We start from the raw sequence: 144,179 nt of genomic DNA, 5'->3' as shown, positions 1-144,179 counted from the left end.
AGGTTTATCTGACTATTGAAAAATTGGGCCTTAAAATAATAATATTAATCCTATATGATGAGAAAAAGGATTTGTTTTCCTGTGAAGCATAACATTTCCTTCTACGAAAATATTTCGGAAACACATAAACTTACATACATACATCGCTATTAAAGCAAAAAGATTTCTTTGTCTCGCAGTTCTTATTTCGCAAATTTGAATTTGGTTATTCTCGCAAGGTAATCATTTCGCCTTGCTTCGCACTTTCAAATATAGCTTATTTTCAAATACAGCCATATTTTATTTGCCTAACTAAGATTTTAAGATTAACTGCATATTGGCAAAAAAACATTTTTCAAAATAACTCTACTTTATTTATTTTAATTTTTATATTTTTGACCAAAATTAATAGCGTAAATATACATAATACATTAATAATACATAATAATACGTTGCATCAGCATATATACAAAAATTGCGATTTTATTGCCTTTAGGCCTTTACAGCTAGATGTTAGAACCCATCGGCATTAATGTAGTTGACTTATAAACATACGCAGCATTTTTTCTTAAAAATAAAAATAAGTTGATTATCCACTTTATACCTACAGACATACATACATTACAAACAGATATGAACAAAAAAAAATCCTGAAAAGGAAACAAATTAAATAACTGAGCTTTTTTACATGTGAATTGTTATAGGAATGTGCTTGAGTATTAAATCGGATAATTGAATACTACAAAAATAAATGCAATACCTAGTCGCACTAACTTGCTCTTAATGTTGAAATTCCTAACAACATTTAAGCTGTCGAAAATATGTATGTTAAAGTAATTTTAAAAGAATGATAGTGATAGTAACGATTACTTTGGCCTGAATACAGTCATTTTTGCGTGGGGGAGAAAGGGGTACCTATCTCCCCCAGCTTAGGCTTTATGGGAAATTTTTTAAAAAATATTTAAAAATAACGGCAACACCTTCTTACTTAAAAAAAATTGACTGATAAAGTAAACTGCCTCAATTCATTATTTATCAAACACTGAAAACCATCATATTATGTTTCTTACAGTGCCACCATGAATAAATTTAATTTTATTAGTAGTATTAAACTTTGTATTTAAGTTCGATGTCGTGAAAAATTTCGTTTTTTATTCTTAATTTTTTCCTAAAAATGTTGACTCTTAAAAACCATTGCGTGAAATGACTTTATTTAAAATTAAAAATAAAGTGTGGGTTTCCGGCTTTTGAAAAAGATATAATTCAAAACGTGTTGCCGTTCCTCCCCTTCGCCATTCCCGTAGTAAAAAAAAATGCTTGACAATTACTCCTTTACATGAATCCGATATTATTTTTCAACGCCTAAGACCTAAGTAATCGTACTATCCCCAGAAGCCAGAAATATTTATTCCTTAGTTTTAATTGTTACATTGTCGTTAAGTATAGAGTTATGCTAGACTTTACACTTTATCGTCAGCTTAGAACGAAAAACAGCTAACTCCACTTTAACATTTCTTCCACAAATATTTTTAAACAAATATTTTCTTAACGTAGGTATGAGTACATTTTTTTTTTTATTTATTTATTTCATTTTTCGTGACTGCCTACAATCTGTAAGATACATATAAAATCTTATAAAATAGAAGTAAGCTAATTTTACAGAATTGAGCCAAAAATGTTACTTTAATTAATAAAATTGAAAACAAATTAAGGATTTGAGATATCTAAATACATACATTCAATTAATATTGTATAATAGCATATTTAAATTCAAATTGAAAAATGAGATTTTAGAACTTTTTTAATGCTTGTTGCACTTTGGTTTTCTTTTATGTTACGTGGTAATGAGTTCCAAAGACGGACGGAATTGACAAAAAATTGTCGCTCCGATTTTAGATATGAGAACCGAGGGACGATTAACTCAGTGGCGTAGCTACCTCTGTATCAGCTGTATCCATGTAACAGGGCCCCCAAGATATAGGGGGCCCCCAAAAAATTGAGTATTAAACATTTTCTGATTACCATTTTTTGTGCATGTGTCTTTAGGAATTTAAATGTAAGTAACGATTATTGAGTTTGAAATTATAAATTCGTTTCCAAAGTCCTTCAGCATGACTTTGAGAAAGAAAACATTTTTTTTGGGAAATGAGACATGTTTTCAAAATTAAAAGCAGTAACATAACGAAGCGCTTTTTTGATGAGTTGGCAGAAGTAATTAAGTAAGAATTTCAAATTCGGAATCGTGCCTTAAAGTCAACGTTTACAATTGCCACCTGGGATATTTCGATGGGTTAAACTCAACAAGGCTTTAAGAGTCTTCGTTTTTAATGGTCTGAATAATATGTTCGACACCTTAGAACCAGATAAACTACACTCCTGCTCAAATTTAACGCACGTCATATTTATTTTACAAAAAAGTCCTACTATTACTTTATCTCACAGTATCGTGGTTATTTTCTCAAATAAGACAGGAGTTAGCTTAAATTGAATGTATGGAATAAAATGTTTGTGGGGAAGATTTGGAGAGGTATGCTGAAGTCTATCTGTTAACCCGCGAACCTTTTAGAGATGAGTCATAAATTTTATTGGAGTAAACTTTGCTTTACAACACCTACGGAGTTAGTGAGGTCTCCTAGACCTACTTTAAGTACCCAAAGATACTTGACTGATATCCTCGAACAGCATCCGGTTCCAATCACCCCTAGATTTGGTCCACAGTTCAGTCTGATGCACGATAATGCATGCTAGATTGGTTTGAGAATATCTTCAAGGTTAAAATATGCCAGCTTTGAAATGACCACACAGATATTCGGATTTCAATTCAATAGAACATGTCTAGGAGATGTTGAAAAAAATGCATTTGCGGCCGAAATCCACCTCTAAGCATTCTTGATCAACGGAAAACTGCAGTAAAAAAAAGTTGCAACAAAACCTTCAAAATTAAATTTGTGGAATGAATAGACAACTCCAAACTATCATATGCGCTAGAGGAGACAATGCCAAGTATTGAATAAAATTATTGGAAAGAACTGTCACGCGCTTCAATTTTCTAACATTTTTTTTCTTAAAAAACAAAAATTATTTTAATATCAGTTTTCAGACATTGAATTGCTAAATTTGGTTCATCTTTTTTTTGGTTGATAATACTGTTTCAGTTTAGCATTTTTCTGACTTGCTAAACAATAAGCAAACACAAAAAATTACAACAAATAATTTTAAAGCCATTTTAAATAAGATGCAGGGATATAGCTAAAGAAGAAAAAAGTGTGCGTTAATTTTGAGCAGGAGTTTATATCAATTTTCAAATGATGTAGTAAAACAACGATCAAAAAAACTATTAGAAAACTAGAATAAAGAATATCCGATTGGTTTCTACGAAGAACTAGTTGCTGTAAAATGTGCTTAGATCGAAAATCCATAAAATAATTCCATAAAAGAACTTGCTAAATTATTACGTCCCTTACTTTGGCGGAATCAAAGAAAAACTAATCTCAGATAATGTAGCTAGTTAAATGCTAATTTCTTGTCCAAAAATCAATTTTGTAGATTCTATGGGTAGTTTCATATTTCAATTTTAAATTTAAAAAATACTCTTCCGGTTTGCTCGGACAGTAGAAAATTTTAAAAAAATACCTTTGGCCCGTTTATTAAAATAAAGTTGACTTTGGTTGTTGTGCCAAAAAATCGTTGTTGTTTTTTTTTGTTAGAAAATTTCAACTTTTATTTAGGAACGACTAATACATTTTGTTGATATGTCAAAAAAAAAAAAATTGTTTGAGATCAATTTTATGAATGAATAAACAAGAAAGAATAAATTTGGTACATCCTCAATTCTGCTTAAAAAATTAAAATATAATTATTTCCATCAAACAGCTGACTGAGAAATATTGAATTTAGGAATGATGCTGTGACGTCACAATTTTACATTTCACAACTTTTTTCTCATTTAGGAACGATGAAAGTTAACTATTGTTGACAATAGTTAACATCGGCGAATAAAAGAACGCACTTCTGTTGTTTTTAATTTATTTTTGTTTGTAGGTAAGTAGGCTTTTACGGTGCAAACCCCAATTTTGTAGCTCACTTATTTTTAAATTTTTTAAGGTTTTGCTTTCAAAATACGAAAATATGCAAAATTCAAAATTTGTATGCAGATTTTGAAGTAATTTAGACCGAAATGAATCGCTTACATTCCTGATTTTGTAGAAAACTAATCGAGTTCTTAGCATTTCATTTGTATATGAGTAGGGTAGCTTCAAATTTCTGCAAACAGCCCGGAAAACTATACAAAAATGCGTTTGAAAATTTTCACTTTTTGAGCCAATGTTGTTAAGGCTATATCAAAGTGTAGGAGATGGAGTGGGCCCCCAAAAAAATTTGGATACAGAGCCCCCAAAGGGCTAGCTACGCCACTGGATTAACTGATGAGATCTGTGCGAGGATCCAATTCTAATTTTTCAAAGCAGTATTGTGGCTGGCATGTTAGAAGAATATCATATAATATAATTTAAGTAATATAATAATTTAAAGTTACAGTTTTTGTTACAAAATGTTAATTTTTGTATGGTTGGTTTAAAAAAAAGACTAAATTATAAAAAACATTTGTTTGTACTGCATTTTGAGACAGTAAATTAACGTCCCGGGGGGGGGGGGAGTTGCACGTCGCGGAGCGCGATTGCGCCGCGGCCGGGTGTTGCACCGAGCCGCGAGTCCGGCTACCATCGCGATGCATCGGCCGGCGGGTTGGCGTTGCGCGTACGCGTAACGATTGTGTACCTATTACCCCTGTAATAGGTACACGATCGCTCACTTCAGATTACAGCTAGTTTTATTTTTACTTTTTTTCCAGTCTTTGTTAAAATTAAAAAAAAAAATTCTGGCCTTTTTTCCAAAATGAAAATGGAAAATAATCCAAAATGTATTAGTTTTCAGGCTCTTTTTCCAAAACGAAATGTGGAAAAAAATTAGTTAAAATTTTTTTTTCAAAATTTTGATTTTGAAAACTAGTTTTTGAAAAACTGTATTGTAAATTAGCTTTATTCAAAAACAAGATAAAAGACGAAGGTTTTGGCTTTACAAAAAGGTAAAGCACGTCATTGTAACCGTTGATTTTTAATAATTTTTTTTCCAAATTACGTCAATTTTTTAGCGAATTGCCCCTCCCGGCTAAATGGGGGGGAATCATAGCCGTAGCTAGGATTTCATTTCGGGGGGGGGGGCAATGCCGTCTTTACCATAAGGGCACACGGGGCCCGTGCCCAGGGCCCCCTTTCTCAGGGGGGCCCCGAAGGAGCGAATATTATATTCTCAAAACATTTTTGTCGGTCAGACCATCTACCAAAAAATTTTAGTTTATATATGGCAACCAAACAATCAAATAAATTTTTTACTTGCGATATAGGTACTATATATATATATATATATATACTATACAAATATACAAAGGGAAGGGTGATACTCGAAGCTGTGATAATTACCGTTCGATTAAGCTGATGTCACACACCAAGAAGATCGTTGAGCGAGTCTTGGGTAGCCGACTGCGAAAAATAATAAGGCTATCTGATGACCAGTGCGGGTTTGTTGCGGGTAAATCAACCACAGATGCAATCCAGAGTATCAGAATCATTATGGAAAAACATCGAGATTCCTTGGAGGATTTGCATGTGGTATTGGTTGATTTTGAAAAAGCATTCGATCGACAACCACGAGATCTGATATGGGTGGCCCTCAGACAACAAGGAGTTCCGGAAACCTATGTGCGGATAATTATGGACATGTATGATGGAGCAGTTACTAAAGTAAGATGTGCAGCTGGAGTCACCAAAGAATTCGAAATCACAGTAGGTGTACACCAGGGAAGCGTCTTGAGTCCTCTGCTCTTTATTATACCGTTCTTGATTACCAGCTTGAAGGCAAAGTGACGGACCCAAAAGTGCATCAGTTATTCTTTGCTGACGATGGAGCCATCATAAGTGAAGACCCGATATCCCTGCAACGAGCACTTGATGTATGGGTGGATGTTCTAGAAGGTAATGGGTACCGCATAAGCGCGAAAAAGACAGAATACCTATGCTGCCCATTTTCTGATCCACACAGGCCTATTCCTGACATTTATTTGAATGGTGTAGTGCTTCCCAAGTGTGAAAAGTTTAAATATCTGGGGTCTATGATAAATAATGAATGTACTTGTGATGACGATATCAATCATCGCGTAAGCGTAGGGTGGATGAAGTGGCGGGAAAATTCTGCTATCTTCTGTGATCGAAAAATGCCCCCTAAGCTGAAAGGAAGGCTCTACACCGCAGTTGTGCGTCCAGCACTCACATACGGTTCACAATGTTGGACAATGTACAATCATAACAGCGCCGAGAAAAAGGAAGAAGAAGAAGAAGAAAGATATAGGTACTATATATCAAGTTATGCATTCGTACAAAAAAAAAGTTGAGATAACATTTTTCCATGACATTACGATGGTAGACAATACCAAAAAAGTGGGTCCCGGAAATCCGTCTGTCTGTCTGTCTGTCTGTCTGTCTGTCTGTCTGTCTGTCTGTCTGTCTGTCTATCAGTCTGTCTATCAGTCTGTCTATCAGTCTGTCTGTCTGTATAAGGAGCTACAGCCTAAACGAATGGACCGATTAATGTCAAACTTGGTATGTAGCGTTATTTGGCGACTCTCCAGAGGGGTTTTTGGAATTAATTTTTTTGGACCAAAAATAACGGTACTTGTCATATACCGATTTAGGTAAAATTGAAATATCTCGAAAATGGCTTCAACGATTTTGTTTAAAAAATTCAAACGTTAGTTTTAAGCAAAGGTCTATCTTTCAATGAAAAAAATTTTTTTTGAAAATCATTATTAACGGTACCTGCCATAGAACGGTTTTTTTCAAATCCGATTATCTCCGAAACTGCTTATTCGATTTCAACGAAACTTTTTGTGAAAAAGCATTTATATAATTAAAATATAAACCAAAAATAAAATTTCCAAAAAAATAATTTTTGGATTTAAAAAAAAAATTTGAAAATTTTTGTTAGAAAAAGCAAATTTTCGAAAACGGGACATTGAATTTTTTTGAAATTTTGTTTTTTGATGTTGATTAGTGATTTCTACAAAATGGCATACCAATTTTATTTTAAAACTTTTTTTCCAAAAAAATATTTATAAAAAATTAGTTTTTTTAAAAACGGCTCTAACGATTTTGAAATTTTTTTTTCTAAAAATGCATGTTAATGTATCAATACGGTGACCATATTTCTGGGAGCGAAACCCGGGACACAAAAATAAAAATTTTAAAAAGGTAAAAAAAATAGAAGCATGTATATTAATTTTTTTTTTATAATTTTTATTGAAATGAAATACATACTTAAAGTTAAAGAGAGCAACAAACGTAAAAAAATATCTTAAAAAGAGAGGAACAACAAAATAAATTATGTTGATTTAACAAAAAAAAACCAAAATTAAAAAAAAACTTAAAACATAAAACAAATCAGTCTTCTCTGTTTACAATGGTAAGGAGTCTTTTGATAATAATGTACATTATGTTGAGCCATTAAAAACAACATTTCGTTATTACAAGCTAATTTTACATTATATAAAAACCTTTTTTTTTTAATATTTTTTTGCTGAAAAAATGTCTTTTACAAGGTTTTCATTTTCTTTTAAATAATTCTTAAATTCAATACAGCTTAAATTATAATTGCATTTAACAATTAACATTGCTTTAAGAGTTTTTACATTTAGTTGTGATTTTTCGCTGGTCCACATATTGTTCATAATTGAAAAAAACTCTTTCTTTCATCTGACCAGGAAGGTGCATTACGAAGAATTACCCAACTAAAGATTTCGAGCTGTTTAAAAGAAGCATCCCTCTGATCTAAATAATCGTAGCAAGTATTATTAAATTGAAATACATTTTTTTTAAATTTCTTCTGGTCGATTAATTTTTTTTTCAGCTAGTTCAGTCATCATTTTTTTTTACTGTCAGAGGCATAAACTTTTCTTCTATTCTTTCTTTTAATTTTAATTTTAGATCTTTTATAACCAGCGCAACCTCGGTCATGCAAACTTCTTGAGACTCTATCAAAGCAATTTTACCATGAAAAATTGAAGCCTCTGAGTGAATGAAAAGAAGCAAGGTAAGCCATCTAGTTTTACTAAAGCCAACTAGTTTTCGATATTCTATTTCAGAATTTTCGCAAATTTCTTTCAATTTTTCAACGCGGATGGTGTAGAGGTAAAAATAGGAATAAATTTTGACAATAACAACTTCAATATCTACTGTAAGGCATTCAACTCCAGTTTGAATACAATTATTCAAGACGTGAGCAGCGCAATTCACTCCAATTAGAACGTTTCCAGTAGAATTTTGAAGTTTACTAAAAACGTTATTTTTACCTTTTCTCGCTGCCCCACCAAAATTGCAGTTTGTGTTGTCAGCACATATTGCCAGTAATTTTTCTTTTATTGAAAAATATTCCAAAGTTTCTTCAACGTATTTGGAAATAATATCGGACGTTTCTCCTGGAAGGTCCTTAACCTCCAAAATGTTTACAACAATGCCTTGTTGAGGTGTAAAATATCGAACTAATAGTGGACACAACTTTAAACCACCATGATTAGAACAATCGGAATATACTGCCACGGAGCTTACTGAGCGCAGAGCCGTTTTAATTTCCACTACGGAATTGGGTGCAAGAACATTGCACACAATTGCTTCACATTTTGTCCGTGCGCAGGAATACTTTTCATCGAAGCAGCTTTTCATTAGTTTGGTAGTGCAATCATTGGACCTGAAGGAGTGGTTGTGTTGGATTGTGTGGTATGCCCAGGTGCCTTCATTGACCGCGTTCTTCTTTGCAGCTCCTTCAAAGTTCGTTGTGCTGAGAAAGCTGTGCAATGTTTTACTTGTAGAAGCAGCAACATCGGAATCTTTGTGTTTTTGAGTCTTGATGTGCTGTTGAATGTCATACCTTCCACCACTACCTATGGAAAATGTTTAAATACATTTTGAACACCAAACTACGTGCGGTTTCTCAGATCTTTTGATAAAGGAGTATTCTTTTTGGAGATCATCGTTGAACTCGCACTTTCTTTTTGGTGGCATGTCACAGATATCTTTATAACAAAATAAAAATAATTCTAATTCGTGGCATTTACTAATAAATTAAATGTTCACCTTTTTTGTTTTGAAGACCGTTTGTTGTTTGTTGGTGCGAAGCAAATTTTTTTTCAAAAAGTGACTTAAAGCTGAAACACAATCACGCTTTGCCGTCGATTTTGACAACTGCCAAAAGTTCAACCATACGAAATCTGTATAACCTCCCACAATGACGCTTTTCTTACGTACGCTTTTTTTTGACAAACGTAAGGAAACGTAAGAAAGCGAGCAAAAGTTCAACCAGACTGAACTTTTGCTTGCTTTCTGACATTTAACAGACATAGTTACAGTCATCCACATAATTATTGCGCCAAATGTGAATAAAAAAAATAAATTATTGCAAAACTAGGTGTGTTTTTTAATTTCTCTTTATAGATGTTGCACATAAAAACGACATCTAGATATTTTAAATCAAAACAATTTACTTATTATAAACAAAAATAATTTAATGATGTTGTAGACTGAGTTTTACTGGTAAAAAACAATTTATTTTGATTGCTTTTGTTTTTATAACTATAGGATTAAAGAATAAACAAATTTCTATACATTTTTTAAACACATTAATATCCTTTTTCATTTTTCCACAATTAAATCAAAATAAAGACTTGGCCCAATAATTTTGTGAGTGGCTGTGTTTTTTTTTATTAGACAGCAGATTTTATGTTTCAATCAGCTGTTCGAAGTCAAAGTGACAGAAGCGCGCTTTGAGGATTTCTCAACGTAACGCGATGACGCGTCTGGCAAAGCGTGATTGTGTTTCAGCTTTTACAGTTAGCCAAATCTTTGACAAACAGGTGACGTTTGACCAGCTGGGTGCGTTCAGTGGCAAACAAATATAATTATAATAGATGTGTTTTTCTTTTGTAGTAGATTCCTCTGCGTGAGTTCTTAAGGGTATATTTGCACTTTCTTTCATGATTTATTTATTTTTTTCTTACTATTTTGAAAAGTATAAAGATGTAAATTGAAACAAACAAAAAGAAATGTTCAAATACGGGACAAATAACTAAACCCGGGACACTTGTACGTCCCGGGTTTCTTAAATAAAAACCAGGGACGGGCTATTGAAATACGGGACAGTCCCGGGAAAACCGGGACGGATGGTCAGCGTATTATCAATCAAAACTGCATACTTGTTTTGGAGGGCAATTTAATTTTAGATTTTATTTTATTTTTTTTAAAAACGAATTTTATTTTTTTTTCCAAATTTCTATACAAAGTCTTAAAAATTTAAGCAACTTTAACTCTAAGAGCAAGTTCGTGCGACCCAGTCGTGCATTTTATTTCTACACCTATACGGAAAATATATGTTTTCAAAAAGAAAACAAGCTATGTGGCGTTGTATGCGGACAAAATTTTAAATCCAAACCACCAAACCCAAATTCAATTTAAAAAAAAAAAAAAAAAAAAAATAAGACAATATTTTCAAAAAACAAGAAAAATACCTTTTTTCCACTGTAGGTAAGATTATTTATTATTTATTAATAAAAACAACGAATTCTCTTCCATTATCTTTTGATTTTATTTTTTTTACACTTCAGAAATTTCCGATGTAGTGAGCTTAGAGCAAGCTACGATCTACATCTTCCTTAAATAATAATTTCGTTTGAAGTTTGCAAAACTGTCAAATTTGTAGTGCGTGTTAAAATCAGGGTAAAAATATGCGCAGATTCGTATTAAAAGACGAAAAAGAATCAATTCGTCGGCAAAAAACATCAGTACTTTTTCCGTTGGAAAACGTTTGACCGCTCGTCGACGGTACATCAATGTTTTGGTTCAATTGAAAAAGCCATGGTACAATGGTTTTAATTTGAATTGCGAATTGCTCTCGTATTTAAAGATTGACACATAAAATTCATTAAATAACTTTTAAAAAAATTGTTTTTCAAAAAAAAAAATTAATTTTTTTGTTTAATCCCTGGGGGGAGGGGTTACCTTAGACCGAACAAAATTTTTTTGTAGGAATCAGAAAACTTTTTTATCAACTAGATGTAACTGCAGTCCATTCTTAATTCAACTAAAGTAAATGGTCATTAGAACTGTAACGAAGCGAAAAACTTGCCAATATCCTTTTTAAGTATTTTTGGAGAGAAATTCGTAGTTAAATGTTTAAAATAGCTGTGCTTACCGTAGAAGAATTTAAAAATGTACTGAATATCAATTGGCCGAATATTCGGCGGCATTTCTTGTTTAAATTGGTGCAAAGAGTGATAAGTTGTTTGCTATAAATTGCGAGCGTTAGCGAGCAATAAAATTTTTTTAAAGAAATAAATTTGAAAAATTCTTAGGCCTTATAGAAAAAAATAGTTCGTACAATTTTATATTTAAAAACATTGAAAAATGAAATTTTTCTTGCACGGAAATTTTGCAGCAAAAAATTGATATATTCTATTATATCAATTAAGTTCTAAGGCCGTGTGTGAATTGCGTTAAATAGTTAACCCCGTGTAAAAATTTTTGACACTATTGAGGTGAATAAAAATTGTTCAGCTTTTAAAAATTTATTGGGCTCTGGAACCTGGTTAAATTTGAGTTAAATTTTTTTTTGCAGATGGTTTTGTTTTTTTTTTTTTTTATTAAAAAGGAGTATCATGGCAGATAAAAGGCAGATTTTAAACAATAATCCACACAGCTACTAAGCTCAATAGTGTCAAAAATTTTACACGGGGTTAACTATTTAACGCAATTCACACACGGCCTAAATTAAATCGGGAATACTAAAAAATAAAAATTTTAAATAATCCAAGTTGTTTGGCATGAGCTAAGTACTTCACTTTGAAATTAAACTATAAACTTAATTTGTTTAATTTTCTAATTTGAAACAATTTTAAAATAGAAAGCTTAAAATATAACGAAATGTTTTACATTGGTACTACACTCTCCGAATAATAGAAATCATATATTTTCGTTTATATACTGCATTTAAGCTTAGCATAGAACAAAAGTGAGTTACAAGCAACTAAAGATATCTCGGACAGTAGAAATGATGTCGGAAAGATTTAAATAGATTTAACGGTAATATTTCAAAAGCGAGATGTGAATGAATATATCTGTGTTCGGATTCGAGTTCAGCAACCCTTTGAAAAAGTATAGTTTAGTCACCAAAAACCTTGTAGAAATACTTGTGTTATTTCAAGGGTTCTAAAAAGAACATTTTAAGGTGTTTGCATGGTTCTTTAGGAAATGATCAAATAGATAAAAACTAGTTTTTGAAAAATCCCTTCCCTTACCAAACGTTGTTATTAACCACAAAATTTTTGTTTTCCCTCATAAAAACTTCATCGACAGCATCTTTAAAGATACAAAATTGCTAGGTTATTTTCAGATAGGTAATTAAATTACTAAAATACACAAAAAAACCATTTAGTGCTGCACATTTAAGACTTGTATTTGTTTATAGTATATCTTTTGATTTTCTGAAAAAAATTTCGGGGGGGGGGGGGGTTAAACCCCATAAACCCCCCCCCCCCTAAATACGGCTATGGGGGGAATAGACCCCCCTTCCCGTACAATTTTTTTCTTGTCTCGACGCAACCTAAACGCTCCAGCTTTTTGGCACATGACTCCTGAATCACCCTTATAATAATTATAATTATAATGTGGTTAATGTGTTTCTGCCATTTGTTAGGAAATATTTTTCCCTATGAAATCAAAAACAAATGCTTATCTGATGAAAGAAAACTTTCAGTTTAATTATACGAAATTAATAGCTTCAAATTGATTTCAGTTTATAAACACAACGATTCATTTGCTTTTTATATACCTAGACTAGACATGTCAATTCTATAATGAGAAAGTTTCTAGTCATATACCTACATCCAGTTGAAGCATCCTCAAACAAATGGTTTACGTTTACAAATTCACACCTCATTCAATTTGAACAACTTTGAAGATTATTTAATTCAAAATTGGTCGTACAGGAGCAGTGCCAGTATTAGCACTACTGGCTCGTATCGTTAAAATTCAGGGCGCCTTTCTAAAAAATACAGAAAAGTCAAATTAATCGAACGTAGATTGGGGGCACCTTGCGTAGGCCAAACAAATCAAAAAGTGAAGAGCTAAAAATAGGGGTGATTTTGCAAAATAGATTGTATGAAGGTTTTGGGGAATTTGTCTTTCAAGAGAAGTAATGTTAAATTGAAATCGCCTTTATGAAAGTCGAAATAATTGGGGTGCCTTCGTTCTTCATTATAGTACCGCCTTTGCCCTGTCCTCCCTAAACCGGCCGTGTAAAGGAGGTTATGCAATACAATATGCATATGCTCATTGCATATGGCATATGCAATGAAGTTGTTGATACGCAATACATGTAGGTACCTTCTCGATTCGTTAAACTAAGTATAGGACTAAAAGTTAATTTCTCGAATATATACGTAAGTACTGAATATGTTTCTGTTATTTACCATAAATATTCGTAGGATGAACATAAAAGTTATTTCCCATTAAAATTAAGTTCTGCCTTCTGTACATACAAAATATTGGCTACCTAGAAAACCGATTATAGATATGTATATACGTATGTATACATAGGTACCTAATACCTATATAGTTTTGTTTGATCAAAATTATTATGTGGTGCCGACATAAATTACTTTCATAATTAACTAAAAAAATTGTCTTTATTTTTAACATTTGCTTGGGAAAAATAAAAGTTTGATGGTAACTCACGTAACAAAAATCGGACACGATTTTTAAGAGTCCGACAGTATGAAGTTTTTATTTGAAATTAAGAATCTCAATTTGTTTTCAATGGAGATTCCATACATACAAAATTACAAAAACCAAACATTTTTTCAATATTTTTTAAAATATTTAGGTAACTCACGTTACATTATTTTGGTAACTCATGTTAAGTGCGATTTATGGTTCCAAAAGTAAAGAAAAGATGCATTTTCACTCAAGTTTTTTTTAATCGAATAGTGTGTAACGAAGCTTGCTTAAATGTTAACTTATTTTGGCACTCACGGGGGGATATTGTCATCGTCACTATTAGACTCATCATATTTTCAGTTTGCTTGTTTTTCCTTGCAACTTGCATAAAGAGTTGCCGTTTGTAAATAGTAATTTGCTAATAAAAAAAGTAAAAAAGACTGCATAATTTGTTCAAAATTCGTGTCCACTTTTTCATGGAATTACCCAATACTAAAACATTTGAAATTAAGACAACAGTTATTTATTTATTTTGCTGTATTAAACCTAAATTAAATTTTCAGCCGTGAAGGAAAGTAGGTACACCCACAAACTGCAAATCTCGCGATCTAGATTCGGACACTTTTCTTCAATCTTTTCACAAGTCAAAGACTAACAGCAATATTCATTAGATTAGATTTTAGATTATTAAATTAGATTTTTTATATTTATTAGATATTTTTAAAAAAAAATTTCTCCAACTATTAGAGTCCTGAAGAAGAACGTAGAAACGTTCGAAACGTCGACGAAAAACTTTAGATTAAATAAAGACTTAAAGCCCGCTTAGGATTAAATATTATGTAGGTACATTTATCATTACAAAAGTTTCCGTTTAAGAAATATATCCAGTGCCAATAATTTTTGAAAACAAAAAAATTAGTAGCAGCATAAGGGTAGCAGCAAAATTTAGATAGATAAATGGTGTATGAAAGGGAAAAATAAATTGCCCACAGAAAAATTGGGGGAATAGGGGTGGGTGCGTGGTTGTTTTGTATATAACTTTTTTCGATAGGAGGTCTACTTTTCACGGAAATCGTAAATAACCGTGAACTGTCCCCAACCACATTTTTAACATAAAAATCAAATTGCACTTTTTTGTTTCCTCAACAGCCCATAAAGCAATAACAAAACTGTGCAAAACTATCAAATATCACCTAAGCCGATTCGACCGCAAGTTTTTCAAAAGACAGCCTTCCTTACTATATTTCGTTCCACGAAAAACTCGATTTTTGTCTTTACTATTAAGTTCATACGAAGGAAAAATAAATACAAACTAGGATAAAATCGATATTAAAATCGAAAATTGCAATTTACAATTCTGCTTTTTTTGGTCTCACAAATTGAGTAAATTCTTATCGTAACAAAAAGGAAAGAAAAACAATCTACCCTTTGATACGAACCTAAAACAGTGCACTGTTAAAAATTTTGGCGTACTTTCTACGAAAATTTTAGTTACATATAGGGCAACACCAACATTTTATAATATTTAATACTTTGAATGTAATCTAATACAAGTTTTATTGAAATTTAATATTTTTGGATATAAAACAAGGATGCTCTCTTAAATATTAAGTTTATTAAAATATTTTTTTCTTTTTTATTATTTGGTATTGTAAGTATTTTCTTTCTTCTTCCTTAAAATGAAACAAAACTTTACAAAAAGTGATTATTCATCATAGAAATAATAATGGCTATATTATTGTAACCGTAACCCTGAAACCATTCCAAAAAAATTTATTTGTATTTTAAAATGGCTTTCCTCTTCGTTTACGTTTTTCAAAACAGTTTGATTAAAATTTAATATTCTTGTAAGGGCCATTTTTCAATAGACAGATAAACCTGAGATAGAACTTATTCCTAGTAATAAAAGTTTTTTTTATATTGACATTTTTATTCTTCTGATAGTCTAACCGACGATTGAAAAATCAGAGAAGAAGACGAGTAGGGTATATTTTCGGCCGTCTCCAGTTTCCGGTCACCTTTCAGAAAATCGTTATAATTAGGGATTTCGTTAGAACAGCATACGAGTGAAAATTTGGAATAAACCCCTTTGAAATCACTAGTTCTAACGATTTTCCGAAAGGTGGCCGGTAACTGGAGACGGCCGCAAATAGGCAACTCTACCCTATTTAATTTCAATTCCTACACCAAGATGAAGATTATAGTATATTAGGTGCCTAGGAGTTATTTTTTTTTATTCAAATTGCTTAAATTTTAATACTCTTGATTACATTCTAAGGTTAAAACTAATGAAAAATTAATTTAAAACTGTGTAATAAAATCGAAATATTAAAAACTAGGTACCTACTTAGATAAATAAATATTTTATGCCAATTTTTTTATTTTTACCCTTAACTAAGATTCCATACATGAAGATTCCATAAATACAAAATTGCAATCTTTTAAAATAAATGAAAAACCAAACATTTGTTGAATATGTCGAGAAAAAATTTGAAAATATTTAGTTAACTCACATTACATTAAATTAGTAACTCTTGTTACTCTCGATATGTGGTTGCAAATGTAAAGAATAGATGCATTTTCACTAAAGTAATTTTAAGAACAAATATTAAGTAACGAAGTTTGCTTAAATGTTTATTAATTTTAGCAGTCACAAGGGCTATTACTCCAGTCAAAGCGTCGGAAAAAAGGGCCTCACCTTGCGATGAGAGGCACTGTCTGTTTTTATTTCATGGATCGATGGGGGTATATTTAAAAGGCTTAAACCCAATTTCTCACCACCTGATCATTCTTTTTAGCGGAGTTATTCACAAAAATGCATTTTTTGGGATATTTTACTTCTAAGCTAATATCTTTGCTCCAGATTATCGTAGACCAAAAACTAAACATACATTCTCTTCCTTATAATATTTTCTATCGTTATATGTAATTTCATTGTATTTGAGTGAGTAAATATAAAATGGCAGCCATTTAAAGTCAAATTTCTGTTGTTAAAAAACACATTTTTGTCATTATTTCGAAAAAAGCTTATATCATGATTGACATTTTTCTAACCTATTTTGTAGCCCTGTTCATGTCCTGCATTTTACAGAAAAAATGAGCTCTTTATCACCAAAGATGGCCGAGCTATTGATAAATGAACGCATGCAAAACCGGTGCGAAAACACCCAAAAATATCGTTTTTTGGGAATAACTCGACTTCAGATTGTCCCACGGCAAAAAATAAAGCAATGAATTGTTCGTTACAACATTTTCTATCAATTTAGTGCACAATCTTTTTGTTGAAACAAATAAAAAATAAGTAATATTAAGTCAAAGTCGTTTTTTTGTTTAGCAAACTCTTGCCTTATTATTTTGCAAACGGTGCGAGTATTGGCTAAGAAAATAAAATATTATTGTAGTCCTTTAAATTATCTACAATTCAAAAAAAAATTTAGCTTTCTACGACCCACGGGAGCCGAGCTATTATAATTTTAAGAAAGCATTAATCCGTACGAAAATTCAAAAAAATTTCCCTTGTTTATGATTCGAATACTAGTTCTCAGTGAGAGGGGTTGTTTTCATTGTTTCTTGTTATAAGAGAATTTGTCTTATGTTTTTTCGTTGGTCATTTGGACCTTTTTTAAAAAATTAATTACTCGGCTCGTGTGGGTCGTAGAGAGTTAATTTTTTTTTTAAATTGTAGATAATTCAAAGGACTACAATAATATTTTATTTTCTTAGCCAATACTCGCACCGTTTGCAAAATAATAAGGCAAGAGTTTGCTAAACAAAAAAACGACTTTGACTTAATATTACTTATTTTTTATTTGTTTCAACAAAAAGATTGTGCACTAAATTGATAGAAAATGTTGTAACGAACAATTCATTGCTTTATTTTTTGCCGTGGGACAATCTGAAGTCGAGTTATTCCCAAAAAACGATATTTTTGGGTGTTTTCGCACCGGTTTTGCATGCGTTCATTTATCAATAGCTCGGCCATCTTTGGTGATAAAGAGCTCATTTTTTCTGTAAAATGCAGGACATGAACAGGGCTACAAAATAGGTTAGAAAAATGTCAATCATGATATAAGCTTTTTTCGAAATAATGACAAAAATGTGTTTTTTAACAACAGAAATTTGACTTTAAATGGCTGCCATTTTATATTTACTCACTCAAATACAATGAAATTACATATAACGATAGAAAATATTATAAGGAAGAGAATGTATGTTTAGTTTTTGGTCTACGATAATCTGGAGCAAAGATATTAGCTTAGAAGTAAAATATCCCAAAAAATGCATTTTTGTGAATAACTCCGCTAAAAAGAATGATCAGGTGGTGAGAAATTGGGTTTAAGCCTTTTAAATATACCCCCATCGATCCATGAAATAAAAACAGACAGTGCCTCTCATCGCAAGGTCAAATGACGCTTTGACTGGAGTATATGTGAAGTTGGCATCCCCATATGCTAACTTTTTTTAAAACCTGCCTGGTTCGATTGCCCGAGGTAAGCCTAAGATTTTTTTCTCTAGCCCACAATTAGTTCTAAAATTATAACGGAATTATTATTATTATTATTATTATTTTTTTATATATTATTTTTTTTACCTCAAAAATCACAAAAAATACATTTTTTTTATTCAGTGTAAAAATTGTTTGTTTAGCACTGTGGTTCGTGTGTCCAACTTTAGCCTAGGATAGCCCAATTTTTTTTTCTTTATTCCACTATTTTTTCAAAATATACAACAAAAAACTATTTTTCATATCAGAAACCGAAAAAAATAGTGATTTTTTTTTCCACTGAAAAAATCGTTAGTTTTAAACCTGGGTTGGTTTGCCCAAGGTTAGCCCAGGATAGCCTTACTTTTATTTTCGCTATCTTACGCTAAGTTTAAAATTAAAGAAGCATTCGTTTTTATTCAACTCACAAAAAAAATAGTACGCATACACCACAGTGACCTTTTTAATTTATTATTTAGAAAAAGTAAATCCACTGGTGTGGGCATTGCGCATCAAATGTAATTTATTTGACTGAGAATTTATTCATGATTGTAGTCCATATAAAATTCCTGTTAAGAAGCTGAAGTTAATTTTTTTCAACCACAAAATACAAATATTTTTTCAAGTGTAAAAATCATTGGTTTTTTGGGTTTCTCATATTAGCACCTAGAAAAGCTACATGCTTAGTAAAATCTATTCAAACATTTTTCAAAAGTAACAACAGGTAAAAAATGGTGTGTGAAGGGATTTCTTTTTCAGTACCTACACGAATAGAACTTTTAGACCTTTCTCAAATATCCATGGTATTTCCAACAAATTACATCACTTTTTTTCGTTAGCCCACCCTTACTTCACAAATTATGATAAAAAACTTTTTTTCAATTAACCAAACTCTTAAAAATCAAAATCTGTTTTTTTTTTTTAAGTGTTAAAATAACTTGCTTAGGATCGTAATATTTTTGTACTGTTTCATGCAATTTCATTGTTTGGAAATTTTTAAAATCGTCAACGATTCTCTCGCAACGCTCTCGTCGTGACTATCTACACTAAGTGAACTTAAAAGAGAGCGTTAAATTCAGTCCTCAACATAGGAGTCTTCGTAGAGCAAAAATTGTGTAAGTTTTCAATTGGAAATTCTGTGAGCTTTAATTTTGTGGACCACGTTTTTTTTTGGTTTACTAACAACAGGTAGCCCCATCTCCAGCCTAAGGCTCACAGACCCCGAGTCGACACTTTGAGTATGCTTGTGATCAAGAAGAGTGACTTTTCAGGAGGGGATCAAGTCTGATTCCATTTTCTTACTTACAGTTTTTTTCTCCGTGCTCGAATCCTTAACCCTGTGTTGTCCAGTGTGGTCCAGGGTTTTTATTGTAAATAAATATACTGAAAAATATTTGCACATAGTAAAATTTTTTTACTGCACCTGCAAAAAATTTGCATTGAAAAAAAAATATTTATTGCAACTAAAATTATATTGCATTAAAAAAATTTATTGCAAATCAAAAAAAAATGCATTGAAAATAAAATTTTTAATGCAAAAATAAATTTTGTATTGAAAAAAAAAATGTATTCCAAATAAGAAATTTTCTGCCGTGAAAAAAAAAATTAATGCAAAATGTGTGCATTACTTTTTTTTTTAAATGCACTTCGAATTTCTTACAATTTTGCCTTTTTGACCATACATACACTTTTTCGACTATAATTTTGGAGATAATATAAGGTAAAAAAGTCAAATTTGTAAGAAATTCGACGAGTTTAAAAAAAAAATATTTAATGCACACATTTTGCATTGAATTTTTTTCTCAATGCAGAAAATTTTTTATTTGGAATACATTTTTTTTTTTCAACGCAAAATTTTTTTATTTGCAATACACATTTTATTTTCAATTCAGTTTTTTTTTATTTGCAGTAGATAAGAAAATTTTTTTAATGCAAAATATTTTTAGTTGCGATAAATATATTTTCTTGAATGAATTTTTTTTGCAATAAATATTTTTTTTTTATTTCAAATGCATTTTTTTAAATTGATATTCTTACAACCCTGTTCAAACACATATCTTTTTGAAGCTGATAATATCATTTTTGAATATTTACTAAGGAATGTAATAAACTAAATCAACGAATATTCAAAAAGGTATTTGAAAACAACAGGCAAGTACACCTGTTATAGATAGGTAAATATCCATTTATCAAGTCTTTATCTAAAAAGATGAATGATTAGGTATTTTGTTTGATTTTTCTAAAATTTCTTTTCAATCATTTTGTGCTTTGGTCTAGGTTTAATTAAATTGAAATCACCCTGTACCACATTATAAAAACAGTTTTGATACTGGCCAGAAGGGCTTTAATTTTGTTTCCTAAAATTTAAGAACTAAAAGGCAAAATGGAATTTTAGATATATACCTACTCATAGCACAACATGACTTAAGAGTTATTGTTGTGCTGAAATCAAGAAACAAACTTAAGGAATTTGATGAAATAACTTTGCAATAAATTCCAATGCAACCATGTGGAAGATTCTCTATCCTCATACACGCATAATTCTACTTTAGCTTATGTTTAAGATAACTTACAATAGTTTTAAGAATTCTTTGCTTTCAATTCCACTGGTTTACATAAGCTCTCCCAAAGTTGAATGGTGAATGCGGTAGATCTCCTTTCGATAAACCTACGGGAATATATCTAAATACACAATTTCGTTGTTCCTGTGGAATAACATAGAAAAGCTTTTCAAACTATTCTTATATGGAATTAATTTAGTCACTTAAAGTCCAACCACCAGCACCACTCGAATCTAAGAACCCATTAAATGAAAAGCAATCGTTTTAAAAATACTTCGTGCATGAATAAATAGTTCAGAGCTTTTGAAATGGAAGTGTTATAACATTATTTTGAGAGAAGCAACAAGCTAAATAACTACCTCTTGATTATTATTTAAATTTTCACCGCGTTGTGGTTGTGTTAACACAATAATGATAACCAGAAATCACTCTCGGTTATTTCTATGGGTGTTCCACTTAACCACCACACAAATGAACTTTTGATAGGTTCGTCATCGGTATTCGCAATGTTCGCATCGATTTTATTCATTGACCTACACTATGTACGACATCAGTTATACATATAAACATGTGTATGCGAATGTAAGCTGGCCAGAGTGAAGGCATGTCATTTGCAGGACTTTTGAATTGAAAGAAAACAATGCAAGCATTTTTCAAGTGGTCCAGCGGATTTCAATAGAAACTAGCCCTTCCTGAATGTTTTAAGTTCAAATACTTGGATCAAAATGAATAAGTTCACAAATTCATTTACAGGCCCGAATTTATCAGAAGATAAATGGGCTCACAAACGTACCGTAGCACAGTGTGCAATTTTGCCGATCTAGCGGAACTAAATTCGTGGTTCGAAGTACACTTAATTTTTGGTATGAAAACCAGTTTAATTATATTAAATATGTCGATCTACAACTGGCTTATTGATTTTCAGATATATATATTAAATTATAAGTCCGATATGAGGCATCGGAGTACATATGCACAAATAGATGGAGAAGAGCCCACATAGAGCAATCGATTTTGGGAGTTGTTTATCAAAACTATCTATATCTCGAAAACGAAGCGAGATATCGAAAAATTTTATTTAATCTTTTTGTCTTATATAATCATGAGGAGTCTAAAAAAAAAATTTGCGATTCACAAAAATCTGATTTACGATTTTTGAAAATATCGAAAATACGTTTTTTGCCTATAAATCTGAACAAAAAAAAATTTTGTATGGGGGCCGCAGCTATTCACAAAAACCCTTAACGGATTCTGATAAATAGAATATTCAGCGAGGTCCTAAGCACCATTTCACGAAGGATACATGTGGATACATTTTTAAAACGCTTGACGAAGTCAGAACAAATAATTGAAATAAAGGGCCTAAGGTCTTGAAACAAAATTAAATTTCTTCCATTTTAAGACTTAACAACACATTATTTTTGTGGTAACATCTACTAGAATACCAAAAAATAATAAAAAAAAAAAGTTTGTCCAGCTAGCTTTGATAAATAATAAAATACACAACTATTAGTTTCACTCAAAAAAATCAACTAACTTTAAATATATTTTTGCTACTTATTTTAATCTTATATTCATGACACTGCAGAACGCTGCATGCAGTTTTAATTTTTGTTACTTTGTTAACATTTCATTGTATGGAATTTAACCTTTCATTATACATACATCAAAATATTTATATTCGGAAAACTTCGAATTTTAATAAAGTTCCACTAGATATGTAAAATTGCACACTGTGCGTAGATCTAAGCAAAAAAAGGGCCATGGGTCGCACTAATTCTGACAAAAATGGTTTATGGTCTTAATGTGGGTGAGACCTTCATTTCATTTTAATTTTTTTCATTTTTATTCAGTTTATTTAACATCTGTATAAAGAAGATTGCTCTTATAACAAGTACAGGTTTATAATTGGAAAGATAATGTTTAATACTTAGTTACAATAAAAACAACTTAATAGCTAAATAATTTAAGGGGATTTTTCAATATTCATTATTAAGATAAGAAAAGAGATTTTTTAAAAAGTGTCTATGTTTAAATGCTCGCCTGATAGAAAGTGGAATATTATTCCACAGGGAAATAGAGTGGACGAAAAACTGTCTTGCAGATATTAAACATGAATACGTACTTGGTATAATTGAAAGATTTCTTGTAGATCGCGAGAAGGATAACTTTTCATACAAATACTCAGGACTCTTGGTAATAATAAGCTTGATAAGAAGTTTTAGTGTTCGTTAAAAGCTACTTTAAGTTTTCTTTGAGACTCAGAGTCCAAATTAGCAAAAATTTCACATCCGTAAGATATAATAGGGACTATAAATGCCTTGACAAGTTTAATTCTAACTGGTGTTGGCAAATAGTCTCTACTGATGGAAAGACTCCGTAAAGACCCATATACGTTAGAGACAATGTGGTTGATGTGATCGTTCCAGGACAAGTTGCTGTTAAAGATTACACCCAAGTTTTTTACTTTTGTAACGATATCCAGTCGAGAGTTATTAAGTAAGATAGGCAGCAAATCATCGAGGGTGTTTTGACGTTTGTGGATGGGTAAGACTTTAGATTTTATGGGGTTGATGAGGAGTTTATTTTCATGTGACCATGCAGCTATGGCGCTCAAATCTATATTTAATTTCTCAACAGCATCTTCTACCGAACTTTTTTCAAAACTGATGTAAAGCTGTACATCATCAGCATATATGTGGTATTTACAGTGAGATATTACCATTGGCAGGTCTTTAATGAACATAGTGTACAGTAACGGACCTAACAAAGATCCCTGAGGTACACCTTTGCTAAGATGCAAAAAAGATGACAGCTTACCATTGCATGAAACGGCTTGAGAACGATTAGTCATATAGGAATAAATAAGTTTGACAGTTGAATTAGACATATTGAAAAAATGTTTAAGTATATGTATTCAAAATCGACATGCTGGAGCTGACAGCCTTACTGCCGAGCTATTCAAAGCAGCTCGGAATGACCTGTTTGGTAGTATGCTAAATATGGTTGGAAGAAAGCCGCAGAATGGAATTTCACCATTGTATGCCTGATCCATAAAAAGGGGGACTCTCTAAACGCGCGTGCCATTTGAAAAGGAATCACCTTCCTAACATCGCCTATAAGATCCTCTCTTCCATGTAAACATCTGAAGCCCTTCGCCAACAATCTGATAGTTCCCAGGAAAGTCCACCATCGATCGATCAAATATTCACACTAACCCAAGAATAACAAATCGACACCCACCATTTGTTCATTGATTTTAAGGGCGCGTATGATAGTATATATAGAGACGAGTTGTATAGAACCATGTCTAGTATTCAGGCAGTAAAGGACTTTGTCTACCTAAACCTAGGCCTCACTATTGTACAGACAAAAACACGAACTATTCTTGTAAACCGCTGTTACTTTGGTTTCAAAAGACAATTGATCAGCAAAGCCTTCTCTCGAGCAACTAAGATGTCCATTAGGCTGGGTCACAAATGCATGGAGACATTTTTTTTGCTGATTTTTTTACGGGCACAGTGATGAAAAGGTGCCAAACTGTGAATAGAACAATAATATAAAGTTTGGTTATAATCACACTTTATCTTCTGCCCAGCCAAGTTCTCCATGAACTTTGGTCCTAAACCCTTAGGATAAAACTCAGGCTTTTTTCGAACCATTCTAACTTTTGTTTCACTAATGTCAAACATTTCAAACTCGTTTTATTTGTTAACATAGTCCAAATCAAGCTCCTCAAAAGCTTTCAGCTACGTACGATTAGTAGTTTCTGAGAAAAAGGCCTTCAAAAATCGCAAAAAGAGTAGCTGATTTACTCACTAACACACTAACTAACATATGATAAAAATTATGGCAAACTTCTAGTTTTCATAGAAACTTGTTATGGTCATGGATCTTGAAGTACATACAAAGAAAAAAATCGAAAAATTGACATTTTACATTCAGGGGGCGTGGTAACCGCCCATTTTGGTAGATTTGATATCAATTATAATTATAATAATTTTATTATTAAAAAGTATACTTCCGAACACCCTAGAATCTTGAAACTTGGTAGAATTGTAGTTAATGCAAAGGAAACATATTCAAACTAACGATTTTCTACTTTGGAGGCGTGATATCCCCTTAAAAATAATAAAAGAAAGATATAATGTTTCATAAGTTAATTGACAAGTCTTAGAAAAATGTAGTTTTGGTTTTTTTTTTAATTTCTCACAATCGACAAAACATTTTTGCATCCGGTTTTCTGTTTTTGCTTACAAACAAATAAGAGCATTGAATTTTGAAAACTTAAATAGTACTTAATCACATAAAGTTTTGAAAAAAAAAATTAGTTTGAAATTAAAAAAAAAAAAATTTTGAAAATTTTGATTTTGAAAATTAATTTTTCAAAAACTATTTTATAAAATAGCTTTATTTGAAAGCAAAATAAAAAAGAGATTTTGGGCTTGACAAAACATGTCATGTTGTTGTAGGTATAACCGTTGATTTTTAATAATATTTTAATTAATTAATTAAATCATTTTTTTTAGAAAATTGCCCCTCCTGACTAAACGGGGGTGAATATTAACCCCCTCCAATACGATTTTTTTCTTGTCCCGACCCAACCTACACGCTTAACCTTTTTGGCACATCCTCCTGAATTTGCTTGTATAAGAAATGAGATAATAATAAATTAAGCAAAGCATGTGTGGTTTTTAGGCAAAAATCTGCTTTTTCAAAAATGAAAAAACAATCCGGAGGCACTTAGGCTTAAAATAATGAAATGAAATTTTACTTATAAGCTAACCGAACCATTTAGCACCTTTTGATCGCTGAGCCTTTTTGAAAATCCAAAAAATTGTTTTTTGACCCACCCTAATGTCCATTTGCAACACTCTCATCATACCAGTCTTGCTAATGTGCAGAGGCATGGACTTTGACAAAGGCGGATAAAAACATCTTTGATTGTTTCGAGAGGATTTCCCATATATTTACACTGAACGAAAATTTATATGCAATCACCAAGAGAAAGGAAAGCGTAAACTTATAACGCCGATTGGTTTAGCTTAAGTGCGTTCTTTTATTCGCCGAGGTTAACTATTGTTAACAATAGTTAACTTTTAACTTTAGGATCCTAAATGACATAAAAGTTGCGAAACATAACATTGTGACTAGAGCCTACTATTGCACGTGTATTAAGGTACACGTGCTACACGTGTATTTAAATAATTCGTGCCGAAGCACGTGTATTTGTAAATACACGTGTATTTATATTTACACGTGTATTTATATTTACACGTGTAAATAGCGTTCGAACAGGTAGATTTGGTGGCGATTTCCTAAAATATGTATTATATTGAATGAAAAGGATATTGTTCAGGTTTTTGCGGTTATTGGCTAGATTTACACATTGAAATTACACGGAAAATTTAATTGGAAATTCTTATTCAACCCTAGCCATATAAATCTTGGAAAAAAATTTTGACCCGATTCCCATTATCGTATCGAACTGAACTTTGTACACATATGAAGTTTGGATTGCAACGCAATATTTTGGGGTCCGAACTCAGGGGAGGGGCATTGGGGGGTTGAAACACCCCAAATCTATTTTATCCCATTCTAAATATCGCAAAAGCTTTTGTAGGTAAATTGCAAGAGAGGGGCTTTGGGAGCTCATACCACCCAAGCAAATTATCATCTTCTTTCAAATATTATACGACTAAAAAGTAAAAAAATAAAGCAGATTAGATTAGATTACCAAGCAACAAAACATATAAAATAATTAAATTGGCTCCATGGAGTCCCTTTAAATGCCGTCCAAGGGCTCCGGTTGTTCCACCGGGACAAGAAAAACGGTTGTTTTGTTGTGAACTACATAAGTCACAGTAGGCATTTGTCCCTTCTCGGTGGGCATATTGCCATACCCAACTCCTTGGCTTCATATTTTAGTTTTATTTTAAAATTTATTTTGATTGAATTTGTCGCTTTATTTATAAAACACCTTTTACACTTTCACTATGAACTTAGTAAACCATATGATCTTCAAATAAACGGTGATTAACAAAAAAAAAAAAAAAACATGTAACAGTTGGTACACTTTCTTCTGAGAAAGACACAGTAGGCAATATGCAAATATATCTTGGAAAAATTTATTAGCTTTTTTTTAATGAAAAGGCACATCATTATTTTTAATTTTTGAATAAATTATTTATAAGGTCTTCAAAAAGTTCAAATACTATTTTTCCAATTCGAACTATTTATTTGCACAATAATCTTCAGTTGTTTAGTTTTAAAAACTTTTATTTTACCCCCAAAAAGCAAAAAAATCATTTTGTTTCGTATTTACACGTGTAAATATAAATACACGTGTATTTAATAAATACACGTGTAAATAAGATACACGTGTAAACGTTTTTTAGATACACGTGTACACGTGTATCGGGTACACGTGTAATTAAATACACGAACAAAATCGTAGGCTCTAATTGTGACGTCATACCATCGTTCCTAAATGCAGTGTCAAAGTTACATTTTGTAACTTTTTCCAACTCTGGACTTAAATGAGTTTCAATGTTATGTCAAATGGGGAAGAGAGGGGAATGTGTGATAAGAGATTTTTTTTTTCATATTTGAAATAATTATTTAATGCATATTTTTGTTTCAATTTGTTTAGAACTCAATTTGGAAGAATTAGAATTGCCAAATTAATTGTTTCTTGTTTATTTATTCATAAAATTGATCTCAAACTATTTTGTTTGGACAGATCAATAAAATAGTCCTGTTCCATTGGAGGTGGTAGTTTACTACTACCCTTCAAGCAAACAGGTCCGACCTCGGTCCGAATCCGCTCCGCCTGAGGCGGAGCTGAGTCCGACTTCGGATCAGAAACTGGTCCGAAGGCGGCTCAAATTAGTATGGAAGTTATAATCACCGCGAAGTCGATTGCATATGTATTGGTGTGGTGAAAATCTCCATTCCGAGAAAACGGAGCCGAAGGCGGACCTGAGCCGGAGCAGCGAAAACCTACCAGAAAGAGGAATAAGAAAGGGATGACATTTCGCATTTGCGACCAAAAAAAGAACAAGATTTTTTTTTTTTTTTCACTGAAACTGTTTTATTTTTTAATTTTATTTTAGCAAACGAAATTTTCACAATAAATACAATATAAAATACAATACATTTTTTTTCATTTTATTTCATTTGATGCTGCTGCTGTTGTTGGTGTTTTTTTTTTAGATACCCAATCGCATGTTTCACCTTCTAGATTTTTCTTCATCATTAGAGATTACATCTACAACACAAGCAGAAACAACACTTTAATCCAAACACTTTGAGCGATATATACAACATACCTTTTTTGTTTTCCATATTGTTTATAATTTAATTGTTTATAGTTAATAATCTAACACTATACAAACAACGACACGAGACACGACGCGACCAAACACTTCAACAAAAAATAACAAAATGACGCTTTGGCTCTTGTTGGCCTTGTCTTTCTTTTCCTTTTCTCATTTTTCACCACGATTCTCGTTCGACTTTTGTGTTCATACACAAAAAGTTGCAAGTGTGTGAGTGCAACCCCGCTTTTCTCGGTCGGAGGTCGGACTGTCTTTTCTGGACTCCGTTTTCTTGCTTGAAGGGTAGTAAATGTTTTGGTTAATCTAGTACTATCATCTACTCATGCTCTTCTTCTCGAGTAGATACGATTTGTATTGAATTCGTTGAAAGTGCGTTCCATTGGAAATCGGAACCGCTCGTAAACTACTAGAAGTACTTTGCCATCTCCCAAAGGAACAGGGCTAATGTAACATTAGTCGTTCCTAAATAAAAGTTGAAATTTTCTAACAAAATCTGAAAAAAAACAACAATGCTTTTTTGACACAACAACCAAAGTTAACTTTATTTTAATAATATTCATGGTGATTCCTGATACAACAGTGAACTTGACGAACTGTACTGATTGTAAAAGACACCCATTCCAAGAAAAAAAAAGAGCAAGCGCCTGAGATGGATTGTAGCCGCTTTACGGCACTGGTCTCCCTAATTAAGTAAGTACAAGTTGGCGTTATTGATTCTCTTGCTCCATTGCTTACAAGAAATATTGCGGAAAAAACTGTCAAAAAAAAACAAAGGAGTAAGTATATCTACACCTGATCACGGCTGCCACTGGTGAAAAAAATTCCTAACAAAATTCCCCAAAAATCCTACCAAATTATAAAAAACCCTACCAAATCTATAATTTTCATTTTGAAGTGATGAAAATGATTCAAAATTTGAAAACGGTATCTACTGTAGCACTGTAGGTACATTTAAAGTATGTACATTACAACTACAAAGGCCCCGTTTTGCTAAAATTGCAGAGAATAAAAATAAAGCAAAACGAAAGAAAAAAAAAGAAAAAAAATTGCAGAGAATTAAAATGAAGCAAAACGAAGAAAAAAGGGATAAATTCCAGTTTTTGATAAAAAAAAAACTTTACGAAGATTTTCTGATGCTATTCAGAAAAATTCGTTGCTTTTATCATTTCAAAACTAAAAATAGGTATTTCAAAGATCTGAAGTTCTGACGTTTGTTTTAAGCGTAGTGATTGAATGAAATTAAATTATAAGTTGTAGTGACCTCTCCTCTAAAATGTGTTTTGTCTAAGTAGGTAACACAGTGAATTCATCAATGAGATGCAAAATTTTGGTCGATTTTTGACGTTATCTGGATGAAACGCTTTTTGAAATAGAGGACACTAGAACTTTTAAATGAAGTTTTGAAGTTTTTTTTTTATTTGAATGATTCATAAATCATGATTCGTGAATCATGAGTTATGGATCATGCATCGTTATCGTGAGTCATGAATAGTGAATTGTGAATCGTAAATCATGAATCGTGAATCGTAAATCATGAATAGTGAATCATGAATAGTGAATCATGAATCATGACTCGTGATTCAAAATTCATGATTCATTATGAATAGTAAATAGTTTATCGTGAATCATTAATAATGAATCATGAATTCACGATTCACAATTCATGATTGATGATTCACGATCATGATCATGATCATGATTCACGATGCATGAGTCATGAATCGTGAATCATGAATTGTGAATCATGAATTGTGAATCATGAATAATGGATCATTAACGATTCACAATTCATGATTCATGATGAATCGTTCATAATTCATTATTCACGATTCATTATTCATTTTTTATTGTTCATTATTCATTATTCACAATTCATGATGAATAGTAAATAGTTTATCATGAATCATGCACCAAATTGGGTGTAGATTTTATGGGCTGAATCTCAAAGTACAATATTTTTTCACCGTTTTTTAGAGTTCGGAGACCGTTTTAAGCTACATTTTGTGTTTTGAAAATTTTTTTATAAACAGTTTTATTGTTCTATTTTTCCAATTTTTATTTCAAAATTTTGATTTTTAAAATTAATTTTACAAAAACTGTGCCATAAAATGGCTTTGTTTAAAATGTTTGTAAAAGACTAGGATTTTGGCTTTACAAAAAGGTATAGCACGTTATTGTAAGTATAACCATTGATTTTTAATATTTTTTTTTTAAAATAAGCCATTTTTTTTAAACTGCCCCTCCCCGCTAAACGAAGGGAATAGCGCTTTTAAAAAATTTCCATTGTAGAAAATTCAAAAGTGGAAAGTGGAAATGAATCATTACAATTTTTTTTTTTTATAACTTAATATACCTTTTTGACATTTTAAAATTCAAAGTTTTGACGTTGTTTTTGTTGACTATGCTAAGAAGATCAGAAATAAATAAATGAATTAATTACTTCTTTTTTTTAATTTTATAATTTGGAAGTATGCGCTTTTCATTTTCATTCACTAAAAAAATTCATTTCTTTACTTTATTACTAGAACCACTAGTTTTGTTTTTGAAACTAACTTTTTACATACAAAATTATATTGATACATAATTTAAAACTCGTTTTCTGAAACACCAGTTTTTTTTTTGAGTTATGACAGTGTTCAAGTAAATGAGCTATGTGTAGTTTTGCCTTAAAAAGCCGATTTCTTAAACAAAAATGGAAAATGAAAAGTGAAAATACGACCTTTTCTTTAATCACTCCTGAATAAGTAGGTATAAGGAAGGCCATTCTTGGAGTAGAAGAAACTATTATAACGACTTTAAAAGCTTTTATTTCTGAATGAATGTGTTCAGATAAATAAATATATGTGATTTGCGGACCAGATATCACCCCTCACAAACATAATATCAGAAATATTATTTAAAATAATACAAAAAATCAAAAAGGAAGAAATGAAAAATGATAAATAAATAATATAAAATACTATGTATATATTTTTTATTTGCAATTCTTTTTTATCTCATTTTTTTGTTGGATAAATGGTAGACAAAATTCAATAACAATATTATAAACAAATCTTTTGTAGCTCGAGAAATATAAATTTAAACGTATACAGGGTGTCCCAAAAGTTAGCGTCGAAACGAAAACAGTAGTTAGGGTAGGTGGTGCCAGTTATCAGAAAAATAATAAAAAAAATCGCAGCCATATATTTTGTGAGTTATGGGCATTTGAAAAAAAGTCCAAAAAATGGTCACCCTGTGACGGTTTTTCATGTGCCGTAACTACAAATCTTAATTTTTCTCAGTTTTTTCTTTTGTTACGGAACCTTGAATAACCCTGGTTCCGTATTTTTAACTCAGCTGCATCAGTTTTAAAGCAAATATTACTTTTTTGCCCAACTAAGTACTAAAAAATATAAACGGAAAAATTTCAAATAAAAATTTTAAAAAATTAAAATTTTTGATTTATACACACAAAATTAAAAACCAATAAAACTACATCAAAAATTTTGTGATAGGAAGTGTACTTTAACAACTTAACTGTCCCCATAGAAACTCAATATAAAACCTTATACGTCCATCATTATTCTCATCAACAAGTCTATACGTCCCATGAAGCACATTGGATTCATATAATTTATTTTTTCCCTTGCCGCCAGAGTCCAATGAATCATATATGATACATTCACATATTTTCATAAAATAAAATTTACTGTCCCCATACAAACTCCTTCAAAATCATCTCTACGTCCAGTACTTTTTTTTCAAAAACAAACATTACTATTTACAAATAATGCAAATAAAATTGGTTTCTTACCTGAGTAATTGGTAGATATTGTTAAAAAAAAGGGTTTAGTTTTATGCTCCTATATGATTCATGGACGTATGATATTTGATTTTCATCGCCACAAGTCCAATGAATCATATAGGAGCATAAAACTAAACCCTTTTTTTAACAATATTTACCAATTGCTCAGGTAAGAAACGAATTCTAATTCCATTATTTGTAAATAGTAATGCTTATTTTTGTAATGAAAATGTGAAAAACTGACATTGATACCTTATAGGCTAAAAAAGTTATAACTTATAAGGGTCAAATGGTCCTTGAAATAAATATTTCACAAATATCTCGCGACCTATTTCTCGGAGGTCATCAGAGGGCATTGTTCGTCGTAAAATTATATACAATATAATTTTCTCTCTAAAATCAACCGTTTCGGGTGTAGAGCGCAGAGAAGATAGTTCATCTTACATATAGGAAAAAACACATCTTTTTGGTTTATGTTGCTCAATTTTTCAGGTTCTTATCGAAGCAGCTTATATTTTTTTGGTCTCATTTACTTATGATCATTACATTATTTTTATACGAATTGACTAAAAAAAGTGCAAAAATGTACACATTGAGATAAAAAGTAATAAACAAAAAAGAAAAAAAAATGTTTGGAAATTGTGTATGTTTCCCTTACTTCTTACCCCTTACAACTGCCTTGAGGAGTAAAAAATAAAAAATTAAAAGCACATATTAATTGTTTGGCTCTCTAATTAAAAAATTATTCATTCTATAGGAAAATTGTGAATTTAAAAAAGAAAGATAATATAATTTAGGGGCAATAACGTCCTTGCAAATTTTCTGTAAGATGAGTCGTTTTCGAGGTATTGATCAAAACGTATTTTTCAAAACGGCTGGCGTGTGGAAAGCCATACAAGACAAAACACATTATCAAGCCTCTTTTAATTATCCTGCATTGCTGCATTCAAATTTTGATGCCTCTACAATTTTGAATAGATTTGCTTTTTTCAGTCGCTGATACTATTAACGGTGTTTTAATTTTCTTATTATGTACCTACCTATACAATAATTGTGAATCGTAGTTAAACAAATATTCTTCCATATGTTTATATATAACTTCTCCCAAAATAGAAAAAAAACTTTTAAAAAAATCAAAGATCTTTTTATGAAATAACTTGTTTTGCTCAAACATTTTTCGAATTTTTTTTGCAGTTTGGTAAAGTATTTCTTCTTTTCCTACACATTCATGAATAAAATATGTTCTACAGCCATATTTTCATATAGCAAACACGTTTTTAGAAACACTTTTTATGAATCATATATGGCTAACTCGAATTTAGAAATTATGAAAACTTTTATCCATATATTTTGTCTAAAATATTTTAATATCAAAATTTTCGAAAAATCGTCGTCTCGTGCGTCCTTTTTCAAAATTTTCGGAATTTCAACGTACCGAGAATCGGAATATTGTGTATTGTTTCATATATTTTCATTATTTGGAAATTTTTAAAATCGTCAAGGAAAATCACGTCTCGTCATCTCGCAATATTGTGAATCGGACATGAATTAATTTATTCGTCCAGCTCATCTTCGGATAAAATGAATCAACGGTCAAATCAAAATTTGACAACTGCGATCGTGCCTGGTTCACAGACACAAATACACACCAATACTATTGCAAATAAAAATCAATCTGAAATTGTATTCGTTTCGTAATGAAAAAAATCTATTTATAGATCAAAATATAAATTTACCAAACGAAAACCCCATTAGTATCAAATTTCATTTCAAATTATACCATTTCGAATGCCAAATGAAATAATTAGTGTCCGACCGAAGGTCGATTTTCAGCCGAAGCCTAAGCCGAATTATTAGGCTGAAAGAAAATCTTCAGCCGAAGTTGAAGCCTAAGGTTGAAAAAAGTCAAGAATTCTCCCTACCAAATGGATAAAAATATTATTTTTATTTATTTATTTATGATGACACACATGTGTTTTGAAATTTTTGAATACCTACCGAAGAAAAGATTGCAATTTTTTCTTCGGTTTCAAAAATTTCAAAAATTGAAATTTTTTCCGGCGCCTAGTACGATGCTCCATATAATAAACAGATTCTTCGGGGGTTGGGGTCGAAATTCTGTATGTTGCAAAATTCTGTATTCAAAATACTGTATGCCAAAATACTGTATGTCAAAATTCTGTATGTGCAAAATGCTGTAGGAACAAAATTCTGAAAGTCAAAATTCTGTATAGCAAAATTCTGGTTGGTCAAAATACTGTATTTCAAAATTCTGTACATCAAAATTCTGTAAATCAAAATTCTGTAAAAATGCTGTAAAAAAATATCGTTTTGATAATGTAAAAAAGTGCGCGCGCACTTTTTTACATTATCAAAACGATATTTTTTTACAGCATTTTTACAGAATTTTGATATACAGTATTTTGCCGTACAGAATTTTACAAAACAGAATTTTGCATGTCAGTATTTTGTTCATACAGTATTTTGACGTACAGAATTTTGTATTTACAGTATAATGACGTACAGAATTATGGTATTACAGTATTTTGACCCCACAGAATTTTGTCGTACAGAATTTTGACAAGCAGAATTATGACCCGCTCCCATTCTTCGGCCTAAAATGGCCGAAGCCGAAGGTTTGGCCGAATGTTGTTTTTTTGGCCGAATGTTGTTTTTTTGGCCGAATCCGCACACTAGAAATAATCTTCAAAACAGGATATAATATTCCAACCTAACAATAAAATTAAACTTAAAAAAAAGAAAGAAAAAAAGATACATAAAATACTAAAAGCAAATACCAATTGCTAAAAAAAAATTATAAAAAAAAATATAAAAAAAAACTTTTAAAGCTAAAGCAAAACTTTTAGCATTATATAGTTCAATTATTACACTGTGTAGGTTCGATTTTGCAACAGAGCGGAGACACATCGATTCTAGTTAATTCGAGTGTGCTGAATTCAGTGGTGGCAACCGTTTTAAAAGTTTGGCTCAGGTTTTCGAGATATTTCGAAAATAAAATTTTAGGTCGGGACTATTAAAATACTGATAAGTTGGAATAATTAAGTAGTTTTAAGCAGCTTTTAGTTTAGAGAAAAGCTATTCCTGTATAAAGCTATATGTTTAATACTATTCCAACCTAGATTGTTATGTTTCGGTCTCTTAAAAAACATTTTTTTAACAAAATCTTCACTTTTTCATGTTTTTTTTAATTTTTTTTTGACTTTCAAAGCCTTCAATATGGATGCAATTTGAGTTAACATTGATTCAGGATATTTTATATTATTAAAATAGCATATAATTCCAAAAATTAAAATACTGCAAACCTGTAAAAGTTAACTTGTGAAAATCAGTCTATTAAATAACAGTGTATTAAATAACACTGGTAAGCTAAATTAAACTTTTTTTTTGCCACAAGAACCAAAATATACTTTTCTGAAGGGGAAAGGGTGCTGAACTTGAATCTGAAGCCATAAATATTTATTTGGCTTCCTTTTTTAAATATTACAGTTATAAAAGGCAAAAAACGTTATTTTGACTGCTTTTATCCCGGCATGATGTAAGTATATAAGAACGTTTTTTGTTCTTCCAAAAACTGTTTAATTCACTTATTATCTGATATATCTTAAGCTTAAGCTAAAAATACAAAAACTTAACTATCTTAATCTTAAGTTCAAGTTTTGATACATTTCCGTAGTTTAGTAAGCTGATTTCCACTACTGAACTTTTTGAAATTTGCAGTATATTATTGGATTTAAATGCTATGCCAATAATATAAAATATACCGAATCAATGTTAAACTCAAATTGCATCCATATTAAAGGCTTTGAAAGTCAAAAAAAAAAAAAAAAACATGAACAAGTGAAGATTTTGTTTAAAAAATGCTTTTCAAGCGACCGAAACATAACAATCTAGGTTGGAATAATGTTAAACATATAGCTTTATACAGAAATAGCTTTTCTCTAAACTAAAAACTGCTTAAAAAAACTTAATTATTCGATATTATCAGTATTTTAATAGTCCCGACCTAAGATTTTATTTTCGAAATATCTCAAAAACCTGAGCCAAACTTTTCCACTGAATTCAGCACACTCGAATTAACTAGAATCGATGTGTCTCCGCTCTGTTGCAAAAAAAAGTTCTAAAAACTACCACAGTGTTATTATTGAATCAAATTTTTTACAGCTCGCAGGATTTACATTAAAAAAGTATGTATTCACTAGATTTTAATCTATGTTTTTATTTTTCAGTTAACATATCATTCTATGAAAGGAATTAGCTTTGATTCATCACAATTTGAGTTTTTTTGCTGAAAAAGGATTTTTGTCTGGTTTTGTGTTTTTAACCGACTTCTTTTGCAACATTGTAGTTTCATGTAGTTTGGAGAAGAAAGCCTTCGAAGATTTCATTGAACCAGCATCTTGGGATGTCGTAATCTTAAATGAAATAAAATTAATTTAATAAAAAAGGATTTTAGTAATAGGACAAGATCCCGCAGCAATTTGTGTGTGTGTGAGTGATAGCAAATAAGAATTGGTGTTTTTGGAAAGGTAAATATTTGATTGAAATTAATGTAATAAAAAACGTAGTTTTTTTTTAATTCTTCTGGTACAAAAAAAAAATAATATCATTTCATGAGTAGGTATATTTCTTTATAAATGTATGTAATTTCATATAGTGGTAGGAAATGTATACATATAAATGGAGTTCATTAAATATCAGACAAAAAACAATAAATCTTGTCTTTTTCAAAGATCTACCTATCTGTTGCCAATTGCACTGGCTCATATTATTGAAAAAAAAAAAAAAAAATAAAAATGATAAACTCTTTGTGTTGTTTCATTTAAAATAAAGCCTTTTTATTCCCTATTAAAAATAGTAGTTGCATCTGTACAAGCATTTAAGTACTGTTTTTGTGTCCTATTTTGATTTTGAAAAAAATTATTAAAATTGAACCAGCTGCAAGTGCCATCAATAATGATTTTCGAAAAACAAATTATTCATAAAAAAAGACCTTGTCTTAAAACAAATACTTGAATTTTTTAGTCCAAAATTGGTATATGACAGGTACCGTTATTTTATTAATTCGAAAAATATCTCTGCACAGGATGAAAAAACTGCTGTATACCAAGTTTGAAGTAGATTGGCCCATCTCTTTAGGCTGACCGACAGACATCCATACAGAATGACAGGCTGACTGACAGAACGGACAGACGGACTTTCCAGACCCACTTTTTTCGCATTCTCTATCATCGTTATTTCCTGTTTTTATCTCAATTTTTTTAACGTTGTGGGTTGTCAAATTTGTTATATATATTCCTCAATCGATTCAAAAAATACATCTGGAAGGATTTTGAATTTTAGCGCCAGATAGTGGAGTTATGGGCTTCTAAAGTTTTGGAAAACTGTGGGGATGAGTTCATTTGAAAAATTTAAATAAATTAAAAGAAGGGGTAACAAAATTCTTTTAATGATGGACTATATGGAAAATTAGACGTTCTTTTCAAATATAAATTCTTAACCGGAAATCGATTTATTTTTTTGATAGAAAACCGGAAGTTGACATTTCAAATCCAATTTTAAGAAACTTCGACACTTTTAATATTTTTTTTAGATGGTCTTAAAATAAAGCTTATACAATTTAAAAATTATGTGCCAAGTTTCAGAATGGGATACCCAGTCGTTTAGAAAATATACACATTTTAGTTTGCGGACTTCGTGCAAAAAACTGATTTTTTGTAGAAAATAACCGGAAATAAGCAATTCATTTTAAGTTTTGGGAATCTTAGACCATTTTGATATTATATTTTCTTTAGTATTAATGCTACCTTTACAATACGGATACAATATATCAAGTTTGAAGATGGGGTCTCAACTCGTTTACAAGTCACATTTTTTTAACTGCCGGGGAATCAATGTAGTGCCGTAGACAAGCCGCAACTGGAATTTTTCTTCATTTTCTCAATTTCAATTATATTAACAGGTGCCATCTAGTATAATAATTTTTTGTAGAACCTACCGATATTTCAATTCTTTTCTAAAGGTTTTAAGGGTGCTGAGCTCGAATCTGAACTGAGCAAATTTTATTTGTTTCCCTTTTTGAAATATTACCGTTAGAAAATGCAAAAGAAAGTTTTGTTATATAACGGTAATATTTCAAAAACGGAGGAGTATAATATTTTTGACTTCGGGTTGGAGTTCAACACCCTTAAAACCTTCAGATGGCAAAACATTTGTACATCGTTCTAATTGTGAAAAATACAACCCAAAGTATACTCTCAAAACGATGAAACAAAAAAGATGAGATTTGATGGTCTGGGGCGCGTTTCCTGGCATGGAAAGGACCCATTGGTTAGGTGTACAGCAAAATTGATAAATTCTCTTGTCTTAATATACATAAGAATACCATAGAACCATATTTCTCGCAAGTTAATTGGATATTCACACATGGAATGAATCCAAACATGCATCAAAAATAGTACAACATTGGTTTTTTGACGAGAAAAACGATGTTTGCCCACGATCTTAACCCTATAACATATTTATGGAATGATGTCAAGGTTAAGTTTAAGCGAACAAAATTAAAAGATTGGAACGATTTTTGAGCCCTAATCAAAGAAGCGTGGTACCCTACTCCACAAAGTAGAAGCCATGCGTTAGTTGAAAGTTTACCAAAGGGGTACCAAGCAACTTGGAAAATCATGGTCAACTAAAAAAGTACTAACTTGTTAGTACTGAATTTATTAAAAATTATAAGAATTTTTGCTTAAAAATGATTTATTTTTACGATTTTCGGATTATGTTCTATTTCATTGTCTATTAGGAAATGTGTTATCTCTTCAAATTATAATTTTTTTTAAATTGAATTGAAATAATTTCTAATGTTTAATTTTATGAACCCTCATGAGCTAATTCATATTCTTTTGTTCATTGTTCCCAAATAAATTAAAAATTTGTAAGAAAAATCAAGTGTGCTATTTTTTGGCCATACCTGTTATCCCTACTCGCAACTAAAAAATGATACAGAAGAAAAAAATCCCTGATTTTCCCTGACCAAAATTGTGTTCACTGACTTTTTCGCAGACACCAAGTTATACAATCCTTCACACCCACACACTACAGTAAATTCTTATAATATAAAAGTAGACATCTATTAATTACCTTTTCAACATTTCTACGCTTTGTTAACTTATTCGTCATACTAGCTGTTTCCTCTTTTTTACTAAGCTTAATACCCATTTTTTGTTTTTGAATATTCTTTTCTTCAATTGCTTTGTGTATGGCTTTTTGCTTATTCTTTTTATGCCTCCTCTCACGATTCTTATCAGTTTTTTTCCTTTCATTACTACCAAGAATATCGCTCTTATTACGTTTTCTTATTTCTTCCGGTGCCAATAATTTGGCACTGCTAACAGCAACAGGTGCCACTTCTTCCATATTTATAGCTGGTGTATTTGTTATTATCTTAGGCTCTGGTGCAACCGGTTTCGGTGTGAAATGGAAATTCGACAAAGCATCCAATTTAACAAATAACGAAGCCATCATTTCTTTTATTTCCTTATGCGATTTAGGTTCTTCATCTTCCTTTGCATCGGCTGCATTTGGATCCAACTTTTCGATCTCCTGTTGGTATTCTTTTTCATATATATGAGCTAATGATTCTTTGCTCTTTTCTTGATTCAGAACCAATTGTTTTCGATATTCTTGAGCTGTTTGCAATGGCTTTATTTTTAATTCTACATCATCCCATACTTGGTCTTTTATCCTCTGTCGGATAATATCTTCTAATCTTAAGGTTGTCTCTTCGGTTATTATGGGAGCGGGTCTGGTTGTTGCTTCAAATTCGAGAATCTCTTCGAGTAGAGAATTCTGAGGCCTATTTGTGGCATTTATTTCTCCTTTCAATTGCCAAGGCTTTTCGCCCAGAATTACTTGTTCATAGTCGTTAATGCGTTGATTGAGACGCTCTTGGCGATCTTCAAATGACGACTTTGGCTTTTCTTTCTCTTTTGTATCTGAATTGCCAATAGATTCAGTTTCTGAATTGAAATCTTTATTTGCATCTTGATATTCTATTTCATTTTCATCATCGTCATGGTCATTATCATCATCATCATTATCAACTTCATCATCATCAAGATCATCATCTTCATTGTTTTGGTCAAATTCATCCAATGTGTGCTTTGATTTTATTGAAGTTGTTTTAGCTTCATCATCTTCCTTAAAGAAGTCTTTATAACAAACATTTTCCTCGTCTTCATTTTCAAAATCATCAGCAAACAAATTTATGCTATAATCGTCTTTCAAACGACGACCGTTTTGTTTTTTAAGTTCTTTTTCATCTTCCGCCTTTAAGAACTCTTCCATTTCGCTCAGTTTAAAGAACTTATCATCAACTATTGATGACTTTTCTTTTCTAGCGAATTTCTTTTTACTTTCATGCTCAAACACTTGGGATTCCTCAAAATCATGATCGCTTAAATTATCTAAATCAGAATTGTTTGGGGAAGTATTTTCAAGGTCGTTATCATTTTGCTGTTCAGTTTCATTGGCACTTGACATGTATCTAATTTGAATTTGTTCATCTTTTAGAGGTAATATTTTGGATGTGTTTTCAAGAAATTGTGGCCAAACAACATTGTTTCTCAATTCTATTAGTTGCCAAATTTGTTCAGCATCTAAATCGTCGACAATTAATTCGGGTAGAATATCGAGTGAGTTTTGGTTTGATGAGTCCTTTGAAGAAGTTAGATTATAAGTTTGTTGTAAGAGTTTTCGGATTTTATTGGATGTTTCTGGGTTTATTCTGGAAAATAATAAATTTTATTTACAAAATGCACGTGTTAAGAGATGGATATTTTTTTTAGTTATTTGCCTTAGAAAAGATTCAGTATTTGTAGTAACTGCTTTGAGGTTCTTCGATAATGACTTTATTATCGAAGATTTTGAGGGTTTTTCTTTAACAGAACGCATTATTCTAAATAACAAACTGATTTCAAAAGTAAATAAAAAACACTAAAATCAAAAATTATTTTTTTAATTTGCGGGTGAACTTCAAAAATAAAACAGACATATGTGTATGTGTAACAACTGTCAAAATACCAACGTGTTCATAGCCAAAGATATCTTTTAAAGAGATAAAGTACTTGGGAGGGAAATTATTTTGAGTTGCTATAAAAATAATATTGAATTTATTATGGTCATTTTCAGTTGGTCGAAATCGAAAATTGAAAGTTATGAAAGTGTTATACCCACTGATCTCTATGTATGTATAAATCAATTGGGCTTTTGAGATAGATTTAATCGAAAATTTCAAATTCTTGATCGCACTCGCAGAGGTTGAAAACAATAACAATGCGAGAATGTATTTGTTTTCCGTGTTATTTTTCCTGTAAGCAAGATTAAAAAACGAAAAAAAAAAATTCCTAGAAAGCACAATAGTGTAATATACAAAAAAAAAAAAACTATATTTTGTATAACAATTTAATATTTTATAACAGAATGAGGTCGTTTGGCACCTTTGTGGATCGAGTTGAAATGGATTCGGTTCTATTCACTGTTCTCTGGATAGTGGATTTCATACAAATTATAACAGTTTTCTTGATTGCTATTGATTTTTTAACGTGGTACACTTATAATTTTGCACCTCTTTCTATCCAGTTTTAAGATATGTACCCGCTCAATATTCTTTCTCACTTTTTTGCAAAAGAAAAACAGTGATGAACTGATTACACTGCCCAACACACAAAAATTTTCCAGACCGTTGTTTATCATGGTATAAAAAGAGAAGGTATGATCAGTAGAAAAAACTCAGTATCGAGAACTGTCAAAACTTATGGCTACCTAAAGTTTTGACAGCCCAGCCCATTGAAATTGTTGTTGTAAACAAATTTGTCTTGGAAATTGTTGTTGCTTTTGACTTTGCCAAATGCCAAACGTCAAAACCTTATTACCCCATTTTGTAAGATGGCGGCTCTAATGATCATACCTTGTCTTTTTATACCATGGTTGTTTATCAATTCTTACTAAATTTAGGGTACTGTGCCTACGTTCTATAACTCAGTCGAGAACTTCTCGCATCGAAAAATTTTGAAACAAAAATTCCAAACGTTTCTCTATTTGGAAAAATAACCTGTGTCTGTATCTCGATGTGAGAAGCAGCCCTGTAAGTTTTTTATTCCATTGGAATATATTGGAAACTGTCAAAAAAAGGGAAAATATTTTTACCTTTGGCCATAAAAGGACATATGGACATAGTTTTACATTAAATATCCCAAGGCTCGGTAGTCCGAAGGAAGAGCATTCGGTCGGCGAGTGGAGGGTACCGAGTTCAAGTCACGTTTAGGACATGAAAATTTTTCATTTTTTTTCTTTAATATTCTTTTTTTTATTTTGAAAATTTAAGTGACACAAAAATAAATTAACGTGAACACATTTTCAGTAGTAACATCTCACATTTAATGCAAGATTATCAATTTTTTTTCAAATATCTTACTTTCTCGCATCCTTTTTGCTTGTGAGAAATTTTGGCAGTTCAATCGAGAAATTTTCTCGATTAATTTCTTACAGACACAGTTTTATTCACATTTTTCCAGTCTGTCAAGCATTTTCATTCAGAAATGTTTCAAGGCGAGAAAAATTTTGTTTATAGAAACAAACGAATGTGAGAAAATGATTTTTGTGTCGATTCACATTATTTTTGTTCCGATTTGCGTGTTTCATGCGAGAAATTTCTCGATGCGAGAGTTACAGAACGTAGGCACTGATTCCAAAAATAACATTATTTTTTTTTTCTAGCAATCTAGTTTTTAGTGTGAATTGCGTTAAATAGTTAACACCGTGTAAAATTTTTGACACTATTGAGGTTATTAAAAAAATTTCAGCTGTATGGATTATTGTTTAAAATTTTTTCTGCCTTTTTTCTCCCATGAAACTCTTTTTTAAAAAAAAAAAAAAAAAACAAAACCATCTACAAAAAAAATTTAACTCAAATTTAAGCAAGTCCCAGAGCCCAATAAATTTTTAACAGCTGAAAATTTTGTATTCACCTCAATAGTGTCAAAAATTTTACACGGTGTTAACTATTTAACGCAATTCACAAACGGCCTTAAATTATTCATACATGAAAAGGCATAGAAATTCATACAATTTTTTTTTGTAAATTTTTTTTTTTTTTTATTTTACTAACTGAACCGAAATTCATTACATTCGGAACAAATTTTTCCAACAAAACTTTAAGAACGTTTGTAATAATAAAATCTAAAAAAAATAGTATGAAATTACCCCAAAAATTTGAAAATTAAAATATATAAGAAAAAAGAGCTCCTAGAAAGCAACCAGTGTTATTTTTAGGCTTTGTGAGCCCAAAGGCATTAGGTTCGATAAGAAAATTTCTGGAAAATGTTAACAAACAGTTAAAATAAGTAAGTATAACTTTAAAATAATTACGAATTAACCCCTAAAGTGTGGAAAACTAAAATATTTCAAAAATAGAGCTCTTAGAAAAAAATGAATGTGATTTTTATAAATAAGGAAAACTGAAAAAATAGTATGAATATTCCCCAAATATGAAAAATTAAATATTTCAAAAACAAGAGCTGCTAAAAAGAAACCAATATTATTTTTGAGCTAACTGAATCCAAATCTATAAAAGTTGAAGTAAATCTTTCATGAAAATTTTAAAAAGTTGAAAATTGTTGGCCAGTGTTATGATAGCCGTGTTTTTTGGGTACTCAGTATACTGAGTTAACACTTTATGCTCTAAACAACAACAAACGATAACTTGTATTTATTATTAATGATCCTTTATTGTTAAGGCCCAACTATAATAGGCATATGCGCGCATGGGCTTAGGTCAAAATTGAACGAACTGCTTCGTCCTGTTTCTGAAAACATGAGGAATATCCATAATGAACATACGCACGCGTAGCCTTCTGTAAAAATTTACATTTTTGTTTTTTATCACATTTTTATTAAGAGAAAATTAATTTAATTTTTCCATTCCCCTTGCATCCATGTTGTTTACATTTTATTCTGAGAAATTTACTCATGCCGTGCGGTTCAGACCGCACGACATATTCTTAACGAAAGTTAACGAAGCGCTCACATGCGCATTATGGCTATCCCATAAGAATTGTGTATGTTCGACAACTCACTCATGCCATTTTGACATATGCGCGCATGTGCCTATTATAGTTGGGCCTTTAAAGGGTAAAAAGTGTATGTAGGTTTAGAAAAAAATTTTCTCTGTTAGCCAACAAATAACACGCTTTTGTTTATCCTAGGTTCAAACGAAATATGCAGATAGGCCAAAACAAGGCCTCACCGAATTTGGTAGCTTGCTCTCCCTTTTCATAATTGATTTTTGTTGTTTTACAAAATTTTCACTGCAACATTAGTTAATAATTTGGAATAATTAATCTAATATATAAAAATCTCATGTCGCAGTGTTTGTTATCAAACTCCTTCGAAATGGCTAGACTGATTTTTATGAAATTTTGTACACATATCGGGTAGGTCAGAGAATCGGCCAACATCTATTTTTCATACCTCTAAATTTTTAGGGTGGTCCAGCCAAATTTTTTTTTATATCTTCTTGGAACGATTTTTTCGAAATTTTTATGTATGTCGGGAAGTCTGAAAATCGGCCATTCGACCAACATGAATTTTCATACCATTAAATCGTTAGGGTGGTCCAATCAAAAAAAATTCTATATTTTATTAAATGATTTTTATGAAATTTTGTAGGTATATCGGGTAGGTCTAAGAATCGGTCAAAATCTATTACCATACCATAAATGGTTAGCGTGGTCCACTCCAATTTTTTTTTTTACGATTTTTTCAAGTTCTGGCTTTAGTTGTTTTCAATGGGTTAAAAAAAGTTAGCTTTACAAATCATATGAATAGTCTAAATTCACAATATTTCATATTCTAAATATAGAAACTTTAAGCCTACAAACATCAATCTTGATAATGCGATCAATAGAACTCAAAAAAACACATTCTTTTATTTATAAAGACCTGGGGTCGAACTACGGCAAACGTTCGTTAACGTTTTGACTATTGCTCTCTCTCTCTATTTTATCAGAAGAAAATGATCGAGACATAAGGCGTCAATACGTTAACGAACGTATGCCGTAGTTCGACCCCTTTATACTATATTTGATATTGTGACCCGATTTTTTTTTTGAAAAGATTGACACACTCCAAAATTTTAAGTAAATAGCCGAAGAGGCGTCACGAAGTCCGCTGGGTCAGCTAGTAATTAATAATAATTGATTATAAAGATAATTTCTTACTTTTATTTGGAGCAACACCCGGAGAAAAATGTTTATGGTTTGACACCTGTTTTTTTTTAGAAAATAGAGACTACAGAAACAAGAGGTTTAATTCTTTTAAAACAAAAATCTCTATTTTTGTACCACACGACTTCAAACTTGTACTTGCACTGGCACACATGCTTCTAAAAAATAGTTATCTCCTGTAACCATACAAAATTTTGCTATCGCATGTTTGAATATTACTATTATATTTGCTCATAAATATTTTTCTATAAACATAATAGTTAAAAATGACTATTTAAATAGTTACATAATTACTACGGAATAGTCAAATTTAACTATTTTAATAGTTACTTTTTCTATTTTGTTTTGGCATGTGACTATTATAATAGTCAATATTTTCTGTTCAAAAATAAATATTCGCAAAATTTTATTGAATTCTATAAAGTGACTATGCAAATAGTCTCTGAGTGTGCGATGTGATTTTGTTGCCCGTGCAAAATTTTACCGAGCTAGGTACTGAGCTACGGAAGAAAAGGCTAAGAGTAGTGGTTTAATTAGAGTCAACATTTTTATATGAATCCACTATGCAGTATTTTAAAGAGATCAGTGGTTGTATTTGGGCGGTTTTCATGAAGTAATAAAATGAATTGGAAATGCGGATGCACTTCAACACCCCAATTTTGCCAGAATACCAGGACGGGAAGACATGTAGTTTTCATAGTTGCTGAAAGTAATTTTTCACTTCCAATTTGAAATTTACTTCTGCAGTAGCCACCCGCTCTAAATAAAATTTCTTTGTTTTGTACCCATTAAACAAACTGTCTTTAATATAATATTTTTAAACAAATTTGTTTTAAACATTTACCATATGTACGGCAAGAGCAGACATCAATAATTTAAAAAAAAATCAAAATACCATAATTTCTATTATCCGTATTTTTTGAGTAAAACTAAAAGCGCAGTTTAGTTAGAATTACGGTGTTACGTAAGTATATATATCAAACCCGTTACATCCGTTTTCAAGAAAATTTTACTAACGCAAAATTCAAAGAGCAAAGTATGGAAAGAAGAAGCACCTACTCAGGCTAACCAACGACAGACGGATGGCATGACGAAAAAAAAATTTTTTGGGAATCTAACCTCCGTAAAAATGGTTTTTCTTCTTTTTTAATTTTGTTGTTTTGAAGCAAAGCGCCACAAAGTAATCTCAGAGAAAAAAATAGTTATTTTGTGACTACATATTTGCATAGTCACTTTATAGAATTCAATGAAAATAGTTACAAAATAGTTAAAAATGACTATTGTCATTTAACTATTAAAATAGTTAAATTGACTATGCCGTAATAATTACGTAACTATTAAAATAGTCTATTTTTACTATTATGTTTATAGTTAGAAATAACAATTAAAATAGTCACATGCCAAAGCAAAATAGTTAAAAGTAACTATTTTGTTTAGTTACAGAAAACAAGATGTCATAGACGACAAGATGTCGAATTGTGCCAGTGCGAGTACTACTCCTTATTTTCGAGGAATAAAAATTACAATTTTTTTTCAGGGTTTTGCTCCAAATAAATGTAAGAAATTAAATAATTAAATAATAAATTATTAATTGTTCAAATTTATTAACTAATTTTTCAATGAAACATAAATCAATCAACAGGGAGTGCATCCAAGCTGCCGAATTCCGCGAGACCTTTATTTTGTCCCATTAGCATATTTCGTTGGCGTCATTACTTTTGGAAGACTCTGTTTAAAAAATGATTCTAAATAAAAAAAAAAAACTTTAATACTTTTTTTTTCATTTTTAGGTAATACTCGTAATACTCGCGCTTCAAGGAATGCTCATCAGTTTACCCTAGAGTCCGATTTCGGACGTACCGTTAAATACAGAGATTCTTTCTTCAGCCGCATTACACGAACGTGGAACGCATAACCCGCCTCTGTTTTTCCATCGCATTTCAAAACTTAGAACTTCAAAACTAATGTTCATCGGCATCTCCTTTCAAACCCCTCCTTTTTTCCTAATGCTCGTACTGTGTTCAACATATTAAGGGTAGACTAATCCCTTTAGTGCGCGCTTATTATAAAAAACAAAAACATAATTTCCCCTCCCGGTTCCCGGACAAGCGGGAGGGAAAAAAATGCATAGTACCTATATTCTCTCCATATTCTCTCCACCTGACTATTTAAATAGTCACAAATAACTATTTAAAATAGTTATCCCGATTTTAACTATGAAAATAGTTAAAAATTACTATTTTTTTCTCTGTGTGTACTACAGTTATTCTGTATTAGTTTTTGAAAATTTCCTTTCCGCTCAATATGGGGAAATATGTAGATATTTATTCATATACAATTCTGGTTCTTCCTTAAATACAACCTTACTAAAACTCATCTTATAAAAATAACCCTTTATAATTATTGCAATGTTTATGCTGTACGCACATTGCTTTATTTCGTCCATTAATTAAAACACATTCCTACGCCGGCTGCAAATTCTGGATAATTACTCATATTCATAAATATTTAAATATTTTTCTGTAATAAACCCCCAATTCCAATGTATTACACGGCATACAGTGAAGCTGTCATATTAATGGGAAAGGATACACTTACATACATACACTCCACCTTACTTGATTATAAATACTGAAATATTTGAATATACTTTTTTTTAATCTCGAGCAAACCTGAAAAATAATTGCAAAGTAAAAGCTACATTGGCACTACATCCAAAAAAAGTCACTAACTAAAGACAAAAAAAGGCAAAATAAAATACATGTTTTTGAAATGAGGAGGACATGAATCGTTTAGGTCTATACTTTCTTACGATAACGCAACAAAATTAGACAAAGTTAGGAAAATCCATTTCCTGGTTGCCAAATTCGATATAAAGTGTTAAAAGCAAAAATGCATTCTGTCCGTTGGTGAAGTAAGTCACAAGGATAAAAGGCACAATTAAGTAAGACTCAAAAAATCAAAAAAATAACAAAATCATCCTTAGTATGGTACATCCAAGTTCCATAAAAAATTTACCCATTCTCCTTTGTACAAAAAAAAAATAAGTTCTTGCAATCGAGTGACACGGAATGTATTAAATTGTATCTGACAATCTGATAAAGTGTACCTACACTAATGGGTTACATTTCTATTGTTATTTTATTGTTACATGGAAAACATATCATTTGCGTGTTTATATTTTTGTTAATACCTAAAATATGTTCCTTTGCAGAATGCACATTTAGTGACATATATTGTCTGCAAGAGAAAAGTTTAGTTCACCAAAGGTCTCTCTATACCTAGATATGGAGAAGGGAAAAAAATATTTGAAACCAAAAAATATTTTAGAAAAAGTGACACTTTTACGTAGAAGTTTAATATTCCAAACGAAAGAGTTCTTTCAAAATTCAACATTACATGGCGTGAGATATATAGCCGAAAGTGGACGACCACTTGGAGAAAAGTTAGTGTTTCACAAAAGATTGATTTCCAAGTGAATAAATTTAATGTGCGTAATGAATATTTGTATACCTATTTTTCAAGGTTTATGTGGTTTTGTTTTACTGCAGTCGGTGCAGTAACTGCTTTAATTATTATTATGAGCTTATGGGAAAAATTTCAAACTAATCCAACTATTACTGGTATTAATTATTTCACAAAAAACACAAAAGCAATTAATAATAATAACTTTATTTTCAGGACTGGATACTGACTATCAAAATCAAAAAGTCATATTTCCTTCTACAGTAGTTTGTCCTGAAACTGCTTTTGACCGCAAAAAGGCGTATGATGTAGCTTACCGATCACTTGCGTAAGTCTTTAAAAATTCAAAAAATAAATTTATCTTAGCAATTTTTTTTTTCAAAAACTTTACTGTTTCTGAATTCATGAACAATTTTACCATGGATTACTCGCTGCTTAAAAAATGTAATATGAAGAATTGGGGTTCATTTTAATTCAACTAAATAGGCATAGGCAAACAGTATTTATATCTTTGATCGATGCTTGTTGTACTCTGAAGAAATTTCATTTAAAAGAAATAACTTGAGTTTTCTTTGTGCAATTTAATTATTAAATTATAATTTTGAACAACATGAGTGTATAAAAATCGGTTAGGTATCTTTGATACCCAATACCCAACATAATTTAATTTCGCACAGACAAAAAAATGTAGTATAAAAACAAAAAAGTTTACATGATTCATTTGTTTTATAGCTTTTTTCTAATATTTTGGAAGGATTTCATTCATAGTAAACAAACATGGAATTTGCTTTATTTATTTACCTAAAATTAAAATTTTAAAAATAAGCCACATTTTTTAACTTTTATTTTCTCTTTGCACTTTCTCTCTCTTATACTTTCTTCTGTACAGTTTTATTAATCTAAAAAAACTTCTACCCCACCCGGTGGTTGAACCCTGAACTTTTGACCTCGGACCTCGGTCTTATAAATCGATGAACGCCGGCTGCACGAAAGAAAATGCTTGACTCATTCTCGCGTTGACCAAGTCATTTGAACAACGTGCAACTTAAGACAAATATATGTATTAGAGTCAGTAGTTCAGGGTGTTAAACTTACTGTTGAACGATTTGTCCTTTGCACCAAAGGTCCGGGGTTCAAAACCCAAGACTGCCCAATACTTTTTTTTTTTTTACTAGATATTTTTAAATCATTTTCTTATCTGAATTAATCGTGGTAAAGCGTTAGCTGAAGATTAGAATGATTGAGACAAGAAAAAAAAAACACCGAATATTGGCAAAGAACTGCAAAACAGCAATTTTTCAGATCTGCAACCCAGTTCTTGTGAATAAGCGACAGCAAAAAACGTAAAAAGTATTTATATACAAAATATAACCAGCCAAATAATGAGACAAGTATACCTAATTAAGAAATTTTTATCGGTAATTTTAAACAGACCTTAAAATTTATGTTTTGAGTGAACTAAATTAATAACCACAGCTTGATTTACCTGCGCAAGTTTTTTAGGTCTGCGTGGTCGATATGTTCAAATATGTCCAGGCCAAAATTTATTAAGCTTTATTAAGAAGTTGAATAAATAGTTTAGTTATTTAAATGTATTTTATTTTATTTCGTTAAATACTAACGGTATGTATATGACAATGAAAAGACATCACGAACAGTGATTCCAAACGAGTTAAAAATAACACTTTAGGTGTATATAGCTGATGGGTTGTAAGGTTGAGTTGGAAGATTTTTTATGTATAACTGAGTTGGAATTAAATTACATAGGGTCAATGTGGGTAAATGTAAACAGGGGTAAATGAAAACATGGCTCATAACAAGCTTCAGTTAAATCTATTTGATGCATACATAAGTACAAATCGCGGACGCATGTATCTTTTAACTTATACGTCAAGCTCACTGCTGTCAAGAGAGAATTCATTCGACGAGCGTATTTTCCGTGAAAGATAATTTTTTAAAGTGCCAAACAAGTCGTTAGTCTTTCAGAAAAATTAAATATTTTTGCAGATTCAATAAAGTCAGTATAATTTGCAAATATTTTTTTGTTTTTAATTTTGATGTAGATTCTATGTGATACAAGCAAATTTTAAAATACAGGACATTTATGTCGATTTGCATGTGTTTACATTTACCCCAGAATATTTTTCATAATGGGTAAATGTAAACAACGTATTCTGGGGGTAAATATAAACATACATTTTTGGTGAAATTATTGGTTTTAATAAAAATAACATATTTTAAGTCAATTACTACTGCTAAAGTGCCGCGGAGTCACATTTTAAAGTAGCCAACACCATCATTTTCAGTGGATGATGTTGCAAAATCGGCCTTTGACGTAAAAAAAACAAAAAATATTACGTTCAGAGCTGCTCAGGATGCATATTGGGCGCCTATATAAAGAATCAAAGGAAGAAAACAAAAACTTTTATTGGAATTTGAAAAAGTTTTTGTCAAATACCTTCTTGAACGTTTTTCAAGTTGTTATCCATATGATAAAGAGGAAATTCTAAATTTTATACCACCGTTTACATTTACCCCGAATTTGCAAAAAAAACACAAACATGGTGGGGTATTTGTAAACATGCCATATTTGACAGTAATGTAAACAATTTGGGAAATATTTGTTTATATTTATAAAGAAGAATTGCCATCATTTCATATTTGCATTTGAAGATACCATTCAAGTTGTTCCGTGAAAACATAAAAAAATCTAAAGTCGAAAGAAAAAAAAGACATGAAATTGTTTACATTTACCCACATTGACCCTAGGTACACCTATTTTAGGACCAGGGTTATAAAGATTTCAATTGAAAAAAAAAATAAAATGCACGACTGGGTCGCACGAACTTGCTCTTAGAGTTCAAGTTGCTCAAATTTTTAAGGCTTTTTATATAGAAAATAGAAATTTGGAAAATGTCCCATTTTCGAAAATTTGATTTTTCAAAAAAAAATTAAAAATTTTTTTTTAAAAATCCAAAAATTATATTTTTTGGAAATTTGTTTTATATTTAAATTATTTAAATGCTTCTTCACAAAAATTTTCGTTAAAATCGGATTGAATTTTTTTAACAAAATCGTTGGAGCCATTGTCCAGAAATTAAACTTTTCCGAAATTTGTATATGAAAATTAGATACATTTTTAATTCCCAAATGTTTTAGAGTCAATTTTACCAAAGCTTACATGAATAGTGGATTTAAAAATACCAATGCACAATTTTGTTTTCATTAAGTAGTAGATATATCTTTAAACACAAAGGTAATATCTTCCAAACATGACATTGGTCGCCAAATTGTCGAAACATGACAGTTTGGTGACCAATTTCAGCTACCGTAATTCTTAATTGTTTTAAATTATCTACTGACGGAAAACGCTCAAAAACCGAAAAACCACTCACACTACTAATTTTTTTAACAATTATTGACCATTTTCCGAGAAGAAACACGAAGAGTTATTTTTCAATTTATAATTTTTTCAAATGACATTTTATAAACTAAAACAAAAACAAATTTCCTGTTTATCGCGATTGAAATATAAAAATTAAAGGCCGGCCTGACACATTTGTGCCCATTTTTGACAAAGAAATTTTGACAACGTTCGGAAGATATTACCTTATTTTGTGTACTGTGTTTTAAACATACTAATAAAGCCATGTCGAAAAACATTAATTGAAACGCAAAGTGTCAGCAATGTTTGAAATGAATATATTTCTTCTTATTATCATTAATATAAGAAGATTTTCATCTTAAATTAAGTAGATTTCAGCTTAATTTAGAGGAAAATAATCTTGGCAAAAAACCATGGAGTAAGCAAGATGTTTTTTTTTAAACCTTCATGTGGCATGTAACCAATAACTTAAAATTAAGATTAAAATTAAGGCAATAAAGAGATATCGCAAAGATTTAAAAAATTTTGGAAAGAAAAAAAAAACAGTTCTTAGACACCATTACAAAATATGAATTATATTAAGGCCGAGTGGACCACGTAAAAATCGGGTTATCGTTTACAAATCGGTGAATAACTTTTACATTTTTAAAGATAATTGAATGAAATAAATTTTATTATTTAGATAATAAACAAAGCTAAATATCTTCATCCCCACAATTTCCAAATTTGTGCACTTGTAATTAAGAGAGAACAAAACATGATAAAATTTTCGTTCTTTTAGAACGACCTGAAAGACATTGGTTTGTTTCTTAGTTAGACTAAAATTTTTATTTTTTTTATTTCTATTTTGGATTGAGGTTGAATCAAACTACGGAGTAAAACTATTTTGAAAAACTAAAAATGTATTTTTCATAGAAAAAAATTAATCGAAACTGAAGCTATTTTTCCTTATGTTACAATGTTTGAACATGTATAACTTCTGCAATTATTGATAAAATTCATCGAAATAAAAAGAAATAAGTACCTCAACTCAAATACTAACACATTGATTAGTTTAAGAAATTTATATTAAGTTTTAAGGTCTTAAACAACAAAAAAATACTAAAAAGTCATTTTTTCTTAACTTTAAAAAAAAAGTGGTTTAATTTCTTTGTTTTTCAAAGTATGATTTTGATTTTTATTTTATTTAAAAACTTAGTTTATGGACTATGGAGTAAAACTATATTTTGTTGGAAAATATTATTTTGTAACCCTCCAATCGCTTTTTAAGTAGTCCCAAAAACAATAAACTGTACTATGAAACCAGAATTTTTAGATTTTTTGTTATATTTTTTTTATTTTTTTTCATTATTTTTTCTATCAATATCAAGTTAGAAAATAATAATTGCTAAAATAGTTTTCTTACAATAAATTTTTGAAAAAGAGCCTACTTTCCATTTTTTCCTCAGAAATTCATGGAATGCGTATGTATTGGAATTTGTAGTTCAAACAAATTCCGCTGGCGCTAGTTGTATCTCTCTCTTTATTATCTTCTATTTTGTTTCTACATGATCTCTCGCACTCGCTCTGTCGAGTGGTTGTTTGGTGGTATAAAGAATAAGATGAACTTAGGTATCTGCATTCTACATATTGTTTGTACATAGGTTTTTCCATAAAAAAGGATTGGCGCCAGGCTAAGTGCATGCAAAGTGTTGTTGTATTTTTTTCGCGAAAATGAGAGGATACAGGAAATGGATCTCTCGCACGTTTGCAATGTATGGTATCTGGTGTTGCGTGGTAGGTATATGGAATAGGATAAACGAGTTTTTTTTTGTATTCTTGTTTTTTTTTTTTTTAAACTGGTTTATTTATCTCTTTCATAAATTTATGATGTTGCATGTTAGGTATTCTTCTGAGCAACTGTATGGATATATTTTTTTCTATGAAAACAAAATTTGGAAAGACAGGCAGTCTGTTGCGCAAAGCAAAACCGCAATATACACTTGCAAGGCTTGCAACCCTTTTTTTTGCTATTTCCTTGATGCTGATTTGTTTTTCTACCTAAATAGACTTTAATTTTATGACTTTGGTTCTCTAGAAAGGGAAAGAGAATGCAAATAAAGATACCGAGAGAGAACTGAGTTGAGATGACGTTGAACGTGAGAGATGTATGGCGAAGAAAGGTCACTAATACACACAAACTCATTTACATGAAGTCTGAGTTCGTCATTCGGGGACACCCACTCTTAAAGAATAACCTTAAAAACAGTCAAAATAATGTTTTTTTGCATGTTCTAACGGTAATATTTCCAAAACGGAAACTTATAAAATTTTTCTGACTTCAGATTTTTATGCGCGATTTATAGAAAAAATCCAAAAATTAAAATTTTTGTTTCCAATAATCATTTCATGTTTCCCACGCACATGTTTTTTTTTTTGCACAGTTTACCTAATATGAAGTTGTTGAATACTTAAAGCCAAGGATTTTTACTTAGACATAAAAAGAAAAAAAAAAATAGATTAAGTTGATCAATTTTTTAGGTCAATTTTCACATCCCTAACCAGTGGCGTATTGAGGGGGGGGCTCAGGGGCTCAAGCCCCCCCCCCCCCCCAAGCCTCCAAGACAATGTTATTATTTAGCTGATTTCTTCATAATGTACATGATTAACTGAAACTTGTTCGTAAATCTTAGAGATTTAGAGGCAGCTCAGATATTTGAGCCCCCTCCAAATTTTGAAAAGGCTGTTTGTGTTTGTTTGAGTAAGGGCCTTAGCTGACGTTGAGGGTTGGGATACATTTTTTTTCGGATTTTATTCCAATTCGGAATTCTTCAAATATTTTTTTTTTGTATTTTGGCGTCGAATTACATCACCGTCAAATTTTATAAAACTTCTTATGCAAACTCTAAACACCGCATTTGATCGTCTTTTTTTCTCAAAGATAATAGAAATTTTTGGTAACTTAAAATCTTAGTGGTCAACATAACTAATGGTTTCTTTAAGGAAATTCCAGTTTGCGCTTCTGAAAATTAGTTTTTCAGACTTTCACGTTCTGCATTTCACTTTTTGAGCATTTTTTTAAATAGTGAATTTAAATGTTCTGCATTTTTTCACTCATTTTGGATTTTCTGATCGAAATCAGTTCACTTTGTTTCTGTAAGTGAAATTGGTGCCTTTTTCAATGAATCTGCAATCTTTGGACAAAATTTGTTGTTTATTTATTTATATCATAATTCAACACTGCCTCTGTGTTTGCACGTCATTCGCTTTACACTTTACATAATTAATTTTTACTTGAGTATTTACAAATTGCAATAATACCGCCCATGTTCTGCATTTCACTTACATACATATTGGATATGTCTCGAAAAATGTGTCTACTTATTTTTTCTTTTAAATTCGGCTTTTTTTCATTATAATTGTAAATTAAATTGCATCCATGCTCAAAGCAGCAGTAATAATTTCACTTTAGAAACAAAATAAAAATGGATGATACTTCAGTTTTGACAGTTCGAAGCATTTAAGAAGTTGTCGAAATCGATCGAAGATCCATTTCACGTGAAATTGAAAAGTGATTTCAATTCACTTTCGGTCGAATTGCGGAAAATAGTAATAGTCCAGTAATTTTAGGTTTTATCTGCGGAAAAATTCCTACTGGGCTGAATTTTGGTATACAGCTTAATGACGGCTTTGTTATGAAGATGTGAAAAATCGACATTGATATCGTGTCCGCGTTAAGAGTTATAGGGGTCAAAAGGTCACAAAAACTGGTTTTTCACGATTTTCAGTAAAACGGTAAGTCTTATCAAAAAATTTTCAATTCAAGAATTGTAGACCAGATTATTATATATAAAAAGTGTCATGACACTTTTTTTCCTAAGACCCACCGTTTCTTAGGTATAACGATTCAAAAAGTTGAAGTTTAGTTCTAATCGTCATAATCCTATTCCTGAAAAAAAACTCCTAACTGAAAACTTCCTGAAATTTCATTATTTTTTTAGCTTGAATTTCGTTCCTCAACTGTTAAGAATATGGGGAAACCAAAAAAAAAATGAAAATTTTCGCCATTTTTCCGATTGGGGGCCTTCTCCCGAAACCATTTCCCTGGGAATTTTTGTTTAGAATATGTCTGAAAATATACAGGGTGTGCAATAGAGAATGGACAACCCTAAAACGGCTTATAGCTACACTTATGATTGTTCTAAAAACAGATAGAAAAAAGTTCTATCGCAACCAGTTCATAAAATATGGACTTTTTTTCGTTCAGTGTATTTTAAATTTTATCATCTTATGTTTTCGTTCACTACAACCACGAATGAATGAATTTTATTTATTTCTTTTTTTTATAATTTTCTACAATAATTGGATGAGTACATAAACACTTTAAAAATTTCATAGCTATTGCACATTTTCGTAAAAAAAATTTTGAAATCTGTTTTTTGATGCAAAATGTAAAAAAAGTATTTTATGAAAAATTTTAAACACCTGTGGTATAAAATAAATCTATAGAAACCTAGGTGGCCATCTTTCTTAAAAATATTCTCCTTATACCAGAATATTTTTTGACCTTTTGACCCCTATAACTCTTAACGCGGACACGATATCAATGTCGATTTTTCACATCTTCATAACAAAGCCGTCATTAAGCTGTATACCAAAATTCAGCCCAGTAGGAATTTTTCCGCAGATTGGGCTTAAAAATGACTAAAATTACTGGGCTATAATGAGTACAGTTCAAAAACAAGACGTGATAGGAATAAATACTAGGCTTGTGTAGTTCGCGAACGAACTAGTTCAATGAACTAGTTCATCTTGGTGAACCAGTGAACTTAGTTCACTTACCTAGTTCAATTTAGTTCGCGAATAGCGAAAAAGATTTGTTTCAACGAACTAAACAGCAACCTAAAGCAGTCGTAATATGACATTACGAAACAGCTTGCGCTCACCTTCAATTATCATTTTTTTAATATATTTTTTGGGTCAAAGGAAGTCTCATTTGAATTGGGAATTTTCAAATTTGGTCCTTGTCTCCTTGTCTTATACGACGACAGCGCCCTTTTAACATAAAAAAAGGTTTAAAGAAGGTGTGCAGAAACCAAAGTGCATATGAAATTGCATCCAATTCTTTGTTAAGTGAAATCAGTTCTTCTGCTCTACCTCAAGATTTAGATGTAAAACAAAAGGTCGCTTGCGCCAGTATCAGCGTTTCTTCTTCAAGCACCCCTTACTCTTATTTCGAAGCAAGAACAAAAAACAAGTAGCATTTTGGTCCTTGCATTACTATGATTTCCATTTAATGAAAGCAAAACGTACTTCTTCTAGACTTTTGTCAGGAACCAGAAAGCTCGACAAGTATATGAACGAAATTAAGAATTTTTATAGAAAATAAAATATGTACATATCTGTTATTTTTAGGTTGTATTTGTTTTATTATGTAGAATGCGTCAATTTTACATAAATTTGGATACAGTTTGTACAAACCAGTTTTGTTTTTAATTCTAACAAAACCGGAGTGATTAAAATAAATTGAACTAAAATGAACTAGTTCAGAACTAGTTCATTAGTATGATTTGAACTAAAGTGATCGATCACTCATTTGAACTAAAGTGCCCAACTCTAATAAATACGTAAACAGTTTTGAATTCAGCACATGACAAAGTTCAAACGATATAAAGTGTTTTTTTTTTTTAAGATTACTCAATACCTTGCTGTTTGTTAAAAATGATTGAGATACAAGAACTTTGAAAAAACACTACTTTGACTGTGAAAGGAAGAGACAGTAGTACAAAGCTGTCGAGAGCAGTAAAATGCAACTTTCAGTACTGCAGCACAGCGCTTTTTCTCTCGATCAAAGACGAATAAAAAAAAGATAAAAAATGTTCCTACATTTATGTACCCTATACAAAATTTTTGAAAAATTTTCCAGCCCCCTCCAAATTTTTTTCTGGATACGCCACTGTCCCTAACACCTAAATTTCTAATATATATTTTTTTTCAAAAACTGTTTTATATTTTATTTAAGTGCATACGATCATAACATGGCACGTCAAATTGCTCCTTTCTTGGAACTTCTGACATCTTTATCATTCGAAAATATACAAGCAGCTTATGATATGAGTCAGATGTTTACTTCAACTAACATCGATGATAGATCACTTCGTGCATGGGCATTTCAAGTAATATCAAGATTTATAATGACTTGTATGATCAGCTATACATTAATAAGTGATTACAGGTTCACACGGGCTGCGAAGATACTCTTGTCGAATGTAAATACAGAGATGAAAAGATTAAATGTTGTTCACATTTTGATCCTATTTATACTGAACATGGATTTTGTTATGCCTTCAATAGCCGTTTTATTTCTACTGCAGATTCTGAGTGAGTTACCTCACATTAATACGCAAATACTTTATATACTAAATTATTTTTAAAAAATAAATTTTTAGTCAACCTGCACCATCAGCGCATGACTTATATGAAACAGATAAGAAATGGGCTTTGCAGTTTGTTCCGAACAGTACTTCAAAAATATACATTTTTTCTCAAGAAGAATATTTTGGCGAAGATATTAAGTCACAATTGGAATGGAAGGAAAATCAATCAGTCGAAGTTCGGATCTTGAAAAGAAGTACATATACTACTGATGATGCTCGCCAGTTGACAATCGGGTTTGTATACTTAAAACTTATAAGCATTTCTATTAATTTAAATTCTATTATCTGAATTTTTAGTGCTAATTTCAATTACAGGATTGAAAACTTTACAAAACATTTCCTAAGACAAAAATTGTTCAATACTTTTGCAAGACCACACTTGAATAATGACTTCTTTGTTGTATTTATATGTTAAGCTCAAACCCCGTAAACGGTCATTCGGGGTCACTTTTAAATCGACCAAACTTAGGTTTGGCCGGATTCTGGGGTTTGGATGCTTGGTAAAACGCATACAAGGCCTTGTGGCCGCCCGCGCTCCTTGGGTTGACCGGGTTAACCTCAGAAAATCGCCGACAAGCCTCCCGATTTTGTATTGTTCCAACTGAAAGCTGGTGTTTTTGTGTTTGCTTGTACCACGAGTTTTTAGGTCTACCTCTTTTCTAACAGTCGCATAGGAACGTTTTATGATATTGCCTTTTTGAAGGAGTTCTCAGGATCACTCCTTTGAATATGGCAATACCAACTGAGTCGGACGTGTTTTAAGGGCCCAACCCATATAATCCGTTGTGTGCGTTGCGTCAATCAATCAGTTCAAGATGAAGAATAAGACGGAATGGGGTGACCCATAGAACACGTTGCATGACGAAATGCTTTTTGATAGCTATCTGAATGTGAAATGAAAATCTGATGTTTTCTGGCGTAAAATTTTATTTCTCACAAACTTCTTGCTAACAAATTTCAAACTTGTGAGTTTGAGCAGATCACAATTCAAAAGTTTTTATGATACGAAAACTTCACAAAATCAATTTCAGCTCAACTTGTTAGGTTCTTGTGACTTGTAAGGTTTGCCAGAATGGAGTGTCATCTGACAACTTCTACGAAGCATCTTCATTCATCTCAACTGCCGTTAACTTACTCTCATACTTTCTGTACAATGTCCAACATTGTGAACCGTATGTGAGTACTGGTAGCACATCCGCGGTATAGAGCCATCCTTTCAGCTTAGGGGGCATTTTCGATCACAGAAGATAGCAGAATTTTCGAGTCACTTCATCCACCTTATTCTTACGCGAAGTAGCTTCACTATTTTTCAAATTAAGAGAGTAGGATGGTGGTGACTCAGGCTCCAGCTGCACATATTACTTAAGTAACTGCTTCACAATACATGTCGATATGTCTGCCAAGGCCACCCATATCACATAAGGAGATTTCGAATCTATAGAAACATAACACTGAAATTCAAAATATATGTCATTAATTTTATAGCTAATCTTGTTCTTTTTTTTTCAGTCAAAGAAAATGTATCTTTTCGGATGAAGTTAAACTTTCATTTTTTCACGAAGAGTATACTTTTACCGCTTGCATGAAGGATTGCCGAATGAAAAAATCTATTAAGCTTTGCAAATGTATCCCATCATTTTACAAACCCGTTCGTAAGTATTACAATAAAATTAACTACATAGGTACTTCTTCATAACATACAAATTTCAAATTAAGTGGTTCCGCTTTGCTTTTCCATTCATTACTTTGAGACTCCCGATTAATCGTTTTTTAATTAATTTTTTCTTATTTGAAAAACTTTCAATTCGTGGACTGGAGCAATAAAAAAATCGCTTTAAGACTACTACTTATTTAACGACACCTCTTTGTTTTGACTTACGGCTCTTTATGAAACAAATGTGCCAAAAAGCGCAATAAGGTCGATTTGGCGCTATTTCATGCTCCCAAAATAAAATAAACCCAATTGCTAAAAATGGGCTTTATTTCTTTTATTTTTTTTTAAGCATAATAAGATCAATTTCTGTCAATATTCCACTTGGCCTTATTGCATATGGAACCAAACTGTTGCATTTTCTGAAATTTGGACATTTCTTAAGTTGAAATAAAATTCCTTATAGTTCTTTAAAATATTACTAAGCCCCTCATCCCCCCAATAAAATAGAAATTTTAACGAAAAAAAAACTATAACATTTTAGCATACGTTCCAACATGCAAGATCAGCCAATTGCCTTGTCTACAAAAGTACGCCACAAATATAACAAATATCAAGGATTGTCTACACTGTGAACTTGGATGTTCTCAAACAGTCTACAATATTGAAAAACTCAATAAAAAGTACAAAACGGTCATATTTTTTGATGAAAAACAAATAGCTTACATTTTGTTCTTAGTTATGGTAACCCTGAAGATCAGACAGTAATCGTGGAGTTTCTAACTTGGCCGATCATTTGTTTCAAACGAGAAGTTCTTTTTGGATGGGTGGACTTATTAGTATCATTTGGAGGCATCGCCAGTCTTTTCTTAGGATTCTCTCTTTTATCAGGCGTTGAAATATTGTACTACTTCACAATGAGAGCATGCTGCATGGTTTATAGAAATAGAGTAACTATAAGTTTAAATTTCTTTGCAATAATATGAGTATTTAATAATTAAATTTTTAAATAGGATGAACTTTACAAAATCGAGGAAGACATCAAAAGAAGGCCACCACCGTTGATTCATATGTCATTGGTGCCAAGAGCGAGAGAAAATGAAAGTAATGAGATTTCTATTATTCAAGACGACAAACTTAAAAAGCAACCTGAAGTCAGTGTGGGCGGTACTTCAAATCCGTTAAACAGACGCCGACATGAAAAGGTGAATAATAATTCATTTAATCGTTATTAAATGCAGTTTCTGGAAGATTCAAAACTACCGTACACATTCATCATGTGTCTAATAGCACTTTTCTCATAAGTTAGAAAAATGGATAATTTCATAAAGTGTGGACTGCATTGCACACATAATTTTAAGTGAACTAATTGATATAATGTACATTGAACGTTTGTATGTATTTTTTTCATAAATTACACAATAAAAATGATAAATAAATAAGATTGATGGGTTCCTATGAAAACCTAAGTCACATTTTGTAAATTACGCTGGTCAACAAGGTTTTTGTAACAGAAAACAAATTGTACTTTTCTAAAGGTTGTTCTTGTGTTTAGCTCGATTCCGAAGTCAGAAAACTTCTGCCACATCAACTGTTTGAGAGATATCCGTTAGAAAATCAAAAATGAAGTTTTTTTAACAGTTTTTTGAGGTTATCAATGCTTTCAATAAAAAGCTGTTTTTCAATATTTGAAAAATGAAAAAATGTTTACACCAAACACAATTAACAAAATCATTATTGGGATAAGAACATCCACGTTTAATACAAACGAAGCAAAATCTTCGCGGGAGTAAATACAAACGAACAATAACAAATGCTGTAATGGTGAAGCTGATTAAATTCGAGTTTCAGTTTGTTTTAGCAAAATTCATTTCGTCGCCATAGTATTGGTATTGGAGTGCCGTATACGCCAAATTGCAGTTTTTAAACTGGGTATGCAGTCTTATGTTTTCGAGGGTGATCTTTTCCAATCTGTTACCCTTTTTTTTCTATCTTTTTTCGTTGCTGAGATATTCACGTATTTGTTTTGACGTAAACACCCAATTTTACGTAAAGTTTTTCATGCAATTTACGAAAAAATTGTTTGAGAACTGTTTTTACGTACGTCTTAATGCGAGGGATTTGAAATGAGCTCAATTATTAAAAGAAATACTAAATCTAATTTTTTTAACGCCGAACAATTTATATGATCAGGACTTTCAAGACAAACTATTCAGAAAAGAACAAAAAATATCCGAAGAGAAAATTGAGGATATCAAAAGGTTTTTCCTTTTTATTTCTTCGGAAGATAAATTATATTACGAAGCCTTATTTAAATTATGTTAACATAGTTAATAAATTTATGTAGTATAAGTATGTTTATGGCTTAACTACAACGGCCACTTTTTGCAAAAAGTCAAAAAGTGAAAATTTTCAAACGCAACCGTTTTTCCCACCACAAAATCAAAAATAATGATGCAGAAAGCTTATTTTTCGGTTTGAAAAACAACTTTTGTAGTTTTTTCCAAAAACAAATAGCGCTAGAGCGCTAGAAAAAAATAAAAAATTTTTACTTTTGTAAATTTCCCACTTTTTAGGTTATTGTATAGTTATGGATTGGCGTAGAAATCAGATTAAAAAGTTAGAGGTTAATTTTAAAACCCATTTTATCCACTTCAGTTTTTGTTTCAAAACCGATTATATCCAAACAATTTTATTCGCATCAAAATCCATTATATCCATTCAAAATATTATTTCTAAAATAAATTTGAAATTCAAAAACCATTTTATCCATGTAGCCCAGTAACTTTAGGCATTTTTTACTTCAATCTGCGGAAAAATTCCTACTGGGCTCCATTTTAGTATAGACCTTCGTTACGGCGTTGTAATGAAGATGTGAAAAATCGACATTGATATCGCGTCCGCGTTAGAAGTTATAGAGGTGAAAAGGTCACTAAAATCAGTTTTTCGCATTTATCTCGTGACCTGTTGCTCGGAGGTCAATAGGGGTCTATGAAAAATCTGTTCGTCATAAAATTATCTACAAATATTGCCTTATGCATTTTTCTGTAAATGAAACCGATTTCGGACTATATTATAACGTAGTCATTCAAACTACACTTAGGAGCAAAAAAATGGAATCAAACTTTGCGTTCTGTAAAAACGATAATTGGTCAGGATATAATTGACATACATGAATGTCAATTGCACCATTAAAAAGCTTGAAACAAAAGCTTTAAATTAATGCTAGGAACTTAAAAAACCGTTCACTTTATCAAGATCCAACAGGCATAAATGAAGTATGTAAGGAAAAAAAGACTGAAATTAAAACAGAGAGTATCTGTAAAACTCAATATTTAAAAAAAATGAAGTGCAATTTATTGACAGACAACGTCAATGGTAATGTTAGGAAAAAAGACTGAAATTGAAGCAGCGAGTATCAAGAAAATTTAACATTTATAAAAAAAAGAAGTGCAGTTTATTGACAGATAGCGATGATACTATCGTATGCATTTTTATGTTTTTACCAACAATTCAAAGTAAAAAATTCAAGCTTTTAAAAGAGACCATGAGACTTGAAGAAACAATATTTTATCCATCGCAATTTTAGTTTTTAATATAAATAATTTATTTGATTCCGTTTTTTTGCTCCTAAGTGTACATAAATTTGTTCAAAGTTTCGATATGACTCTTAGAAGTAGTCTAAGATTGATTTGGGGTGTTTTGACCCTCAAATGTTTTTACCCTGAGACCAAAACGTCTCAGGGTAGGTAATTTTGACCTGACGGTCAAAATTAATTGCTAAGATTTTATTAAATAGTTAATTAGTAGCTAAGTAGCTAAGTAACTTAGTTAGTTAGTTAGTTAGTTAGTAAGTTAGTTAGTAAGTTAGTTTGAATATCGATTACAAGTGAAACTTATAAAAACGTATTAATAAAAAGCAAAAGAGATTACACATGTATTTTTCAGTATTCAAATACTGAATTATTCACTCTTAAATAAAACAAACCTATTATTACGTATCATGTATTATGCCTACGCTTGAAACAGCTGTATTCCAAAAACGATTGGATTTACAGAAAAATGCATAAGGCAATATTTGTAGATAATTTTATGACGAACAGATTTTCCATAGACTCTTATTGACCTCCGCGCAACAGGTCACGAGATATATGCGAAAAACTGATTTTAGTGACCTTTTCACCTCTATAACTTCTAACGCGGACGCGATATCAATGTCGATTTTTCACATCTTCATTACAACGCCGTAACGAAGGTCTATACCAAAATGGAGCCCAGTAGGAATTTTTCCGCAGATAAAACCTAAAATTACTGGACTAATGGGATGAGATTAGATGAGAATATCCGAAAATTTATACGAATTTTTGAAAAAAAAATTTCGGCATTTTGGTTTGAATTTATTTGTTCAAGAAAGTAGGCGTAGTTAAAAAAAAGGAAATAAAGTTTTCTCGTTTTTAATTGAGTTTTTTTTAATGCCATATTTTCTTATTTTGGTCTGAAATTCAGAGGTGATTTTCAAAATCCATTCTATCCATATTTGTTTGTTATAACTCTCAAACTAAAACCCTCAGATCACGATTTCTGGACTTAAACTGTAGGGAATCCTAATTGAATCAATCCTGCATTTAAAAAAGTACTAAAAAATGTTTCGTTTACGAGATACAAGTTTTTCTCGATTTACTCGAAATCAAAAAAAGTGTATAAAATGGGTTTTGATTCTAAATTAAGTTTCTTTTTCATTTTCAATTTTTTGTATATTAGGTGTGTTTTTTATTACCTTAACTTAACTGGACAAAAAACGCCTCGGGGCTTAACCTGAAATCTTGGCAGCACTGTATATTAAATAGCTGCGTTCCTTTGGAAATATTTATCTACTTTTTAGTACTTAAAGCTGCTTTGAACTACTTTTTCAGTATAGCAAAGTAGATCAAAGTAGTTTTAAGTATTAAAAAGTAGATAAATATTTCCAAAGGAACGCAGCTAATATTTCGAAAACAGCCGACACAGCCAAAATTTAGAGTTGTCATATTTTTCGATTTTGGGTTTTTCTTGTATTTTATGTTTTACAAAGAGATACAAAAATGTATGCAAGCAAAACTAGTTAGGTAAATACATTTTGTCATTCCAGAAGTCAGTGTCACGTTTGTAAACAAATTCTAAACAATTTATGAAAAAATTAGTTTTTGTATCGCAGATTTAAAACTGGTCAAAAAGTTAAGCCCAGAGAAATCGACAAACAATGTTGGTTCTATAAAGCTTTACAGATGCAATTGTTGCTTCTGTAAAGCATTATAGAAGCAAAATTGTTGGTAGGGAAATCTCCAGGCTAAACAACTAAGCCCAAGGGGCTAAGGTGTTGTTGCATTTAACATGTAAATTGCTTAGCCCTGACTGCATTTTTTTCTCCAGTTAAGACCGGTTGTAATAAAAAACACCTATGGCCATATTATTCACTAGATTTAAAAATACATCTGGATGTAAAGATGTAATTGAAATGTCAAAAATAAATCCAAGTCCATAATATTCACTTTCACACAGAGAAAAAATAGTCTTTTTTAATTATTTTTTAACTATTTTCATATGTCGTTTTCGATTGGACGTCCAGAAGAGTCCGGAAACGTTTAGAAGTCTTCTGAAACCGTTTTATTGAATTAAAAATGACAGCAAGAACGCTTCTCAGAAGAGAAATTCTCTTCTCGATTTAAAATCAGAATCAAATCCAGAAGCACTAATACATGAATATTTAAAAGTCAAAATAATCACTCAATCACTAATTTTTTTGGTTTTTCATTTAAAATGTTATTTTTTTTCTGTAATTAAACAAATAAACGCATTATATACTTACAAAAAATATTCTGCAAACCAACTGTCCCATTTATTAGCTGAATATTACCGTTTTTGAAAACTAATTTGTAATATTTCATTTGAAATAAAAAAAATTAATTTATATTTGATATTCAAAATTTCACAGAATAACTAACACAAACACAAAAAATAGAATTGAGTGGAAGTGATAGACCAGTGCCAATAATTTTTGAAAATAAAAAAATTATTAGCAGCATATGGGTGGTGGGAAAATTTAGGATAAATGGTATATGAAAGGGGAAAAATAAATTGCCCACAAAAAAATTGGGGGAAAGGGGGTGGGTGGGCGAAAAAGTGGGGTTGGTGTCAAAAATCATGGTTTTTTACGGTTTCTGACAAAACTAGACGTCCTATCGAAAAAAGTCAAATGCAAAAGTTGTAGGTAGTATAAAAGTTGTAGGTAGTATAAAAAAAACTTTTTGACTAGTGAATTCGAACAGGGCAGAAAAAATCGAATGCCTTGTTCGAATTCACTAGTCAAAAAGTTTTTTTTATAGAAATCAAAGTATATTTTTCTAATGGTTTTTTGTGCGCTTAGCTCAAATCCGAAGTCAGAAAAATTCTATCACATCACGTTTTTGAGATATTACCATGCAAAACATCACAAAAATAGTTTTTTGACGTTCAAAATTCAATATCTCAAAAACTTTTTACGTTAGAGCTATTCTAATGCTAGATTCAAATTAAGAAGGTCAAAGGCCATTAGAAAAGTATAATTTAGTTTCTATGAAAAATTATTTCTCGCCAATATTACTTTCATTTACGGAAAAATCGATCTTAAAAATCGTTTTTTTGTTTTTTTTCAATTTTTCTCAATATTTTCTAAAACAAAAGTATAGTTTTTCCACACAATCTTAAATAATAGGTTTTAATCTAAATAATTTCATTTCAAACTTTTCAAAAATCAAAAAATTTTTTCGGTAACTTTTTTGATTGAAAAATAGGCTATTTTTCCAAATTAAATTCGTCAAAAATCCAAAAATTCACTCTTTGCTCAATAGATAGAAAACGTAACAAAGTAGTCTTTAACCAAGTTTTGTTAAAATCCAACAATTTTTGTAAAAGATAAAAATAAAAAATAAAAAAATCGTATTTTTGCATTTTTTCCAATATTTTTGAGGTTATAGAAAAAAATTGTGTGAGTAAAAGTTGTAGACATTTATACTACCTACAACTTTTGCATTTGACTTTTTTCGATAGGACTTCTAGTTTTGTCAGAAACCGTAAAAAACCATGATTTTTGACACCAACCCCACTTTTTCGCCCACCCACCCTTTCCCCCAATTTTTTTGTGGGCAATTTATTTTTCCCCTTTCATATACCATTTATCCTAAATTTTCCCACCACCCATATGCTGCTAATAATTTGTTCAACTTTTGCCCTCTGAAAACCGGATTGGCACTGGTCTATGATTCAAACTGTTTTATTGGATTTCAGAATAAGTGAATCCTTGAGTGATTCCAATCGAAAACTACAATAGTTTGAATCGGGAAACTATTTTAGTTTTGGAATTATTTTTGACATTTGACAATTTTATGTCGTTTTCTATTGACTTTTGAGATTTTTGTGTAAAAATTTCAGATTTTCCACTGCAAATAGAATATGAAATCTAGTTTTGTAATTGTGTACGAAATCTGTGCGTATAAAAAAAATAAAACAACAACAAATGTTCAGACAAATGTCAAACAGAGGAGTGTGTGTGTTTGTATGCGTGAATCTTGCTAAAAATCCAGATTCAGATTCTTAAATCTCAGATTCATTTTTTTGTCATTTTTTTGAATCTCAAGACGCAAATAGATCATGGAATCTGAGATTTTTCCACTATTTCCCCTCTTCGCCTTAAGGCTTAACTACAATGACCTAAAAAGTGAAAAAGTGGGAAATTTACAAAAGTAAAAAAAAATTATTTCTTTCAAGCTCCATTTGTTTTTGGAAAAAACTATAAAAATTGTTTTTCAAACCAAAAAATAAGCTTTCTGATTCTGTAAAAAAGATTTTTGTTTTAAAAACAGAATCAGAAGCAGAATCACTCACGCATTCATAGATGTTTGCAGCACAAAAACAAATTAAATTTGGCGCGAATACACATACAGTGGTGTGAAAAACATTCCGGATTTTTTTGTCATTTTCATCAAATTAAATTTTATAACACAAAACTGGATCAAAATATTGTTTTAATATTTTTTCTAGATCGTTAATATATCAGTTAAGGAATTTGAACACAAAAAAATGTTCTTTAATACATTCAAAAATTTTAAAAATTGAAAAATGAAGGAAAGTCAGAATTTCGTCTGTGCAAAACTAACCGGATTTTTCAAGGATTTCGATTCTCGGTGTTGAGGTAACGGTTTTAAGCGCCATTTCTGTAAAATTTTTGTTTGTGGTGACAAACAAAGTTGTTAGCTTTATGAAATGTATAAATAATTTAATGGAATAACGGATTGTAGTCATAAAATTCGTTACTTAGTCGTAAAACACATTCAAACCGAAATAAAACAAAATGTTATCCCATTGGGATGTTGTAAATTGCAACGTCAAGTGAGTATGATATCGTCAAAAAGTAGAAAAGAGAAAAATCAGTTGAGGCAGATCAGTTGGGTGGATGCCATAACAAAATATCTCTAAAAACTGATAGGCGAATAAAGAGTTCTTTGATAAAAAAATCCGTTTGCGACTTCTTAAACGATTTATGAGAAGCTTAATCTGCCTTCAACATAAAGTACAGTTAGGAAGGCTTTGAGAGATTTGGTCTTAATCTCTTTCCGCTCGGAAAAAAACATTCCTTAATACTAAACATTGTCTAAAAAGGTAGGCAATTAAAGGATCTTAAGAAACACTTTAAATTTTCAAATAAAAATACTTCATCATGGTTGTATTTACAAAAAATCATCTGTATTGCTCGATAACAAAACGGAAAAATATGTTTTTCAATGATAAAAGCAATTTGAACTTGTTCTATTCCGATTGTAAAATGGCAGCCAGGCGCTCAAACATGGACATGTTTGAAACCAAAACAATATTCTCCCTACCGTGAAGCACAGCAGAGGATCATTGACAGTTTGGGGTTTTTCTAGCTGTGGGCTTTACCCCGTTACACAAAATCAACGGAATTATGGATCATTTCCACAATGGAGAGATGTTGGAGTAGATAATGGCTCCATAAAAGGAGAAAGAAATGCCTTTACATTGGCTCTTCCTGCAAGTTATGTTGCCAAAAATTCTTAAAAGCTAGTAAAAACAGTAGTTCGCTGTAGACAATACTCCTGGCTTGGAATAGCCGGAATAATTATCCGACTTGAACCCGATTGGAAATTTGTGGGCCATCTTTAAGTGACAGGTAGAGAAGGAAAAGCACACCTCAGCAACTAACGTTCTTGTAGCTTTTAAAAATGACTAGGAGCATATTCCTAGTTCTATTTTATTTAATTTGTCCGAGTCCAAGCCTCGTTGGTGCCAAGCAGTTTTAGAAAACAAAGGTTTCTGAACAAAATATTAACTTTAAGCATAAACATTAAAAAATCCGGTTAGTTTTTCACAGCCGAAATTCTGGCTTTACTTCATTTTTCAATTTTAAATTTTTTTGTATGTGTTAAAGGCCTTTATTTTCTGTTGAAATTGCTTAACTGATATATAAACGACCTAGAAAAAATACTAAAGCAATATTTTGTTTCAGTTTTGTGTTATAAAATTTTATTTGATGAAAATGACAAAAAAATCCGGAATGTTTTTAGCAGCACTGTATGTGACACATGTCAAACTCAACCAATACATTCACACTAAACTTCAGATTCTTTAGAATACAAAAAAAAACTGTTGGGATTCCGAATCGAAAAACAGTTCCGGATTGCCAATAATTAAAAACGCCATTAAATTTAATAAACTTTCAAAAATACTGAAGTACAATATTGTGATGAATTAAGATTAAAAAGTGGATTTTTAAATAAAGTTTACTTTTCGTTTTAAAGTGTGTCTTTGATTATGAAGAACTATATTTAATTTATGTTTACTTTAACGAACGTGTATGAATAAAAGAAACTGCTAGTTTTCATGGCGTATACGGCAAACTCATTTTCGGCAAAAATTTAAATATTTTGAAAACTAAACGAATTTATTTCAGATGTCAAATAACATGTATATAAAAGTTATATTTTAACTATATAAATCTTACTAAAAGACCAAAAAATGCCAGCGGTTTGTTTTTTTGCAATAATCTTCCGAAAATTTAAATGCGATTTCCCAGAAATGTAAAAAATGGCGTGTTCGGCACGATTTATCTCTGCATTTCTAATTCTTTTTTTGTTTGCTTAATGTGAACCAACCAAGAGATCAGTTTGTGAATCTCCTAAATCTATTATAACTGTTATACGGTTATACAAAGAGTAGTCGCCACTGTTTTGAAGTTCTTCAACTAGATCTTAAACAGAAATAAACTAAAACTACAATTTTTTTTAATTTAATTCTTGTCCATTTTTGACCTGCACCAGGTAGAGATTTTACCTGGTGCAGGTTTTCCTAAATATCATAAAATCTATGAGTTTCCTGGCAAACTTGTGAACAACTTTTTTGTTCATTATTGTTTTCTTCATAAGAATAAGTTTATAAAGCACTATGTTTATTATACATTTATCGAAGAAAATCGGACACAAAGTCAAAAATTATAATCGGTAAAAAAAAAAATAATTCCTTTAAAAAATTAATATCTGAGCAATTAAAAAAAAAACATTTTTCAAATGCAATTACAAAGAATAGCATTTCTTCTAAAAATCAAGATATTAATTAAGTTTTTAACTAATAACGGAGTTAATAAAGGCAAACCAAAGTAAGCGTTTTCTTAAATCATCGGTAAAGGGTATCAACTTTGCAAATAGAAAGTTACTGTAAAACAATTTTAATGCTTGTGCTGTTAGTTCCGTGAAGCTTTTATAGAGGGCTCTAGTTTCTCTAAGTTTTTCGATGAGTGCATGCCTCCATTTTATTTTCATTTGATGGCTGTCATCAACAAGCGTGTTTATTTACAGCTTTGGAACCGGATTTCATATTGAAAAACGAAGAAAGAAAGAGATGACAGATAATCAGCGTCGGCAGCGACCCCTATCCATGCATATGGCGTTATAATGTATTAGATATAGGAACAAGCACTCCATATATTATATCCTCCCCTTCAAGCAAACAGGTCCGACCTCGGTCCGAATCCGCTCCGCCTGAGGCGGAGCTGAGTCCGACTTCGGATCAGAAACTGGTCCGAAGGCGGCTCAAATTAGTATGGAAATTATAATCACCGTTAAGTCGATTGCATATGTATTGGTGTGGTGAAAATCTTCATTTCGAGAAAACGGAGCCGAAGGCGGACCTGAGCTGGAGCAGCGAAAACCTACCAGAAAGAGGAATAAGAAAGGGATGACATTTCGCATTTGCGACCAAAAAAAGAACAAGATTTATTTTTTTTTTTCACTGAAACTGTTTTATTTTTTATTTTATTTTGGCAAACGAAATTTTCACAATAAATACAATATAAAATACAATACATTTTTTTTTCATTTTATTTCATTTGATGCTGCTGCTGTTGTTGATGTTTTTTTAGATACCCAATCGCATGTTTCACCTTCTAGATTTTTCTTCATCATTAGAGATTACATCTACAACACAAGAAGAAACAACATTTTAACCCAAACACTTTGAGCGATATATAAAACATACCTTTTTTGTTTTCCATATTAGGTGTGTTTTTTATTACAACCGGTCTTAACTTGACAAAAAAAACGCAGTCTGGGTTAAGCAATTTACATGTTAAATACAACAACACCTAAGCCCCTTGGGCTTAGTTGTTTAGCACGGAGATTTCTCTGGGCTTAACTTTTTGAAGAGTTTTAAATCTGTGCTACCAAACTAATTTTTTCATAAATTGTTTAGAATTTGTTTAAAAACGTGAAAACTCACGTTTGGAAGGACAAAATGTATTAAAATAGTTTTGCTAGCATACATTTTTGTATCTCTTTGTAAAACATATATGTAAAATACAAGAAAATGACGAAAGCGAAAAATATGACAACTCTAAATTTTTGTTGTGTCTGCTGTTTTCGGAACAAGATTTCAGGTTAAGCCCTGATGCGTTTTTTTTGTCCAGTTAAGACCGGTGGTAATAAAAAACACACCTATTGTTTATAATTTAATAAAATTGTTTATAATTAATAAACTAACATTATACAAACAACGACACGAGACACGACGCGACCAAACACTTCAACAAAAAATAACAAAATGACGCTTTGGCTCTTGTTGGCCTTGTCTTTCTATTCCTTTTCTCATTTTTCACCACGATTCTCGTTCGATTTTGTGTTCATACACAAAAAGTTGCAAGTGTGTGAGTGCAAGCCCGATTTTCGCGGTCTGAGGTCGGAGTTTCTTTGTTGAACTCAGTTTTCTTGCTTGAAGGGTCTGAGGAAATTATTCAAGAATCATCCCTCAAAATGTTCTAATCTCATTGCGGGACACCCTGTGTATAGGGATCAGTGGACGGTTCACATGAAGCAACAAAGTGAAATGTTGAAGAAAAATGAACCCAGCCATTTAAATAGTGATACCATGAGTTCTTGTATCTTTCTATGGAATATCTGTGGATGTATAACTTTAACGTTACGTCTTACGTTATGTGACTTTTCCAATAACTAAAAAACTTTACGTTTTGTTTATAATCGTTCTGACTTCTCAAATATTTCATTCCTCTGTAAACTAAAATATTTTAGTTTTTAAACAAAATGAAAAACAAAAAAGCCTTAGGGCTTCTTATTTTAGGAGGAACAATTCGATATATCTTAATGACATCGAAATATTCCTCATCCATCAGTGGACGTGTTGAAATATCCACACCTCTAAACTCTTACAAACGAGGTGAGTAATATTACCATTGATTAAGCATTGACCGGTATCCAGATGAAACCATTTAACATGAATATTTTCAGTTCAAGAAGGTGTTTATCTGTACAAAAACCAAATAGATCCATACCAAGGTGATATGGTGCACGAAACGCCACTTGTACTTCTTAGCCTTGCATGGGCTTCATCCACAATCCCGCTTTTAGTTCCTTGGATTTATATAATGATTGATTTAGCGGCAGCTTTTATTCTATACAAAATGAGTACCGAATTCATAAATCAAATGGTAAATATTATCGACTAGTATTATTATACAGTCATCGCTCCAAACGAAAATCATGCATACCTGAGGTCATTTTAAGACGAAAAACTTAAGAGGTAATTTTTTCGTTTTCATCCCGTTTTCGAGATATGGCGGTTTTATGAATTTTGCTCTCTTTTCCCTTAACTAGCTTTATCTTTTCAAAAATACGTCGGAATTGAAAGATGTTTTTTTACAACCAATCAAGAATTTATTACAATTTTAGTTCGTGTCATAACTTTTTTTCTGTGGAAACTGCAATTTTGTATCAAACCCAATTTTCTTCGATTTTTAAGTTATTTTTTTCACTAACTAACTAACAAAATCGACATTTGGAGATAATTTGATTTAATCGCAAATTTCGGTCTTAAAATTTCAGTTGTGAATTGCATTGCATGTAATTTAGCATTGGGATTATGGTGTCTTCTTAATTTTTAGCAAAAACCATTTAATTAAGTAGATTTTAAGAAAATGTTTTTCTTCTTAATGAAAAACACTGTTTGATATTTTGTAAGTTAATGTTTACTTTGGAACAAAAAATATAATATTTCTATATGCTTTTTATAGGAAATTCGTAAATGGCTAACTTTCAGCGTCGTCAGATAAATTAGAAACAATGTCAAGGCACATTTGCCTTTTGGTCAAAGATACAAGCATTGGGCTATCAACAGTAAACAAAATTTGCTTTCTTGGATAAAACGAAAGTTAACAGAATGTCATCTGATGAAAAAGCTTATATTCCAGGTATAACGGGGAGAATATTACGATTTGGGGAAAATTTATTGGGCAGAGTTAATCAAATCAAGAAAAATTTATATTAAAAAGAAAAAAAAAACAATAAAATATAAGTAAAAACCATTTCAACAACATAACTGTTCAATGAGTCATATATGACTCAAATATAATTTTTTTTGTCCCAAGCCTACAGAGTCCCATGTATCATACATCATTCATATACATATTCTGCTAAAAACAACTTCACTGGCCACACACAATCTGATGAAAAAACCTCTCTACATTCAATATTATTTTGTTTATTTGAAGGATTCATCACTCCACGTCAAATGAGTCCTATTTGACTCATAGAATATTTTCTGCATCGTGTTTCTGGAGTCAATGAGCCATATATGATTCATAAAGACGTGTTTCTAAAAACGTGTTTGCTATATGAAAATATTGCTTTAGAACATAATTTATTCATGAATGTGCAGGAAAAGAAGAAATACTTTACCAAACTGCAATAAAAAATTGGAAAAATGTTCAAGCAAAAAAAGTTATTTCCTAAAAAAATCTTTGATTTTTTTGAAGATTTTTTTTTTATTTTGGGAGAAGTTGTAAACATATAGAAAAATATTTTTACACAATTATAATATAGGTAGGTACATAATAAGAAAATTAAAACACCATTAACAGTACAGGCACGCGATTGAAAAAACAAATCTAGGCAAAATTGTAGAGGCATCAATACTTGAATGCAGGATAATAAAAGAGGCTTGATTATATCTTTTGTCTTGTATGGCTTTCCACGGCCGTTTTGAAAAATACGTTTTGATACGTTTTGATCAATATTGCGAAAATGACTCATCATACAGAAAATTTGCAAGGACGTTTTTGACACTAAATTTAATTATCCTATAGAATGAATACTTTTTTAATAAGAGATCCAATAATACGTGCTTTTCATTTTTTGTTTTACTTCCCAAGGTAGTTGTAAGGGGTAAGAAGTAAGGGAAACATACACAATTTCCAATCAATTTTTGATTCCCTTTTGTTTATTATTTTTTATCTCAATGTGTACATTTTTGCTCTTCTTTTTAGTCAATCCGTATAAAAATGATAATCATAAGTAAATGAGATCAAAAAAATAAGCAGCTTCGATAAGAACCTCAAAAATTGAGCAACATAAACGAAAAAGATGTGCTTTTCGTATTTTAGTGCAATCTAGAAAACCTTCTCTGCGTTCTTAACCCGAAACAGTTGATTTTACAGAGAAATGTTAGACAAATATTGCAGATAATTTTACCACAACAATTTTTATAATGTTCATATATGATTGATCATTCATTCATGAAAATCAAATATCATACGTCCATGAGTCAAGTATGAGCACAAAACTAAACCCTTTTTTTAACAATACTTACTAATTACTCAGGTAAGAACCAATTCTAATTGCATTATTTGTAAATACGAAATGCTTATTTTTGAAAAACAGTCTGGACGTAGAGATAATAAGTTTTATAATAAGTTTCTTAAGTTAAAAACATAAACAAAAATTTAGCCCTTTTTTGAAGTCAGTTAAATATCTTTGGAATGATAAAAACTTTTGGATCATGGGAAATTAAAATAGAGAGAGAAGGTACATTTTCAAAAAACAAAGAAACGACTTGCTGACACGTACATCCTGGTACTGGTTTTAAGATGACCTAAAGATTTTGTATACCATAATATAGATCAAGAATTACGTTACAAGCTTATTTCATGGTCTCTACTATCGTTATGTAATTTTTGATCGAAATCATTTTATATAGTGATGTACTTAATGAGTTTCTAATTTCCGTTAGACCGATATTTTCGCCCTACAGATTTTTTTGAGTGATAGAATAAGATGATATATGACCATTTCCATAAAAAACTCAATTTTACAAATTTTGTTGTTAGTGAGTTTTTCCTTTTTTTCACTTATTACACTGGTCAGCAACGAAGATAGAGCTTGAACCAAACCATACTTTTGTGAAGGATTTTTGTGTGCTGATTCCGAATCCGAAGTCCAAATTTCACTGGCTAGTCACGTTTTTAAAATATTTGAATATGAACAGGTTAAAAGCTGTTGGCGTCGAATTAAATAATCGTTAAATTTTGTTTTGCAAAAATACTTATGCAATCTCAAAAAGCCATATTTTATCGCCTTGAATATATTTATTTTGTTTCAATTTTTTTTTTCTAAAGATATTTAAAATAGAAATGTATGATATCTCAAAATCTTAATGGTTAACGTATTATACCGAGAGCTAAGATCAGATTTCTCGCGCGAGAGGTAACTGATTTATATTAATATTACAAAGATATCCATTTAAATCGATAACAAACATGTAAGTCCGCCGGCTTGTATCTGTAACAATTCTGAGAAATATTTTTTTTTTTGGTTCCAGAATCATTTAATAAACTGCACTGTTATTGCACTTTCTCTTAGAATCGGCACAGATATAAGCCGGCAGACTTACATGTTTGTTATCGATATAACTGGACCTCCATGTAATATAAATCGGTTACCTCTGCTCCCGGCTCTAATACTATAACTAATGGTTTTTTTTAAGCAAATTTGAGGTAAATTATAGTTTTCGACTCCTGATTTGGATAAATAGTATGAAAAATATATATGTATTTTATATAAAACATCAAAAATAATTTCATTCAAAATTAGTTTCCGAGACTTTAAGGCGAAAATGATAATGCGTAGAGCTCAAAAACTAGACGTAATGGAATAAATCTGTAAAAAGTTTTGAATTTAGTACACTCAAGTTAATTCAAATCACCTTACAGAGTTCTTGCTCCCGACTTTTTGTTCGTGTTTTGCGGACAAGTGTTATTAAAGCCCAGTTTATTAAAAAAAAAAAATTAATAATAAATAAAAAATACTGAAAGTAATTAAAAAATAAACAAACTAAATTAAAAAAAAAAAATAATTTTTAATTACAAAATTAATTCAAATGAAGCAAAAACTTTTTCTGGGGTTACATTCTGTACCGCATAAGCGAACAAACGTTTTCGCGTGTGCAAATCTTTCGTCACGCATGAGCTTTATCTATCTGTTCTTTTCTTAACCACAATAGCTCAAACTTATTTTTTTTAAGGGGTTAAATCAAGTTGAAAGTGTGGATTTTTGTGAAGCGGCATTTAATTATATAAACATAAAGAATACATGTACATATAGCAAATTTAATGTACTAAAAGAATTCGCTGTGTATTTAAAAAAATATTGGGTTCTGTTATTGCTGTAGTAGATCTCCTAGACGACCTCCAAAAAAAAATGTGTCTGACTGTGAGCAAGATATATCTGATCCTAAAATTAAAAACACCAAAAGATTCATTTCCAGGATAGACGAATGCAGGTAATAAACGAAGGAATAGTCAGAGTTTTGATTTTTCATTACCTGACAAAAGTATCTAAGAAAATTGTATAAAAATTTCAAGCCGATCACTCCAGCCGTTTCGGAGAAATTTTGCTCACCGACTTTGAAAACACAGTTTCGAGAAAAACGCGTTTAAAAATTTTGGGAACCATGGAAACTTAATTAAAAAGTCTTCACAAATACGTATTTTCTCGAAAACTTATCGCTGTATCATTGTGAAATTTTCGAACAACATTTTTATACATATATATGTACTTGTAGGTACACATTTAAAATATGCAAAAAAAAATTATTTAATTTTTTTCAAAATTACAACAAGGTATAACCCCTTAAAGTAAACTGGGCTTTAATAGTAAGCGAAAAAAACTCATTTACGTGTTTTTTTTTTTAAATAAAAATATGAAAGTGAAAAAAAATAACTTAAAAAACGGAGAAAATTGGGTTTGATGCAAAATTGCGGAGAAACGGCTGTCCGCAGAAAAAAAATTGTAATAAATTCTTGATTGATTGTAAAAACAATTTTTCAATTCGGACGTTTGGCAAAGCCAGTTAAGGGGAAAGAGAGTAAAAATCATAAAACCATCATAACTCGAAAACCGGACGAAAACGAGAAAATTTAAGTTTTTCGACTTAATATGACCTCATGTTTTTCTTTTGGGGCGGTGACTGTGGTACACCCTGTATAAACCTGCTGTAAACTATTTGTATTTTTTTTTTAGTTCGCAAAACAAAGTAGAGAAAAAGGACAATATGCAGATGAAACTGATGAATTGCATCTCAAACTTCAAGACACAATAGACATTCCGAAATTCGTTTTTATTGCATATTTAATGAATCCGCTTACGATTCTTAATTGCGTTGGACTGTCTTCCACTGTTTTCAGTAACTTTTTCTTAGCGTTGTGCTTCTTTTTTATGGCAAAGCACAAGTTGTGGCCTTGTCTTGCAATTTTGGCTCTAGAAACAATGAGAAACCTTTACCCCGTTGTTTTTATCGCACCAATTATGCTTGTATTTGGCAAAAGTTGCACAAAAGAATATGTTAAAGTTGCCGCTAGGTTTCTTTTCTTATGTTTCGGCTTCTGTTATATTAGCTATGCAATTATGGGATCATGGACATTCCTTAATGGAACATTAGGATTTGTGTAAGTTCAATTCAAAAAAGAAAATTAATCTGTTTTTTTTTTTTTTAATTTATATTTATTTCATTGCAGCTTTTTCTGCCGTGAACTTCAGCCAAATATCGGTTTATTTTGGTACTTTTTTATGGAAATGTTTGATCATTTCCGCACATTGTTCCTGATAACTTTTCAAATAAATGCGACTATTTTATATTTGATTCCATTAACATTTAAGCTGCACAAAGACCCCTTGATGTTAACAACAATTCTCATTTCGTTAACTTCAATATTCAGGTCTTATCCATGTCTGGGAGATATTGCATTCTATTTAGCCTTTCTACCTCTATGGCGTCGTTGTTGGAAGTGTATGTATTATTAAAAGCTTATTTTATTAATGTCATTTATAATGAATTTTTTTAATTTTAGTTATGGCACATAATTTTGTTGTATTTTGCTTCTTTTTGATAACTTTGTTGATTATGCCAGCACTATGGTATTTATGGATGTATGCTGGATCTGCAAATGCAAATTTCTATTTTGGAGCAACGTTAGCATTTTCCACTGGACAGGTAACATTAAACACTGGTTTTTTTTTCTTCTTTTTTTTCTGTCAATTCTGAAGTGTAAAACTGTGTTTTGTTAGAAACTCTTCATATCTTAGCACTATTGCATCTCGCGGTCTTTGCCAATATTACTCTAAAAAAATCCGGTTTACGGAACTCTGCTCGTTTTGTTTTGGGTATTAGACTTGCCCTGCACTAAAGTTTTTCTAGTTTTGCTGTAAAAGTCGGGCTAGGGGAACCCCAATTAAAGTAAATTCAAAACGAATAATTTCGAGTAAGAATCAATCAAGAACTAATTTTTATTTAGAATATTTATAGTCCAGTCAAAACGTCATTTACCTTGCGCGCAGAGGCACTGTCAGTTTTTATTTCATGGATCGATGGTATATTTAAAAGGCTTAAACCCAATTACGAGCAAGGAAATTAATTATAACGCAAATACCAAAAACAAATCAACCCCACCTGTTTTAATGGGTGGAACAAATTTTGCTCACATGAGAATCTATTTAATTTTCACAACCCAAACGCGAAGGGAACATTTTTTGACGTGTGAATATAAAAACTCGTGCTAATTTTTATTTTCACACCTCTCGGGCAGTATAAAAGATATAGGAAAGATTCAAACAGGTCTTGAAATTTATAGATACCGTTACGATTTATGTTTAAACAATTTTCATTACATAAAAGAATAAGTTTCGAAGTAGTCAAGAAGAGTTCAGCAGCGCACAGAAAACCAGTGTAATATGTAAGGCATAAATAAGAAATTTCTATTGATGTACCTCTTTGTTGCAGTTACTCAATGAAAAGAAAATGAATAATTAATATTTAGCAACGCTTTTCAAAATTCCTTTTTTTTTTTCTTTCAGATATTTCTAGTCACAGACTTATTGTTTGCTTATGTCAAACGTGAGTTTTGCCTTAAATACGGACAAAAAGTTTTCATCGATGGAAAAGAAGCTAAAATTATCCTTGAATAATTTATGAAAATCATCATAGTGAAATGTAAACCATTCATTAAATATTGTATTCATTTGTTTTTTTTTTTTACCACGATTTTTTTATATTAGTATTGTTTTAAATTAATAAAAAAAATTAAGGCTTAAAATATAATACATATATTTGCTTTTATTTTAATTTGTAGTTCAAGGAAACCCCATAATTATATAAAACAAAACAACTCCATATCGCCTATGGAAAGCAAAATTGTTTACGGCCATTTGTTGAATCAAAACTTCAATAATTTATGTTGAACATAACATGGAGGGGGGGGGGTGATTCAGTAACTCGATTATCGAAAAACGATATCGTTTCGACGAAGGTTTGACTTCCGTAACTTGTTTTTTTTTTGCTTTCCGTAACTCATTTTCATTATGAAACGATTGACGATAGCTAAATAGGTATCGTCCTCAGTAAATTTGTAAACAAAATAAATCCTTTTTGTGAATCTTCTCAATTTATAAAAACTGTTCATGCAGACAAAATTGTTTGCAATAAAAAAGTCTTTGAACGATAAAACAACGTTTACAAATAAAATTGCAATATTATATTCACATTTTTTTTCACCTCCAACCACCTAGAATTTAAGAGATGACAAAGTTCAAAAATTCCATTTATTCGTCATTTACCCAACTTCGACATATATTTAAACTATATGTTTTCAATCTCTTCTTCCTTAAGCTTTCATCTTCAGTATCTCGTTTTATTGGCCACTATACTTTAGGACTTTGCGAATAAATTTGGCGTGAACATTTTTTAAATAATAAATAAAGCGATTGATTCCAGGTAAAATAAAATATTTTTATTTAGGAAATAAATAATTGATAAATATTAAATAATGGAATAAAGTTTATTACGAACTCTTGAAAAAAATTATAGTAAAATTATTACACAAATGGTCCGGCAAAGTAGATCTTCCTTTGTCTAGGCAAGGGCTTTGTACTCAATCCAGAGCTATCAATAAACTTGTCGAAGCTAGCAGGTTTTTCAATCTTAATGCAAGTGGTCGGTTCTGCTATTATAGGAAACTCTTTGAATACTGTCTTTGGTGATCCTGGGTCAGTTAATGATATTGGTGGCTCATTTTCGTTTTCATTGATTTTATCGGGACTCCCACCTAAGGAAAACTCTTCATCTAAGTTATACTCGACTCCATGAAGCTTTATAAGAACATCTTTTGATTTATCCACCATGCTAACATCAGAGGCTCTGTTTATATTCGGAAGGTTCGAAGAGGACTTTCCATACTCAACATCTAAATTATACCAGTCAAATTCTGCTTGAATGGGAAGATGTTTCTCCTGTTCAACAGGACTCGAATTTAGTGGAAGTTTAACTATCGGCGTTTGGGATTTATTCGAAAGGGTCGATATATTAGTTGATTCATTTTGAACAAAATGAGTCGTCTTTGAAGGCACTGTTGGAAAAGAGTACGTCATTCGTTTGTTTATTTCAGCCAAGATATTCGGAACATTTTTGCGTTTAAATTGCCGTGGGGACCGTTGAGACTTTGATACTACTTCAAAGTGACGAGCTTTTACAGGTAAGTTTACTTTTGATTGTGGTGATTTTGGAACTGTAATTGCAGCGAAAGTTGATAACTGGGGTATATTAGCAAATATTTTATCAATATCATCAGTCTTATGAGATTGTTTATCGCTATTCAGACTTTCTGTCTCTAAATCAGTTTCAAAATGTTGCTCCTTGTGAACGTCAGCAACTACTTGTACGAAAGTTGGAGTCGGGTTCACCTCAGAGATCGAGCAATAATCTGGTTCTGATAAAACTAACTTATCATCAGTAGTTGCGAACTTTTCAGATTCATTGAATCCATTTTCCTTGAAAGCCTTATTGAATTTTAAGAGGTTCGCTGGTTTTGGAGGTAGTGCTGGCGGTTGCTTGGGTTTTTTATTTTCCAGGTTTGTGAGCTCTTCTGGTCCAAGTTTTGCCTCCATATCAACGTACAAGTGGGAGGAGTTGTTTTCACTACCAATCGGTTCATATTCGTTGCTATAGATACTTTCGTAGTTTAGAATGTTATCTTTGATTTGATCAGCTATTACATGTTTATTTTGTGGGGAAAGTTGTAAGGAGACATCAAGATTTTCTTGGTAGTGATCATTATTACTTCTCGGCACAGAAGCCATACTATTTTTCGTCGAAAAATGCACTCGCTTTCGAGTATTTCCTGTATTTCCTTCTCTAGTGATTTTATTAATGCTACATTCCAAGGGCTTTGATTCGCAATCATTACTTGGCTCTTCCATCGATTGTTGTAAAAGGATCTGATTGACGCACTCCAGGACTGGGTTCACGGCAACATTGTAACCATATAAATTTGTTTGTACGCCTTGATCCTCCTCTCCCTCGCTAGCACTGGCATACCAATTATCGTTGGACATTTCAAATTTATTTTTCGGCGGCGTTTCTAAAAAACCTTTCGAACTACTAATTGAATTGCTTTTGCTGCTATAAGGCGATATATTGATTTCAGGTGAGAATATTCTGTTATCCTCAGCTGGAAAAAATAAACTCGATGCCGATGAGTGGTTTTGATTTTTTAGTCTGGAATTTATATCGCATTCACTATTTATATCGTATTCGATTGAAGAAACACGTGGTACATCATGAAGCTTATTAGTTGCTGTATTGTAGGAAGTTATTTTATCGTAGCTTTTCTGACTATCATCGTTACTAATTGTGCTCGGATTTTCTGCTAGACTATCGAAATTATCATCAATCGCCATAGAACGGGAATGCATATAATCTCGGAAAGTACCAAACGTTCTTTTGCTTGTGTAACGAACGCATCTTCGAGCTCCATTAAATGAAGATGATACTGTATCATCACTTGATAATTCACTTGTTGGCTGATCTGAAAGAAAAAACAAGAAAATTTTTGATATATCAAAAAATTGTAATTTATGCATTATGGTCAACGGAAAAAGGTCGTATGTAAAAAAAAACATAGATTTGAGATATAACGACAACAAAACCATATTTGCTCATATTAGTCATAAATTCTAATCTTAGTTAGGTCAAACATAACTCTTATGTTTTACTTAGTTTATTCTAAGTTGCTAAAAAATATTTATTTTCAACCTAGCAATGGGCAGGTTCAGAAACGTTAGGGACTAAATATTTAGGTGATTTCTCGTTCTCTGATTGGTCAACTGTCAAAAAAAATCCTTCCAATTTAGGTAATTTTATTGGAAAGCTGACTGGAAAGTTAGGCAAGAAAATGTTCCTTAAGTATCTAGGAAAGTTTTTTTTGTCAACATGACCGCTAATTGTTTTTAATTATAGAATTTCGGTAAAAGAATTAAATCTTTTTGTGTGAAAAACGAGTACAAAGTGCATTATCGCTTGTAACTAATATTAAAGTGAAATGAAATTTGGTGTCTGCCCCACGCGATCTGTAAAACTCTCAATAAAATTTCGAAATTTGACAAAAATGGCGTATCCAAACTAATTTAGTCAATTTGTTCAAATTTCCGTTCGGAAATTGACGTTGCCTAAATATCTAGTCCCTAATATTTCCTGAACGTGCCCAATGATTTACTTTCATGCGAGAAATCGCTGAGAACTTCAAATAAATTTGTCAAATCGATAAAAACGTTAGTTTTATTTGTTTTTTGAGAAAATTTATCAAAAATATTGTTAAAAATGCCTTTAATTTAGTAGAAAATGCTAAAATTTGTGAAAATCTAACAAAATTAGTGTTGAATTTAATAAATGGATTAATTTTAGCGAATGTGTATGTGTTTTGTGAATGTATGTGAGCGTCAAAATTAGAATTGAGAATAAAACAAAAAAGGGTTTACATTCCCTTAAAATTTTGTTCAGTAAATTTTGGCATTTGCCAAAAGTAAGTAAGTTAACTGATATTATTTTATTTAATTTTCGTCCATTTTTGTACCATGGCAGAGGAAATATATTCATAATACAAAGGCGAAATTAATTGCTTCAACAAAATATTGGTAGAGATCAACACAAAATACTTAAATATTTGTATGTATACGATGTAATTTAACAAACGACTTTGTGATTTTGTTTGAAATCCAATTACAATTTTGTGTGAAATTTTAATAGATCGTTTTCATTATTCGGTGGTTTATGATTTTTTTTGTTCCTTTATAATGGAAAGGGCTTGAAATATTAATGAATATAAAAATCGTTTTGCATCAAAAACACCGGCACTAAAAAAAAAAAAATGTCATGTACCAGGAACCAGACCTATCTTTCTATATGTTTTTGGACCCGCTGAATCGGAAATTTAAGTCCGTTTGGACCTGTAACCCTTCAGTTTTGGGTAAAATGCAAAAAAACTAAAAAAAAGGAACTATTTGTCTTTTTTTAGGACTTTTTTGCATTTTTTCAAAACTGGAGGGTGACTGGGCAAAACGGACTACAAATTCGGATTCAGCGGGCCCAAAAACATATAGAAAGATAGGTCTGGTTCCTGGTACATGACACTTTTTTTTGTGAGCCGGTGAAATCAAAAGGTCAAATTTGATTTTTTCTTTCAGCTCATTTAGTTTCTTACGCTTCTTAGTTTCCTCAAAACTTTACAAAACTTTTGCTAGTTCAATATTTTTATAATTATGTAAAAATTAAGCTCTTTTTACCGACTTCCAAAAAGGAGGAGGTATTCAATTCGTCTGTCTTTTTTTTTTTTTTTATGTTTGTTACCGCATAACTTTGGACCGAATGAATCAATTTTGATAATTCTTTCTGTATTGGAAAGCTAGGGGCTGCAATGTGGTCCCATTTTGTTCAATTTAAGCCATAGGAACTATTAGAAAAACCATAAAACCCCGTTTTGAATCATAGACGTCGGTTTTGTTTTTTTTGATAAAAATGATTATTTCTTTTTATTTACTAAATGCTTTTTCTTTGATTTAATTTTAATTTGCCTTGAAAAAAAAAATAAACACAGCAAACAATCTTTTTCAGCAGTCAAGGAAGCTCAAAATATTGTGCGTTACAAAAAATTCGAACCCTATAAACCGTTCTTTACAGAACGAACCATGAAAAATTGATTTAGTAATAACTCATAGTAATAGTAGTAAAATTAGTAAAGTTTCACTTATTTTTCGATGATAAATTCACAAGTAGAACTGAAATATAGTAAAAGTTTTCTAAGAAGTTGTTAGAAAAATTCGTAGTCTTAAAATATAAACCTTATCTTTCTTTTCTAACTTCGCTGTCTTATTGGCATTCAATTTATAGTGCATTCTGGATACTGTGAACTAATTTATTGCATATGCTGTCCATTCTAACCAGTTGTAATTAAAAACTTTTCTGATCAGCAGCAGCTGTAACTAGTATTTGAAAGAAAGTCCTACGTAACATTTTCGAAGTCTACAAGTTAAACAACAAATATGTAGTTAAAAGTGCTAAAAGCCTGTCTCAAAAACTATTAACACATCGCTAGCTGAGAATTATAGGGTATGTCTGCAAATGTTTCTATAAAACATACAACCCTATAATTCACAGCTAGCGACATGATCAAGTTGTCACAGCTTGTAATACCAAAAAATTTATTGGTTTGATCTTACAAGGGTTCATTTATAATTAATTAAAATTAGACTCCAATGTTTAACTCACCATTTAGCAAAAGTCCATCTTTCGTTGTCTGACTCCAATTATCTTTTGTGTCTATGGCATAAAACTTTTTCTTACAAGTATCACATTGCAAAGCATCAAAAAGAAATAAATCGTTGTTTGTTACCGCAGCATCGTTCAATTTCTTTCGCAACAACCGATTTAGACATATCAATCGGCATATTTCTGTGTCATTTTTCAAAAGCCGCTGATTGATACGTTTTTTGTCTAATTTCAGCTTCGATTCCATACAAATCAATGATTTAATAATAACCGAAAGCTCCTCCTTGCGACGCTGTTTTTCTATGGCTAACTCATTTTGTAGTTGCTGATTCTGTTGATCCAGAAATGTAACCATTTGCACAAGTTTGCCTCTATCACCACGCTCTATACTACTTTCGGAATGTGGTGAGTCACAAGTTCTTCTTTGGGTTGCGGGGCTATCATAAGATGATGAAAAAGATCGGTCATTGGATTTGATTGACTGGTTAGATATCTGGAAATAAAATTATTTTAAAATTGTTGATATTGCAAATTAATAAATCAAAAATCAATGAAGTAAAATTTTTTGTTGTTTGAGATTATGCAAAATTTCTTTTCTATGGTCTTATGAGAAATGAATGAATAAAGAACACAAAAAACATACAAAACATGATATTTTTAAAAACATTTCCTGTTTTGTTTATTTAGTGCGTTTTTATGTGAATTTCTATTTGCCACAAAAGATGAATTATTTTGGATCTCCTGCCAAAAAATACTTGGAATTACTAGTTTTTCAAATTCAATTCGCCAAAAGAAATAATTTTTTTTAACAAAAACAAATTTAAAGTTATTTCACGGCATCAGTTTTGTAACCTGAGCATTATTTTTAAATAAGAAAAAAAAAGATTGAACTCACCATTTCGTCAATAATTTCTTCCCAGTCCTTGTATGTTACTACTTCTAACTTTTAATGGAGCCGAACAAAGCTATGCTTTCTGCACAATATTTATGTTTTAGATCGTAAGTAGACATTTGTATACAAGTCCTATCCTCCGTTGAAGAGAGTAATTTTAATCGTCAGGATTTATATCTGTAATCTAGATAATGTTGGTTTTTAGTTTATTATTATAATTTATATTGATTTAAAGTTTTAGCTTAAATATTCAAATGGTTTGTGATTACAAATTCTGATTTTATAACACTGGTCAACAAAATCTAACTTTTTTTTTGGCACAAGAACCAAAATATACTTTTCTAGTAGTTTTTGGGGTGCTGAATCCGAATCTGGAGTCAGAAAAATTTGATTGGCCTTCGTTTTTGAAATATTACAATTAGAAAATGTCAAAAAACGTAATTTTGGCTGTTTTCGAGGTTCTGTTTTTATGTGGGGTAATTCATTATAAACAAATTTGTAACGCTTATTATAAGAACAGATATTCTTCTTTCAAAAACTGTTTAAATTTTCCCGATATCTCTTTTATTGCTCGAGATATCTTAAGTTTCATTTAATAAGTCAAAGAGAAACTAAACTTAATTTAAAGTTTAAGTCACTGGTCACAGAATTTTTGCCACAAGAACTAAAATATACTTTTCTGAAGGTTTTCGAGTTGCTGAACTCAAATCCGCAATCGGAAAAAATTCTATTAGTCTCCGTTCTTGAAAAATAACCGTTATAAAAAAAAACCCTTTTTTGCATTTTATAACGGTAATATTTTAAGAACGAAGGCTTATAGAATTTTTCTGATTGTGGAGTTCGAGTTCAGCAACCCAAAAACCTTCAGAAAAGTATATTTTGATTCTTGTGGCCAAAAAAAGTGTAATTTGGTTGGCCAGTTTTGTTTCTGATTCAAAGACCGCTACTTAAATTTTAAATATCTCGGGCAATAAAAGAGATATCGGAAAGATTTAAACATTTTTTGTAACGGTGCTCTTATATGCACCGTTACAAATTTATTCACAATTAATTACTCCACATAAAAACATAACCTCGAAAACAGCCAAAATTATGTTTTTTGACATTTTATAACGGTAATATTTCAAAAACGAAGGCCAATCAAATTTTTCAGCACCCCAAAAACTACTAGAAAAGTATATTTTGGTTCTTGTGGCAAAAACCTTGTTGACCAGTGTAATTAACGTTTTTAGAAGAATGTTGACTAAAAAGTTCAACGCAGGATTTAACTTTTAAATAGTTCAGATTTGATATATTTTTTGAAAAATGTTTGTTATTGTTTGTATTTGAATATTTTAAAATTTGAAATGAATTTTATTTTGAATTAAGATTTGAATTTAACAGTAGTTACATATTAATTTACATTATACAAAAATTGTTATGATTTTGTTTGTATGTTATATTTAAACTTGAATTAAAGTATTAGAAAATTAATAAAGTCAAGCACCATGGCATTATCTTCAATAAGCATATTTTTTAGACAGAAATGCATTATTATGAAACTCAGAAATGATTTCCAAGTACAAAATGTATTTTTTGTACACAAGGTCTTTGTAATTTTAATTTTCCCTATTTCTTCTCAAACTTGTCTAGTGCACATTTCCAAATTGAATAATTTCCTAGTAATGACTTCTTGTCATGGTTTAAATCTCAGATTAAATACATATTAGAAAAAAACACAACTAATGTTTTTGAATGTCCAATCATGTCATCAGAGTCTCTACTATTGATGCATTTCAATTATCAATGTGCACTCAGTTTTAAAAATTCCAAAATGATTTTTTTAAACAAAGGCAAATGGAACTGCCATCCAATTGAAAAGATAAAAAATGTTAAAAAAATACTTTTTTAAAATATTTTTTTAGTTTCTGAAAATTTGAATGCACATTTATCATTGAAATGCCGAGACTTTGATAACATGATTGAACATTTAAAAACAATAACATTCGTTTTAGGTGATACTGGAACCAGATTACAAACCAGTCCTTCCTGCATGTAAAGACGAACTGATGCAAAAAATTAAATGTTTCAAGAGAATTATTTTTTTTTTTAATTGTCCATTAGTGTAATGAGGGTTTTGATTGCAACATTGATTTTTTAAGTGAACCGTTATTAAATTCTTTTTTATTTCATGGAAATCTGTTTTTGTTTTTGGTAAACAATCGGGTCTATAACAATAGAATTATGGTGAACTCTTCTGTAGTACCAGGGCCAGTTTTATGGTGGGTTAACGATACTCTATATAAAAAAACGAAATCAACCCAATCGTTTTTCTATTGATTTGGCGCCTTTATTTTTCAACCCTACTTCACATCTACATTCGACCTATTTTATTTTACCAAAACCGCTCGCATTTTCATACGGTTTTTGAAAGACGAAAGTGCCTCCAATCTTTGTTTGATATTTTTGGCTTCGGCAAAGTTACTTCTTTTTTTTCCCCATTTTTTGTTCAATTAATTTGGCTTCCTCAAAAGTGTCCCTGTTTTAAGTTCTATTCTTTTTCAAAAACGAGGACACTTGTTCTATTTGTTTTGACTTTTACAAATACGCCCCTACTTTAAACCCAACCATCTTTTAAGAACAAGGCGCCACAATGTTTACTTTTAATTTACTCCAAAGATGCCCTACTTTTTTTGAAGGACAAAAGCGCTTTTAATCTTCGTTCGATATTTATCAATCTTCAATTTTTAAATATTTGCTGTAACTGAATTTTAAATAAAAATTATTTTAAACAAAACAAGTTTTTTTTTATTCTTATTTTACCTTTTTGTATTTCTTCTTAAAATCCATTAAAAACGCATTTTTTTATTTTTATCTACAGGGTGTCCCAAAAGTAATGGATCAAACGAAATATGCTGATAGGCCAACTATAGGGCTCTCAGAATTTCGTAACTTGTTCATCCCAAATCCGTACGGTTTTCGATTTAATGCAGTTTTTGCGAAAATTTGAAAAATCCCGACTTTGCAACAGTATTTTGCTTCCTCCGCTCATAATTGATTTTTATTTTTTACAATTCTTTCACTAAAACATTGCCTAATAATAAGAAATAATTAATTAATCAAAATAATTTTTATTTCGAACGCCATTTTGCTGCAAATTTATTAACAGTTCCATGTTTTATAAAAACTCAATTTCTTTCTTTTATTTCAGAGCAACACACTGAAAAAAATTTGAACGGTATGGCACTGGTTTATTATTTTGAAAACTTGCCGTTTTATTGCAGTTTTCAAAAATGTATAAAAATTTCCAAAGTTGAAGTCAGAACTGAAGATATTACAATTTGAATGCAAAAAAACAGACGTTTTCGGAGCAAAATAACAAACAAAAATCAAGGCTTTTATCCAAAAAGAAATAAACAAACAACAGTCGAGAAAATGTGTTTATTTTTCTTTGTTATTTTTCTCTGAAAAGCCCTGTTTTGTTGCTTTTATATTGTAATATCTTTAGTTCTAACTACAACTTTGGAAACTTTTATACATTTTTGAAAACTGCAATAACACGACAAGTTTTCCAAATAATAAACCAGTGTCACACCATAAAAATTTTTTTCAGGGTGCTGCTCTGAAATAAAAGTAAGAAATTGAGTTTTTATAAAACATGGAACTGTTAATTAATTTGCAGCAAAATGGCGTTTGAAATAAAAAATATTTTGACTAATTAATTATTTCTTGTTATTAGGCAATGTTTTAGTGATCAAAAAAATCAATTATGAGCGGAGGAAGCAAAATACTGTTGCAAGGTCTGGATTTTTCGAAATTTCACAAAAACTACATTAAATCGAAAACCGTACGGATTTAGGATGAACAAGTTACCAAATTCTGAGAGCCCTAAAGTTGGCCTATCAGCATATTTCGTTTGATCCATTACTTTTGGGACACCCTGTATATATTTCGAGGACCTTTTCAAAATTTTTCTTAAATACTAAACAAAAATTAATAAAACAGAAAACAGTGGATTAGTTTACTCGGTAAACTGCAATAATTGTGAAAAAGTTTATATAGGAGAAACAATTCAAAAAATGAGAACAAGAATGAGCCAACATAAGAGCGAATGTGAAAAAATTATACAAGGGTCGATCAACAAAAACTTCGCTGCTTTGGCTTAGAGCTGGGAAAATCGTTCATTTCAAAAGATCGAATCGTTCAAAGATTGATTTCACCAAAGATTCGGTCTTTTCTATCAATCGTTCTTTCGTTCATTTAATCGAAACCATTTCTTTTTCATTCATTTCGTTCTGAAAAATGAGAGAAGAAATAAGAAATCGCGTATAACCTGAAATATTAACATTTCAATGCAACCATATAAAACAATTTTTCGTTTATATTTTCTATGAGAGTTTTTTTAAAATCTAATTATCTCCGCTTTTTTTTTGAAAATATATTTTAGGAAAATTTTAATGGTAAATTTGATTATTAGTAAGGCCCTATGTCTCCGCCAAGTTCAAAACGTCGAAATAGATAGATACATCAAAAATAAAAAGAAGTCAAGGGCATATATTCGATAGAAATTCCCAATTGAATCCGATTCAATTCAAACTCTGAACCTGATTATATAAACTTGTATCAGTTGTATGCATTGAATCGAAATGATAATTGAGAATGAATGGAATGAACGAAATCCGAGTTCTGAGAGATTTTTTAGATGATTTTTGATTGTGAACGATTTGGATGAACGAAACGTTCTTTCCCACTTCGTGGTTTTTGATTGTAAACGATTTGGATGAACGAAACGTACTTTTCTACTTCGTACTTTCTTATTTTATGAACGAGATTGATATAAGGATTGATTGATTTGGTTTATAGTGATTGCAATCACTCAGAATTTTCGGTGAACGGGTCAAAAAGACCGAATCAATCACGATTGACACAGCTCTACTTTGGCTGATCATGTCAAAGAAAGTGGACATTCTTTTGATTTCGATGGAAGCAAAATTTTGAAGTTAGAAAGAAATAAATTTAAGTTGCAAATTCAAAAATTATAAAAAATGAACAAATTGCTTGTAATTATAAAATTGATAAACGGAATCACAAAAATACATACTACAATTTAATCGTCGATGTTAATTTAAGAAACAGTTAAATTCAAATTTTTTATTTTTGTACTTAAAATACTTTTATAAAAATTTGTTTAGTGTTTTTTAAAATTTTTTATTTCAAAACAAGTGTCTTATCTGTTTAAATTTAATTTATATAAAATTTTCAAAAGAAACAGATACAAATTAAATCATTAATTGTTAATATTTTTGGTAGGTAAAAGTGTAAATTTATAAATGTATTTTTTTTAGTATTTTAACGAATGTTTTTTATTATATACTAGATCCTGATGATGAGGCAAAAAGGTCCTCGAAATAAATAAATAAAAATAAAAAAAATGCGTTTTTAATGGATTTTAAGAAGAAATAAAAAAAGGTAAAATAAGAATTATAAGTACTTAATCCAGCAATACAAATAAACGAAATATATAAAAACAAGTTTTGTTTTCATTATTTTAAAAATTATTTCTTGTTGAAAGTTTTATATTTGTAGAGGTCGCCACGTGAAATCTTGCCCAGGGGAGCCGGTAGTGCTTAAAACGGCACTGTGTAGTACACATTTAAATAATGTTCCAAATGCCTATATTGTTATAAAATGAAATATAATAAGAAAATGTCTGCAGACTAATAAAATCAGTGTAGTGTACGTGCGCTCTTAAAACGAATTCTTCACTAATTTGGTAGTCTGCCGATAGTTCGCCGACGATTAAGTTTGAATTCAATCGAGTTGCAAAACAATCTTTTCCATCGACTGGGACTTAGTCGTTCTAGTGTGCGCACTCATATATTTCTATATTAACTAATTAAGAGCCCGACTAAACTATCGGCTGATAGAAAGTCTGTTGAGTGCGGGGGCTTTAAAACGACCATATGTGACTTACGAGGCTTATATTTTTCTCTCTTATTAACAACTTATAAACTAACTAAATAATACCTATAGTAGGTATAATAATACCTATAGTAGATAGGTATATTTTTTGTGAATGATAAAAATGCATTATCATATTTGCAAAAACTGTATTAGTCACTCTTATCAGCAATTTTATAGTAATCAAATTTCACACTGACAAGAAATGCAAATTTTGTACATTCTCTTAAAAGATGTTCTTTTCCAGCCCCGATTCGAATTACTTGTTGTAGGTATTTTTGTTTTGCTTTTTCAATCATTAAAATAAAAAATAGGTGCTTCAGCTATATTTACGCTTGCGAATTTCTTTTCCGCCTTCGAATGTAACCCATTCTATTTTCTTAAAAAATCGTGTTCCATACAACGATCTTAATAACTCAAAATTATAATTACAAAGAATAATGAAGAGAAATTCACAATTCATTAGATTTTTTTGGACATGCAAGTTGCCTGACCCAAATCAATTTTTTTTAACAACACATAAAAAGTATGTCATTTTACTTTTTCAAGTAGGTGATGGTCATACGTTTAGAAACAGAAAGGCTCAAAATATAAATAGTAGATCGTTAAATGAATGTTTATTTTACTGCACAATTTAAACACTTCCTTTAGGTACTAAAAAATAGAACAAAGAAACAGATAAAATAATATCTGTTGAGTCAACATAATAAACGTGAAACTCGTAGGTATGATTAACAATTTCTTCTACTTTAACTTTGACTTTGCTCTTACCAAAGAAAACCCCCCGTTCTGAACTTTGTATTGTTAAAACAAAACTGGTTTTCGCAAAAATAAAGTAGATTGGAGACACTGTAGGTGCACTAGATGTAATCGTGTAAGAGATACTATTTATTGGGAAAATATTTTAACTTGAACAATTTGTTGAAGTATAGCAGAAATAAATTGTTTAAAAAAAAAATAATACAATACATTATTTTTATACAAATAATTTTACTACGAGGTCAAATTTTTGTAAGTCAACAATTTTATATACGTACAAACATTATTAAGTAAATAAAACATTGTTATGGTTTAGAAAAACAAATACCTACATGTTTTTGTATAATTAAGAGGTAAAAATAGACAATAAATAAATATTTATTATCAAAAGTAATTTATTTGGAAGCTGCTAAAAACAAGTTATCAACTTTTCTGTCAAATTTTGATTTGCCTACAAATTTAAACTCAGCTGTTTTAACCAAAGATTTTATCAATAAAGATCTGATAGTGTGCAGTTACACGGAGACTACACAGCTATATTACACGGTGATGCATAATGCTGACATTCCACGAGTCGATATAAGTCGCACTGCAAAAGTCGACGAGAAATTAAATGTGAAGATTGCGACTTTAGAGCGTCCCACATAGGGGTATTTACCTTCAAAAACCGCTCATGATATTTTTATTCGCTTAATGAAGTTGTACTTGACTAAAACCACTGATTAACAGTAATAAAGCTTTTTTCTAATGAATTTAGGTATAAATAAAGTATTTTGGATTTGTTGGTATACACTGAAAAAAAAATAGTGAATTCTAATATTTTTCAATATCAATAAATATTTTTGATAGTTAAAATGTCACGGTTAAGGCTTAACTACATTCAACTTCAAAAAGTACAAAACGTCGCCTCAATAAAATAATGTCGTATGTTACATTCGGCTACTTTTGGGAAAACGCAATTAAAGTTCAGATTTTATTTTCTCGAAAACTGTACGGTGAATTTTTTAAAAAATGTCATGACATATACAGAAAATATTTTTCTATTGAATTATGGTAGAATTATTTCAATATTCCGATCCAGAAAAAAATAATAGTCAATTTTCTCCAATATGCCGATGTCGTATGTTACGTTTTCACAGAAACTATTTGCTAGCCAAACACATACGACAAATTGATGACACATACGACAAAAATAAGCAAAGTTTTATTCGAAACTTGTTTACGACATACGACAAATAGATGTCAAATTCAATGCGAAAAACAAATAACTAACGTTAATTTATTAACTTTTTAAAATCACATTAGCTCTTGGTATAATAGTTTAGTAGTTAAGCAAAACTCGATTTTAACAAAAACATCAATGGTAAAATAACATACCTACATCTAACTTCTAAACAATTGGTTTAGATAGAAGCAGTTCACCTATAAAATTATAGAACTTTTTTAATTTGGAAGTGAGATGTATGTTTTATTTTTTGTTAAAATCGAGGTTTCGCTTAATTCGGGTAGGTATATTACTATGGGTTATTGACTTCACAACAAAATTCTTGCCTAAAGATAAAATCACATAAATAGAAAAAAAATAATAGGTACATTATTTTTAAAGCAATTTTAGAATTAATGAGATCACAGTTTACTTAAATTAAGTTATGGGGACTTTTCACGAGTCGATTTTTGCGGTGCGGCGAAGCTTTTCGACCCGTGTAAACGTAAGGCGACTAAAGTGACAATCCCCATAGAAAAAATCCTAGTCTACCGACATATCGTGCGACTAAAATCGACTCGTGAAAAGTGGGCATTACTATTCAAGGCGAATTAAAATTATTAATGTTTTAAGATAGCACGGTAAAAGCTTCATACAAATTTCGTAGGGCCAAGTTTTCATTGTCACTGGATTCGAAACATTGGGGGAACCTAAAGGATCGGCATCAAAGAATTCATCTTCCAATATTTCGTTATTTATGCTAAATTAATAAAATCATAAAACCACTATTTTATGCATTTTGTATGCATTAAATAGAGCATAAAGCTCCTCGGATAAACTTGGCGCAAGTCGACTCGTCCGACCTGCTCGACACCTTGATTGCAACTGAAATTACACTCGTCAGTGTATTTCCTTATGGGACAAACGACAAGAGTTTACTGAAATTCCAGTAAAATATTGTTGTATGTTCTGCAAAAACAGCACATACGACAATTATTAACCGAACGAAGAAAAACACAGATTTGTATGAAAAAATTGTAGTATGTGATAATTCTTGTCGTATGTGCACGTTTTCTGTGCACTTACGACAAAAAGCTACTGAAAATGTTTGTAAACCTACACATACGACAAAATGCATAGCGATTATCTCGGAAACGGATACGGATATCGAAAAACGGATTTCACAGAATGAAGGAGAAAAAATCAATTAGCAAAACTGCATTCAAATCTCAAAACCTCAATTTTGCACATACGACAATATTTTATTGAGGCGACGAAAAGTGGGAAAATGTTATGTCCTGTACCAACACACTGCGAAATTCTATCTTTTATCTCAGAAAATTAAAAGTAAAAGCTAAAAAGGTTTTAACTTTCACTTTTTGAAAATTTTTCACTTTTTGAAAACACCAACACATTCAAAGACGAAGTTAAGAAAAATGATAACTAGATGTCGCTTTTAAAGAGCACCAAAACGTAAATTTTTTTAACTATTTGTTTTATGGTATTTTAAACCTTTATATTTACAGATTATACTGGACACCTACATTGTGTCGACGAGAAAAAAAAAAAACGAATATGATTTTCGTATTCCTCTATACACAATTCGAAGAGGAAAGTTTTGTACTTTGTGAGTTGTTAGACATTAGTGGCCAATGTAGTTAAGCCTTTATATTTGTTTAATTGATAATAAAATATCAATTCGTCAAAATTTTTTTTTTTTTTTAATTAAAAAAGTCAATAATTTTCACAAAACTAGGTTCACATAAAAGACTATGAAAACTAGACGGGCAAAAACGGGTAGACGTTTGTTTCTGCTTTTTGACATCTTCCTCTTTAAGATGATACTAAAAATGTTACCGAATATCACCGAATGATATAACAAAAGGTCCATTCAAAAAGCAAAAATAGAAAAAAAAACTGTCTTTTTACATACATTTAAAATAAATTAAAGCTTCAAGAACTATAAATATATTTTTAAATAAAGTACACACCTGCAGCTGAAATTTCCATAACAAAAATTTTATATAAAACAATAGAAACAAAAATAAAATTTAACATATTCCCGATGTAATTTTTCACACAAAACAACTGAACCACATTAGGTGTGTTTTTTATTACAACCGGTCTTAACTAAACAAAAAAAAACGCAGTCTGGGCTAAGCAATTTACATGTTAAATACAACAACACCTTAGCCCCTTCGGCTTAGTTGTTTAGCCCGGAGATTTCTCTGGGCTTAACTTTTTGAAGAGTTTTAAATCTGTGCTACCAAACAAATTTTTCATAAATTGTTTAGAATTTGTTTAAAAACGTGAAAACTCACGTTTGGAAGGACAAAATGTATTAAAATAGTTTTGCTAGCATACATTTTTGTATTTTTTTGTAAAACATACATGGAAAATACAAGAAAATGACGAAAGCGAAAAATATGACTACTCTAAATTTTTGTTGTGTCTGCTGTTTTCGGAACATTCAATATACAGTGCTGCCAAGATTTCAGGTTAAGCCCCGAGGCGTTTTTTTTTGTCCAGTTAAGACCGGTGGTAATAAAAAACACACCTATTAAAAGACTACAATAATAATAATAACGACCAAAATATACAAACAAAACAACTCCAGCGGGCTCTATATGTGCAAGGAAAATATTTGAATAGATTAAAAAAAGTTATTATACACGCAAATAATACCCAACCGACGAAGCGAACTCTGCGAACGACGAAAAAAAAACAAAACAGAAAAAAAAAGAACAAGACCAAGAAGAAACCTTAAAAATGAGTCTCAAAATTTTCGACCGGAGACACAGGTCAGAAGGTAGAAAATCTTCCATCCCTTTTTTTAACTTTCTTTCTCCCTTGCTCTTATGTGCATCTTGAACTTTACGTCTTCGTGTAGAAGTAGACGAACAAGTTCCTACTATCGGGAATTCCCCACGGAATTTTTTTCATTTTTGCGAACATAATTTGTGAATGATTTGACAGCCGCACAGTGCGGTATTTTGGTCTAAAACATGGTCAAAAATATTTGGGCACATTTTTCACATCAAATAGATACCAAATGACTAAAAAGTTATTTAGAAGGAAAATTTTTAATTTTTTCTACAGTCAAACCAACTTAAGTGCTTACCTCCCTATAAGCCGTGAAAAAAATTATTAAAAATCAAAACAAGCACGTACAGTAAGGTGGGTCGTTTTGGATTTTTGTTTTAGTTTCAAATCGTAATAGCGCGGAAAAGTTATGAATGGTGAAAATATTATCAAAATCAGTTAATTTCATCTGCCCGCGCATCGGTTTTAATCGAAAAAAATTAAAAATGGTATTTTTACAAAAAAAAAAAATTAACCACCCTAACGTCTTTTTTTTAATAAAAAGCTTTGGACACCTCTTTTTGAGGTAAATATTAAGTAGAAAAAAAATTGTTCAAATTGGGTAAGGACTTCCGGTCGCACAGCGTTTTGAAATTTGTCGAAATATGGCAAAATTCATATTTTTACGATTTTACGAGGTTGACACAATCAGTGAATGCAATGACCTCGTTAAGGATTTAAAAATGTGTCGGTCAAAAGAAATTTGACCATTTATCATTCTCCTCGCCGCACACATGGCAAAATGACTACTTTAGGAGGCCAAAAATCATAGATATGGAAAAATGTTTTTATATTTTCTGTTTAGGGTTTTTGACACATACATATGTACGTCATCCAAGATAACCATCAAAAAGAATAAATGGGCACTCATAAGTTTAAAAGAAGCTAAAATCTAAAACGCTAAACAAAACAAAATACAAAACAAAAATATATACAATATACATATATAAACTTAGGAACGCAAAAAAGTAAACATATTTCACTACAAGGCCGTGTGTGAATTGGGTTAAATATTTAACCGAGGTTAAATTGTTGAAACTATTTAAACAAAATGAGTAAATAATATAATTGATGTCCAGCAAGACAATAAAGTCTTTCAATTTTTCAATTCGGTTCATTAATGCCTGAGATATGACCAATTGGTTATAATAAAAGATTAAAAGAGAGCTCTCTTATAATAATAAAGGCGACTTATGTGCTTTGTGATTAACCGAGTATCGGGCTAAAAAAATACATCATAATTAAGGCTCTATCTTTATGTTGATGAAATGTTTTTTGGCCTCCTAAAGTAGTGATTTTGCCGTGTGTGCGGCGCCACAGTGGTGCATTTGGTGCTTTATGGCGTCAAAAATCATTTACGCGGCCATTTCTTGACGAAAAGTCATAAAATTGAGGACAAAAATGTGTTTTTCTTTAATTTAAGTGCAATGTCTACTTTAGCTTATTTTCAAGTAAATCAACTAACCCGTTTTAAAAGAATCGATTTTTGAAAAAAAATTTCGTTTAGTGAAAACTTTTTTTAATTTTGCACTAATATTAACTTTAATGCTTTTGTTTTGTAGATAATATCCATATTAACATTATATCTAAATTTAAAGAAATTTCCACAAGCCGATTTTAAACAGTTGAATTTTGAAAATCAAACTTAAAATTTGGCGAAAAAACCCAAAAATGTGTTTTTCTTTATTTTAAGTGCAATGGCTACTTCAGCTTATTTGTTTCAAATATACCACCAATTTACAATAAAAAACAAAATTTCAAGAAAATCCATTAAGCCGTTTTGAAAGAATCGATTTTTGAAAAAAAATTCATATTTTTTTTCATAAAAAAGAATTTCGTTGTATGAAAACTTTTTTCACTTTTGCACTAATATTTACTTTAATGCTTTTGTTTTGTAGATAATATCCAAATTAACATAATATCAAAATTTAAAGAAATTGCCACGAGCCTATTTTAAACAATTGAATTTTGAAAATCAAACTTAAAACTCGGAAAGAGCAGACAAAAGAGTGAGGAGTCCCTCTTTTGTCTTATCACCTCTCCTATGGAACTTACATAGAAGTCAATGAACTGCTGCTGAATCGTAGCTAACGCGGACGATGTGGCAATTGCCGTATCAGGCAAATAATCAAAGACCCTCGCAGAACTGTTACAAAGAGCTTTTAACAAGCTAATTGGCTGGGCTGGGAACTTGTCCACTTCACGAGGAAATACAAGATTCCAGACTTCAAACTCCCTACAATCAGTGCGGGTTTAAGCACTACCGGCGCCCCTGGGCAAGGTTGCAAGTGGTGCCTCTCAAAAAAAAAAAAAAATCATTTTAAAACAATTTTTTTAAATCACAAAAACGCAATAGCAGATTATGTCTTACCTCTCATATACTTGTAGACATTTATGTAACAATGTGCAGTTTAATAAAGTACATAAGCTTAACTTAAAAAAAAAATTAAATATTCATGTTATTTAGGCTCAATTGACAAGTTTACTTTTATCTCTGACTTTTTTGTTTAAACACATTTATAGAGTAGGTACAGTTGGTTTTATTTGAACAATATTTTTTTCAAAAACTTTTTAAACTAGGTACATTAATGTCGTTTTCGATTGGAATCACTCAATCTGAAATCCAACAAAAAAGTTTGAATCGCTTCCACCCAATTCTGAAATTTAATATCTGTATTGGTGAAAAATCGAATACTTTTTTTGTTTTTTCACTAGGAGAATAAAAAATTTGCAGCAGGTTTCTGAATGATTCCGGACGGCCAATCAAAAACGAGAACGACATAACTTTATTAATATTAGGTTTGTTCGTTGTGAGCTCTAGGGCACTCTGTGTCGCTCCGAATTCGTTGTCAAGCGTTTTTTGTAGCTCTTTTTTCAACCAGAGTTATTTCCTCTGTGTTCGATGTTCGCTCTGTACACACCCTCAACAAATCTGGGTATTTTGTCAGAGCGGAGGAATTCAGAGATATCAAAATGAAATCAGCTGTTTAAGAAAAAAAATTGTTTGGGTTGCGAAAAATGATTTGTCGTTTGTGGATACAAAATTTGTGTGGTTATGAGATTTTTCACGAAATTCATGAAATAAGAAACTAAATAAAGTAAAAAATGTCAAAACAGGAATCAGCTGATGAAACTAAAGCTCTGAGGTGTTCGATGTAAAATAAAAACTCTAGAAATTCTGATTTTTTTGACAGACGGGATTCTGGGTTTTCGAGATTTTGGGTTTTCGGGTTTTTGGGTTTTCGGGACTTTGGATTTTGGGCTTACTGGATTTTGGATTTTATTCATTATTACAGTCTGGATATTCTCCATAAACTATTTTGTCTCGTCGGTCTTTTCTTTTCCATATCCGGAAAAAATAAAGAAACGCACTTCATCTCCATATTACCAGCTATGATTTAGTGATTTATATAACCTCCCGCGCAAAATTAAGGCAAAGTTTTTTCTTCTTTAGTTATACCCCTGCATCTTATTTAAAATGGCTTTAAAATTATTTGTTGTATTTTTTTATGTTTGCTTATTGTTAAGCAAGTCAGAAAAATGCTAAACTGCAACAGTATTATCAACCAAAAAAAAAGATAAACCAAATTTAACAATTCAAGGTCTGAAAACTGATATTAGAATAATTTTTGTTTTTTAAGAAAAAAAAATTTAAAAAATGGAAGTACGTGACAGTTCTTTCCAATAATTTTATTCAATACTTGGAGTCGTCTGTTCATTCCACGAATTAACTTTTGAAGGTTTTGTTGTAACTTTTCTTTCACTGCAGTTTTCTGTTGACCAAGAATGCTTGGAGGTGGACTTCGGTCGCAAATGCATTTTTTAAACATTTCCTAAACATGTTCTATTGAATTTAAATCCGGATATCTGTGTGGTCAATTCAAAGATGGCATATTTTAATCTTGAAGACATTCTCGAAAATTTCGAACTGGAGCATCGAGAATTTGCTAGGGGAAATGTGGTTCGAGATGCAATTTTGCGTCAAATGAACTAACCATTTCAAAACGATAACAGAAAAGTTCTTTTCAGGAGTAACAAGTATTTGTAAAGAGATAAAAAAATAGTTTTTCAAAATAAATAATTTGACAAGGTTTATAATTAAGTAGGAACTTCTAAGGCCCTACTATAAATTTTCCCGTGAACAAAATTAACTGAAATTCTTCATGTTTCGAGTTCTGGGCTAAAAGTTTAGGTCCTTTTTTTTAGGTGCAAAGCGAGATAGATATTCAACAGTTCATTTTTCTCTTTAGTCCCCAGTTTAGCTGAAAATCTTAGTTCGATCAGGAACAAACAAAAATATTATGGTTGAAATTCTTTTAACGTGAAACAATAGTTACTTACCTTTATTAAGTTGTACATTTTCAATATTCCATCGCTATCCGTAAATGAAGTTAAGACTTTGCAATTCAAATTTTTTTTTATATTTTAACTAGTGAAAGAGATGAATATGAAATCTTATAATTTAAGAAACAAGAAGTTTTACTAAAACAAAAGTTTTTTTTTTCCACCTAATTCTTTGTTTTTTCTTATAAAAAGTACTTGGCCAATCAATATGGCTGTGTTTCTTTGCCAAATTCAATTAAGGGTATGTATGAGAACCACACATCACCGAATTTGACGCACATTGGGCTATAGCTTTAAAAGCAACTCTGCCAAAAATTACTAAACTGGATCTTATGCAGGATCCGGATTTGATAATCTTACTGGACTAAGGCCCAATTTCAAACTGCATTAAATTTAAATTTCCCATTTCAAATGCGAAATAATTTTACCTATACCTACGATTTGACAGATTTGTCATTTTCAATATAATGGAGTGTGAAGTGAATAAATTGGAGCTAAACTTTTTAATTATTAATATAAGATTGTTTGTTTAAATTTCATGTGAGACCTATTCCTTCAAACCAAAGCAATGCCAGAGTAGACGAAACGTGAAATAGTATATAATCTCCACTGCACTTAAAACGCTAGATCCGAGAAAAAAACCAGCAGTTCCGCCAATAGATACTGAAAAATAGAACGAATAGAACTTATTTATGTAATTTTATTTAATGTATAAAAAACAAACAAACCTAGTAAATCAGTTAGTGTAAAAATGATTTGTCTTCTGTATCTGATTTTTGGATTAGATTTCATCATAATGACAATTCCATTTTTTTGCATAAGATCAGTAGAATCTGACATGGGCTATTTAAAGAATTTATTATTATTTTAGTCGAATCAGTTCAAAACGAATGAGGTCTTTGAAAACACAGTACACATATAAAGGTAATATATTCCGAACTGACATTGGTCGCCAGATTGTGAAAACATGACACTTTGGCGACCAATGTCAGCTACCAAATTCTTAATTGTTTAAAATACCGACGAAAAACGCACAAAAACCGATAAACCACGCACACCACTAATTTTTAAACAATCATTTACCATTTTCCGCGATGAAACACGAAGAAAATTTGTTATTTTTCAATTTATAATATTTTTAAATGACATTTTATAAATTAAAACAAAAACAAATTTCCTGTTTACTGCGATTGAAATATAAAAATTAAAGGCCGACCTGACAGATTGGTGCCCATTTTTGACAAACAAATTTTGACAACGTTCGGAATATATTACCTTATTATGTGTACTGTGCTTTGAAAACTCTAAATAGTAGATTGTTTTCACAAGACCCCAAATGAGATAATTTCGCAAATAAGGTCAGTAAGAATTTCAAATTCAAAAAAAATTGTATACGATTTGACATTCTAAATGAGATAATTTGAGAATTTCACGGCTGTTCTGATTTCCGTTGGAATTCTATTTTCTCACGTTTTCAGATTTTAGCTGTTCCGAATTCGAGCACATTTTGCGAATTCATAGGTGTTTCGAAAAACGAATGGACCTACAATCCGAAAAATGTTTGCCGTTTTCAATCCGGGTATCACTTAACAGCCTTGATTATGTCAATTGGTCTAGTGAAAACAGGCTATAACAGCCTGTTTTCGCAAATTAACCCAGTAGTCTATTGACAATAGACCCTTTTGAAGGAACAAATTCGTTCAAGAGTTTTTATTGTTGATTATCATTCCTTGGCATAAAGAATACTTCAGCCAAAAGTGCTACTAAATCCATTGTTGCATTTCTGAGAAAACGGGTGCATTGGCCTAGCTTTGAAGTGATTCATAGACACTTTTCATAGAAAATTAAATTTTCTATGAAGTTAAGATGGTTAAAAAATTTTAAAAATTATTTTTGACTAAAATTCTAACCTACCGGCTTCCTACTACGAAATGCCCTTTGATTTAGTAAAAAAAAATAAAATCCTTAATTTTTTAACCATTTCAAAGTTAGGCTTGGTTTTCGAGTTGAAAAAAAAACTGAAAACCGACCAGTGCACAGTGGTTCCCTTCTATGGAGTAAGTGGAAAAAACCTATAAAAACCGAACGGGTGGACTGATTTGATTGAAATTTGGTATATAAATTAAATGAAACGAGTTCTCATCGTGGTTAAAACATTGTGTGTCGTGCTTTAAAATTACTCATTTTCTTAAAAGTTGTATTGATTAATATATTTATTCTTTTTATTTCCTTTTTTTGTTCTTTTTTTTTCTTAAAAATGTAAATGTCTCTTACACTTTAAGGCAAATTAAAACTGAATACAGAGAAGGTTTTTCAGAAAGCAAAAAATTAAAAAGTTTCATAAGTATTATAGCACCTTAAATTTATACTTACTAAACTAGCCCAAAAAATTAAGGGAACAAAAAAAAAATTGTGATTTTTTTAGTGATTTTCGATAGATAGTATAAAAATGATCGTTTCATGACAAAACAAAAAGCATTGAAAGCTACATTCCTCTATTTTTAAACTAAATATTTTATTTCTAATGGTAAAATAGCTAAATCTTTGGAATTATTCAAATACCAAAATTTTCCAATTTTTTTTTTGTTTTCTAAAAAAAGCGAAAAAATGATTTTTATTTTTAGAACTATTTGGCCTTAAGATTCTGTTTGTTTCAAACTTCTACGATTTACGATTTAGATTGCAATATCAGTCATCACACCAAAAACCATACTTTTGACTTTGACTATCAATATCTCAACAACGGATCTTTTTAAAGAGAATTTAAGGATACATTTGAAAATTTCATTTAATTCTCTACAAATAAATTAAGTTTAATTTGTTAAAAAAATGTTTTCTTGCATTTGAGATCATTTTAGAAAAGCTATCAAAAAAGGCCTTTTTATGGGTTTTTAGAAAATGTGCCGCTGTTTTATAACTATGGGTGATTATGAGCAAAATCAAATTCTTTTGAGTTTATTTGAACATTTTATTATTAAACACCGTTTAAATTTTAGATAAACCAAAGAAAATTACAATTTTTCAAAAAAAGTTAAATTTTGAAAAAAAAAAATTCATATCGTTTTTGGATATTTTTCCTTTTTTGGAAAATTTTTGATTTTTCTTTATTTTTTGGCTTATCAGTGATGACTACATAGACCTCTTATAATATAAAAAAATTTATTTTATCAAAAAAGCCGTTAAATTAGAAACGATAATACCGATTTCAAGTGCTGTTTGAGTGACACGCATTGCTACACTCAAGAAGCTCTTACGGGAGAATGGGTCAAAATGGGTCATTTGTTTTAACACCATAAATAGTATATATCATAAGCTTTAAATTAATACTAAAATGAACGTGGAGCATCGTGGAGCTTTTTTTTTATAGGCTGACAAAGAGTAAAAACTACTCGCTCTAGAGGTGTCTTTATATAATATTCTGGTTTTTCTGATTCAAAAGCAAATTCAACAAACGGTAAATGTAGACTTAAGGACAAATATACCATTAACAACACTACATACTTTTTTTTTTTAAAAAAAAGCTCTATTCTTTAAAAAAAAATCGTCAAAAGTTGCAGAAAAAAAGAACGAAATTTCGAAAATCTTAAAGAATCTAGTTTGAGCTAAGTATACTCGGGACCAGGGCTATGCAAAAAATTAAAATTGATTGCATTCTGTATTTAAATATATTGTTAATCGAAAAACCAAATCAAAAAAATTGAGAAAATTGTTTCACTTTTTTGGGTTTTTTCCATGAGGGAACCACTGTGCAGTGCTGCCGTTTTCTCAGAAATGTACCAATAGATTTAGTAGGACTTTTGGCTTCAGCAATAAAAACTTTTGAACGAATTTGTTCTATATGTTCTTCTGGAACTCCGGTCTTTAGTTCGAATTACGAATTAAATAATTTTCTATACGATTTGACATTTGAAACGAGACGATTTTCGAAATATCTCATTTGGGTTGTTGTGAAAACAGACTATGGATAACAAATCATATCATTTTAATTACGCTAATTATTTTTTCCAGAATTTCTGAACTTCTGCAGTTTTCTAAGCAGTTACACTTGATATCCAATGAGAGGTTCTTTATTTGGTTTAGATTTTCGAATACTCCTGCGATCAAAAAGAAAAAGTGAAAATTTAAGTTAATTACCAAGTATAATTCATTGTCGTGTACATATTTATCTCAGTCAATTTATTTATGATATGGATATGGATTTTTCGGCGGACAGAATTTATAATGGAATATTTTTCTGAATTTCTTTCCATTACAGTCCATTACATTTTAGGTTTTGTTCAATCAGATTAAATAAATGTAGGTACCTATCATTAAATAAATGTACCTTTCATCGCATCTAATAGTTTTTCATTGATAACACAGCCACAAAAAACAACGACATGTAGCGATTTAATGAAGATATATGAAAGAAACTGGTATTGTATTCATCCGAGGCGATTGAATCGTAGGAATGGCCAAATGTGGTGATGGTCACCCTAATTTGGGCCGAATTACAGCATACAATTACGATCATTATGTTAACGTATTAACGTTATATGTCTCTTTCTTTTTTTACTAATTAAATATTCTTTTCACTACAGCCCAAATGAGATAATTTCGCAAATTATCTCATTTCGAATGTCATATGTCATATCATATCAAATTCGAACTGACAGAACATACAAAATTATCTCATTTAATTTGGAGTCCAGTGAAAATAGGCTATATTAGCCCCGTTCCATTGGAGGTGGTAAATTACTCATGAATAGATCTAGTACTACAGTTAACTAATGATCTTCTACGCGAGGAGATAGGAATGTGAGGTTGTTGTACTAGATTTCTACTCACGAGTAATCTACTTCCTCCAATGGAACAAGGCTTACACAGCAACAGCAGTACCGGTGTGTTGATTTTCTGGAAAATGGTATAGCTATAAACCAACTTTTTTTTGAAAAATGTTGGAACGTTTTTTTTTAAAGAGTCAGAATTTTTTAAAACGGCGAGCGTTTAAGTGGTTATAATCTTTTCTTACATTTTATATGAAATTCCCTAAGAAATCGATTTATAGTTTTTCCCTAATTTTAGTTTCATGAAAACTTTTAAATTAAAGCAAAATAAAGTAATATACTTCATTTAATTAAGGCCTAGTACGTACGTAAATGCATAATTAATACTACTGCAATATAATATGAAATTCTAGCAAAAATATGAGTAGTTTGTAGAAAATAACCCTTTTAGATTCGGTTGACCTAGTACAAAAATAAAACTAATATTCGTATTGAGGTCAAATTTAGAGGATTTATTTTTCATAACATCACATCACAAAATCAATTTTTTGGTTAAAAAATCTCAAAAAAACACTATAGGTATTCGTATCTCAAAAACAGGAGCTGATGGAAATTTTTTGAATTCTGAATTCGGATTCAAAATCAGCATACTAAAATCTATTAGAAAAGTATATATGTACTTTTGTTCTTGGGAGAAAGAAATACGAATTTTTCTTTATGGTTAGATATGCCAAACCTGCTTAACTTACTTAAATATATCTCGAATAAGAAAAGAGATATTGAGGAGATTGAAACTGAATTTGAAAGAAAAAAATAAGTTCCTTTATAAACTGTGACTAGTTTAGTTGAAAGAGTTTACATTACGCCAAAATATTGCTTCGAAAATAGCAAAAAAATGGGTTTTCGAGATTTTCTAACGGGAATATCCTAAAAACGTGACGTGCTAAGACTATTATTAAAAGGAGGATTTTCTTGCAGACCAGTGTAATTTAAATATACTATATTTCTACCCCTCTTCAGCCATTTTGAAGAGTTCACCTCCATTTCGGGGAACATTCGTCTGCACTACTTTTGGTGTTTAGGTATGTAAATTTAAGAAAACACTTTTTTGCAACCCAAGTATTGATTTCATTTTACTTACCGGTATACTTAGAGAGACATTCTTTCAAAACCTTGTAATGACAAACTGGCTTTAATGCTCCTCGGTTTGGATAAAAATGTGGAATACATTTGCACAATTTATAAGCTAAGTTTATTCGACACTCTTGGTAGCAGAGATTTCTTGTGTAGATGGGGAAATGGGTCAAATTCGATTCATGTGGAAACCGACATTTTCTCTGCTCGACTGTGGTAGACCTATTTAAAAATAAATCAAAAAGAGTTACTGTATAATAAATGCTTTACTTACTATAATATCAAAAGATTCTAGAAGCAAAAAATGTATTCTGTACTTGACAGTTACAAAAAGAAGGTAACACTTAATAAATCGGCACTATTAGGTTTGTTGTTTATCGCATCGAATGTTGGACGACACTCGCAATAAGGCCCTACATAAATGTTCCCAACAGCCCAGAAAAAATGCTACTTGTTGAACTTGGGACAAACAGTCTGGAGAAGAGCCCTTCTCCATTGAGATACAGATGTTGAAGGCCCTTTCGTTTTTACCTACAAATGACTTCGTGGACTACTACAATGAATAATTATAGCCCTGTTCCATTGGTGGTAGTTTACTACTAGTACATGTTTTGGTTAATCTAGTACTATCATCTACTCATGCTCTTCTTCCCGAGTAGATACGATTTGTATTGAATTCGTTGAAAGTGCGTTCCATTGAAAATCGCTAGTGAACTACTATTAGTACTTTGCCACCTCCCAAAGGACAAACAGGGCTTATGTGAGACTGAGACCACAGTTGCCGTTTTGGTAGATTAAAATTCAGTTTGGGAGATTGTTATCCTCATGAAAATGTTTACAATTTTAGCTGAAATTCAATTACATAGTTTGAATATTCCAAATTTGTATATTGAATTGTTAGGTAGTGCAAATCCTGTCAAGATTTTATTAAGATGATATTAGTCTAAAAAATTGTCTATAGTTACACCACAAAAAGCTTTATACAGTGCAGAAGTTGCAATTGAATCCTTGATGCTTCCTTTTCCACATTTAATTTAATGTGATCCAAAAGCAATAGAAATACAATAGGTGCGTCCCACCAAGGCAGATCTCTGAGCGCTCAGAGATTTTTTAAGTAAGACACAAAATTTCAGCTGAGCGCTCACTTTTTTTCTGAGACGAAAATTTTTTGGATTCAATTTCTCAGTTTTCTTTCTCTTTCTTTAGTTTTTTTTTTTGTTATTATTTTGATTTTTTTTTGTGGTGTGCAGTTATAAAAACGCCAAAAACATGAAAAATTTAATGAAAATTTGAAGAAAATGTTATTATTTTGATAATACAGTAAAATAAGGAGAAAAAAGGGGTAAATCTCGGAATGAATGTTAGTAGAAATTTTTTTTGCTCAATATCTTCCTTTTGCCATTCTATAACATATCTCAAAAGTCTAGAAAAATCTCATGTCCGCTTGTCGCGATTTCAAGGTCAAATCGCGAAATGGAGATTTTCAAAACTAGCAAAAATAGGCTATGGTATTATATACACATATGATACATGATTTCAAGGTATTTTTTAATGATGATTCCAAAAAATCTAAAATCAAGACAATCTGACGTCTCTGGAAAAAGTTATACCTGTTTTTCATCTGTCAACTCATATTATTATAACAGTTGCAAACTTACTGCCGAAAAACCCTTAAAAGTTATGATAGATGAACCAAATTTTGCATGAAGATTTTAGAATCCATCATTATTAAAAATCAAAACAATCCATTACGAAAAATATATATACCTACGAAATAATGGTATTTTTTGATGGAGGGGCAAATTTTAGGATATGCACTAAAGAAGATTCTTGTTCATCTTAGGAATAAGTGCTAATAGGCTAATTTTTTCATTTTAATCTTTGTTTGGATATTCTTTAACTACCCTCAAAAATCTAAAAAAATCTCATGTCCGGAAGTCCCAATTTTCTTGGTTTGAAGATAAGTTGCAGATTTAAAAAAATTGAAAAACTACACTTCAGATATTTGTGTCAGATCAACATGAATAAGGTGCATTACTTTTCAGGGATGGTCAGGTTGACTTGTTTGTGAGTTTTGTTGGAATAAGTGTTAAAAAATACCTTTAAATCATGTCGCTTATGTTGGTATACATATAAAAATTTAAACTTTTCTTATTAATTTTTTAAAATCTGCACCTTATTTTCAAACCAAGAAAATTAGGACTTGCGGACATGAGATTTTTTTAGATTTTTGAGGGTAGTTAAAGAATATCCAAACAAAGATTAAAATGAAAAAATTAGCCTATTAGCACTTTTTCCTAAGATGAACAAGAATCTTCTTTAGTGCATATCCCAAAATTTGCCGCTCCATCAAAAAATACCATTATTTCGTAGGTATATATATTTTTTGTAATGGATTGTTTTGATTTTTAATAATGATGGATTCTAAAATCTTCATGCAAAATTTGGTTCATCTACCATAACTTTTAAGGGTTTTTCGGCAGTGAGTTTGCAACTGTTATAATAATATGAGTTGACAGATGAAAAACAGGTATAACTTTTTCCAGAGACGTCAGATTGTCTTGATTTTAGATTTTTTGGAATCAGCATTAAAAAATACTTTGAAATCATGTATCATATGTGTATATAATACCATAGCCTATTTTTGCTAGTTTTGAAAATCTCCATTTCGCGATTTGACCTTGAAATCGCGACAAGCGGACATGAGATTTTTCTAGACTTTTGAGATATGTTATAGAATGGCAAAAGGAAGATATTGAGCAAAAAAAATTTCTACTAACATTCATTCCGAGGTTAAACCCTTATTTGACTGGATTATGAGCTTGCTTCACAAAATAACTTATTTTGAAATAATTTTTTATCACAATTTAATATTTGGAGAAAAGTTGCAGTTGTGTGAAGTGGCAGTTGAAGTGTTGGATTTGAAAAAAAAAAAATGGATTCATGTGAGAAACTTGTCCCACAAAATTATTTTACTCTCTTCCAAAATGACATTGAGCCCTCAGAGATCTCTTCTTGGTGGGACGCGCCTAATAGATTTGTGTGGCTCAGTAAGTATTTCAATTTTAGATACATCGACACATGAGATGGACGCCCACCGACATATCATCCATATTTTTTTATTATTTTATAAGTCCATTTCATCATAAAAAGTTTCAGACGACATATTCTTTGTATTTATCAAGTTTGATCTTTACTTTAAATGCAAATATTTTCCTTTTATATCAAAGTATCTATTAAATAAGATTTTAATTCATAAGAATAAATAAAATCATCCTTTTTGTGGGTTTAACAAAAAAATTTCAGAATGGACTTATCATGTTTTGAAAATAAACGATTCAGTTTTGAACTACAGCAGCTGAGGAACAATTTTCAAAAACGCAGAACTCCTTAGATCTGTGGGACTCACACTTTAAAGTCATCCTTGGTGGGGAAAAGCATGCGGAGTCTACAAAATCTTAAAGCGATTTGGCCAAGGAGTCAGCCTTAACAAACCAAAGTCGCGCATTGTGTGCAAGAGCGGCCTTAGATAGTACGGTACTGAAAATGTGCACTATTTAAGGAATTTTCCACCATATTCTTTACATTGCAAAGGAAGCAAACCAACCAAACCATCGTTTTTAGGACTAACAAAGTTTCTGAAAAGATAATAATAAACAACTTGGATATTCAACATGTGCGGTGGAGTGGTATTCGCATTTTTGTTTAAATTAAACCCATATTTATTATTTTTGTTCTTTTTCAAAAACATATTATTCTTTTTCATGTTTTTTTTTGGGTTAAATGGCTCAGTTAAATTATTTATTGAAAGTGGAACCATAATACTTAGGTACTACCTTAAAGTATTTGTATACTGTCGGTGTTTCTAGGAAAATATTTGACAATTAAAATAATATCGCATTTAACTCACTTTCCAAAATCATCAGACGCGGTGATATCATAAAATGTAGCTATACACTCGAGGGGTATTGAAGTTAGTCCCATTCGTCTTTCAAAATTCATTACTTCGTGTGCTCCATGAACATAGATCTAAAAAATATTTACAAATTAAAAACAATACAAGAAATGAAGATCTTTATTTTTTAAAATTTAGTTTCTGCACCTAGTCCGGCCATAAATTCTGTGAAAATATTTGGAAGATTCTTTAGAAATTAGAAAACATGCATTTTTTTTTAACAATCTTCAAAAATTAACGCTAAATATGCTGAATATCTCTGTATAAACACTGAATAAAAAGTTTTGTTTCATTATTTTGTTAAAAAAGAAAATCCTAAAAAAAGTTCGCTGTTCAACTCTTCACTTCAGTCACTTAACCACAAAATATTAGAAATGCCGATCCACTGTGCGGCGCGGGCGTTAAAAACGCTCTCTGTTTTTAGACACCTAAAGCCCCATTTTTAACAAAACAAACAACACAATTTAGTACAAATTTGATCCTCCTGTCATGTTCAAGTACCTACTATCTTGAGTCGGGCTGTGAGTTGAATCGGGCTGTCGTGAGTCGGGGTGTACAAAGTCGTGTTGTCCTGAGTCGGGCTCTGCTTCTACTCAAAGAACGAATCTTTCAAATTTTGAAGATTGTACTTTTGTCCTTTTGGCAATGGAATGGATCACACAAAATTGCTTTTAAAGTTCAAACTTCTTTAATTTATTTATTACGCTACTTAAAAAAAAATACTAAAATAAGGTGGTATCCAAATTTTGAGTTATTATTAATAACTATACAAAAAAAAAAAAAACTATAAATAATGCTCTTTCACTAACATGTTAATTATTGTTATTGTTATCAAGACTATAAATACTCTCCTTACCTGGATTGGACCTTTAAATCCCGTAAAAAAATATATTCCATCACCATCAAACACATTCATACTGATCGTCTGATGAAATTTTGGTGTATCCTCATACGGATTTTTAGGGGGTTTTTTACCATGCAGCAGATTACTTGTAGATAACTCGTCTATTAAATAATTGTTAGTAGAGTAACATATTCCCCACTCGGTCAAAATTTGCTGACTATGTACAAGCCAAAGATCGCATATAGCATGGACGCGAATACTGTTTTCTGACAATAGAAGGTAATTTTCAGTGAGGTTGTAAATTATGTGCATGTAGTCCATTGGGTCGATATTGTGCTTCTATTGGAACACACTTTGTTAATAAAAAATTTGTGTATATAGTACATATCTACTATTTTACTTACCTCAATGCTTGGAGTAACTTTTATATCCATAAAATTAAAGTAAGAGGAATTAGCCAAGGATTCCAAGAAGTCAAAAAGCTCTATTTTTTCCTGAACAGTCATATTTTTAGCCCTTAAAACATGAAAATATAACAGTCAAGTGAAATTTATCAATTAAAAATAAGAAATTTGTAAGTAAGGTAAACCTTTTTTTTTTATGTACCATGAATTATTATATAAGTAAGTAGACTCTTCATGTCAAATGTTATAAATGTACCATTTTGAAAAAAAAAAGAAAAACAAAAACCATCAGCTTCAACTATGCGAATGACATTTCACCTAGTTCTAGTTGCAACACTATTTCTCAAGAGCATTAATAAGTGGAGTAACCTAAGCTCCAAAAAATGGAAATATTAGGGAACTCGGCCGAACAGCTCCGAATTTGATGATCTTTCTTTTCAATCATCAGTAATTAAAAATACTTTAATCTCTATATGTTAATAGGAGATGCTGCTTACTCTCTAGGTAAAAATTTAATTACACTTTTCTGAGATAATGGCCACCTACTGGAGAAGCAAATCAATTTAAACACACGCCTCATCAGTGCCATAATAACAATAGAGCGAACTTTTGGATATCTCAAAGGACGTTTAAAATACTTGTATGTAGCAAGTCCTATATTATGATGCCCAGCAAAATTCTGCCAGCTAGATGCATTTTGCACAACCCATATTCACTTACTGAATGACGCTGGGGAAGACTTATCCAATATTGAATCTGGAGATGATTACTTATCATGGAAATGATTCAACATTCAACATCAAATGAGAAACAGCTGTGCCAAAAAATGAAACTTTCTATTAAACATTTTTTAATAATAAAACAATTTGTTTTCATTTTATTTTTTTATTTATTAAAAAATAAAAGAAATTCGTTTTCAAAATTTCCTTACCAAAACAGTCAAAACAAACATAAAAAAAATCAAAAAAAAAATCGATTTTTTGAGTTTTTTTTTTACTTTTTTGGTTGTGTCTCTTATTTGGGCTGAGAGCATTAACATTGCTCTAATAAAAGATAGAATATTAAATTTTCTTTAAAATGCTGGTCTTATTAAACTTTTTCATTGAAAATTAACCGAAGTATGGCCATTTGAACCTATCTTTTTTTTCGCAGTTTCAGTTTTTCTCAAGTAAAAAGAAACATTTGAGGGGAAAGTACGATAACTTAGCAACCAAGAATAGATAGCGATTTTTTGTAGAAGAGTTAAATACAATCTTTTTTTACTATGGGAGAGAGTGTCTATCTCCCACCGTTTAGGCGGGAGGGGCAATTTTCTAAAAAAAAATAATTAAAATCAAAAAATTTTATTAAAAAACAACTGCAACACTTATAGATATGAACGATACTTTTTTCGAAAGCTAAAATTATACACTTAATTTAAATTTTAAAATAAATTAATTTAAACCTACTATTTCCAAATAAACGATTTCAAATCGAATTTCCCTCTAGGTCGAACTTTTTCACCATTTTTAATGACAAATTTTGAAGAAAAAATATTAAATAAATCCCTCTAACTCGAACCGATTTTCGAGTCCCGTGAAAGTTCGACTTTGAGGGAGTCGACTGTATTTGATTACGAATTCAAGTTTAAAAAGTTGCTTCTCGTTTTTATTTTCTACTTAAATTTGTATACAGCCCTATGATGGTAGCCGATCGGAAGAGATTTGTATCCGATTTGTACGAATTTTTCAGTTTTCATCAGCCCTATGATGGTAGCCGATCGGAAGAGATTTGTATCCGATTTGTACGAATTTTTCAGTTTTCATATGATTTTTACCCTTCCGACTGTAAAATCGGAGAGATTTACGAAAAAAATCTTAGGCGCGTTGAAAATTTAAAATAAATGCGATGCTATGCAGTGAACTGTCAAAACATTTGCGACGGGTTGTGCTTTGTGCTGTTTTTTCTTTCCGATTCTTCCCGACACAAATTCAAACGTGAAATATTATCCGAAAAATATAAAAACCAAAAAAAATGGGAAATGAGTGCGTTGTTTGGAAGTTAATTTTTCTTGTCAAATTCGGGTACCGTGAATACAAAAATCTTCCGATCGGAACTTTTCTCCGATCGGATATTTTTCCGATCGGCTACCATCATAGGGCTGCATATGATTTTTACCCTTCCGACTGTAAAATCGGACAGATTTACGAAAAAAATCTTAGGCGCGTTGAAAATTTAAAATAAATGCGATGCTATGCAGTGAACTGTCAAAATATTTGCGACGGGTTGTGCTTTGTGCTGTTTTTTCTTTCCGATTCTTCCCGACACAAATTCAAACGTGAAATATTATCCGAAAAATATAAAAACCAAAAAAAATGGGAAATGAGTGCGTTGTTTGGAAGTTAATTTTTCTTGTCAAATTCGGGTACCGTGAATACAAAAATCTTCCGATCGGATATTTTTCCGATCGGCTACCATCATAGGGCTGATAGGTTTGCTACTTACTAACCTATTTTAAAGGAATTTGGTAATGATGCAAAGCTTTTTTACTTACTCAGTGTATAACTGAAATTTTCGGTAGCTCAATCTTTTCATTGGACAAACTGTTGCACTAGGCATCGTAGTATTCCAATAGTGGAAATCTCTTTCAATAGATATGACTGTACTTTTGGTATTGAATCTATCCAATGATTCTAACGCCAAGTGTATTGAGAAATAGAGTGCTATTAAAGTTAAGAGAAGCCACACGACTCTTAAACAAAATTTAAATTAATAAATATATACAGTTTGTATGCAAAAATATTCTAGTCACCTTTCAACTAACGTTAATTTTCTATTACCGACGTACGGTAATCCGTGAACTGCACCTTTTGCCAGGAAAAGATTTATAAATTTTGAGTTCCATCGATTTTCGGTTTTCTCTGACTCCATATTTAAACAAATATTATTTGATGTAGCTTACAAGTTTTATTTTTCGCTCAAAAATATTGAATCAATTCCATTCTAAATTTCTCTGGCATTTGGGGGGTTTTGGTGTAAACTTGGCTTTTTTATAGTGCATAAATATGACCATGATGTGCATATTAAATGTGGTAATATTGTAAAGTAATGTATTGTAAAAACATCTGTATTTTGATTTGGTTAAAAGCAAATTCATGTCTACTTTGAGGGAAATTGTGTGAACTTTACCTATAGCTTAAGATTATGTTTTTGAGTAATTAGTACAGAACAGACTGCATTTAATGAGACATTTGGAGAAGTGAGAACAAGCCTAAGCATTTACTTAATTTAATTGAAATAAAACAGAAAACACGTTTTGAAGTAGGTAGGGAGAGGTCACTTGAACTTTTATTGTAATTAAATTATAGACCTCGATGCTTAAAACAAGTAGGTACGATTTTACATTATTTTTGTTTTGTTGTTCCTTCCACGATATACCGTATTGGTAGAATCCTGCTAAGCTTGGTAGGTTTTGTCGACTTTGGTATAATGATAAGTTTACAATAGATTTGGTAGTTTTTTGGTCACCTTTGAGTAAGCAATTTCCTCAAACAGAAATTATTTGGAATTTTACAAAATTATTTTATATGTAAGTCTTTCCTTTCTTATTATGGATTTAAAAATTTTTACTGCTATTTCAATGCATAAGCAAAACAAAAAGAAAAGAAACAAAGCTAATGTTGAAAGCAACAATATTTTCTGAACATAGAAAAAAATCTTCGAAAAGAGTATTTTGATATCAAAACCCTGGGTTACCGACGATGACCAAAATAAATATTTTTGAAGGTATACTTCTTCTGTGGCGTTAGGATATGAAAATGTATCTATTTAAAATAAAATGCTTAATGGATTAGCAAGTAATACCATCTAGTGATCTAGTTTTCAAAATTGTAAAACAGCTTTGCTATGATCAGCCCATAAACAAAAAATACCAAGACTGGAAACTTTCCTACGTCTTTCCCCCCGAAACCCTTTTGTGTACAGTGCTGTCTGTGAATATATGTGGAAGCCACCACGTTGGTAAATGACGTTAACACGCACACATTTATAGATTCACGACATTCACCACACATTTGACACGAACACAACGATAGGTTCACGACATTCACCACACCTCGCAGCTTGTAGGCAAACGTCAGTTGACCGCCGAGTTTCCAGTCTTGGTATTTTTTGTTTATGGATCAGCCCTATCAGCAATCTCACGTGAGAAAATTCCCTGGGAGTAGGTTTTCTCTCCTGGGAATTTTTTTTCTTATCGGGAATCTCCATCGGAATTTGGTTTTCGGGAAAGAAATACAACCAACTTAACAAAAAAAAATATTCGAACATATTTTTTAGAAAATTTTCACAACTCCAATTTTGAGTCTATTTGGTGCAAAAAGTTAAACAATTAAAATGTTTAACAGTGCAATGTTTTTATTATTAGATGATGAAGATCGTGTCGAAAGGGAAATCAATTCTTTAAGGACAATATTTTAAGGACATGTCATAGGTGAATTTCACTTGAATTGCCAGAAGCGACACGTAAGTTGGGAGTTTATATTCCTAACGTTTACGTACCTCAAGAATTATTTTGTTTTTCTTTAGATTCAGAAAATCCTATCGGACAAATAGGCCTACGTTTGTTTATTTATTGGACATTCTAGAAAGTTCATTTCCAGAATCAAAAAAATCTTTTGGTATTCCTCCTATTGGAAAGCTTAGTGCATGCTTGCGCTTCTTTGCAGAAGGAGTATACCAAAAAGGAGTTGGAAACGACCATGACGTGGGTCTTGCTCAGCCTTCGTTCTCAGAAGTCTTAAAGGATGTTTTCGAAGAACTTGAAAACAAGTTATGTTCAAATTGGATAAATATGGACATGACACTACAGCAAAAACGGAACACAGCCATGCAATTCTATGAAAAACATCGTTTACCAGGTGTTATCGGGTGTATACACTAAACAAACACTTGTTTTATAACCGGAGAGGCTTTTTAGCTTAAATGTTTTACTTCTATGGACCTTCCTAGAACGTGAATAAATGAGAGTAATACTGACACCGAAGAATTAGAAAACGGAGAATCAATTTAAAATAAGTTTATTCGAAGAAAATGAGAAAAAAAAATTCATCACACAAAAATGCGGCTCATGTTCACTTAACCTAATCATTGAAGCTTAGTTTCATCTATTGCAAGCAGTTTTTGCTTGAAATCCAATTTCGCTTCAATCTCACGTCTTCGGAGTTTTTCCATTTCAAAGTTGTTACGCTTTTGTTCCTCAAGAGCTAGTTTTTGGTGGTCACAAAGACGATCAATTGAATGGTATATTTTGTAGGCTGATTTTTATTTGATTGTTGTGTGTAAATTATTTTCTTTTTCTTAATCAAATTTTTCTATTACTCGCCCAACCTTATCACAAAGTTTCTGTTGCGTCTTTAGATGGAAATAGGATTTGCTTTGTTATATGTTTGAATTAATTCGCCCGGATTCGGCGGCCACAGACATTAAAAGTTCCAACTCTTCATTTGTGGGTATGGTTTCTGAAGTTTTGTTTTTTAGGTGGAGAAACTAACACGTTTTCTTTGTCGGCATCTTGGTTTTCATTATGCCTTTTATAGTTTAAAACAAGTTTGGATTGTCTCCGTTGTTTACTAAGACACTCAAACTTCAAGTTAACTGTGTTATCCGGATGGAAACAATACAATGATGTTCCGTTTACGAGCCGAATTGCTCCAACTCAATTACATACCTCATAGAGGCGACCTGCCAATTGTATGCGATTTATGCAACCGGAGGGAACCAGAAGATATTTTTAATTTTTGGGGTGCTGTCCAGTTTTGCGAGAAATAAGAAGAAACGTACTTGGAAGTGATACCTTAACAGAAGAATATTGTATATATGTATAATAAAAAAGTTATTGTAAATTAAAACAATGTCTTATATTAAATTAATGTCATTTATTAAACTGATTAGAGTAAAAATTGGTTTGTCAATCGGGCAGACGGCAATGCACAATGCTAGCCTTAAACAATAAAGGGCTCATTTTATAGGTAATTAAAAGTGTTATTATTCATTCTTGAAGAAAATCCCAAATAAGTCAAAAGTTCTTCAGATATTTAAAAAAATGTCATTTTGCGAGACAAACCCGGACTTTGACCGACTATAAAATTGAATTCAATTAATTCCAGGAATTCATTTATAGATCATTTTTTAGATAATTTCATTATGAATAAGTCTGTACTTAGACATTTTCGGTTTAAATGAGTAAAAATCGAGCTATGCAATAAAAACGGCACCAGCCTCTTTTTCAAGATGGCGATGGCGGCTGTTCGATGTCCTATCATCCCAAAAAATTCACTTTAACGAAAAGGACATACATTCAAACACGTTCCATGAAAAAAATTTGTCCCGCGAAAAATGCGATTTGATTTACTGATTTGCCAGGCCATTTTGTTTAAAACTCATTTGAGTATTTTTTTTCGTTTTTCAAGAGAAACTTTTCGTTGGTCGTGGATTTTACAAGAATTGTTTTTCAGGCCATTGAAAATAGTTAAAGAGTTGGTATTAAATGTTCTTCTGTCAATCCATTCGATCCGTATTCATAAAAATGCACATACATATGTACACAAAATTGCACACAAGGCCATAAGGATGCAAATATTTTGTTTGTCATATTTACTTTATATTAAATTAATCCCTCGAAGTCTGTTTACTTTAAAAGTCGTAAAGTTACCAATTAATACGATTTTATCGAGTTTTTAAAACTTGCTTTTAATTAAAAAAGTCAAAAATTTAGAAAAAGTGCTAATTTTTGGATAGGTACATTTAAGTTGTTTCTTGACAAAAAAAAATTAAAAATTGTATATTATCAAAGGATTTTACCTCTTCTTTATTCCATTAGTACAAAGTTTGGACCGGCTACATACACAAAATGCCCCTTGATTTAGTAAAAAAAATAAAATCGTCAATTTTTTAACTTTTTTCCTTTGATTTTAGGTTAAAATTTTAGTCATAAATAGTTTTAAAAATTTTGTAACCATCTTAACTTCACAGAAATTTAATTTGCTATGAAAAGTGTCTATAAACCAGTGTAGCCGTTTTCTCAGAAATGCACCAATGGATTAAGTAGCACTTTTGGCTGGAGAATTCTTTTATGCCAAGGAATCATAAATCAGCAATGAAAACTCGTGAACGAATTTGTTCCAATCAAAAGGGTCTCAATAGACTACATTGATGCGGACAAAAATGGAACTTTAGGTTACACTTTTAATGTGGCTGAAGATGATAGAAGCACAGAAGCGACACAAGTTCCGGTTATTCTCGTCGTTTGTGTTAATCAAAGCCGGAAAATTGGATACTTTCCTGTTTCTTCATTGAATGCAAAATAAACAAATCTGATTCTTCACAGCGTCGAAAACATTTTACACACAGGTGCACAAATTATTGGAATAACGTTCGATGGCACCTCTATGGATTTATTTGACCTAAGCACTGAAGTAACAATTAAATTGGTTGAGATAAAATTTGCTTTATACCCGACCCTTGCCACCCCCTTGAAGAAGGCAAAGATATAAAGTGGAACTATTTGGAGGAGCGTGTCCGGATACAAGAAATAAATTGAAGCGAGCTCATATTTATTTCAAAAACCAAAAAATGAAGGTCCGTTAGGCAACACAAACATGAAGCCAATCTGTTGCTGATGCGACTGACTTCCGCCGCGATGTTCTTTCGTTACCACAATTTTCAGACAGTGAGACAACAGTACAATTCTTGAGAAATGTTAACAATATTTTCGACGTACTTAACAGCAGAAGCTATTATAGCTTAGAGTTTCAGAAGGCATTATGTGAAGAGAATATTGAAAAAAAAACGAATAAGCTACACAAGTAGTCTTAAAACAGTGAATGGTGTTCGACTTGTGGAGCATAAAAGGAAGACGGGCTTTATTGGGCTCATAGTTTGCCTTAAAACCATCAAAATAATGACAGGTTTTTAAAAAATCGCGTTTTGCAGTTTGTTCTGTTCGACAAACTGAACCAAGATCACATAGAGCTATTTTTTGGTTCCGTTAGATCGCTTCTAGGTTATATCGATAACCCCTCTTTCAAGCAATTTAGCGCAGCTTATAAAAGACTTATTATAAGATGTAAAATACGAGAAGGTGGCACTGGAAACTGTCTGCCATTAGAAAACATTGAATTTCTTAGTATTAGCTCCTCAAACCCAGTTAAATCGGATTACCTTGAAGATTCAATGGAAAATATGCTTCAAAGTGTTACTTATAATAATCAAGAAGAAAATGAAGCCTTTCTTAATGACTACGATTATTTCGCCGACCCTGGTAAATTGACCGAGTTTACAACCAACGTTGTTAAATATATCGCCGGGTTCGTAGTTTTTAAGTTCGGAAAACTATTAAAATGCACTGATTGCAAAAATGATCTGGAGGGAGAAAAAGATCGAAGAACATTTAGTAGCTTATAAGACCAAAGGTTTTTTAAAAATACCTTTAAAAGATGTGGAAATGTTTGTCTAATTGCTGAGAAACAGCTACGAAAACAAACAAAACTTCTTGACAAAGGAGACACCGTCTTGATGAAATTAATATACATACAACCGAATTATCATAAACTCCCAAAATTAATTGATTGGCAAAACAATTTTTGAAGGACATATCAAAAATTCAGGTCATTCCGGTATTGTTTCAAAAATGATTATTGAGATCTTTTTAAAAACATGGTATTTTTACATAGTTTCTAAAATGAATGAAACCATCTATAAGAACTAAATTTAAAAAAAGCCGTTCATTTTAAAGGTATGTAATTCTAGCAAAATTTGACAATACAAAACAAACACTTAAAGTATTTAATATAATTGACTAATATAATATGTGTATGCAATATTTGATTTTCATTAAAATTATATCTTAAAACTAAATACATGTATTATTTGATAGCAGGTAAGCTCTGAGCTATATTCATTCATATTTAACCGAAAAACGAATGTGTTTAAAGTAATAGCCTGTTTTCACTACAGCCCAAATGAGATAACTTCGCAGGTCAGTTCAGATTTCAAATTTTTTTTTGTCTATAGAATTTGACATTCGATTTGATTATTTGCGTAACTATCACATTTGGGATCTAATGAAAACAGGGGGCCGATTCCGCAAGCGTGAGTTTTATGCTCGTGTACACAACTATTAAAACTCACATTCACGAGTCACTACCCGTTTACACGTTGAGAAATACACTCGATTCCGCAACGCGTTGAGAATTTGATTTTGCTGAATTATTTATTTTGTAAGCCGAGTGAGCTGAATTGAGTTTTGACACATGAAAACCAGATGAAATTAATTCAAAATAATAATTCAAACAAACAAAAACTGCGGATTTATTGAATAAAAAGATGAATTTTGCATATAATGACATTAGCCGTGTTTTATTGGTAGCTCAGTACTTAGCTTTGTAAAATTTTATACGGTAAACAACAACAAATGATTGCTAAGTATAAACAAAAGTTTTTTATTTGTTGGTTTACAAAAAAAAAATTTTTCTTAACATATACATTTTTTACCATTCAACAATAAAGGATTATAAAAAATAAATAAAAGTAATGGTTTTTTGTTATTTAGAGCATAAAATGTTTACTCAGTAAAATACTGAGTACCAATAAAACACGGCTATTATAAGAAGATATATTCGGCGACAAAATCGGTTTGTTAAATTTGATTTAATTGAAATTCATCTTTGTTTTAAGTTTATTGTGCTTTTTACAGAAAAAAAATTAGTCATTATAAGAAGACACATAAGAGACACCCGGGATCCTTTTGAAGAAACAACAGAGTAGCAGTACCTGGATTTGTATTGTATCGCTTTCCAAAACTTCTCTGTTTGGAATTTCTCAACAAAATCAAACATTATTTCAACATCAACGAACGCCAATCTGCAGTAGGTGTTCTGTGTACCCACTCGATTTCTGTGTGCTCTATACGGTATTTTGCCACCGGAAATTATCAAAGAGCAGTTGGGCAGGATTTCATGGCTTGCATGTCTCAAACAGTGCATCGATGTAGTTAGTTTGCAATACATTTTTTTCCGTAGATTCAAAAATACGTGAGTTATGTGAAAAATTACAATTTTTATCAAAAAAACAAAATAGCGGCCAAATGACTCTAGATGCGATTATGCAAAATGTGGTTTTCGACGCGTGTCTTGATACTCTTTCGAGTCCTGAAGTCAAAATGTTTTATACATTTTTTCCCAGACCTCCATATAATAAAATCTAACTTTCCTATTTGCTATTATGCGTGTCTGGCAAGGTGTTAGGCCCATGCGATGGGTCTGGCAGCTTACAAAAATTATTGAACTAGTTCCCTGAGTATCATATATTAAAATCAGCCTTGAGAAAATAAGAAAAGTAAGTAAGTATTTTTCGTACCTTTAGCACCTGTTACTGGTAAAATGGCCATCGGCACAAGATAGCCAGTATCCATACACTAATAGTATGTCCTAGCACTACGTAATTCCATACTTTTTTTCTTGAGAAAATAAGTAATGTCTAGCGGCCCTGGGATCTTGCTCTAAGAGTAAGAAGCGCTCTGAAGCAATTCTTGCACTTGCACATAAATAAATAAAAATTGTGGGAAAAAATAACACTGTGCTTGAAAATGGAACTTTTTTTCCGACAGACGGCGCACATATCTACTAAATATAATTCGGCCATTCTGAACACAATGGCGTTCTTAGTTTTTCTAGATTAGGTAAAATAAGAAAGATTTTCGATTTTAAAAATTTCTTCATCAAGTCAGAAATAAACGATAAAAAAACAAGATATATTTGATATGTTGTCATTTTAAATCGATTTTAATTGATCAAATATGTATTTTTTTAGATAAATTACAGAGAGAATCGTATATGAAGTAAAAAAAAAATTACAATTCCACACTTCAAATCACGTTTTAAAAAATATATATTTACATATAATTTTATTTCTTTTTTTTCAACCATATGTACATATTTATGTACATATCGCACCCTCAGTGCAAAAGAGCGGTAAGTCAAAAAATGACATTTTTGAGATAATGATGAGGAAATGTTGCTTTTTAAATTATCTTTCTTTTGAAGGGCTTGTTGTTTACGTAAACGAAAAATTCGAAAGATTATGACTATTTTTATCCAATTCCTACTATATTAAAAGTCAAACTCTTTCCTAATTTAAACAATTTTAAAAAATAAATTTATTAAAACTACAAAATAAACATAATGGTTCTTGTAATAGAGCTTTGACATTATGGAAATTGCTGTCCCATGGAAAGTTATAAGAGCCTGGCAGTTATTTGATGGAACCGCTCACCATGTTCGTCGGATTCAGCTGGTGATGCTCGTTGAACTTATCGGCATGGTGGTGTAAGAAATGAATTTTTAGGGACATTCTTACCTGCAGACGATGGAAAGCATTTAGCTTATCATCAACATAAATACGCCAGCTTTCGGACCGATTTATTCCAAGAACATTTTCTATAACTATTTTGACGCAATTCCATGCCTCAACTTCTTGGTCATTCAATGCATTTTCAAATTGCGTATTTTTCATCAAACGGCGAATATCTGGTCCATTTAAAATTCCTGTTAAGCATTAAAATATAACATTTTTTTCTATTTTACTAAAAACTCTCTCACCTTCTTTTATTTTCATCCCACTAAGTCGAGGAAAAATAGTTTTGAGCTCATTGTAAGCATTTCCTTCCGAGTCCAAGACTTTAATAAAATTTTTAACTATCCCTAGTTTGATATGAAGCGGCGGAAGTAAAATTTTATCAATAGGTACAAGCGGAAGTTCTACGACATTGTAATGGCTTAATCTTACTTCTTGACGTGCAGGCCAATTTCTTTCATTGTATTGATCCCCATTAAAACGGGTATTCCACAAACAAATGAAACACATGTTTTTGGTGTACCCCAATTGCATTCCACGTAAAATAGCGATAACTTTAAGGTCCGCACATAATCTTCCACATGTGATCATCGTAGTTCAATAAATCCATTATTTTCTTTAATGAAAAATAAGATTTTTTTTTGTTTGGGTGCTAGGTGCGATAGGAACAGAATTGTTCGTGTTCGTTTTATGCAAAAGCACCGCCTTCAGACTGCTTTTCGAAGAATCTATGAAAATCCAATCTTCTGGATTATACTCTTGGTGCATTATGGAAACCAAACCACGAGTATCTGAACAGTACGCCAATGAATTGTCTTCAATAGATTTAAAAAAAAGTCTTGAAACAACTATGCCGATTTATTGATGCATAAACTTGAACATCAGGGGCTAGAATATTTTTTTTTTTAATTCTTGCGCCAAAATAATCGACTATCGTTGTGATAATTTGAGGCGACGCATGAGACGATCCAGATGATTTTGTGAAAATTCCACGTGGTTGCATTTTTGAGTTTGATATGATGGTTGATAAACTGATATGTTTGAACTTTCCATAGTTTCAAGAGCAGATGCAAAACCTTCTCCCAATGGACTTGGTCTTCTCGGATATGGTATTGCATGAACGTCATGTGGCAAAGGCAACTGAGCAAATTTTGTTTCTTTGTATGTATAATGTTTAGCTCTACGGCGGTATATTCCAAAAGGTAAATTCTGGCAGGCATAACATTCATCCGAATCGTGTATTAGCGGATTTGTCCATATCATTGGGACACCAAAAGGTAAAAACTTAGCTTTACCATCAATCCAATTTTTCAAATTTGATATGCATGTCGTACAGATGATAGACGGTGCCCAATCCACATCATGAATTACTTGAAGGCCAAAGTAACATTGATACCATTCATATTTCATAGCAAGTTATTAAATTTTTGACAGAAAACACTTTCAGCCATTCTAATTAATTAAATAAAATAATACCGTTCGATAATGACTGTAAAACAATTTAATTTACTTATTAATATTTTCTAATTCTAGTAAAATGTTCAGATGTGTTACCTTTTCGCTGGTCTTGTTCCAAGTCATCGATATTAGAACAAAAGTATTATTCTAATCTCTCAATCAACAATGACCTTCACAATTGAAACTGTGTTTTACTCAGATAAGGTTAAGTAATTACATAGGTTTACATTTAAAATTATTGCATAGTAAGTACAGAGATTCACAGAATGTGTTTGATCTTGAATTCTGCATACATACCGAGTGTGTTTCTTTATTTTTTCCGAATATTCCAAAAACGTGGAACACGCCTATTTCGTTTCTTTATTCCTCGGAATATTCCGGATAAACTTTTTGATTGTTTCTTTATCCATTCCGGAATATTTGAAATGCATTCTTTTTCTACCTACGCAGTGGTGAGTAGGTAGAAGAGAGAAGCTGTCATTTTTTCAACAAAAACAAAATTAAAATGCGATTTGAAGCAATTCTTGCACATAAATAAATAAAATTGTGGGAAAAAATAATTTATTAATACAAACATTTTGATTCTAATTGTTTTTATTTCTCCATCTTATTCATGAAAATAGAAATATAAGAAATAATACAAAATGATTTTATATGTGTTTGTGTTTTAACTAAAAAATGTGGTTGAACAGCTGATTGACATTCTTTTTAAGCTATTCTATTCTATTTTAAGGATATTCTGGATAAAAATTATTCTGTTCCGCCGGGCTATTCTATTCCTTATCCGGAAAAAATAAAGACACACTCGTTATGTTTATAGTACAGGTAAAATAGGTATTTCAAAAAAAAATTGTTACACTCATGAAACTCGGCAAAAAGTTTGCTTTCGGGATAAGAACCAAGGACAAAAAAGTCTATAAAAAAAAGTTGGGTAGATGGGTGTTTTTTCGTGGACAAGAGGGAGGGGGTGAAGGTCAAAAATATACTGAAAAAATTTTTTTGTCGAATATCATCATATGACACATGTTTTCAAGGTATTTTTTCATGCTGAATCTAATGACCAGCGATAGGATGTTGTGGAAATTGCCTTTTTTTCTTGCTCAATCGTACGACACTATAGATTAAAAACAAACACGATTCACGTCCCCCTCGTGCCAAATATATGTATTTTATTTTGCCTTTTTTTGGCTTTTCTTTCGTTATTGCCTTTTTTTGCCTTTTCTCTTGTTATTGCCTTTTTTTGCCTTTTTCTATGTTTTTTTATCTTTTTAGAGTCTCTAAAGTAATGTCTACACACAAAACACTCAAATACAAACAAAAAGCAAACTAACTCAATATAGGTATTACTTACTCAATATATCTATATTAAGGATTCACAAATTACCCCACACAAACAAAATTCGAGTGAAAAGATCTACCTATGCATATGCAACTTGTTTGTCTGCTATTGCTACCACGTATCATGGTTCAAAAGCTAACTTACTCAATTTACAATATTCGATTGGAGAAGTTCTCCAGATTTTGACAATCAAGAGCTATTTGGAAGCCGCGAAAGGGGCACTCGCAAAAGATATTGTTGAGAAGTACAAATTTTTTGGGCAATAAGGGACTCGAGAGAGTTGAACAAGTAAATTAAGTGATAATGGGGACACAAATCAAGAGCTCCCGGCAAATGTTGAAGTGGGTGATTTCGAGTGCTTATAAATTATTTAATTTAACCTTTAGCTCCTTTAAAGCACTCTTATGCCGACTTTTCACGAGTCGATTTTAGCCGCGCGATATATCGCCCGACTTGCAGCTTAAGTTCACACGAGTTGAAAAGCTTCGCCGCACGCCAAAAATTGACTAGTCGCTGGCGCTTTTTACCTTAAATTTAAAAAAACTCATGGTTGTTCAAAATAACTACAATTAATTTTTATATTACATGCTTTCTCTCAATAAATGCCTTTTTGGGAGTTTTATTTTGCCTTTTTTTAAGTTTTTAGGTCCACAAGATCCTATCCCTGCCAATGACATTAAAATAAAGTCAATACGGGTAACTTTTATACCATCGATTTTATCGGACTTATCGCGGATTTCCCTTATTTCCCCAAAAAACACCCTTTCACCTAAAATATTTTAAAAGACTTCTTGGTTTCTGTTATAAATCAAACATTTGTACCAATTTTCATTGGTGTAACAATTTTTCACAATTTTTATGGTACTTTTTCCGAATTTCATCATATCTTTAAAAAAAAAACACCCTTTAACTCTAGAAATTTTTGTACACTTTATAGATTCTTAATTCTTATACCAAACAAAACTTTTTCACCAAGTTTTAAAAATTAATAAAATATAACTCAGCTGTTACCTTTCTCACACATAACTTAACCCATCAAAAAAACACCCTTTCACCAAAAATAATTTTAAGAACTTTATGAATCCTTTGTCCCTATCTTTATCTAAAACCTTCATTCCGAATTTTATCAGTGTAGCATGTTTTTCACATGGGTTTCGGTTATATTTTACCTGTTGAAGTAAAAAAACAAGCACCCTTGTTTTTAATCGGCAATAACTTTTCTTAGAGCAATGGTATTGACTTTATTTTTATGTTATTAGATTCAGCATCAAAAAATACCTTGAAAACATGTGTCATGATGATATTCGACAAACATTTTTTTACAGTATATTTTTGACCTTCACCCCCTCCCTCGTGTCTGCGAAAAAACACCCTTCCACTCAACTTTTTTCTACAGAATTTTTTTGTACTTGGTTCTTATCCCAAAAGCAAAATTTTTGCCAAGTTTCATTAGTGTAACAATTTTTTTTATATTTCTTGATTTTATGTACTATTTTACCTGTATGTTATATGTACATCCGAGAGTTTTTGTTGAGATCCGTCCGGTAAGTTCATGGAAATTCCGTTATAATTGGGAATTTTAAAAATTCATGAACATGATTATTATAATTGTTTTAAACGTTATTGTAAATACTTTGAAAATCATTAGTGATTAATTGTGAAGGGAGTGTAATTCCACCTTCTGATTCTTTCACATTTATTTTCACAGTCCCGTTATCATTATTATCGGGTGGTTTTTCTGCCGCCCGCCACTTTCACTCATCTTTCGATGAGTTTTTTTTTATTTTCCTGCTTAGGCACTTTAGTTTATAAAACAGTTCTATTTAAAACACTTTAATAGATTTTAAACCACTGCTTATAAAGCGGCCCATAGACAAGACACTTGTGCGCACATTTGTGTGTACACCGCACCACAGAAGGCACACCGATCATGACACCGACACAAAAAAATCAAAAATTTTTGATTTTGTGGATCCGGTATGCACACAAGTGTTGTGTGTATGGGCCGCTTAACTTATTATGATTTTATGTATATCTTTTTTTTTATTTTATTTAGAGTCACAATTGAATACGTCTTGTCACGAGAGCACAACCAAAAATCATATAACAAGTAAAGATGTATTGTAGACAATATTCTGTGCCAGAAAATTTCAACGATGCAAATTCGCGATGGGTCCTAACATGTGTCTAAGAATTAAATTGTTTAGCAACATTTAAAAATTCTTTCATTTATGAAGTAGAAAAGAGAGGGTTGATTTTTATAGATGGAGTGCATTGAATGGGAGAGAGCGAGATAGTATTTAAATGTTGATACAAACAAGTGCGAAGGACGGAGATGTAAGTTGAATAGGAACAAATCAAAACAAAAAGGATCGTATAGATTTTTTTTCACAACTGGATTGCTTCGCACAAGTAGGGCGCGAGATGGCTAGTTTTAAAGATTGATGAAAAAAAGAAGAAAAACGACTTTTGCAAGTGACTATGGTGTGCTTGAGGTGGGTATGGGTAGGTACATATATGTGTTGTAAGCAGAAGCAGGTTGATAAGTTTTTTTGTTTGGTTCTAATATTTTTTCGATCCTAGTTAGATATTTAGGTATTTTTTTAAGACGAGGGTGGTTTTCTATTTCTATAGGTACCTATTTGTTTCTCTTTTTGAATAATCGCAAGGCACAGGCGCATTGCTTCTAGGTAAAAGAAATTCCCCTACCTATAATCACCACTTTGTCAAAAATCTACTTCATGTTTTAGTTTAAAAAATCGTTTATAACTTGTTTTTGAAATTTTCTAGAATGTTTTCAATACCTTCGTTAGCTTTACAATAAATTTATCTACCGATTAAAAAAAAAACTGCTTTCTAAAACGTTGCTTTTAGAAAATACCCACTTTTTTATTTACCCTATTTAATGATTGAATTTTTAAAAATTCTTTAGTGGTATTCCCCTTTACATTATTACCTTTCAAATAAGTTATAGAAGATTTTTGTATTTCCAATAGTTTATTTTTAATTTGTGGAGAACGGCACATTATTAAATAATAAAAAAAAAAAAAAATATATAATAAAACTTATAATAACATCCACCCTTATATAATACTTACCTCCTAATAATACAATAACAGCATAATAAAACATACTTACCGGAAAATAATATAATTGTACCTACAAAATAAAATAAAGTAAAATAATACTTACCTTATAATAATACAATAATAATATAAAAAAACATACTTACCTAAAAATAATACGACCTATAAAATAAAAAAAAAAGGAAATAAAATATAATAATATACTTACCTTGAATAAAAATAAACTTATAATAATACTTACCTTATAATACCTCAATAACAAAAATAACAACAACAATAATAATATAGAAACAATAACAATACAAACAACAATAATAATAGAAACAACAATAATAAGAGTAGCAACAATTATAATACAAATATAAACCATACAATACAATGCCACAACCAAACAACAACAAATGCATAGTCTTTCCATAATTTTTCTTTCTTTACGAAGTACCGCTGCCCACCATGTAGGCTAAGCATAGCAACGATATGCTTGGTGTGAAAGAAAACCAAATCATCCATCACGATCACCACACAACTTGTGCTTGCAGAAAATTTAACTGCTATATGGTATGATTCTATTTCAAGGGCAGAATTCTTGTTGCCGAAAGTTAGCGGTCCACTATATGGGCTGATCGTGTGCAACGACATACGCAGAGAAGAACAAAAAAAAAGTATGCAAGTGCAGGTTGTGTGGTGATGGATGATTTTTCCACCGTTGATCATTAGCATTGAATCGGGGCGGTCGAATTCAAACTTGAAGTAAAAATTTAAAAAGAAAACTAAAAGAAAAAAAAAAGAAAGGAAGAAAGACAGATAGTAAAGAAAAGTGTTGTTGCGTAGTGCCGGCGGGTCGTGTCAATTTCCCTCTAAGATAAAAAAAAGTGCCTAAACCTATAAACCTAAAGAAAAAAAAAAAGAAAAAAAAATATATAAAGGTATATTATTATTATTATACTTACCTGTCCTTACAGTGGGACAATTGAAAAATTAAATGGACCTCTAAAAAGGGAAAAACAAAGTTTGTTTTACAAAAAAAAAGTAAATACAAAATTGTGAAACTAATCTAATAAAATAAAAAGAACCTACCTAATTAACAATTAACAAAAAAAAAACAACAAAAGAAAAAATATACTTACCGGATACCTCCCCTGAAAGAAAACAAAAAAGTTAATAAAAGTAAAAGAAACAAAAAAAAAAAAAAAACAATAAAAGCAGCAGCAGAACACCAGCAACAACAGCAGCAGCAGCGAACCAGCAGCGGAGCAGCAATTTCCCCTAACAATAGTGTCCCCGTGTACCTACCCCTTTAAAGAAAATCAAATTCCTCTTACGCCCTCTCGTTTGTTGTGTTTTGTGTGTTTAGTTTTAAGTTTTTTAATTTAAAATAGATTTAAATGAAAAATGCACAAAAGGTATAAAGGTGTTAAAAAGTGTTTAAAAAAAAAAAATTAAATTAAAAAAAAAGCTTAATCGAAAATGAATGAACAAAAAAAAAAGAGATTTCTTTAAATAATTTTTAAATTTTGTCACTACAGCTCCAAGTTCCAGAGCGGTGCACTGCTGCGGAAATTTTAACATAAAAGCGAGTAAGTAAATTTTGAATCCACTTAATTATCGAATTTCTTATTTTTTTTTAGATGTTCCACTATTTCAAATTAAATATTTACTCACAATAAAGAAACAGAAATATAAAGCAATTACCCAAAAAAAAAAAGAAAAAATTCAATAAAATAAATTAGATCATACTATATAATATATAATATTAATATATATTATATATATTAAACACACCAATACTTACCTACACTGAAAAAAAAATTCAATTTTTGGGATGAATTCGAAGAGATCTTTTCTAAAGATCATAACAATAAACCGCCGTATACAGCGTCCAATTTCAGACCCAAAAAAATACACAGTTTTGGATCTAACGATCTTGATGAAGCCGAAATCGATTTAAATAATAGGTGTGTTTTTATTACCACCGGGCTTAACTGGTTAAAAAACGCTTCGGGACTTAGCGAGAAAAATTGGCAGCACTGCATACTAAATGTTCCGAAATCAGCTGACACAAAAAAATATAAAGTTGTCATATTTTTCGCTTTTGGTTTTTCTTGTGTGTTTTTGAAAAAAAAAGTTTAACTAACTATTAAATAAATATTTAATATAATAATTGTCATCCCAAACATCAGTTTTGATGTTTTTAAACAAATTCTAAACAATTTACGAACAAGTTAATTTGGTAGCACAGATTTAAATCTGTTGAAAAAGTTAAGCCCAGAGAATTCTCCGGGATAAAAAAATAAACCCAAGGGGCTAAAGTGTTGTTGCATTTAACATGTAAATTGCTTAGCCCCGACTGCGTTTTTTTAGTCCAGTTAAGACCAGTAGTAATAAAAAACACACCTAATACAGGGTGTCCCACAGTCACCGCCCCAAATAAAAACCATGGATTCCTGAGGTCATTTTAAGTCGAAAAACTTAAGAGGTAATTTTCTCGTTTTCGTCCCGTTTTCGAGTTACCACGGTTTTTATGATTTTTGCTACCTTGTCCTTTAACTGGCCTTATCTTTGCCAAACTACTATTGATTTGAAAGATTTTTTTTACGACCAATCAAGAATTTATTACAGTTTTAGTTTGTCTCAAAACTTTTTTTCCTGCGGACAACCGTTTCTCCACAATTTTGCATCAAACACAATTTTCTTCGTTTTTAAGTTGTTTTTTACACTTTCATATCATTTAAGTCAAAAAAACACGTTAATGAGTATTCATTTTTTGTGCTTTTTATTAAAGCCCCGTTTATTTTCATAAAGAAAATAAGTTTTATTTCATAAAAAAGGCTACTGAAAGTAATTAAAAAAAAAAAACAAACTGAGTGAATTAAAAAAAATAATAATTTTTAAATAAAAAATTAATTTAAATGAATTAAAAACTTTCTCTGAGCTATTGTGGTTAAGAAAAGAACAAATAGATAAAGCTCAGAAAAAGTTTTAATTCATTTAAATTAATTTTTTATTTAAAAATTATTATTTTTTTTAATTCACTCAGTTTGTTTTTTTTTTTTTTTAATTACTTTCAGTAGCCTTTTTTATGAAATAAAACTTATTTTCTTTATGAAAATAAACGAGGCTTTAATAAAAAGCACAAAAAATTAATACTCATTAACATGTTTTTTTGACTTAAATGATATGAAAGTGTAAAAAACAACTTAAAAAACGAAGAAAATTGTGTTTGATGCAAAATTGTGGAGAAACGGTTGTCCGCAGGAAAAAAAGTTTTGAGACAAACTAAAACTGTAATAAATTCTTGATTGGTCGTAAAAAAAATTTTTCAAATCAAACGTAGTTTGGCAAAGATAAGGCCAGTTAAAGGACAAGAGAGCAAAAATCATAAAAACCTTGGTAACTCGAAAACGGGACGAAAACGAGAAAATTACCTCTTAAGTTTTTCGACTTAAAATGACCTCAGGAATCCATGGTTTTTATTTGGGGCGGTGACTGTGGGACACCCTGTATAATAGAAGTCCTAAAAACTTCAAGAAAGCGACCTGCTGAAACTCCTGTTGCTTCATAATTACATTTTTTGCGAGAGGTTTATTTACATTATGTCAACCAGATTGAACAAGCCAAAAAATCTCGCGAAGTTTTTAAAAATCTAATGGAAGAAATTATTGAAAAAATTGAAAGCCAAATATTGTAAGAAGTTAAAGTTTTTTTTGTGTATTATCTATAAATTTGTAAGATACTTTGTATCATTTGTAATTACGTTTTGTAGTTTCCTCAAACGAAAGCTTTTATATTAAAAACATTTTTTCTAAATCATCAGGTTTTTGTTCAAATGTGTTGTAATGAACAATTGGGTGACCTTCGCTTATATAACTTTCCCTGATGGGCTCATTAAGATTAAGGCATATATTATGCAGTACACATCATGCCAATATTCAATCTGTTCGGTTCATATCCAGATCCCGCAATCGCCGAAATCTCCCGAACAATAAGGCAAAACTGTTTTCAATTATTACTCTTGTAGAGGCATGTTTTTTGTTGAAATTTTCTTGTGCATTTGTAAGCTTTCGTCGACGCATAAATGGTGGAATGCACCAACTAAAACAGGGATACGCTTTATCCCCAAATATGTATTCTCCGTTTGGAAAGAAAGCCTTTTTATCTTCTCCAACTCTGAGATATAAATCACTATTTTTAAAAACTCTTATGTCTAGGACAGAGTTTGGCCAACCAGAGTAGCAGTCTATGAATCTCATTTTCGAGTCACAAATACATTGTAAGGTCAAAGAACAGAATCCTTTTCTATTTGTGTACACTCGTGTTTGTGCCTTGGGTGCTTTTATTGGAACATTATGTTCCATCCACAATTCCGATAAGATTTTTGAAGGGTGATATTCTAGCAAATTCTTTTTTTGTGACAATAAGCTCTGCACCACTTGATGTGTTTCGGCGCGATCATATTAATTGCATTGACCACTCTAACAAAAAATCTTGACAAGTTGCTTTTGGACATATCGAACCGCTCACAAACCGACCTAAAATCAACAAATTTTCAAAAATAAGAACAGCTTGTTTGAAAAATACTTACCTGTATGAATCAGGTGTTGCCAAAAGCCAGATAACAGCAAGGAGTTGGGTTTTTATGTCAATCTATTTCCTACCGACGCACTCCACCTGCCAATTCTCACTTATTTCTTGTAGAATCAACTCGAAGGCAACTCTCGTTAATCGAAAGTTTTCCTGGAACTGCCTTTAGTCGTAGGCCGCTACAACAGTATCCACATAATTTTTAATTTTCACTATGACTCTTCGGACTTGAAGCATTCAAAATTTTCTCTTCTGATTCGGAATCCGATGAAGAATTATCAGAATCGCCAAACGACCATTGTCGAATCAATGCCGCTGTTTGGTTATGATTCTAAAAATATTAAATAAAATTAGAAACATAATTTAGTTTCGCACAATAACTTTTCCTTTACATTTTCGATTTCCAGTTGTTTTAACACATTTTCGCCAGAAGTACTTTTTTCTTGTTTATTCATTTTCAAAAAAACAAATAATATATGTAATAATAATAAAAAAAAAAGAAAAACTATTTTAACGTATATTCACGTAAACTAATAACTTTTTACTTTATTTTATCCAACAAGCCCAAAAAGAAATTTCTCACAAACACAACTTATTTTTTTTTTTTTTTGACATATCAACAAAATGTAACATTAGTCGTTCCTAAATCGAAGTTGACATTTTGTAACAAAATCTAACAAAAACAAATACAACGATTTTTTTGACACAACAAACAAAGTTAACTTTATTCAATAAAAGAACGGATCACAGGCCGTTCTTTTCTGCATTAACCACGCATGAATGCAGGTATGTGCCAGGCAATTTTTCTTAAAACTGAACATTTTTGTCTAAATAGGTACTTTATTTTGTGTTTACAATTTTCAATACATATACTCCAGTCAAAGCGTCGGAAAAAAGGGCCTCACCTTGCGCAGAGAGGCACTGTCAGTTTTTATTTCATGGATCGATAGGGGTATATTTAAAAGACTTAAACCCAATTTCTCACCACCTGATCATTCTTTTTAGCGGAGTTATTCACAAAAATGCATTTTTTGGGATATTTTACTTCTAAGCTAATATCTTTGCTCCAGATTGTCGTAGACCAAAAAATAAACATACATTCTCTTCCTTATAATATTTTCTATTGTTGTATGTAATTTCATTGTATTTGAGTGAGGAAATATAAAATGGCAGCCATTTAAAGTCAAATTCTTGTTGTTAAAAAACACATTTTTGTAATTATTTCGAAAAAAGCTTATATCATGATTGACATTTTTCTAACCTATTTTGTAGCCCTGTTTATGTCCTGCATTTTATAGAAAAAAATGAGCTCTTTATCACCAAAGATGGCCGAGCTATTGATAAATGAACGCATGCAAAACCGGTGCGAAAACACCCAAAAATATCGTTTTTTGGGAATAACTCGACTTCAGAATGTCCTACGGCAAAAAATAAAGCAATGAATTGTTCGTTACAACATTTTCTATCAATTTAGTGAGCAATCTTTTTGTTGAAGCAAATAAAAAAAAGTAATATTAAGTCAAAGTCGTTTTTTTGTTTAGCAAACTCTTGCCTTATTATTTTGCAAACGGTGCGAGTATTGGCTAAGAAAATAAAATTATTATTGTAGTCCTTTAAATTATCTACAATTCAAAAAAAAAATTAGCTTTCTACGACCCACGGGAGCCGAGTTATTATAATTTTAAGAAAGCATTAATCAGTAAGAAAATTCAAAACAATTTCCCTTGTTTATGATTCGAATACTAGTTCTCAGTGAGAGGGGTTGTTTTCATTGTTTCTTGTTATAAGAGAATTTGTCTTATGTTTTTTCGTTGGTCATTTGGACCTTTTTTAAAAAATTAATTTCTCGGCTCGTGTGGGTCGTAGAGACCTAATTTTTTTTTAAATTGTAGATATTTAAAAGGACTATAATAATATTTTATTTTCTCAGCCAATACTTGCACCGTTTGCAAAATAATAAGGCAAGAGTTTGCTAAACAAAAAAACGACTTTGACTTAATATTACATATTTTTTATTTGTTTCAACAAAAAGATTGCTCACTAAATTGATAGAAAATGTTGTAACGAACAATTCATTGCTTTATTTTTTGCCGTAGGACATTCTGAAGTCGAGTTATTCCCAAAAAACGATATTTTTGGGTGTTTTCGCACCGGTTTTGCATGCGTTCATTTATCAATAGCTCGGCCATCTTTGGTGATAAAGAGCTGATTTTTTCAGGACATGAACAGGGCTGCAAAATAGGTTAGAAAAATGTCAATCATGATATAAGCTTTTTTCGAAATAATTACAAAAATGTGTTTTTTAACAACAAGAATTTGACTTTAAATGGCTGCCATTTTATATTTACTCACTCAAATACAATGAAATTACATACAACAATAGAAAATATTATAAGAAAGAGAATGTATGTTTATTTTTTGGTCTACAATCTGGAGCAAAGATATTAGCTTAGAAGTAAAATATCCCAAAAAATGCATTTTTGTGAATAACTCCGCTAAAAAGAATGATCAGGTGGTGAGAAATTGGGTTTAAGTCTTTTAAATATACCCCCATCGATCCATGAAATAAAAACAGACAGTGCCTCTCAGCGCAAGGTCAAATGACGCTTTGACTGGAGTAATCGGCGAAGCGAATTTTATTTAACTTCTTTAGAGATATTTTAGTTTTTCTGCTTTTTCGTTTTTTTTTTAACAGTAACACGTTTTCGTATGTTATTTTCTTGAAAGTTTTTTTTGGCATTGTTTAGCAGCAAAGAAAATATTTAAAGAATTTGTAGTTTCGTAATTATAACGCAGAAAGGAGACGATATGGGCCAGGGTTGAAAAATGGTCTTTGAGTATTGTATCGAAAGTGAAATAAAAAGTGTATCGAATTGTACTTTTTGAATCTTTAAAATTTTATTAAAGAACAGTTCGAAAAATTTACTAAATGAACGAAAAACTTTAATATAAACGAAAAACTAAATTTTTTTTTTTCAAAAAATTCAGTAAAACTTTTGAGGCAATTTTTGATTTTGTTCTTTGTTCCTGTGATCCAATTTACAGTTTACAACTGCAAAACACTGATGTCTCATTACAACTCAAAACTTTGGTCTTATCAAATAGAACTTTAAAATATAGGCTTTAATCTTATCGTCAATGGCTATGAAAATTGAGGTAAATTTTCCCAAAAAAAAAAAAAAAATTATAAAACCTAACCTGTGCCAATTTTTTTTTAAATATATCTCAAATGTAAACAAAAAAGTAATGTCCATAAAAGTAAATTTTATTTCTTTGAAGAAAATTAAATAAAGACTTTAAATTCACCCTTAACCGTTTAATGTTCTAATCAAATCGAAAAGAAAAAATTGATCCAGAATACCTTTTACATTGATATAAGCGGAAGGACAAAACTGTATCGAATTTATAGTAATAGTGTATTTGTGTACTTTAGCCAAGCCAAGTGTATCGAAAAAAGTACAATTTTATCGACTTTTTCCAGATATGGGCCCGTTTTTTTTTTGGGGAGCACGTTATATTTTGCTAAACATCATACAAAGCTGGGATGGGAAACTCTAAAGAAAATAAAAATGAGAGAAAGTCAAAGTGTAAACTTAGAAATGAATGTGGAGAGCAGGTGGAGATTTGACGTAATTCAAATTCTTTGATTCAATTAAAATTCTAGATAACTAAAAAAATGAATAACAAAATTTGATTTGCAGATACCTTCGTGATTCATGCAAAACTGAATATTTTTATATTATGTGAATACAAAAAAACTTAGCTTAACATTGAAAAAATCAAATTTTTTATCATTAAAGTTACGTAGGTAAAGGTACCTATTCATTTTCTCACCGCCCTAGAGGTAGAATACTTGCCGCGTTTTTTTTTACGTGGTATCCCCAGATTCCGTTTAGAACCTTTTAGTTTCATATTTAAAATTTTGAACTTTGCTCTTAAAAGAACCGTTCCGTCACTGAATGATTTAAAAATATCTAGTTCCTTGTGTTGCTCATAAGGAGAAGACAAAGTTATTTTTGTCATGCCTTCGCGTTTGAGATATTGGACTACATTCGACCGGTAGCAAAAAACTTTCAAATTCTTACCAAAACAATCAATTGTTTGGTTTAATATTTTTGTGAAATTGTCTGTACGGACAGTTAATCCCCCTTTTGTGGTCTCTTTGTATTGTCTTTCTTTAATTAATTTTTCAAAAATATAAGATTACACATCAGATTTGCACATACATTTACGCGAAAATATGCAATCATTATTCTTAAAGAAGGATTTAGCAATATATCCAGCGAAATATGTTTTTGCTGATTCGTCGATGGTAGCATGTTTTGTGAGGACTTCCTTTGGATTCTTCGGTATCGGAATCATCTAACTCGCAACAGTTGGAAACCTCAATAAATTCCTCACTTAGATTTAAAGTTGAGCTTTCTAAAGATTGCATAATACATATTTATTTCTAAGAAGTTGAGTATAAAATAAATAAAGTGTTTAAAGTGCGAACCATGCTCAATAGAAATCGTGCTTAGTGGAATTTTCTCGGAATCATCACATAGTTCAAGTGTATTTTCTAATGAAATCTAAAGAAGGATATTTGTTCAATTTGTATCTACTTTAAAAATAAAGTGGAGTTTCTACAATACTTACTTTCCACGTCCGTCTTACCTATTTAAAAAAAAACTTCTGTTTCAGATACTTGATAAGATGACATCGGAGCAGAAATATTATAAAAACACATTTGTTTAAAATTTTTTTTAATCTCAAGCACGACGGGTTTTTCTCGTAAGAACCTCTGTTGTTTCTTACGACCGAAATAATATTCTCCAGGCAGTCAGTATTTAAAGGGGGAGTAACCAAGTACTCTTGCCCTTCACCTTTAGTGTGTTCCCGTTCCCACAGTTGGAGAGCTCCGTTTATTGTTTGGCGAACGCCGTTGAAACAATACACTGGTCCAGATTTGTCCCTTTTCCAAGTGGGTATCCACTCGAAGGATTCTTTTAAATTGGATAGAATATACTGTTGGCTATCAGATATTGCACACTTGCCTGGGTTTGGGGAAAATTTGTTGTTGCTGTTGAGGTTGTCAAACAGTTTGTTAAGTCTATAAAAACAGTTTCCAGTACTTGAAGCCACGGGCTTTTCATTATCCGGAAATAAATTCGTCGCTGCAGCTGCGAAAATTGCAGTGGACGAATGATTGCTAGTTTTGCTCTTATTTTTTGGAAATTATGCGGTTTGATGTGGGCCTCAGTCAGCTTATACATGGATCGAATTGAACCATTATCAGCATACATTTTTTTTTTAAACTACATCTTCGTTTTTTTAAAGCTGCTCTGTTTAGTGCACCCTGGTCACATTCAACGCAAACCACCTCAATACCTTCTTTTACCAATAATTGGATGGTGGTTTTGATTATTTCAGCTAACTGAGTACCATTTACAATTCCATTGTAGTGTCCAATTATCTTTAAAAAAAAACAACAAAAATAATCTACCTCATCAAATAACTACCACATATAAATTTTAATTTTAAAATATAAACTACACACATTTAAGAATATATAAGCTGGAACTCAATATATTTCCTTGCTTGGGTTAATCCAGTTAATAGTTTTTATGGAAATATTTACTAACAAGAAATATTCTCACCTGTTTTCATGATTTATTAAGACCTCGCAACATAGAAAGAAGGCAATGGCTTGCTAATGATTAAAATCTTCCAAATTCACCAAGGTCTTCAAATACATATACCATGTCATCTTTCGAATTGTATTCGAGTTCAATTTTAGTGCTCATTTCATCGGACACATTTTCTGTCAATATATTATGGAGATTTTAAAGCTTTAACTTGAGCATTTGAATTATTTCTCCGGAAATTCCTGTTTCAAATGTGATGACATCTTACCAACGATGCATGGTTCTTAATGAAGGCAGTAAAAATCCTTCACTCTGCAAAAATTTATAAAACGAAGGGGATTTTTAATCTAAGAAACATCTCTTTTTCTTCGGGATTCCATCTGGCATTTTTTCTGTGAATTAATGAAACTGTTTTGTTTCATTTTTCCAAAGTTTCATCGACAATACCAGAAACTGCTTTTTTGAAACATTCTTGAGGCTTAATTTTTTGCTCTTTTGGGGGAGGGGATTTGAGTAGTTCATCCATTAGGATTTGTAATTCTGGATTAAAGTCATTTATGATTTTGTGTTCGTTCGAAGGATCTCTATAAGTTGAGGTGGAACAGTGTGGAAACTGTTCTTCTATAATTTCAGTGCATGTTACTCCCTGAAAGTTTTTGAAAATATTTTCTTAAAATGTATGAGGTGAAGTTTTATTTATATCTCAAGGTGTATTGATATATATATTAGAAATCAAACCTGACGAAGAGCCATAATTTTTCTTTTTTTTAACATTTTCCTAATTAACATATAAGTTGTAATCAGTAGATTAAACCAAAAAGGTAAGATTTCTTTTTTTTATTTATAAATAATAACTTAATAACAATAACATAATTTGATAATGTTACTTTTAAAGGAAAAAATTATAAACAATAAAATTAGGTAAAAACGGATGCACCAAAGATTTTTTTGAGTTGAATACATTTAATTTTGTTTGTCTCGCAAGATTGGTGCAAAATTGTGTTTTTCATGCATATCTGACTAACTTTTTATTTTTCTGAGAAATTCTTTATGAAGTTCTTATTTCACCGCTCAACACCCAAACAATTTCCAGACCGTTATTCATTATTCCTGACTTATTGGAGGGTGCTGATCGGCGCTGTTCCTAGAAAATGTATTTAAGGGGCCACCAATCAAATAACAAAAAATAATATACATTTGTGAAGGGTCCAGGGGAAAAACAGCACAAGTCCATTCCAAATCATTTAAAAAAAAAACGTATATTTTAAAATTTATTTAAATCTTAAATTAAAAATATTCAATGTAGGGACCCATAAAACATTATGCACATGAGAGCACCAACGAAAGAATGAAAGAAAAAATTAAATTTTATAAATGAAACTACCCCCCCCCCCTAAACCAACTAAACTAAATCTAAAATACAAGTATCTTGAAAAAAAAAAATTATGTGACAATACCTACGTTCACCAGAAAACAAATTGAAACAAAAAAATTAGTCACGAACGATAAATGTACGTGATTATGTTATTACTTATTAGATAAAAAAATTATTTCTTAGCAAAAAAAAAAAAATAATTAAAAAAAATATTCGACTGACGTTGGATTTGAGTTTTGAACTGCTGACCTCTGATGCAAAAGATAAACTTTACACACTGCTTTACGGACTCTATGAAAGTGTGGTTGTCTTAAGAGAAACTTGACTTCATATGACTTGGCCACTTACCACACTGCTAACAGGCTCAGGTGGAATGTGAGCATACGCAGCAGTGTGCAACGATTTATCACGTAAAAAAAAAACAATTGAAAACATGCCCTTGTTTTTTTTATTCTTTTTCTCAACAGCCCTTGCAGAGGTGAGAAAATTATTCCATTCACATTTATGTCATTACAATAACGAAGAAAAAAAATAACAAAAATAATAAAAAAAATATTAAAATTATTATAATTTTAAGTGGAGCGATTGAATATAATTCAATATAAGTTCAAGTGACCTCAACTCCCAAAAATTTATAAAGCTTTATACATTTTTGGGAGTTGAGGTCACTTGAACTTATATTGAATTTTATTTCGTTACTTTCGTTCATCTCTTCACTTTTTTGTTCATTCATGGATTTTGCTATATAACCATGAACCACTGCTAAACCTCAACTTTACCACCGAAGAGCCAGATTTTAACCTACACTCATTTAGATTTAGAATAAATCTCGAGATTTATCCTAAATCTACCTAATTGGCTTAATCTCGGATTCAAACATCTTAAATCCTTTGTGTTTTGAATACAAACTTGGTTTTGGTCTATACAGAGACTTGATAGTCAGAATGACCTAGGAGTGATTTTTGACTCCAAAATGAGTTTCTCACTTCATATAGACCATGTCATTTCCAAAGCTAACTCAATGTTAGGCTTCATAATTCGAAATGATCTTTACACACTAAAAACACTATACTTATCTCTTGTTAGACCGCTGTTAGAATATTGTTCCGTTATATGGAATCCCTACACTCAATCGAGCATTTATCGTATTGAAAAGGTTCAGAAAAAATTTGCAAAGTTTGCATTGCGTAAAATTTATAAAAATTCAGATGTTCCATGTTATGAGACTTATAGACTTAAAACCTCTCGTTTTGGGAAGAAAATTGTATTCTATCCTTTTTGCTTATGATGTCCTCAGCTCTAATATAGATTGTTAAATGTTCAATATTTACGCACCAGCTCGTAACTTGCGCCCAAGAGATGGTGATTTTTTTACATGTTCCTTACCATAGTACAAGTAACGCTAGACATTATCCAATCACAAATGCTTGTATAAATTTCAATGAATTTGACTCAGCTATTGACTTTAATGTAAATAGAAATGTAATTAAGAAAAATGTATTAAGTCTATTGTAAAAGTTTTTTTTTTTTATTATTTAAATATCTAAGATGTATGTAGTATATATTTATTGTTATTAATGTTGTCTTTGAAAATTTTTGTAACTTGATTGACGAAATAAATAAAGAAATAAATTTAGGGTAAGTGGAAACATAGCATAACACAGCGTCTCTACTGAGCATACAGCTGCCCAACAGAAGAACAGCAATCCACCACAATTTTTTTCGCTGGGCAAATTATGTCATGTCGTCTCATTGTATCTTTCGTGCACGTGTAAGGTTTCGTTTTACCAACAGATTTAAGAAAAAACCTTTTTCCAAGACATGTTCATGAGCCGGAGACCGGACAGCGCGCTGTAACGAAGGTCTATAGCAAAAATTCAGCCCAATAGGAATTTTTCCGCAGATTTGGGCTAAAAATGCCTAAAATTACTGGATAATGCCTAAAATTAAAGATAATGGGCACACTTCTAATAGTCAAAAAAAGGTTGAACGTCAAGCTAAGCTCCAGCCGGGCTGCCATTGAGCACAGCCTTGGCATATTAAAGCAAAGATTTCGGCAACTGTATTACTGAAAGAGAGCTTGCTGTGAACTTCACAATATAGCAGGCGAAGATAACATTTGAAGAACCTGGTGCTGAAAATTTTGCACTGGTGCATCGAGAAATTGCGAGGGAAATATGGTTCCAGATGCAATTTTGCATCAAATGAACGTACCATCTCAAAGCGATAACAAAAAAATTCTTTTCAGGACTAAGAAGTATTTATAAAGAGATAAAAAAAATGTTTTGAAACTAAATTATTAATTATTATTAATATTACCTAAGGCGAGATATTCGACAGTTCATTTTCCTCTTTAAGTTTAATTTTTTCTGGCGAAGAAGAAGAAAATAGTTAAGCTGAACATTTTAGTTCGATCAGGAACAAACAAAAATATTATGGTTGAAATTCTTTTAACGTGAATCAATAGTTTCTTTCCTTTATTAAGTTGTGATTATGTATTGCATTCAAACATAAATAAGACTTATTTTGTACATTTTCAATATTCCATCGCTATCCGTAAATGAAGTTTAGACTGTGCAACTCA

The 144,179-nt window shown here is 31.0% G+C and overlaps 5 protein-coding genes and 1 long non-coding RNA gene across 8 annotated transcripts; 3 read left to right on the top strand and 3 right to left on the bottom strand.

Moving 5' to 3' along the window:
- The first annotated feature begins 7,957 nt into the window (after positions 1-7,957).
- Positions 7,958-9,151, top strand: LOC129906581 (uncharacterized). Its single transcript, XR_008770828.1, has 2 exons — positions 7,958-8,118; positions 8,171-9,151. It is a non-coding gene; the product is annotated as an uncharacterized LOC129906581 (long non-coding RNA).
- Positions 9,152-36,170: 27,019 nt separating this feature from the next.
- Positions 36,171-41,026, bottom strand: LOC129906558 (U3 small nucleolar ribonucleoprotein protein MPP10). Its single transcript, XM_055982366.1, has 3 exons — positions 40,831-41,026; positions 39,117-40,761; positions 36,171-36,391 (listed from the first exon to the last, which is right to left on the bottom strand). The coding sequence occupies exons 1-3, from the start codon at positions 40,926-40,928 to the stop codon at positions 36,245-36,247; spliced, it is 1,890 nt and encodes a 629-aa protein (XP_055838341.1). The 5' UTR covers positions 40,929-41,026; the 3' UTR covers positions 36,171-36,244.
- A 7,365-nt stretch (positions 41,027-48,391) lies between these two features.
- LOC129906561 (sodium channel protein Nach) lies at positions 48,392-61,616 on the top strand. Its single transcript, XM_055982370.1, has 10 exons — positions 48,392-48,704; positions 48,785-48,882; positions 48,941-49,052; positions 58,111-58,264; positions 58,324-58,469; positions 58,538-58,759; positions 60,035-60,177; positions 60,721-60,859; positions 60,916-61,126; positions 61,190-61,616. The coding sequence occupies exons 1-10, from the start codon at positions 48,547-48,549 to the stop codon at positions 61,409-61,411; spliced, it is 1,605 nt and encodes a 534-aa protein (XP_055838345.1). The 5' UTR covers positions 48,392-48,546; the 3' UTR covers positions 61,412-61,616.
- An 11,092-nt stretch (positions 61,617-72,708) lies between these two features.
- LOC129906563 (phosphatidylinositol glycan anchor biosynthesis class U protein) lies at positions 72,709-80,096 on the top strand. The gene is made up of 6 exons (XM_055982372.1): positions 72,709-72,929; positions 73,001-73,200; positions 78,065-78,489; positions 78,559-78,830; positions 78,892-79,034; positions 79,895-80,096. The coding sequence occupies exons 1-6, from the start codon at positions 72,797-72,799 to the stop codon at positions 80,003-80,005; spliced, it is 1,284 nt and encodes a 427-aa protein (XP_055838347.1). The 5' UTR covers positions 72,709-72,796; the 3' UTR covers positions 80,006-80,096.
- A 708-nt stretch (positions 80,097-80,804) lies between these two features.
- Positions 80,805-93,689, bottom strand: LOC129906557 (uncharacterized). Of its 3 annotated transcripts, none has more exons than XM_055982363.1 (4): positions 93,558-93,689; positions 86,530-86,710; positions 85,635-86,127; positions 80,805-82,899 (listed from the first exon to the last, which is right to left on the bottom strand). In XM_055982363.1, exons 2-4 carry the CDS (start codon positions 86,530-86,532, stop codon positions 80,912-80,914), a joined length of 2,484 nt encoding a protein of 827 aa, XP_055838338.1. In that variant the 5' UTR covers positions 86,533-86,710; positions 93,558-93,689; the 3' UTR covers positions 80,805-80,911. The 3 variants fall into 3 exon arrangements, with proteins under 3 accessions (XP_055838338.1, XP_055838340.1, XP_055838339.1); XM_055982365.1 differs by lacking the exon at positions 93,558-93,689 and adding an exon at positions 93,238-93,384; XM_055982364.1 differs by lacking the exon at positions 93,558-93,689 and adding an exon at positions 93,007-93,163.
- An 8,019-nt stretch (positions 93,690-101,708) lies between these two features.
- On the bottom strand, positions 101,709-112,840 carry LOC129909991 (uncharacterized). The gene is made up of 8 exons (XM_055987208.1): positions 112,739-112,840; positions 112,347-112,673; positions 111,446-111,564; positions 111,121-111,173; positions 107,543-107,785; positions 105,626-105,729; positions 102,364-102,478; positions 101,709-102,298 (listed from the first exon to the last, which is right to left on the bottom strand). The coding sequence occupies exons 1-8, from the start codon at positions 112,838-112,840 to the stop codon at positions 102,183-102,185; spliced, it is 1,179 nt and encodes a 392-aa protein (XP_055843183.1). The 3' UTR covers positions 101,709-102,182.
- Positions 112,841-144,179: the final 31,339 nt, after the last annotated feature.

Source organism: Episyrphus balteatus, chromosome 1 (assembly GCF_945859705.1).
Source record: "Episyrphus balteatus chromosome 1, idEpiBalt1.1, whole genome shotgun sequence".
Taxonomy (NCBI): domain Eukaryota; kingdom Metazoa; phylum Arthropoda; class Insecta; order Diptera; family Syrphidae; genus Episyrphus; species Episyrphus balteatus.
This window is presented reverse-complemented; position numbering and strand designations above follow the sequence as displayed.

Bases quoted from the DNA above. Each gene is read 5' to 3' on its own strand.
- LOC129906561 (XM_055982370.1), top strand. From the start codon at position 48,547: ATGGAGAAGGGAAAAAAATATTTGAAACCAAAAAATATTTTAGAAAAA. The intron at 48,705-48,784 runs GTTAGTGTTTCA...CTATTTTTCAAG, and splicing joins GGACGACCACTTGGAGAAAA to GTTTATGTGGTTTTGTTTTA. The intron at 58,265-58,323 runs GTAATATCAAGA...AAGTGATTACAG, and splicing joins TTCGTGCATGGGCATTTCAA to GTTCACACGGGCTGCGAAGA.
- LOC129906558 (XM_055982366.1), bottom strand. From the start codon at position 40,928: ATGCGTTCTGTTAAAGAAAAACCCTCAAAATCTTCGATAATAAAGTCA. The intron at 40,762-40,830 runs GCAAATAACTAA...ATTATTTTCCAG, and splicing joins AATACTGAATCTTTTCTAAG to AATAAACCCAGAAACATCCA. The intron at 36,392-39,116 runs GTAATTAATAGA...ATTTCATTTAAG, and splicing joins AGCGTAGAAATGTTGAAAAG to ATTACGACATCCCAAGATGC.
- LOC129906563 (XM_055982372.1), top strand. From the start codon at position 72,797: ATGAAAAACAAAAAAGCCTTAGGGCTTCTTATTTTAGGAGGAACAATT. The intron at 78,831-78,891 runs GTATGTATTATT...TTTTAATTTTAG, and splicing joins ATGGCGTCGTTGTTGGAAGT to TTATGGCACATAATTTTGTT. The intron at 79,035-79,894 runs GTAACATTAAAC...TTTTTCTTTCAG, and splicing joins TAGCATTTTCCACTGGACAG to ATATTTCTAGTCACAGACTT.
- LOC129906557 (XM_055982363.1), bottom strand. The intron at 82,900-85,634 runs GTGAGTTAAACA...TTTTTCTTTCAG, and splicing joins AGATGGACTTTTGCTAAATG to ATCAGCCAACAAGTGAATTA.
- LOC129909991 (XM_055987208.1), bottom strand. From the start codon at position 112,840: ATGACTGTTCAGGAAAAAATAGAGCTTTTTGACTTCTTGGAATCCTTG. The intron at 112,674-112,738 runs GTAAGTAAAATA...GTGTTCCAATAG, and splicing joins AAGTTACTCCAAGCATTGAG to AAGCACAATATCGACCCAAT. The intron at 102,479-105,625 runs GTAATTAAAATG...TTCTTTAAATAG, and splicing joins TTCTGGAAAAAATAATTAGC to CCCATGTCAGATTCTACTGA.